Source organism: Sycon ciliatum, chromosome 10, assembly GCF_964019385.1.
Source record: "Sycon ciliatum chromosome 10, ocSycCili1.1, whole genome shotgun sequence".
Classification (NCBI taxonomy): Eukaryota; Metazoa; Porifera; class Calcarea; order Leucosolenida; family Sycettidae; genus Sycon; species Sycon ciliatum.
The window spans coordinates 29018266-29162094 of NC_088652.1; the positions used below are offsets into that span (position 1 = coordinate 29018266).

The window sequence follows — 143829 nt, forward strand, 5'->3', positions numbered from 1 at the left end:
GCTGTGTTAGAAGCTTTGTATATCCGTAAGTTAGATCCTGAACTTTGCGTACAGAAAGAAAATGTGTTGTCGCTACAATTGTTTGGTGTTACTCCTCGTCGAGGTGGTAACAATGTAACTTAATTTGCTCACTATGTTGTTGTCACTATTATTATCTTCCTTCGAGTTTTGTGTCGTGCTAAACTTGATAATTTTCCACCTTGTCACGAGTGTTGTTATCTAATTATCTTTACGCTATAATATTATAAGTTTTAGTCTTTCCAGCTTGAGCCATTCCCTGTATAATCCTTGATGAGAAGGGACCGAAAACGTTCGGATACTTATGACAAGTGCCTTATTATGACTGGATGTGTGTTTGCGTGGATATTTGCGACCCATAACTTACCTTCGTTTTAAAATAATAATAATAATAATAATATATTAACTGGTTTGAGGGAAAGAGACAAACGGGAAAAGTCTGAAGAAAAAATTGACTGTCACCACCAGGACTCGAACCAGGGACCCTCGCTTGTAGCCAGCGATGCTAATAATAATAAGGAAGAAATACATGTGTACTTCCACGTGGACATCGTAGCAAGAGTCCATATATGGCTGTAACCTCACTCTTGATCTTGGTAGCATCAAGAGTCCATGGGGGGTTATGGACTCTTGGTAGCATGTAGATGCAGATGGTGGTTGCAGACAAGTACGAGACTCACACTGCAACCAATTATTTGTTTTCTTCAAGTTGTGCCATCACGTGATCAAGAGTACATCCCTGTACGTGTAGACTCGTACCCGCTGGAGTGAATTTTTGATTTTTCGATCTTCATTCCACATCTGACAATTACAACAGGATGCTGAGGGATCTACAATCCAATTTTGATCCTGGGATGCGACCAAGCGATCACTGACGTAGGAGGAGCTCGAATTATCCTGTTCAACTACTGGTACTCGAGAAACCTCTAGAAGAAGAAGTAGTCGAAGCAGCACGTGTATGGGTACTCCGACACAGCTAGTTTAGTACCATAGTAGCGGTAGTAGAATGCTGCCACCGAGAGTAAACAAGCCCCTTAATACTCTTGCTGTCACTTCATTGTCATGCCAGCCTCAACATTATCCCAGTGCAGAATCTACTACAACAACACTAGTGAAAATGAGCTTCCCAAGCTTCCCAAGCTTCCCATAGCTTCCCAAAATCCCATAGGATCTACCGTATTTGCAGGTTTTCTCGTAGTAAAGTTCTACGGGAGATGCATCCAAAAAAAGGTAGTTTCCGCGGGGAAGACTCCAAGGTCCACCTCTCCATGACCCACCTCTACCTCTCGATGAGTTTGTGGGAGTTTCGAGGACACTTTCTTTTTCTGAAGAGGCCAATAGTCCACCTCTTAATCTTCAGAAAACGAAACTACAAACAGGTACTAGAAAAGTCGAAGAGCGACGGTTCGAGCCAAGCCCAACGCCAAGGAGTTGTACTACCCCCTTGTTCAAACCAGGGAGTAGTACTACTCCCTGGTTCAAACACACTCATATTTACCGTATATGGAATTGCTTGTAGTACAGCAGTTCCATGCTATGATGCCCATATGTATACTTGTAGATCTACTACCGCGTACCGGTACGCGGTAGTACCCAAACCTTGGGTACGACCAGGAAGTACTACTCCCTGGGTACGACCGTCGACCCCATATTCATCCTGACCATGGACCAGGGCGCGCCTGCAGGGGGACGGGTCTACGAGTACAGTTTTCAAAGCGAAAAGGAGTTTATTCGCCCCCCGAGCCGCGGGCCGCGGGATATGCTAACAACTTACTTTCACCTCGTACACACACATGTATGCGGTATGACTACGATGTTCACTCCACGTCAAGGTTTTGAAAGACGTTCAGAGATTGGTCTGGATGTGATTTAGCAAGGAAGGTGCTGTTATTTTCGAGCCGAACTACTTCCTTCTATGGTTTGTAGCAGTGCATTGTGCCAGGTTTTCCTTGCGACAAGTTTGACACGAAACTGTGGCGCAGTTTGAAAGGCTTCCGCCCGTGTGTCGCACGTGGACTAAATGACTGCATTTCTGGAAGTGGCGAGATAAATTTGTTTTTCACATTGCTAAGGCCAGCAGTAGTCGTGACAGCGGAGAGTATCTGGAGGCTGCTAGTGTAACGTATTTTCCCCTCGTCCCGGCACTCAATTTGTTGTGGGCAAGCTGTGTTTGGAGTTCTCTCTCTCTCCCTCTCTCTGAATGTGTCGGCTGAGTCAGCCCCCGGTGTAGCTGCATCTGGTAAGTGGAGATTTGCTGCGTGTGTTCTGGTTATCACTGACTGAGTGCTGCCATGCAGGCGGTGGACGGCATACATCCAGCACGGTGACGTGTCATGCTTTATTTGGCTTTCCAGTCCAAACCTGGAATGCCATGCACTTGAACAGTAGGTATGACTGTCGTGCATTTCTTTGGAACCATTCTCAAAATCAGAACATCAAGAAAAAAAACTCAAGCACATCCCTGAGTATAATCATGTAACCAATCCTACATAACCCGCAAGAGTGTGTCCTTTCCGCATTCGATGCTATCACGGCAGAATTTCAAGGTGACGTCATCTTTATGGCGCAATGGACCTCGCACGAGTGACTCCCGGCGTTTGTGCTGGGCGTCGAGTCTGTCGACACATCAAACGTGTTTTCTTACACCAGTGTGTACGCGGTCAAATTGGGATTTGCCCGCCACTGGTCAAGAGTACGTGCGACAACACATCTAACTTAGGACTGCCAGAGTGTGCATGAAACCCAGAATGTGCTGCTCTGATGGGTTGCTGTCACGGCGAACGAAATTCCGGGATTGCATCATTTTAGTGATAGAGTGCGTACAGGCGGTATTGAAGCAGGTCTCTTTCTGCACGGCTGCAGCTCGGTTGTACGCACTACGCCACGTCGCGCCTCATAATGCAGAAAAAGTCAGATGCTGCACATTCTGAGTTTTACTGATGTACTCCTGCTTTAGGCATAGCATCCTTAAAACAACGTCAAGTTGAAATTCTGCCGAGACAGCTCTGGTAGTGCTAAGTGGGTTGCACACTCCTGGGGGTTACGTACACTTGGCGCAACGAGTTGGAAGATCCGCAGAACTTGTCAGAAAAACACGAAACTGGTGCGTAGGTGCTGCAGCTAAGTACCGATACCTATCCACGCTAAGTAAAACCAGTCTGAACTTGTAAATTCTTATCTGTTGGATCTATCATCAATAATACAATAATAATGGAATAACATTTCGCAAAATGCGAAGACTTCACTGTAGCCATCCACCATATCCATAGATCTTCACAACACTCTCCAAACGGTCTCTGGGCTACACCAATCACTAAAAAAATTTCACCCTTCGCGTCAGACTCGGTTTCTCTATGTAGAGGCCGAGTTTTCCGCATCCGTAGGAACGCCACCACCCTTCAAGGATCAAGGCGCAGATGCAGCTCCTAAAGCGGTGGGTCACTAAAAGAAAAAGAGATATTCAAATTAAGATGGGCCTTGCCTGAAAATTCGAATATAGTGATTGGTGTAGCCCAGAGACCGTTTGGAGAGTGTCGTGAAGATGTATGGGTATAGTGGAATAAAGGTTGGAAAATGGAAAGATGATACATGTAACAGAGAATACCGTAATGGGGGATCCAGGGTGCAAGCGGAGCGGGTGCTCAGAGAGGATTCCTAGTGCATTTGTGGCTCAGTGCCAGTCTCGGCTGCGGAGAGACTTATCGATGCCTTCCTCGAACGCCTGCATTCCCTTCTGCGTGGGAAGGTTGCGTAGCAGGGCAGATGGAAGACGATTCCAGTCTTGGATCGTGGCGCGTGGGAACGATGGGATAGCACTATTACGGGCTCTGGCGGGCAGTGTTAGTATGTAACACTCAAACACGGAGCAAAGTATCGGATTGTCGCCACCGCATTCCGTGTTTCTGATTATTAACCCATTATGTACTGAAAAATTGTACACAGACTGAATTTGATCTCGACTCACCTCAAATTCTATAATTATCCGGGTCATAACTTTAGCCTCCTTTTGACGATTTTTTCAATCTTGGGCTTCCTGGAAAGCTCGTCGCAAGAGGAACACATTGAGCCCACGCTTGCCACCACGAAGGTCAAAACGCAAGCGCTACAGCCCAGCGTCTTAGCTGCAACGCCAATATTCCGACAGAAGTCGTCTTGCATCAACCATTTCGCTCTCCTTGCTCGTAACAACTAACTGTTACTTCAAACAAATTTCACAAACTGTCATCAGTCCGTTTACCATTTTGAACGTGTTTCTACGTCACTGCATGCCCAGAATGATGGGGATATCCCTCATTCAAATTTGCGCGAGCGGCTATTGAGCGACATTTGCCGCGATTCGACTTTAGAGCTACGTAACTCTGGAACGACACATCGGAGCGCTTCAGCGATTGTTTCAATGGACAGCTGGGAGTTTTCTCTTTGACCTACATATTCTAGTTTTCGGATATAACCCAGGAATGACTGAGTTACGATCGATTGAAATTTTGAAAGGTTTCGATCCCAGGGGATCGAAAGTTGTACAGGGTTAATACACATACATTTATACAAATGCCGTCAATCCCCGCTGCGCACCTATATGTAGTCAATGCAGTGCCACTGTGGAGTGCGTGGGTGATGTCATGTGTGCTTGACAACATATCCCGTTTGGGGGGCCAGGTGTTGGTGATACATAGCTGCTTCATGGCGCTGCTTGTTTCACCAATTCCATCGATTCCACAGGCCCCTGACCATGGGTTAGCACTCTCTGAGTGAGACCAACTCGTGTCCCATTCCATGGGTTAGCACTCTCTGAGTGAGACCAACTCGTGTCCCATTCCATGGGTTAGCACTTAGCATAACTTAGCACTCTCTGAATGAGACCAACTCGTGCTTTGAAGTCTCCAGGAATGAGCAGTATCATAGTTGTGCTCGGTGAATCTGACCCAAAGTGCATAGCTGGCGCCCTCAACTTTCACGGCCCTTGACGTCCTGGACCACTTACCATTACATCACTGTACTTGTAGGTGTGCACGTCCAGCCGCCGCATTCGTTGCCACTTCCATGGCCAGGTCAAGTTTTGCGCTTCGGGTCGGAGTTCAGTGAGCTCAACTGTAGATTCTATCAGTTGTAGCCTGGGTGGTAGTGGGTGCATGTTTGCTAAACATTTCCAAATATCTAAAATAATGACGAGCTGTGAACTTGTTCTTGACGTTACTCCCGTGTTCTTGTTGTCAGTGCTGCTGCTGCTGCTGCTCGAATTGCTGACTCTCAATTTTGATGTTATTGCTGCTGCTGCTGTTGTTGCGCTGTTGCTGCTGATGTTCCTGCTGCTGCTGCTGATGATGATGATGATGATCTTGTCTTTGCTCCACAGGCGTTCTTTGACGGCTGCTCGTTCTCGTGAGAGGCAAGGCAGACCGTGCTACCGCCGTCACGGATAGCACCAACTACTGTAACTCCTTCTAGAACAGCCCAGGTGTCCACTCGCACACGTCTGCAGTCGGCTCCCGTGGGTTCTGATTATTCACTCCCATGGACGTCTTCTTCACCCCTCAGTAGGTGATGAAAGCTGTAACTATGGAAACGGGAAATCTTAGCACAGACTGAGAGGCGGCTTAGTGACATGCTGTCATGCTCTGGCTGTATGGATGCTGCACTGACGTCTTGCTAGGGCGCCGCAAGAAGGTATGTGGACGTCCGTGTGTATATCTGTGTGTGTGTGTGTGTCCATGTGTGTGTGTGTGTGCGTGCGCGTGTGCGTGTGTGTGTCTGTGTGTGTGTGTGTGTGTGCGTCTGTGTGTGTGTCCGTGTGTGTGTATGTTGGTACATGGTGTGTTCGTGTGTGTGTGTGTGTGTCCGTGTGTGTCCAGGTGTGTGTGTGTGTCCGTGTGTGTCCATGTGTGTGTGTGTGTGTCCGTGTGTGTGTGTGTGTGTCCGTGTCCGTGTGTGTCCATATGTGTGTGTCCGTGTGTGTGTGTGTGCATGCGTGCGCATGTGTATGTTTTATGGTTTTCTCCACTTGCTCAGCAATGCAGATACACACAAACAAACCCAGATATCCCTCTTCTATTGTCCTCAAGTTATTGTTCATGTTCCTCTCTTGTCTCTACTTCACCTGAAGAGAAGGCACAAAAGTTTACTTGAAAGTTTAGCCATGGTTGGCTATAAAAAAAACCCTGCAATCGCCACGCAAAGTGGTCATTGGCTACCCCAGCCATGTATTGCTTGGAATAAAATAGATAAATAAAATAAGAAACTGTTCAAATTGTTGTTGTCGAAGAACCTGAGCTGCGTGTGCTCTTTCTTAGTGTTCATGACAAGTAGCCGGAGAGTCAATGCACGGGTGTAGGCAAGGTCATGTGTTGGGGACTGACAAAAGGGGGGGGGGGGGGGTTATATCATATGTGTGTGTGCGTCCGTGTTTATGCGTTTTGTGCACTGACTCACGTCTGCATCTGTACTGTGCTGTGTGTTTGCAGCTGTGCACATTTTCATGATGTATCGGTGGCGGTGGCGTTTGCCTCCCGCAACCCTCCTTGCCAGTCATCTTCTGCTTGCCATCGCTTCCACCATTCTACTAACCATGCAGTCGGTGTGGGGTAAGTCACTAACGTAAAAGTCCGTAAATAAGTACCTGTCCGAAAGAAATACCCCCTTCATTAGTTTTGGCTCTGTTGAAGTCAAGTCAAGCCCGATAAACACACTGCCCGAAATAAGTACCGGTACAATGCGCACATGCAGCACGTAGCATGTGCATCGACATGAAAATGACTTCTCCACTACACACAAGTCAGGTCCGAAAGTTAGTTCGTGCCCGAAAATCAGTACCCGCCCGAAAGTTAGTACGGGTGTGGTCACTAAATTCGAAAGTAAATACGTACTTATTTACGGACTTTTACGGTACCCTACATTGTGTTTTAAAAATATAGACGCGTGATTTCAGAAAACCATTATTAGGCCAGCATCTATACCACATAAAATCTGTGATCTCTGGGTGCATACATTTTTTCGACATTTGGCGTTTCTTACCGTAATGTCGCGTACTAGAGCCAGGCTTATTCCTGTAGTAGCCGATGTCAGGGCCAGGCTTCTATTCACATCAGGCTTCTATTCAAACCCGGTATTTCTGTGTATGTCAACACTAAAACCAGGCTTACGTGCCGGCAGTAGATCTTGAGAATCAGTCTTCTACTCAAAACAGTCTTGTATTCAAGACAGGCTTCTATACGAGACACCACGGTATCTGATTGCTTAAAAATCTATAATCGGGGGAAGAACCTGAGCAAAATTCCGAAAACAATTCTCAAAAAGTTACCACCAAAGTAGAAATATTTCAAAAATACCGCGCGTCTATTTTTTTGAAATGGACTGTAGTAACATGACATGGCACACAGGACCACTGGAAGAAATTTGTAATCGGTCAGGGGATGGCACACAGGACCACTGGAAGAAATTTGTAATCGGTCAGGTCATACCATAGTCTTTCCATACCGTATTTCCGGAGTGTAAGGCTGCATTCGATTGTAGAAACTGGATCCCGATCCCCGCCGATCAGATCACTTCGATCGGACGGATACAATCGAATGTGCACAATCGATAATCCGCTTCAAGGCCTTAGCAACCGCGTTGCTACAGCTCATCCCGTAGTATCTGTATGCATTGTGGTGAACTCTTGACCTAGTGTACGCATATTGGGAGTTTTGAGTAGATATGAGTCGTACGATGGAAATGAATCCGTCGAATCCGTCTCTGGGAGGTGGGTTGGCTGGATCCGAATCCGTGCTCTCGGGATCCGGATTCGTACAATCGAACATGTACAAATTTGGCGAATCCGGGTCCGGGTCCGGGGCTCACGGATTCGTACAATCGAACATGCCCTACAGTCCATTCATCGGAAACTGGCCCGCTGGCTTTTGAAAGTCGGATTTGGGCCGAATTGAGGATCAAAAACCCACTTTAAATCTCAAAAATCTGGGTTTTGGATCTGCTTCTCCATACATTTTGCCATGGCATACCTGTCCTAATTTTGTAAAACCTGGCTGAATTTCTATTTCCCTGTTCTTGGACTTTTCTGGCCTCAAATGTGGCAAGGAGTAATTGCACGGGTCACACAATGCAGGATGTACTGTTGTTTTCGCGATATCTACAACTATGTGAGAGAGACACCAAAAAGCTAGGGTGCCAGTTTCCAATGAACGGACTGTAAGCCGCTCTTTGAACACTCAAAATTCACTCCCAAAAAAAGAGGTGTCTGGCTTATACTCCGATGATCAAATTAACAGTGATAAGTAGTGTAGGGGGTTTTGTGTGTTGCTCCCTACGTGGGAGCTTGTGCTATTCCTGCCGACTTGAATTCTCACTTGACCGACTCGCGACTGCCATCCAGAGCACGCGAGAAGTCCACCGAACCTTCCACTCGGCAAACCTGCAAGAGAGCACCACTCCCTGCTCAATACACAGTGTTTGAGGGAATTCACCCCTCATCAGTTGAGCTTGAGTAGGCTGAGGAAGACTGTGCCCAAAGAGCACCACTTATATAGTGCTCTCCAGGCACAAATATCACCAGGGTATCACCAGGGTATGCTTCCCCTTCAAACATAAACACACGCTGGTGTCCTAAAACGTCGGTGCGGCGATGACCTGGTGTACAACAATGAACACGAATGTACGAATGACGCACTTGAACCAATTTCGTAGGACAAACGCCTTATAAGTTAACGACGAGGAAATCTTCATACTTCATAAGCTAGTTACCCATACAAATGCCCGCCTGTTATTGAAGCTGTAGAGAGCTTATGGTTGATATTAATATGGTGGTAAAGACACACCTGGCAATATGGCGGTAAACACACGCCTACCCACACACGCTCTCTAGGCTGCAAAGTTCTGGCACAGAGCTCTCCTTCTCACCACCACCACCATCAGTTCGCGCCTGGCGCCTGGTCGATGCATGGCTGGCGGTGTCCGGCATAGCAGGCTGGTACATCAAGTGTAAAGAGCTTTTTTATTTTATTTTTTATTTTTACTTGATGCAGGATTTATGTTGTACGAGTCATCTCGTAGGATATCCACAATATATAACTCGGATACTGAGCCAGTAAGAAATATAAAATAGAAGAAAAACACATGGGAACTAGTTATGAAGCAACTATCCACAGGTCGCGACTGTAGCAAGATCATAAGCAAGTAGAAAGTGCGATAACAGGGCACACAACTGACAGGCTATTGAGACATTCAACGATCTGAGATCTAGCTCTAACACATCTCCAGTGCGCAAGCCAACAGCCTTCCAACTTGGAAGGTTCGCGGTTAGGTAAGACCGAAGAGGGGAAGGTGAGCGCAGCGAAAATGTGCACAAGCTAAGTCTCACGGCAACAAAGAATGCCGAATGTTATTGGATGATGACTATTGATGGCGAGACCTGTAAATAACATGACAATGCCGTCTAACTACAAAAAGGTGTGCCCTGTTATCGCACTTTCTGACTGCTTATTATTTGTTACAGGCGTGGATAGTTGCTTCAGAACTCGTTTCCATGTGTTTTTCTTCTATTTTATATAAATACACAGTACTTCAGCGTTCTAGTCATTTGGTCTTCTCTGTTCTTGTGCACTCACTCATATGTAGGTGGATTTTCTTCATGCTATTCTGACATACTGTAAAGTGGCAAACTTTTGCGGCGCGCAAATTTAGCGTTTTCATAAATTGAGCTGGTTCACGATGAGAAACTTTTGCGATTCTATCTCTTCAGTCGGATCTTGTACTGTCTACAATCAATGTACGGAGAGGTTTGCGGCGATTTGTATTCGCGAATGTGTGATGGTCGCGAAAATAGCGAAATTTAATCTCTAGCGAAAGTTTCTCACTTAACAGTACTGTGAACCATGTAATTTTAGGTGTACTAAAATTTCGGTGTCAGGGACCTGACGGGTTTCAGGTGTAGCTTAGAATTAGGTGACCTTCACATACAGTACACACTCTTGTGCCATTTACTGTAAAAGCAGAAATTTTCGGTGGTGTAATATTTTCGGTATTCTCCAAAATCGGCGGTTCGGCGGAGGGAAATTTTCGGTAAACCCGCGTTCCAGGTAAGTGTACTAGTACTATACCGACATTTTCGGTGCGTTTTATTTTCGGTAAAAATTTCGGCACCGAAACACCACCGAAAATTTCTGCTTTTACAGTAGGTGTAATCTAAATTCAGGTGCCTGGTATTTCTACTGAAATCACCGAAATTAAAGTTACACCGAAAATAACCTTACAGTACCGCTGATTTCTCTCCTCTCTCCGCATGCATAGGTCTTCCGAAGTGCACCGCGATGGGATTGCCCTGCTCCTTGAACGCCGACTGCGTTCTTCTCCTCCCGACGACGCAAACCAATGACTCCACTACACCCGCCAAGGCCTGTCGTTGTCGAAGTGGTTTCCACGGTAACGGAACACACTGCGAAAACATCGACGAGTGTGTTGTCACCCGCTGCCATAGCAACGCAACGTGCATAGACACCAGCGGATCGTACGAGTGCCGCTGTGCGTCTGGTTTCCATGGAAGCGGGCTGCACTGTGAGGACGTCGACGAGTGCGTTGTCGTGACAACGGGTATCACCGATGGCGACGTCGGCGATGACGGTATAAACCGTAGTGATACCGATGCTGCTGGTGGCTCTGAAAGCATATGCCCCGTCGGGTCTGTTTGCATCAACAAGATCGGTAGTTATCGGTGCAAGTGCAAGACGGGATATGAGTTAGTCAGCAACGGCACTGCCTGTGACGTCTCCTCGCCAAGTGAGTCTTCTACGTAGGGTGCGTGTGTGTGTGTGGGGGGGGGGGGGGGGCATGAGTGCATGTACATGTGTGTGTGTGGGGGGGGGGGGGCATGAGTGCATGTACATGTGTGTGGGGGGGGGGGGGGCATGAGTGCATGTACATGAGTGCGAATGTGTGTTAGCGTGGGTGTATGTGCTGGTACACTTGTACGTGTATGCGCATGCATACTGGGAAAGCGTGATGGTTGGGGCTTCGAATGTCTCCCTTCACTTCTAGTTCAAGAATTCAGGCTTGGTTTCGTTGATTGAATCGTGTCTATGCCATTCCATGTGCGAAGTCGTTGCATCCTCCTTTTGGGGCCCGAGGTCACAATTTGAAGCATAACCGCCGCGTTTAGGTCATTTGTATTACGCTGCCGTGCAACACGGGCGCTTGAGGCGCATGCTTGGGTCGTATTGTCCCTGCCGAAAACCCAGCTGGGAAGCGACATGGCGTGGGGGGGGGGGGGGGGGATCAACGGTACTTTACGGTAATAGAGCTTTCTCCCAGGACTGATTCTGTGCAGTGGGAAAAACAAATTTGTGTGTGATTTGTTTTGCGGCCGGTGTATATGTGTGTGTGTGCGTGCGTGTGCATGTGTGTGTGTGTGCTTGTGTGTGCTTGTGTGTGTGTGTGTGTCCATGTGCATGTGTGTGTGTCTCTCTCTTTCTCCTTTCATTGTTGCTCTCTCGAGCAGACGGTAACGCGGGCGGCAGTGACGGCAAACTGGAACTGTGGCACCACGTTCTGGTTGCTAGCCTGTGTGGCGTGCTGTCGTTTGTGTTTGTCATCTGTGCGTGTGCCGTCATCAAGCAAGTCATGCTGTACACGGGCAGTCGAAAACCAGCGCCGAACGCGGTGCCACAGGAAGCTGACTGGTACGTGGTGAATACTGTTAACTTCGCTTATAACGATGAATTCGCGAATAACGACAGAATTTCCATGCCCAGAGCAAAGTCCCGCGCATCTAACTGTAATACAGTGGAGATTGGATATTAGACCGACACTCCTCCTCCAGGAGAGAACAAAATGTCACTGTATTCGATCTGTCACTAAACCCGATCTTCGCAAAGGACTTACTAAACGACTTGGGCAACTTATTGTGTCAATAACCTGGATTTGTCGTTATATGCAAGGTTGTTATATGCAAGGTTGTTATATGCAAGGTTGTTATATGCAAGGTTGTTATATGCAAGGTTGTTATATGCAAGGTCGTTATATGCAAGGTTGTTATATGCAAGGTTGTTTTATGCAAGGTTGTTTTATGCAAGGTTGTTTTATGCAAGGTTGTTTTATGCAAGGTTGTTTTATGCAAGGTTGTTTTATGCAAGGTTGTTTTATGCAAGGTTGTTTTATGCAAGGTTGTTATATGCAAGGTTGTTATATGCAAGGTTGTTATATGCAAGGTTGTTATATGCAAGGTCGTTATATGCAAGGTCGTTATATGATCCTTCTGACATTAGCAGGGTGTCGGAACCGGTTTGGCAGGTGCAGAGAAAGTCACACCAAGTTTCACCCTGTGGTGTCTCTCTCTCTCTCTCTCTCCCTGCAGTTGTAATGATGCTGAATGGAGCGGTGAAGACGCTGAAGGGATCCGCCACCAGCCGCCACCACCACGGGGCTTTGAGCCTCACTACAATCAAATCCTGGAGGTGGCGATGCCGGCGATGGACTCTGCGGGTGACGCCTGGTCAACGCACACCGAGCTCAAGCCCACCAAGTCCTCAAGCACCGCGGCCAGCGGTAGGACAGTGCTTTCTAGCCGCTGGTCATCGCGCGGCTTCCTGCACCGCAACAGCACGCTGACTAGCGGCCTGAGCATGGTGAATCCGCCACCGATGACGCTCACCAGCAAGCACACGCTGTACGAGTGCGACCCAGACTACTACCTGTCAGGCTGCGGCCCGGACTCGTTTCTTGGCCGCCCTCGTCTCTGCACCCCGTATATGATGCGGCGGCTGGAGAAACCGCTACCGCCGCCCATCGACTCGCTGCCGTACTCTCTGTCCGACAGCGAGTTCGCCAACCCGTTGCGACGTTCCTGGTGGGAGAGCAGCGAATCCTCGGGCTCTTCGTCTTCCAGTGACAGCGACTCTGCAGATAAGTTTAACCTGGGTGATGACATGTCACCTAACAGTGGATCCACCGCTGGGGGTAGCGGCGCTGGCGGCTACAGGAGACTGAAGCGTGTGGTGAAAAGGAAAGTGCCGAGTCCTTGGCACAGCGCCCCGGTCGGGCTCAATCTGGTGCCTTCGGAGTACGAGACCATCGACCGGGGTTCTCTCGGTTATCGTCATAGTACCTACGACCGAAGGGCACCGCTGTCTGAAGGCAGCGCCCTAGAACAGAGGAGGTATACGCGCTCGACCGACTGCAATTTTCTAAGCCCTGGTGGTGTTGTCGGTGGTGACTTCAACGGTGACTTCCAGCACACGTATCACCTCATGCCGCCCTGTATGCCAGCCGAGCGGCGTGCGCTATCCCAGTCGTGCACCGGCTCTGAGTTCAGCCACACCGATGTGGCTGCTCACAACATGGGCAGCTGTCCATCGCTTCGGAGACGTCTCTCAAGACAGTTGGCGTTTCGGCAGCAGCCGCTAAGCAGGGTTGGCGGTGAAGACGCTGGCAGCGCGAACAACGAATACGAACTGTGCGTTCACACGCCAAGGCCACGTCTTCCCAGCACGCCTAATCTTCTCTACCACGCGCACCGGAGAAGCGTCAGGGACTCTGCCGTGTTCCATTTTAGCAGCACGAGTAGCGAAGGCGAACCCGATTGTGTGCGCTCTCGTTCACAGCAAGACTGCGCCGACGCATCACTTGGCGGCAGTCGCGACGGCCGTATGATGTCCTTGCCGAGCGCCGAGCCAAGGACGTCACGACGTCGCAAGGCCGTGTGCTCACAGCAAGACGCAGCGTGTGCAGCCAACGCCATCGCCACCATCGGTAATGGGTATAAGACAGTGATGTCATCATCATCGCAGCAGCAGCAGCGTGTGCAGCGTCCCATACCGGACTTTACCAGTCCCGGTAGCTCTCTCACCTCCAGACACATTGCAAACACTGGTGTCGACCCGGCAATGTCCGCCGAAGACAAAAGCATAGAGATCATCGACTCTCCTTCCAAGGTGCCTATCGAAGTGGTGTTCTCCGACGACTGCTCCACTGTGTCCAGCCGTGCGCGGCTCAATAGCCGGTCGTCCGGGCAACTGGACACGGACGAGAACGCGAACTCCAGCGGCTCCGACGATGCATTCATGCCAAGCAACTGCGGCGGTGGTGTGGGCAGCGAGGGAGGCGCTGGTGGTGGAGGAGGAGGAAAGCGTCTGAGTGCGGCTTACGCCGTGCAAGGTCAGACGTCCAGGCGGCAGCGTAAGGTCCGGCAAATGCCAAACTCCTCGCACTATGTCAACGTCTCTCAGGAGGAGGAGCAGTCAGGCACGTCCTCCGACATCGTCGCGCTAGATACAGACGACGTAACAAGCGACGCTCTCTTTGACAGCTGCGGTGACATAGAGCGATCGTGGTACGGTAGCAGCCAGTGCAGCTCTGTTAACCTGTCCTCGGCGTCCACCCTACCTTCGATGGAGGAAATCCCTCAGGAGTGTGCTCTGCCCAGCAGGCGAACAAGCAGCGTTTTCAGACTGGTGGGCCAGGTGCGCCGGTCCTCCAGCGCGCACAGTAGCTCCGTGTGTCTCTCGCAAACCTCCTCGAATACGCACAGCAGCTCAGTACGCCACTCACAGTCAACCATGGTGTTGGCCGAAGCTGATTTGTCGGAGCTGCTGGGACAGGAGCGACAATCCCTGTGTCTTGTTGACGACTTCTTGAAGACCTCCATTTCGTTTGCAGTGCTGCCGTCCAAAAGTGAAGTTGTGGCTACGAATCCCACTGTGACGTCCCTGTGTGCTTCGGGCGGTGGCCACGACGGAATGTTCCTGGAGACGGCACGGAACTCGACGAGCGGCCCGCCTACACCGACCGAGCAGAGTGTGTGTGAAGACCGCACGCCACAGCAGAGTGTGTCTGGCAGTACGTGTTTCAACACGGGGGCGGTCGCCCACCATTACACCGACGCCAGCCTACCTATCTTCAGACCGGCATTTCATTCATTACAGCAGCAGCAGCAGAACGTACGGGGAGTGCTGTTGCGAAACAGTAGCCCTGCGGTAGCGGATCTGACACATCTACGCCGGACACTATCCAGCCCTACCAGTTCTCCTTCCAGCCAAGCCAGCCACTGCCCGCTCAATGGGCCAACGTCCAGTACAGCCACTCTACGCGCTACCGATGGCGCGCCTGATCTCTGCAGCCCTGAGCTGTCCGAGACGGCGACTTGTACAGCGCCAACCCAAGCCACCCTGGGCTTGCCGGCAGCGAGAGATCAGCTGGCGTTAACACCGCTGTTGTCTTTGCAGCCTACTAGCACAGCGCAGTATCACAGCAATCTGCTGGATCAATCTCTCGTTGACAGTGGCGACGGTGCCTCTACCACTGCTAGCATTAGTAGCCGCTCACAAGACGCTGGCAACAGCAGCGCACTGCTCTCCCTGGACGATGCAGCAGCACAACACCACGATGGTGCAGAGCCGAAAATGTTGCTCCAGCGTCGCAAGAACATGTCTATGAAGCTGCTTCAGCGCCGCTGCGGCAGTCTGAAGAAGAAAGTCGAGCGCAGTCTAACGTCACCGGGAGTGTCAGCCGACTCTCAGCTCCACTGTATACTTGACGACGCTCGGCACGAGACGCCGGAGGAGGAGACAGCAATGGCTGCTGCCACGGCGTCAGACAGACCGTCGACAACACCTACCCCGACGACAAGAACAACAACCAGTACACCGGCCACTACGGCAGCGCACTCCGCCTCCGGCAGGTCACTGAGTCAGTCGTCGTCGCGCGGGTCACGTCTGAAGAAGAAGTTCCGACGTAGCTTGCGAACCTCGTTTGTACGCGGTAGCTCCTACTCGTGGCGTGTGGGCGTGTCACCGAGTGGCAGCTTCGCCATGCTGCACGCGCGGGAGAACACGAGTGTGTTTGACGAGGCGTGTCACGGCACCAGACCTGGCTTCAAGGTGCCCAGACGATCTCACTCGCTGGCCGATGGGTATGCTACCGAAGCGTTTGTGACACACCACACACGCCGCTACGACCTGCAGCAGGGACAGAAACCACTCGACTTTCATCTAGCACAGCTGAAACGATAGCAACAGCAGCAGCAGCAGCAACAGTAACAACATACAACAACAACAACAACAACAACTACAACAACAACAACAACAACAACAACAGCAGCAGCAGCAGCAACAGTAACAACAACATACATTCAACAGCACCGGCAACAGCACCCGCTATTTCACACTCCGGTATATCACAAATGCACTGTTGTCAGCTGTTGATATACCCTGCTAGTACACATCCTGTGGATCGCTGACCACATGACAGTAACCCAACTTCAGTAGTGTTCCAGTTGTTCTCTATGGAGCGCATCAAACACAAGAGCGTTTGCCGCTGCTGATGCTGATGCATGTGCAGCCAGACTCTGTTGAACTTGACAAGCACGGCTTTGATTTCTCTTGCTGTGCTTCGCTTTCCTGCGCAAGGCCGCAGATGCGTTAACATTCTCTCCCCTCCCTCCCCCACCCCACTCTCTCTCTCTCTTTCTCTCTCTCTCTCTCTCTCTCTCTCTCTCTCTCTCTCTCTCCAATTCCACGGCAGCTCTTGGATGGAAAATAGCTTCCTATCCTAAAAGACGTTGACACTGCCTACACTTGTGCATCCACTCTGTTAGTTTTTTTTTAAACCCGTACTCCCGCTGGCCGCTCTTGCGTCTCTCCCCCCGCACTGCCGGCATCACTGGGCTAGCGTGTCCGAGGTGGAGCATTCTTGCACGGCTCGAGCTCAGAGTCATCAACAGCAATTATGTACGTGCTGGCACCTACGCTAATCCACTGCCTTGGAGATTCAAGCTGAACTGCTGAGCTAGCTCGAGTGTCCCACCGTATCAATTATCATTCTTGTGTAAAGGCTATTGTTGTTTTGCGTAACTTGCTTATGTGTTTTTTTTTAAAGAGAAGACTTTTCCCCGGCTGGCATCCCGGAGCGTACGGTTGCCGTGCGCGTGTGTTTTTGTGATTCATGACTGGCTCATTCTCCCCCCCCCCCCCCCCCTCCTCTCTCCTATCCACCACCATTCGGCTAGCTACACTCCACAGCGGTGCTGCTGTGTTTTTTTTCTTATGATTCGTGACTGGCTCATCCCCCCCCCCCCCCCTCCCCATTCCCCCTCTTCTCTTACCCCCTCCAGTAGTATAGGGGGAGGGGGTTCTGGCTCACCTTCCAGGTGAGCCAAAATCGACTTTCTCGATCGGCCCTTCGGGCCTCCCCCAAAGTCTCCCCCTCCCCCTATACTACTATACTAAAGGATAGACACCCAAGTACTAATTTTACACCTCCAAGTACTAATTTTACACATCCAAGTACTAATTTTACAACTCCAACCACTGATCCCATGTTGGCTCAACCCAGTTCCAGAAAAGTGAGTCAACTTGCTGTCTCCGAGAAATTCGGAAGTGAGCCAACTTCAGCTTTTTCACTTACCCCATCTTGGCTCACTTCGAGGACTGATGTGGGATCGGTTTCTGAGCCAACTTCGGGTGGTTCAGCTTTGGATGAGGATTCCTAATTATTCTATATTAGAGGAACGGTTGCCATAGGTATAACCAACGATTCTACACAAACTTTCCAAGATGACAAGCAAGAAGCCAACCCCGTTTGACACAGCTGCTATTCTCACTGACTCCATTGATTATCGAATCATCATCAAGGATGGGAATAAATGTGGTTCACTGACAATCAATGGTAAGGAACCATACATAAAATTCACTGATGAGACAAATATCATGAATGTTGTGAAGAAAGGACAAGAGGATTCTCTGAAATTTTCTTCTGACAGTGACATTTGTAAATCCATCCGTTGTATCGAGAAGCAGATAGAATCCGAAGGAAATGTGGTTAGAAGCAGAATTAACACAGCAAAGTGTGACCACCCAATACTGTTTCTCCAAATTTCTCCTGATTGTGCTATCTTTGATGAGGACAACAAACCATCAAAAACCAACAAGATCAAGCAAGGTGACACCGTCAATGGTATCGTTCACCTGAAGTGGGTTTACAAAGACAAGACCGATGACACTCTCAGTCTCAAACTTGTTGTTGTTGCTATAAAGCATTTCCAGAAAGAAGAAGTGAAATTCTCACCAAACGATTTGTAAAAATAGTCAAACAAACCACAAAAACGAAAAGCAAAAAATATTTTTTTTAGAAGTGAAATCATGGATGCCTGGTTTGATGACGACTACTCCACAAACAAAGAAGAAGACGTGATGGATACATGGATAGATGATGAACACTCTACCAGGAAAGATAAGATGATAGCGGACTACATTGACTATAGAAACCAGGAATGGTTTCCTACAGATATAGAATTGATGATTTTGGAAAATGAAGTAACTCCAGAGGATCTTGAGGTGTATGAGATGAAGAAAAATGATCTGTTTGATACCACATCTTTCTTCGAAGAAATAGAAAAATCCAAAACCAGAACAGGAATCGAAACAAGGTTGGAGATAACCCTGAACAAGGTTGGTTTACCAAAATATCTTAGCAAAACTGTGACCTCATTCAACAATCTTGTTGATAAAATTCAGAGGATCAAGGAAGTAGCAAATAAAGAGAAAAAAGTCAAAGTGAGTTATCCATTCCTACTTTCGAAACTCATTGATGATGAAGATGATGTGATCAAGATCAAACCATTCATTCCAAAGTGTACAACGTCACAACAAAGACTTGATGCTATATGGGAGGATTATAGAAAATCGAATGTGTAAGAAAAAGTAAAAAAAATGTCTTTCTTTCTTTTTCCTTTTTTTCTTTCTCATGATCACTGGACGAACTGCTTCATCATATCCGGAGCATAACTCATGAATGAAATGCTGCTATCAAACCCCTCCTCAGCCAGATATCTTGGTATTTCATGGTGACCGAACGCTAACGTGCTACATCCATCTTCTGTGATGTATCGTTTTGTGTCCAATGGTGATAAGCCTTAAGGCTATCTTATTAACCGTTTCTCCGAAAATAACGTGTCTATGACTCCGGAGTGTTGTCATTTCTCGATGGAACACGGATTGATCCAAGAGACAATTTCGGAAATCATCATGTGTGATAGTTTTCTTGAGCACTGCTGTTTTCACCCCCTTTGCTCTTTTTCCGCTTTCCTCACCAGAGTAACTGTACATCTTGGAACGAAGTCCTACAAACTCAGTGATCAGTTTCCCACCGAGTTCATCTTTGAACAGGCCAACAACTTTCTTGTTTTTCTCGGAATATAACGGATGTGATTGATCATAATTGCTTGTTTCTTACATGACACGTGATCGTTGCCGGGGCCATGGCCAATAGGCGATCTTCCCGCCGCGGGCATAATCAGGCCATCAGGACCGTTTGACGTCATTTCGGGAATAATTTTTCGACCTTTCGACCTTTCCACCTTTGACCTTCCCTAATATGTTGCTTCGCGCTGTAAGAAATCAAATCAAGCACGCTCATGTCTGTCATGATGGCTGAATCTTGCCCTTGCCTGCAGCCCTCGGGCCTACGGCCCTTGGGCTGCAGGCTCGGGCAAGATTCAGCCATCATGACCTCCTGAGCGTGCTTGATTACATACATCATACTTCTCAAGAAACTCACTCATGTCATGAAACAGATCATCAGTAAAGAAATGAAGAACCAAGCTGTCTGTATCGGTGTACAAGAGTCTCACATCAGAGTCATACAACTTTTTCAGGTGATTGTAGTAAAAGTCATACATGAGTGTCTTTGAGAGATCCAAAATCGACATCCCAACATATATGGGCTTGTTGAGGACGACGTTTGTCCTGTTACTTTGTACCCCGACCAGGTCATCGTTGAAGATCACATGGCGGTTGTACGTTGGTTTGGCAACAAGCTGTTTGATTTTTTTCTCCTCACGACTTCTCAACAATTTTATGTTGACTCTCCTCCGAACGTTCTCCATAGTTTTCCCAAACACCGCATTGTTCATCAGTTTATAGAAGTCCTTAGAGAAATCATCCTTTGCCTTCTTCCGGAGGTCTGTATTCTTCTCGATGTAGTTTCTCATCCACGGTGTCTGAGTAAATTTCAGAGCACGATGAATTTTGACACAACGTAGTCCGAGCTGAGTGTAGAGTTTCAAGTTTCGGTAATGGAGAACGTACTTTGTCTTGTCCCTCAAGTTTGGTACAAGTTTGAGAGCATCTACTCCGGAAGAATTGAGTTTATCAACAAGCTCCTGCTGGTATGGAGATAGCATGTCCTCATTGACGGAAAGACGTTCCGGAGCAACTGGATAATCGTTGTGCTCTTCATGAAGTTCGTGTGGATATTCCAGATCACACTCGACGATATACCCCGATGAGGAATCATCTTGAGTGTTCAGTATCTTGTTCAGGAGTTTCTCTGATGGTTTCTCCCACCGAAAATCAGACACTGGGAGATGCTGTGACATTGCCCAACCATAGAGATTGTTAGCATCGAGATACTGGATAAATGACGATGGCTGATCAGCATCAAATTTCTCCTGATAGTGATTATTAGCAGCAGCATATCGTTGTGAGACCATCGACACACCGCCTCTCATTCCTGATTCTACAAACAAGTGCTGATCATAGTCTGTTAGTAATTCCAAGGACACACCTGAGTACATCAACAGAGCATCCCAGGCAAATCCAGGCAGAGTGTAGTAATTTGCTGGATCCAGCTGATACGTTCTGGCAGCTTCTACTCTGAAATTCTCAAAGATGTCAGCCAAGAGAAACACGTCGGTCTTGAGATACAAGTCGTGATAATCACCAAGAGTCTGACAGTCGAATTTCATCCACATTGTCTCAGCATGTTTGTAGTCATCGTCACTCACCCCCTCATCAGACAGTGAAGAGTAGAACTTACTCTGTGCTGGTAGCTGAGTCTCATCGAACCTGGAGAAGCTGTTCATGTACTCATAGGGGTATACTCCTTTCCTCATCAACAGCTGATGGTTTGACAACGTCTTGGTGAAAGTGAATGACTCATCTGGTGTCGTTTTCACCAGTCTATCAAGTGAGGCATTGAGAAACTGGCAGCTGTCGATGAACCGGAACTGTCTCCATGTGAATGAGATGAATTTCTCCATGTTGTTGGGAATGACTGATATCTCACCCACAGTTTTACTCTTACACACACCATCCTTATTCGTGTATGTGACGGTCTCAACATCTGTCTTTCCGATTGCTCCGATGAGATGATGACTGTCATAGCCTTTCAGGTTGTGAAAAACCACAGGGATGTGCTGCTTGTATGGATAAATTCTCAGTTTGATGTTACAGTCGTTGTGTGTGGCACCGCGGAAATCACCAGTGATGTGGTCGTGATCACGGACTCTGTCATCACCCAGTTTCTTTTTATAAATCCAACAGTCTTCTGTCTCTCTGAACAATTCTTCTTGTTCCTTAGTGAGATCCATCGGTGCTGGATTATTGAGTGCTGATTGGATTTTCTTCTCCTCAGCTTTGAGTTTATCAAAGAATACATCCATGGCATCAGCACCCCGGTAGAAACACTGACTTGTCATCACTCCGTCAGAACGCACCACGACATAACCAAAACCACAAGGAACATGCTGTGAATCCCGGCTGGTTTGTTGGCTTTTCACTCCATCAATTTTCTTGATCAGTGCCTCAGTGTCAGCATAGATTACATAGGGGCATTGTAGCATTTTGTGATGATTAATGAACTTCAGTGTTGGTTGATTTCCATCGTCATCCGGTTCTGGTAGTACCATGTGTGCTGATAATCCAGTGACATTATCACAATACTCCTGATGATTGCTCAGGGATTTCTCTGTGTTGTGTGGTTGGAGACATCTTGTACAGAAGAATTTCCTGGCTTTATGCTTTGACTGATCGTAGCACAATCTGCTGAAATCTTTGATCCAACAGTAGTGATTCTGATCTTCTTTTTGGTATAGTAGAAGATTGATCACTTTCTCACCTCTTTTCTTTGTCAGCAGTAGTGGATAGATCACGTTATCCTCATACCCAAAGACATTGATCGCTAGGCTGTTTTGCTTCTCGACTTTGGAAATTGGACTCAGTGGTGTTGGAAAATCGATTCCGAACAGATCAAGTTTATTGCTATAGTCTGTATACTGAGTTACCCTGTCACCATTTTTCTTTGCTGGATACAGAGCTGAGAGCAGTGCCCACATCAGACATTTATCATCCTTATTCTTGACATTGATGATTGCCTTCTTTTTCTTGAGCTCGTTCGGTAAAGCAATGTAGGATTTACCTCTCATTGGCTGACATGCTGCTACATCAACGTAAAATCCGACGATATGATTGATGTGCCAGTTTGATCCATTCTGTATCCACTTATCGATATTTCTATGAATTTGTGAGTGTGCCGTTGGAATACCGTCATCAATCTCATGGGATGTTGTGACTGCCATTGGTCCACTCCTGAAGTATGGTGTGTCTGTGGTTGTTATGTCATCGCCTTTCTCCATTTCTACTTGTAATGTCAGACTGACTTTCACACCTTTGAGATTTTCCAGTTCTTTCTGTATCAATGTTCTCAGTGGGATGTTGATACTAATAATAATAATAATAATGACAGTTCGCATTTCACTCATTGCATGAGGTCAACGCATCTGTTAACAATTTCGAGCCAAGCAGCTCTATCAGAAGCAGATTGCACAGCATCCAGAAGCGACAGATTAATGCATTGTAAGTCTTTCTTGACAACGTCGATCCATCTCAGACGTGGCCGTCCTCGGGGTCGTCGTATGTCTGTTGTGTTGATCGACATTAGGAGGGCTTGGAAAGAGGACGATTCTTCGCCTTCCCTCACTACATGGCCGAACCACAGCAGTCTCCGTTGCCTGCAGACTTGGGATAGTGGGGTCTGCTCGGTTCTGGCATACAGCGCTGTGTTCGAGATTCGTTGTGGGTACGTGATACCAATGATGGTACGTAGTTTCTTCCGGTGCCATACATTGACGACGTCGGTTAATGTTTGCGATAAGGTCCAAAGCGCACAATTATACAGCAAGACAGGCAATATCAGGCAGGAAAACATACACAGCCTGGAATTCAGGTTGTGGCGTTTCCATGGAATGCCTGCAAATGCCCGATTTGCAGCAGACACTCTGGCTGCTATGTCTTCTGCTGTGCCTAGCATACTCCCCAGCAGCTTCACCGATTTCCAGGAATCATCTTCCTTGGTCACAGTGAAATATTGAGTTTTTGCCACGTTCAGCTTCAGATTGTCATCCGAGAAAACGGGTTCACACACACGGACGGTTTCTTCCACAGATGATCGCTCGTTCTGATGGGCAGTGGTGTCGTCTGCGTATTGTGTGAAAGTTGCTGGTAGGTCTGACGCGGGTAGAGCTTGCTCTCGGATCCTACGCATGGAACCTTCGGCGTAAGTTATAAACATTATTGGTGACATTGGGTCACCCTGGACGACGCCGATGTTTGTTGGAAATGGTTTGCTTAGTTGTTTATCAAGCTTCGTGCGGGCTGTTGTGTTTGATACTAGGACTGCAGTGGTGGACGTTGGTGCGCCAGCAGTGGCTAACCTCTCCAGAGCAACCTGACGAATGACAGTGTCAAACGCACCGCTGAAGTCCAATAGTGCCGATGAATGTGACCAGTCGCCAAGTAGTGCGCGCTCACACATCGTCCTGGCGTAAAAGACACCATCCGTGGTCGATCTGCCAGGGCGGAAACCAGCTTGGCTCTCTGCCACATATGACTGCACATGGAGTGTGTGTCGTCGAGTGAGTATTGACGTCAAGATCTTACGGACGACGGAAAGGAGCATAACGGGGCGGTAGCTTTTTGGATGTCCTAGAGGCTTGCCGGCTTTGTAGATGGGAACGATGAGGCCGCAGCGCATGTCGTCAGGACAGTACTCTGTAGCTTGAACAGCGTTGAAGAAATTCGTCAGCCAGGGTGCGAAAAGGTTTTTAGCTGACTTCAAAGCATCAGCACTGATACCATCAGGACCGACAGCACCACCAGACTTCTGCTTGATAATTGCAGACCGTACTTCTTCGATTGTGAATGGATCTTCCTCATTCGATTGCTGCCTGAGGTCGAGTGGCTGGCCATCAGTGTAAAATACCGATTCATAATATTCATTAAAGGCATTAAGATTCCATGAGATGTCTGCCATGATTCTGCCGTCTGCGTCAGCAAGACGCACAGGCGCAGCCTTCTTCCCACTATCAAAGAATATTATACAGATCTGGATGATTCTCTTTCGGTTCATAGATAAACGATTTCAGAATCCCTTTGGGTACTGACTTTGAGACTGTGAACGGTGGTGTGACAATCGGTTTCCTCTTCTTCTTTCGATTCTTCCGAATCTGTTGCTTGAGAAGTTCCCGATTCTTTCTTTGGTCTAATTTTTTATGAATCCACAGGAGTTGTTTCTCAGTCTTGAGTTTCTTCCCGTCATAGGTGATAGTGAGTTTGCTCAGGTCAAAATCCATCTTTACACTACACAAGGATTTTTTCAATCAGTGATAGCATTACTGTATATCACAACCCTCTAATATACATTAATCTACATCCTAGAAAGAAAGAAAAAAAGAACGGGGTGTCCAAACCTAGATTCGAACCCACGATCTTGTGATTGGAGACACAGTCATCATCATCAGCTGACGTCACTGTGAGAATTGACCTTTCTCGGAGTTTTTCAGTTTCCGAGTCGGAGCTTTTTCAGAGCTCACGTATTTTTCACTTTCCGAGTCGGAGCTTTTTCAGAGCTCACGTATTTTCAAGTTTACGTGTTCACATTTTTCAGAGCTCACGTATTTTATCAGTTTACGTGTCCTTTTGGGTGGTGATCATACACAGTCATGAGACTTGACTTTGCTCGGGTGGTAGCGGATTTTTGGTCTGACCTTTTAACAGGCGGTAATTTAATTTTTGGTCTGACCCGTATTTTTCACTTTCCGAGTCGTAGCTTTTTCAGAGCTTACGTATTTTTCAAGTTTACATGTCCACATTTTTTTTTCTGTCGACACTGCATTTATTCGCACAGCAGAAAAGCAACCAACAGAAAATCACGGAGTCATAGCAAACAAAACAAGATCATCGGATAATAAAAAGTGTGGCTAGACACGGCTACTCCGCAAGAGTCTCAGTCACGCAACTGACAGTCGTTGACTGCCAGCACAACAGGAGTGGCAGCATCCAAACGATTGCGGTAGGGAGAAGCACGGTGACCACGGAGGCTCATGTTGCAGGATCGAACCAAAGCAAAGGAGACAAGAGAGCGGATCCAGGACATGACGGAGGAGTAGGGTTCATGCCGCTTCTCCGAAACCATATGCCCAAGACGCTTCAGGAAAGCGTGGGCTACCTTGCCGCACCCACCAGATGCACTGAATACCAGTGGGAGAAAGGAAGCATGCTCCACCTCCCTGACGCGTTCTTCGTAGGCCCTTCTCTTCTGCTGTTCGTGCTTGGCATAGGTGGACGCGGGAGTTGAGGAAGTGTTCGAGCGCGCATGAGGGTTAAAAACCCGAACATCACAGAACGTGCGCTCAAAACGACTTCCCCAGACACCAGATGCCGCCACATCAAGACGAGCACCATCTTCCAAGATGGCAGAGCGATACCGGAGCCTTTCACCCTCCAGGGGCTGCAGAGGAGGTTCTATCTTCACATCCGTTGCCACTTCACGCAGTAGGTCGGCTGTCAGGTCGCGGATCGTGTTATGGCGGAGAGCCGGGTATCCACCAGTTGGGCACGAAAGAGCATGGCTGGTGTTAAATGCCTTGCCACACACACAAGTGGATGGCAGGCGGGGAGGGACCCAGCCGAACCGCAGACAGAGTGCGTCTCTGAAGGCGCCTTTGTGGAGGACAAACCCGAACTGCTGGGAGAGCTCACGTATTTTTCAAATTTACGTGTCTACATTTTTCACAACCAGCTGAGTTGATCAAACGGGACCCAGCTGTCGAATCTTGCCGAGTAGCCTTTCCACCTCACAAGGGCTTGTTTCTTCTTGTTGTCCTTTCGGAGCACTTTCTCGATCCGGTAGATTTCTTGAGTAGTTTTCTGGAGCTCTTGTTCATAGAACGACCCGTCAACGGATTCACCATCGAGGTCCTTGACAGAGTACGTAGTGGGTCTGGTCGGGAGAATATCGGTGATCCTGAATACCTCCTCGGTCCAGTTCGGAGTGTATCCTTTCTCGAAATGTCGTTTCTGCTTCACCAGTCGGACGTGGTCATCTATCTGGAATTTAGTGGACCTGGATAGTGGAGATTTCTCACCAAGTGAGTCACGGATTCGATCGGCGTTCTTCTCCCGTGATGCCTCAGTTGGTGTCATCCGAACACCTCTGTGTTTTGTCGTGTTGTACTTCTCTACCAAATGTGGAAGGACATCGATGTACCTGCTGGTGGAGTTAGCACTGAAGTATTTCCACATCCTGGTTTTCAGAGTTCGGTTGAAACGCTCAACTACAACAGCCTTTCCTTCGTTGTGAGTGCTGTACATCGTGATCTGATTCTCATCAAGCCAGTGTTTGAACGTTCGATTATAGAACTCGGTACCCTGATCAACCCACAGCTTACGTGGTTTCCTGCTGCTAGTTTTCACGATGGATCGAAATGCTGATTGGATGTCAACACCTTTCTTGGATTCGAGTGGGACAACCCAAGCATATCGGCTGAACAGATCAATGACAGTAAGCAGAAATTTGATTTCATCATTGTATTTACGAAAAGCTGTCATGTCCACGAGATCGGCAGACCAGATTTCATCAATCTCACTCACAGTCACTTGTCTCCTTGTGAAATTCACACGCTTTGGCTTGTGTAACTCATCAGCCAGGTCATCAGTCCATTTCGTATCTATCTTTTTTTTACTCCTAAACCTATCATCTTGAACAAACCGGACAGGGATCCACCTTCTCTGATTTCCGATTTCTTGATAAATTGTGAACATGATCGACCACATACTGAGAATTTACCCTTGACATATGGTTGACCAGTTGATGTGACTTCTACTTGTATTCCCCTCATCTGTTGCTTTTTCTTACACGATAGGCAATGAACATTCATCTTTATCTATCTACTTTTTTATTTCTCATGGATACAAAGATGTGCCAACAATCCCATATTCTCACAGTGATCTTCCATGCTCTCATCAATCTTTTCAGCACAAACAAGTCTGAAACTCCCATAATCCATTTTGTCAAGCTCTGCTTTTGTCAATGATAAAAAAAATCTGTGGATTATTGGTATATATGTGGATGTTGATCGTGTCATGCTCCTGATCATCTTTCGTGAGTTCCAAACTCACCCCCAGAATATTTTCACGGAAATGTGGAATGTTGGAGAGAGAGTATCCAAACCCAACTGTCCCACGGCAGATTATGTGATACATTTTCATGTTTGTCTATCTATCTTTTTTTTCTTTCCACCCACATCACCAATTATTTTTATGTAAACTGTACACGTTTTATGGTAAGATCCAACAAGTTTGATAGAATTTGTGAAATCAATTACCTACAACGATGGCTACGTCTTTCCCAGATGAATTTTTCGTGAGTTTTACCCCTGATGACCACCAAACTCTGTCTGGTTGTGATGAACTAATGGACATAGAGTCATTTCACATCCACGTTACTGATGATGGTGATGAATATTATGAGCCAATGGGAGTTAGTCCTTCACTGATCAATGATTTGTTTCGTGATGTGTTTGAAACTGCTCTTGATGAAGAAATGGATATCATCCCAAGCATTTTCCTGGAAATTTGTGAAAATCCAAAGTATGAAGAATTCAGGAGTTCTTACTCCAGCAATCGTCTGTTAGAGATGGCTCAGGAAATTCTTGATGAATATGTGTGAGAAAAAATAGAAGAGAGAAAGAAAAGAGAAGAGAAATGAGACCAACTCTCTTCTTTTTTTTCTACACCGAATTGTCATCATAAACGATTATTTTAATCCTGTTACGTAGAAGTATACCGATGAGAATTCCAAAGATTTTCTATCAGTAAAGATGACTTCTCCTTGTTAGATTTACAAACTTGTAAGCCAACACACCGATCAGGTATATGTGGGGTCCACTTGTCTACCACTGAAAAATCGGATGTACTGTCACCGATCAGCTTACAAAGCCTACCAAAAAGGTGAACGGGGTTTTATGACTTCATTCATTCTGCTTGATCTCGGACATGTAGAAATTATCCAGATCGACTCTCTGTCAATGTTTGATGAAGATGAGCTTAAGAGGAGAGAACGATACTGGATCGAAAAACTGGATACCGTGAATAAAAACAAGCCTGGAAGATCAGCATCAGAGTGGTATCAAGATAATCACAAGAAAATCAGACAATATGCCAATGAAAGAGTTGTCTGTGAGAAATGTCAGAAGTCTTATCCAAGAAATCAGAAATCCGGTCATGAAAAAACGAAGTTTCACAAGCTCCGTGAATGATAAAATTGATGATGCTTATACAATGAATACCAAAAAAGAAAAAGGAACTAGTGAAAGAAAAAAAAGGTTTTTGTGTTTTCCTTTTTTATCTTTTTTATCTCCTTTTTTTTCTTCCCTTTTTTACAATACCAACTGCTCATTTTCTTGACTGGGGTGCTGAGTGAAATCCAACAAGACATCAAGAGCACTTCTGCCTTTGTTTCTTTCTTCTATGAAATGTATACAGTAGTATCCACACAGGACACTATCATTCATCTGTATCTTTGATGAGTTATACCAACATTTTTTATGGTGCTTCTTCATCCATCTGACTACCTCCTCTGGTGGTGATAAGCCAAAGCTGTCAAAATATTCATTACCAAACACACAAACCCAGTGAGTACCACCACCGTCCAAGAAATCTTGGAGATTGATTACCAAACAATCCTTTGATGATAGAGGTTGTGGAAGCTGATCTTTGCGGAAAGTTCCTCTGAAATGTGGAATAGATCTCAGAATTTCATCAATGTCAAAGTTGGTCAGTGGTCTCACGTTCCTGGTAGACGTAACCCCTTTCCTTTTTGGTCTTTTTTTACCCCTCTACCCCTCCGTGTTCCAGGAAGTTGTAATCCTTCACCAGTGTTTCCTAAACCTATCATTTTTCCCAGAGCTGGTGCTAATAATCCAGCTGCTAATGCTCCGAGAAACCCACCTTGCTTCTTGAGTTGAGTACTGGATAACTTGAGATCCATTCCTACTCCTTTTTGCTTGGATTTTTGGATTTTGACAACCTGTCGGTTTGTGAGTAAAAGCATATCATTTCCGGAGTACTGATTTTTTGTTAACCGAAGTGTGATTCCATCCTGAGCACTACCAAGTTTCTTCTTTGGGTTCGGAGTTAGCATCAATCCATATTCTACATACTGACCGATTCCTCGACCAGCTGTGGCTCTGTGTGTGCTTCCAGAAATAGCACCAGAAATACCAGCCAGTCCTAGTGTACCAAGGATGTTGGGAGCATGCTTGATCACAAGTGGAGATATCTTCCCAACCAATCTTCCGATCACAGAACCGATACTACCACCTTTCTTCTGTGTTAGTTCCTTTGTTAATAAAATCTCAATGTCCTTTTCCAACTCATTCATGGTTCCTATCTACTATAGTATATCTTTTTCTTACACCATAACACTCATTTTACCATTCATACCATTGAGTTTGAGAAGAGATGACGTTCAGAGAGAATCAAACAGATGGTGTGGGAAGAAGCAGCTGTACCAGTGGGAAACTCAAACGGTTTTCCGAGTCTCCATCGAAGTTCGATATCAGCAGAGCTGTTCCTCAGCTTCTCCTTATGCTTACTCACATCTACATGAATGATGGTGTACAAAGACGCAAAATCCTCCACACTTGCCTGACTTCCACTGTCTGTGTCAGCATATTTTTGGATGGCTTCTTGGAAAAGCATGTATGCTCTTGTATAATTCCGAGAAGCTGGTCTGAAATTCATATCCAAATCACGTTCTGGGAATCTATCGCTGTTGATGTACACAGACAAGCTTCTGAGGTCAGCATTGTCGAAAACCTGGTTGTTTTGTCTTTGATTCCCACTTCGATTAGCTGCTTGGATGGCAAAGAAGATATGAGTTGGGAGTTCCTCATTGCTGTGAGTAGTCACTCTCCAGGATGGGTTTGTCTCCGTTGATCCCTACTGATTTCTATAAACCCGGACTTGCTCGAAGTACAGATCTCGGAGGGTGGACTTAACCAACTTACTTTCAATCTTACTAGCTAGTTGGAGTGATGGTCTCACCTTTGGTATCCACAAAGAAACATGTTTGATGTCAAACCTTCCTGGATCAACACCATTTGCTCTGTGAATGTAGTTGGCTGATGATTCTCTGGTAAGATTGAGTGTATGCTTGACTCCCATGAATACTGTATCAACATCTTTACAAAAACCTAACAGTGATGATAAAGGAAGCAACATGGTTGTATCCTTATTTCCAGTTGTAATGAGATGTCGAGCACTGTATCCGGTATTGTAAGTAGGGTCCCTTAGAGCTCCTGTCTGAAAATGCTGTCTGAAATTTGCTCCAGTAAGTGCTGTTGCGTTTGGGACATCGCCTGCTGCCAACAATGCACCTGAACCCCTGAACTCATTAGGATATGCTTGTCCAGTTCCTGTATCCTTGTACCAGAGCATGTTGGTGGCAGAACTTCTCCCATAATCGTCACTAAACTGGACCAGATTGAGAATGGTAGAAGCTTGTGGTACATGACTATCAACTCTCTCTACCATGTTGTTGTCAAGTTGATACTCAACAGTCTTGAAGAGTGACCATCCGTTGTTGGTAAGAGTGATGTTATCATCAGAATCATAATTGGAGCCATCTGCTGCTTTGACGAAACGTCCACGAACCTCAAGCAGTGCTTTGTGAGGAAGGAGGTACTCATCAAGATCCTTGGTTTCTATGATATGCTGATCTTTATTCATGTCATTGCTGTTCCTGGGTAAATATTCTATGTACTCATACTCAGTTGTTGATTCATCCTTTGGCGGGTCTGTGAAAAGATCGAAATGTGGACTTGTGTAAGAGGCCATGGTTTCTACCTATATATTTTTTTCTTTTTCTTTTTTTCTACAATCTCTTCAGTCCTGAACCAGCAATGATGTTTGATAGGATAGCTCTCTGATTATCTTGGAGAAGTTCTTTACTCTTATCCAACAAAACTCGTTTGATGTCCTTGTTGTTTGATAATTGATTGATGGTATCTCGAACATGTGGATTGATAGCTATGTCTTTACCAATAGTAGTAGCAAGCTGCTTTGCCTCTTTCTTTACTTTCATTTTTACTGCTTTTCTGTCACCCTTAGCAAGATCTTTTGCCAAATCAAAGACCATGTCTGGAGTGATCTGTTCTTTTGCTGCCTCCAAAGCTTTCTGAGCTGTCTTTTCCTATGGATTTGACCTTTGGTGCTAAGATTTTGCTGGTGTTGTATAGTACACCTTTGGCTTTGTTGTACAGATTTCCAAGAAGACTTCCGCCGATAACCTTTTGTCTGGTAAGCTGATTTCGTTTCAAGAACATGATGTCATCTATCTAGTCTTATTTTCTTTCTCGGAGATGAAGACTGAACGTGGTTCTTTCATTGTTGAGGTTCAGTTCCTTTCCATCTTGATCAGTTATCCTCATTATTACATCCGATATTCTATCAGTTTTCGTTAATGGTAAAAACGTCTTCTCATTCGGTTGGATGTTGAGTTGGAATCCAGGAGGTTTATCCGGTGAAAATGAGTAAATGACATCACCAGTTCTACCATTGAGATATGCCTAACTTACCAAGCTACAGTGAATGAGGATGTTGTGAGTGTCAGTGATATTCACAATGAAGTCAGATGTAGAAGTTGTATCAACCAGTTTCTTGGAAAATCCGCGCACAGGAGCAAGTGATGACGGGATGTCAAAGTCAACCTTGTATCCATGTTTGAGGTAAATTTCACTGTGTAGAGTGTTGAAGTTTGGCTCAATCGTTATCCCGTCCTCATTTTCGATTTTTCTCTGGATATATCGATTGATGTCAGTCAAGTTGTAAGCACCTCTTGGAATGACAAGAGTTTTCCAGGCTTTCCCATCAAAAATCCGAATTTGGTTGTTTGTGGTGTTGATGTTGAACCAACTATACCAGATGGTAGAATTGATCAGAGCAATTTCATAGGTCTTCTTTTCATCAAGTAGTAATGGAGGGTTGAAAGATGCTTGAAAGTTTTGACTTGTCCCTGTGATTTGTGAACTGTGACTGTCAAAAAATAGGATGGTTTCCATGGTTCTAACTATACATAAGATTTATATATCTTCTTGTATTCACTCTTTTTTTATCACTTTCTCATTCAACAAACGGTCCAAGATCTCAACTAGTTCGTTAATGACTTTCTTTGATGTATTTCCTGCCTCTCGGGAAGCGCAAAGTAAACTCAGTCTGTCTACTAACTCACCAGGTGATTTGTAAAATCTGATTCCACTTCCTTCCAAGGAGTGGTCTGCTTTCGTAACTTGTATCAGTTTCACTCTACTACTGTCAGCACTAATCATGAAGTCTATCCATCTCCTCACTTTGTCTATGAAATCTATCACAAGTATCTTGTTTCCATCTTTATCACTTACTGAACCAGAGCGCAGTTGTACCCCTCTTATTCTTCCCAACACGTCTTTTACCTTCTTCAAGTTATTACTACTTTTGATCTCTTCTTCATTCGGTACTTCATCATTAGTTCCTATATACTCATTGATGAGGTCAATATCTTTCTGGTTGAATGATATATCAGTGTCAGTAATGAAAGAAGAAGTTCTACCATCCAATGGTTCAGAGTACTACCTCCGATGGGTTTGATGAATGAACCCACAAAAGATGGAATTTGATGGAGGGCTGATGTGATTGCTGCTTGGTTAGTCTGAAGTTGTCCAAGGAGGGCATCCTGCCGTTTATCGTATTCCTCACTTTGTTTGGTTAAATTTTTAACAACAGGTTTTTGGAACTCTTCTACAAACTCCTCCTGCTGTTGCTTACCAATCCTTTTTTCCAGTTGACGTTGCTTGAGAATTTCTCGATTTTTGAGAAAGGTGTTAATGACTTCCTTCCGATGTTCAGGATTTTCTACTTGTGTAAAATGTGGCATGCGTATCTACCAATACCTTTTTTTCTCACTTCTCCAAGAACCTATCGAATCCACATCGATACATCTCTGGCTGATATGTTGCTGTTTTATCAAGCATGAAAAATGAATGTGGTTTCTCTGTTGCCATTTCATAGGCCTCCGCAAACTCGGTTTTCTTAAGATTTTTGGAGTGATCATGTGCTAGACATTGGACATCTCTGTTGTCTAAGCCCTTGTACAGGAGGAAGCACTTGGTATTCCTCCGGATATATTTCGGTAAATCATAGTATGATTGACAAAGATATATACAGTTACATTTCTTGTTCCGAGAGAGACTGAAGTATTCCATCACTTTTGTCATGTTCTTTTTGTCAATCTTGATGTCATCAAAAATTATCACCTTATTTTCCTGATCATCGAGATCCTCCACTGGACAAACCTTGTCTGGTTGTTCAATGATAAGTTTACCAGGAGATATTCCATTGTAAAACCCATCAAGAAATTGATATTTTGGTTGTTGAGGATTTATTGTGTAAAGGATGACCTTATCACACTTCAACCATGATTGTAGAAGCATATTACACAGGGTGTTTGTCTTCCCACATCCCGTTTGTCCAATCATCATGTAGTGACAATCAGGAAGCAAGTAGTGATGCTTTGTTGGTTTCTCCTTGTGCTCATCAAAGTTGATCATTTCCATGGTTTGTATCTACAGAGGATCATTTTTATTGTTCCAACACTCTCAAGAAAAATATATAGGTAGATGAGGAAGATGAGTTCAAAATTTGGAACAGCCTTGGAAGCTAATTCGATCAATCTTGATTCCTATGCCAAAAAAGGGGAGTTATTTGTCATCAGTGAAGAAAAGCTGGATAAAGCTGGTGGAGATGTGAATGGACATATTGACATGAACTATCATAGAATTTGTCATCTTGGGTATGATGGAGTGAGTTCCACTTGTGCGGCACCAACTGGGTGGGTCAAAAGTGAGATAGGAAAAGTGGATACTTCATTGAGGAAGCATGTTGATGATGATCAAACACGACTGATGGTGAGTGGTACACTGAAAATGAAAGGAAATCTTGACATGGGTGGAATGGAAATTGTGAATGTGAAGCAACCATCAAAAAGTACATCTGTGGTAACATCACAATATCTCAACACAGCACTAAGTCGGACTCTCTGGACGAGTGGACTCAACCAGATGAAAGGAAATCTTAACATGGGGTTGAAACACATCATCAATCTCCGAGACTCAACAGAGGATGACTCAGCAACAACAAAAGAGTATGTTGACAGAAAGGATGGAAAGGTGAAAGTCAAAAAAATGAAGAATATCATCCCGAGCTCATCAACCACTCCACCAGAAGCCACACTTCATGCTTTTCCTATTTACAAAAGTCCAACCAACAAACTGATTGTCATTGAGGATCTCTTCATAGTCGGTCAAGAAACAAGTGGTAGCAGAAGACGTTTTCATGTATCATATCGAGATGTGTTAGGAGAAAAAGCGGTAATCCGATACATCACAGAAAATGATATAACAACGGCAAATCTGACCTTCATCAACAACACATTGACATTACCAACTGTGAGTGGATACAATCTCATTGATGAATGGGAGCTGGTTTATCATGAGTACTGAAAATCTTAACTATATGTAGATAAAAAAATGGAAATACCTCATTTGTTAATACTGTTGACCATGCTACCATTTACTCTTGGTTGTATTCTTGATCCGTTGGATAAGGATGGACTCTGCCTGACAACGAAACCTCCTACTGTCATCCAAAGTGAAAGACCAACTCCAGTTGACATCCCTAGTGAAACATCACCACCAACAGACCATATCACTACACAGCCACCTTACGATCAGACGAAACCAGTAAACGGGGATAACCCTCATTTGACAGACCCCAATCTTTATCTTTTATCTCTGATTGTTATTCCTATAGTTGGTGCTGTTGTATATCTCATAAAACGTTCCAGCTGTTCGATGAGTGTTGACCCTGAAAATGATCCAAGAAATTTACAACATCAGCCTAGGTTAGATTTTGATCCTATACCATTAACAGATGTGCTTCATACGATCAATTTTTCCTCCTGATAATGCACCAGCAGCATCGGTAGCACCGCTAACAACGGGAAAGCCAACAACAAGATTAATACCAACAACGGTAGCTCCGGCAACACCGGCAACAATGACAACACCGACAACACCGACAACATTGGGAACTACATCGGGAACACCGACAACACCGACAACATCGGGAACACTGACAACACCGACAACATCGGGAACACCGACAACACTGACAACACCGACAACATCGGGAACACTGACAACACCGACAACATCGGGAACACCGACAACACCGACAACACCGACAACATCGGGAACACCGACAACACCGACACCATCGGGAATTACATCGGGAATTACATCGGGAACATCGGGAATTACATCGGGAATTACATCGGGAATTACATCGGGAACATCGGGAATTACATCGGAAATACCGACAACATCAACCCCAATGACAATATCGGGAACATTGGGAAAATCAGACAACTTGATTTACCTCCTTTTCCTTCTTCTCATCCCCATTACTGTTGGTATATTTCACAGACAAATAAAAAAATATATCACAGAAGGAAAGATGAATACCTTCACACTTTCGAAACCATCCACATCATGTAAAGATGATCAGGTGAAAAATACACCTTACATTCCCACAAAGGAAACCCTTGCTGAGGTGAGAGCAGCACTCAACTCAGGATGGAAACCCCTATTACAAAAAAAGCTGATGAAAAACAAGAAAAGATATATGTGGAAATGACCCATCCCTTAGCAAAACTAAAACAGGAAACAGTTGTGTATGCTGAAAATATATCAAGAGAGCTAGAAAATGGGAAATTGGTGGTAAATCATCCAAAGATGAACCACCCGAAGTTGGCTCAGAAACCGATCCCACATCAGTCCTCGAAGTGAGCCAAGATGGGGTAAGTGAAAAAGCTGAAGTTGGCTCACTTCCGATTTTCTCGGAGACAGCAAGTTGACTCACTTTTCTGGAACTGGGTTGAGCCAACATAGGATCAGTGGTTGGAGTTGTAAAATTAGTACTTGGAGGTGTAAAATTAGTACTTGGAGGTGTAAAATTAGTACTTGGGTGTCTATCCTTTAGTATAGTAGTATAGGGGGAGGGGGAGACTTTGGAGGGAGGCCCAAAGGGCCGATCGAGAAAGTCGATTTTGGCTCACCTGGAAGGTGAGCCAGAACCCCCTCCCCCTATACTACTCCCTCCTCATTCCCCCTCTTCTCTTACCCAAGCTGCACTACATTCCAGGGCCTCCCCAGGTAAAGGCCATGCTGCCACCAACCAAGCCCCCTGCCGTAGCTAGCATGTGCACACGGCAAAAACGTCAGACGCACCATGCCTTTCAGCTGAAGTGGACACCCCCTCGCACAGCCCCTGACTACCTCCTGCGATCCTTCCCCTTCTTCGCCATCACACCCTGGAACAACCTGCCTGCGGACCTCCTGCTTCACGAGCCTCATTCAAGACGCCTCCAAACCTTCAAAGTCAACGTATGTAAGGATCTAATCCGAAAGAGATGGCTGTGGTCCACACAGTATCTGTGACGATGATATTGAGATTTGAGACCCATTAGTATTTACCTCTCTACTACTACTTGCTTGTTATGATTATTGTTCTCTTTCTTCATTTTCCCTTCTGGTTTAGTCATTACACGTATTTATAATTATTATTTGGTGCAATACTAGCGCCCCTTTCTCGCACCAAATTATTATTTTTGCTACCTGACCATGCACCCCCCCCCTTTTTTTTTCGATGCCAGGTTGCAACGCTAACGCCGAGACCCCTGGTCGGTCGAGTTGCTCCCTGTACATCGGCACGTCGTCCCTACATCCCCTGTGTCTTGTCTTGTGTTTGTCTCCACATGTCTCTTTGTAGGGCTGTGTTCCCAATAAAAAAAATAATAATAAAATAAAAAAATAAAAAAACCCTCCCCATTCCCCCTCTTCTCTTACCCCCCCCCCCCCACCCTCCCCATTCCCCCGCTTCTCTTACCCTCCACCCTCCAGCTAACCAGACCGCACATCAGTTATGCAGTGTGTGATCTTACCTTCTTGGAACTGATCGTCTGAATTTCGAGAGATTTCGAAGTTCTACCCGGCGTTCATACCCGGCGTTCATATTAATCTTTTCTTGATAACTGCTGTGGATGGACGCTGCTCTGCTGCTCTGCTCTTCTTTTTTTCGGAGCTGCAAGCTAGCGTCACATCCATGTACTGATTTTTGTCTAATTTATTTGTCTTGTCCGTCTTGTCCGTCTGTCTCTCTTTTGAAGCTACTCTCGGTCTGATTCTGTAGTTAGCCGTTCAAGTGCTCATTTTCTTGGTTTTACATTTCCGATTGCCACTGCATACCGGTCTCATCTTTGCTCAAAATGTGATGCATTCACCCCTGCTACCTAATGATGTGTTGTGCTGTGTTGTGGTGTGGTGTGCTGTGCTGTGCTGTGCTGTGATGTGTTGTGTTGTGGTGTGGTGTGGTGTGTTGTGATGTGTTGTGTTGTGTTGTATTGTGTTGTGTTGTGTTGTGTTGTGGTGTGTTGTGTTGTGTTGTGTTGTGTTGTGATGTGTTGTGTTGTGATGTGTTGTGCTGTGATGTGTTGTGTTGTGTTGTGTTGTGTTGTGTTGTGTGTCTTATACAGGGAGTTTTTTTTTCCAAGTACACAACCTACTCGTCAGAAGGGGAGAAGACAACAGAGTATACAATAACAAAACAGCAGGGAGAGTAGGGGCTGCAAAGCAAGCCTGTGCTGGTGAGGCAAGCCCACAACACCGACCTATGGTCTCGGCGTTAACGTGAGCTTGCGCACCATAGCCTAAAAGAAGGGGGTGATTTAGCGATAAAGACAAGAGAAGGTTAGGTAGAATGGTTGAGGAGAGAGAGAGAGAGAGAGAGAGAGAGAGAGAGAGAGAGAGAGAGAGAAGAGAGAGAAGAGAGGGAAGGAGGGAGGGAGGGAGGGGGGGGGAGGGAGGGAGGGAGGGAGGGAGGGAGGGAGGGAGGGAGGGAGAGAGAGAGAGAGAGAGAGAGAGAGAGAGAGAGAGAGAGAGAGAGAGAGAGAGAGAGAGAGAGAGAGAGAGAGAGAGAGAGAGAGAGAGAGAGAGAGAGAGAGAGAGAGAGAGAGAGGGGGGGTGGTGGGGTGGAGAGAGAACAAGAAGAGAGAAAAATAGATTCAAAGGCAGTTCAGATGCAGTGAACATGATGCAATGCTTGGGGGGAGGGGGGAGCTTCAAGATGGAAATCGTTCTGAACTGTTAAAGGGAGTCTGTGGCCCAAAGCCCTGACTGGCTTCGGCGAAGATGGTAGTGGACGTTCGCTTTGAAGGATTGTAGGCCCTTAGGAGATGGTGGTTTGGTGAAGAGGGAGGATGGCAGCGCGTTCCAGGTGTTGATGATGTTGTATGGAAAGGAGCGCCTGGAGGGAGAACATTTTCCAGTTGGTAGGGGTGTGAAGCAGACTGTTGGCACTGTCTCCGGGTTACAGGTTTTGTTTGTTTCTACAAAATCCACATACTTCGAAGCATCTCCAGACACTGAGGTGAATGATGGAGTGTGGTAGTGGGGCCCATTAAGCTCCGCCGACCAGAGGTCTCGGCTTCATAGCTCCATGGATGCACCAAAGGGAGATTGGGTAGGGAGGATTAAATTGGAAAAGAAAGCAAAATGGAAAGATTGTATAAGTTGAGTATTGATGTGAACGCTGTTAGACTTTTAAATTCAAGAGGAGACTGTCTATGAGGAGAGTCTGAGATTACATCATGGTATGTCCAAGCAGGGTAGGACACTGTACCCTCTTACTCGCGTATGCTATGAGTGGCCCAGTGCCAGTTCGTTCTGAGGAGGTGGTGATAAGCTGCTGTCTTGAACTTTTGGATGTTCTTTGGGTGAAATGGGTGGGGAATGATAGAGGAAGACAGCTGGTGACGGAGTGGGGAAAGGCTCGGCTCACATTGTTCCGGGAATTGGCAGGAAGAACATTCTGTAACTGATGGGGATGCGCGGTGGACAGTCGTACAGCCTGGCGGGTGAGGCGTGTGGGCCTGGGTTGGTGTGTCGGGGGTGGAGCCATTCTCGAGATAAGAGAGGGAGAATTATTGCAAAGGGCTTTATACAGAAGGCAGCGATGGTGCGGCGAATTATGAGGCTAGGAAGCCAGCATTGCGGATGTATTGCCTTGATGGCCCGCTCCTGCACCCAGTTCAGCCGATTCAAGTGGGAAGGAGCTGCCCCCATCCAGACGATTGGGCAGTACTCCATAACCGGCCGGACAAAGGCTTTGTAGGCTCGAAGCCGGGCAGGAATAGCCAGCAAGTGACATGCCTTGCGCAAGGCTCCAAGTCTCTGCGTTGATCGGACTACAGTTCGGATATGCTGGCTAAATTTTAGCTGATGGTCAAAGTGACGCCGAGTACTTTGATGGAGGGCTGCTCCTCGACAGGAGTTCCGTTGAAGACAATGGAGGGTATTGGCCAGTCCCCACGATGGTGGGAAATTGTAAAGGCCTGAGATTTGGCTGGCTCGAACTGCACTTTCCAATCCGAGCCCCAACTGGATACTAGGTCAACAGCAGCCTGGAGTACTCTAGCGTTGTCAGGAACAGCAGCGAGAGTTGCAATTTCGGCGTATAGGGTTGTGTGGTCGGCGAATGAGGCAAGGTTGGAGCCGATTGGGAAGTGGTCTTCAAGGTCGTTGACGTAGACCAAGAATAAGGTGGGGCCCAGGATACTGCCCTGTGGCGTCTGGCTGATGTCTGGCCGGAGATGAGGACTTGAAGTGTGCGGTTGCAGAGGTAGTCTTGGAGCCACCGATGCAGGTCTCCCGAGATGCCATACACTCTAGCCTTGTGCATTACACCAGTGTGAGACACCCGGTCAAATGCTCCAGCAATGTCGATGGCCAGCACTCGAGAAGCTCCTTTATCTCCTGCGGTGTGCACCCACTGGTGGTGGAGAGCAGTCAGCAGGTCTGCTGCACTGTGGCCGCAACGGAAGCCAAATTGCCGTTCTGACAGGACGTGATTCGTCTCCATGAAGTTGCTCATTGCCCTGTTGACTATGGTCTCCATGACCTTGGAGAGGATGCTCAGTAAGGACACTGGTCGATAGTTTGATGGCGACGATTTAGACTTGCGCTTGTGGACTGGAACCACGTTTGCAACCTTCCACTGTTGTGGCTGGATGCCGGAGTGAAGACAGCATGTAAATAGTTTTGAAAGCGGCCGTGCCAATTCTGGTTGGTTGGTTGGTTTTTATTTCACTTCGCACATTCAAACGGGATGACGACCCAATATAATGACGGTGAAGGCTTGGCCTAGAAGTGGCTATGGAAGAACATAGTAAAAGCTATGGAAGCACATAGTAAGAGAATAGGATACTAATAACTGCGAGTAAACGGGGGGAGAGAGAGAATACGATGTATCTGTGATACTACGTGAGGAGTACTGACTGCACGGGGAGGGAGAGCAGAGCGATCAGCAGCAACTCGAACTACTCCCTGCAGGCGTATGGTACACATGCATGCTTAAACTCGGGTAGCCGGGTAATTGTGCGGACCTCACCAGGGAGAGCGTTCCACAGCAGAGCACCAGCAACAGAAAATCTCCGCTGACCGCGGCGGCTACGGTTTGCCTGGCTGAGTAGGCCATTTGACAGCTGATGGCGGGTAGGGGTGCGTTGTGCCGGGGTCAGGAGCTGGGCTAGCACAGGGCTGGTGCGGGCGTGGATGCACCGCCAGACGGTGATCAATATTTTCTGCCTGTAGAGGTCGCAGACACGATACAGGGAGTGAGCAGTGAGCAGCGGCTGCATGGCTGTCCGGGGCGGGTTGCCATCGATACAGCGGATGGCTCTGTTTTGCGCGGTTTGCAGTCGTTTCAGTTGACCCTCTCGCATTGCGGCTGAAAAGCAGCAGGAGCCATAAAGCAGGTCGGGCATTATGACCGCCTTCACACACACCTGACGAGAGCGTCTTGATAGGCTTCGGCGTGCCCGCCACAAGGCGCCAATTTTCTTGGCATCCTTGGTGACTAGCCCTTTCCCAAAGGTGCTCGACCTTTTTTCGCCCTTTTTGGAAAAGCCCGTTTCTTTCGCCCTTTATTGCGTTTTTTGGTGAATATCGCCCTTTTTGAGCTTTTTTAGCTGAAAAAGTGCTAAAATCTGTTAACCCTCACACCACAGAAGAGATGAGCCATTGGGGTGTCGCAAGCTTATATTGAACGTGAGCACGACGTGATTATTGCGATCATGATGACGTATAACATAGTTCGCGTGAAATGATCGGACTGGGCCGTCTAAGGCCGCCCATCTGTAACATAGTATGATAGGAACAAATAACGCCATCTATCGGCTATGAAAGAGCGTTTGAAAGACGACCCATGGGGTCATGTAACAATCATAAAGGCTGGGTGTACCAGTACATTGCTATGGCAACTGCATGACCACTAAGTACTCGGTAGTACCCACAAGTATATTAATTGTATTGTCTGCGGCAGCCGATGGATGTGCACCATGCGGATTTCGTGCCCATCGGCAGAGCCCGTGCCTCCAAGAAAAGGGGGGCGTGCGGTGCTTGCGACCCGTGGCTCAGTAACGCCGCGGCATGCCTGCAGGCCTGCGAACGTACGTGCGGTAAGCTCCGCTGGACCACCGCCCGGCTGCCATCAAGGCATACTCCGGGGCACCTTGGTTCGCCATGTGCGTTGCGCCACCTGCACGGAGGGAGTGGCTACTGTAGCTGGGGCTCAGAACCCTGCGCAACACTACGTTGATGTCATTGGGCGTGAGCCATCGTCCATTGCCGAACTTGAAGAGAGGTTGTTCGTCGCTACCCCATGCGAATGATCTGACGTATGCATCGAGGGCCAGGACGGGGCATATTTGTGGGTCTGCATGGCGATGCGGCACAACCTCGCCACCGCTTGTCAGCTGCGATGTCTTCGTGCGTTGAAGCCGTAAGCTGGCTGTGGCCTGAGAGAGCACGAGGTGAGTGCGCCTGAGAGTTTTCAGGGTACCCGACCCTGCTGGCGACGGGGACGTGTACTCGCTAACTCGCAGCAGACCGTGGAATGCTGTCGTCAACGCGGCCCATAGCAGGGCTATAAGCGGAACGCTGCAGGAAAAGATGTAGTGCCTTGCGTTGTACGCCGGTGATAGCCTGTCTACGAGGCTGGGCAGTTGCGTGCCGTGGGAGCGATGCGCGTTCTCTCTCCAGGCCTTTCACCAGAGCGGTGAGCCGGCTGGATGCAAGGACTTCGACAGGTCCTCCCCTGCAGAGGAGGTTGTATCTGACTGCGGCCAGGTATACTTTCAAAGTGCCGGCACTGACAGAATGCGACATGGAAGCGGCAAATAGCAGGATGTCGTCGTGACGCGGTGACAGCGGGTCGCGGTGAATCTGTTGCATGAACTTGGGGAATGCGTGCCAGCCCGGGGCATATGTGCGTTGCGTGGCTGCGGCCACTGAATTGGATATGAGTTGTTCGGCTCGTGCGGAAAGTGCGGCGGCTGGCGAGCCTGGCAGAGAGGACGCAGGAGGAGAGATAGCGCGCCACATGCATCCACCAGCGACCGCGTATAGCAGCGCACATGCCCACATGCGCGCACATAAACACAAGCATATACACAAACATGCGCACATCCATCACCACCTGCCCTAGACAGCGGCTAGGAAGCGAGCGAGAAACACGATAGCTAGCCCTGCGTGCTGACTGGGACCAGCGGTACGTTGCGGAGGAAGCGACTGCGGTGGCCCTCCTGCGGGAGGTTGCTTTTCTGCGGATAGATGAGCGATCTGGGCTGGCGAGCCATCATGTGAGCGGTTGCATGCGGCAACGGCCAGCGAGCCTGGTATCAACACAACAAAGGACAAAGAAATTCTGTCAGTGCGAGTGACCCTGCTTCGTACGACCCACCCCCATGAGCGCAGTCATGATCCAAGGTGTAACGGGGCTCTCTGACCGGCGGAGGCCTACTGCCATGAGGCGTGCGAATTTTGCTTGCGGCTTGCCTATTTGATTCCCGATCTAAATGTGCCTATTGCGGTGGTCTCCCTAGGCAGCGGCGGGACCAAACTGCTCCCAAAAAAAGTGCAGGAGTCTAGGGGACCTGATTCAGTCCCTAAGCACACCGGGCGGCAAATCTAGAGGACTTGACTCGGTCCATAAGCACACAGGGATGCGATTCTAAAGGACTTGACAATCCGTAAGCACACAGGGTTGAGGCAGAAATGATAGGCAGTAACACCCCGGCGAGGGCTTTACAACTAGTGCAGAGGTGCAACGGGTGGGCGTGGCAGTAGGCTGTGCGAGCAGGAATACACAGCGGAAAAAGTAAAGGAAACAAAAGAAAACAAGGGCCGGCAGAAGCATAGTTCTGTGGTCTCAGGAGCAGAGTGTCCAATCTCGGTAACGGCGGACCCTGGATGGCGACTTCCTCACACTGCGGCGTGGATGTTTGCGAGTGACGACGGACTGAGGTTGGCCTCGGGCGCCAAGAGGCGGAACCGTGGGAACTGAGCGCGGCATAGGGCATCTGCGATACCGTTGTCCACTCCGGCGATGTGGCGGATAAGCAGACAGAAGTTGTGGCGAGCGGCCGTCCGGAGGGTGCTGCGTATGAGCGCCACGACTCCTGGGTGCCGGCAGGTGCCCGACTCCCAGGCAGCGCACACGGTAGAGTTGTCGCAGTGGAGCAAGATCTTCTTCTGCGTCCAAAGCGGTCCCCACAGCTGGCAGGCGAGGGAGATTGGCCACATCTCCCTCCACATGATGGAGGTGTATGGCGGCGTCTGTTGCGTTGCGGACCATGCGCCGGCGAACCAGCGACCTTGAAAGAAGCCACCGAAGCCTAGGCCAGATGCGTCCGTGAACAACTCAAGGTCTGGTGACCTAGACCACTCTGGGTCGCGCATAAGGGCTTTGCCATTCCAGACAGGTAGGAATTCCTGCCATCACCGGATATCGGCTAGGGCATCGCTGCTCAGGTGGACGATGGGCGATGAGCCGTGAGCGGAAGTGCATGCATCAATGAGCCGTCTAGTAAAGGTGCGTCCAGCTGGAAGAACCTTTGCTGCGAAAGACAGGTGGCCCACTAGAGATTGGAATTCCCGCCGTGAGGCGGTGTGGCGGGTGGACCATGACTGCAGCAGATGTTGCAGCGCGCGGAGCTTGTCAGTGGGAAGGCAGAGTTCCTCGGTGGCCGAGTCAATCTCGATGCCCAACACGGTGACGCACGTGGATGGACCCACCACCTTGTCGGTGCCAACTGCAGTGGGGACACCCAGGTTGTCGAACACCTGAAGGATCGTGGCCTTGTGGACTGCGGCTGTCGATGATGGCACCACAGTGGCTGGTGGTGATACCGAAACAAAGTCGTCGAGGTAGTGCTCGAGTGCGGGTATGCTGTACTTGTGGCGTAGGATCCACTTAAGCGCGTCTGCTAGGCGGTTAAACAAGCTAAGGGCGGGCCGCAAACCGAACGGCAAGACTGGGTCGAAGTAATACTTCGATCTCCATTGCATGCCAAGCAGTGGCCAGTCGTCGGGGTGTACCGGACAGAGCCGAAATGCGTGCTTCAGGTCCACCTTGGTTATCAGTGCGCAGGGGCCTGTTCTGCGAACATGATCGGCAATGCAGTCGATCATAATCAGTTTGAAGCGGTATTGGTCAGGGTCAATGAACGTGTTCACACTGTTCCCCTGCGGGGCGGAGAGGTGCATGATCAACCGGTGCCCGCCTGATTTTTTCGGGACCACGCCGACTCCTTATGTGCGGAGGCAGGCGAATGGCGGAGCTGTGAAGGGACCGGCCGTGTGGCCCCGCTGGCATTCAGTTGCGAGGTATTGGTCAACGACTTCGGGGTGAGCTGTTGCAGAGGACAGATTAGCACTATGAACAGAAACATTACGAGGCCCGGTAAAACCAATGCGAAAGCCAAAACGCAAGTCATTAATCAAAGCAAGAACAAAAGAGGGTTGGGGTGCATGCGCAATTCATCATGCAATACATCAATGGGGATGGGGGTGTGCGGTGCAATATTATAAACGAGAGAGCTTGGAAGCTCAGGGCCCTACGCTATGCTTTTTTGCCTTGATGACCTGGACAACAAAAAAAGCATAGGGATGTTATAAATTCTTTAAAAAATTCCTTTTTTTAAGACATAACCTGGGATTCGAACCCGCACTATCGCGCCCTGCATGCATCCCCCGGCCTTAAAAAAATTCCTTTTTTTCAAGACATAACCTGGGATTCGAACCCGCACTATCGCGCCCTGCATGCATCCCCCGATACACTTCGCATACATACTAATTCTTCCAAGTTGCTTCACATTATGATCTTGCATTTGAAAGCCCTATTTGAATATGCATTGTGGCCAGCCGTCTTTGATGGTACGGTACGGTAGGGATAGGTACGGGACAGGTACGATCGAGGGTAATACGACACCGTCTCCCGTACCGTACCATCCAACACAGCTGGCCACATACAGCTGCCCGCAATATTCACATAGGGCTTTCAAACGTAAGATCATAACGTGAAGCAACTTGGAAGAATGGGTATGAATGCGAAGTGTATGGGGGAATGCATGTAGGGCGATAGTGCGGGTTCGAATCCCAGGATATGCCTGAAAAAAATAGGAGAATTGAAAAATTCATAACATCCCTATGATTTGTTGCCGTCAGATACGGGATAGCGCCAGGCGTGACACAAACAAACAAACACACAAACACACAAATACCAAATTAAAGCTGTGTGGATCCTGGCTAGCGCCAGACGTTACTGAAGTAACGTCTTCTGCATAGCTACGGGAATAAGACTATTAAGAGAGGATACTGCCGGGGCTGCCTTCGCGGCATCGCTATTTCTTGGCTGGGCAGGCGGAAGCTGGGTGCTCTCCAGAGCAAAACATGCATGCGTGGCGAAACTTGCACGAGCCGACGCAGGTGCCGTAGTTGTAACGGCGGCAGGTCTCGTTTGGTTTTGCGCTGGAGCTGACACCTTGCTCCTTTGGCCTGCTCCGAAAGAGCTGTGTTGTGCAGGAGGCGGTCAGGTGCCCCAGCCTCTTGCAGTTGTTGCAAAAGGGGAGTGCCTGCCCGGTAAAGCAGGTTGCATAGAGCTCAGTGTCCAGGTCTGCCAGTGACCGGGACAAATCTTTCGACAGCGCCTGCCGTGCCCTGGTGTCGAATTCTACAACTGCTGCGAAGCGGTACTTGCCGGCGGCCTGGATGATTCGGAGTTGGTGAATCATCAGGGCTTCGGCGCATAGGTGATGTTCGCCTAAGGCAATCAGGCTGAAAATGGACCACGCCTCGATCCACGTGGCCAAGTTTTCAATTTTCCGTTTTGGAGCGGCGCAGACTGCCAGTGCCCAGTCGTCATCTACCCGGAATCTCTTGGGGTTTGGTTCGGCGGCTGGTCCCGGCTTTGGGGCAGCAGACAAGCAATATCGACATACTCGATCCGTTTTATTTTGTCAATGGCTTCTTGGGCCACATGCGCAATACAAGCGGGGGTGTGGTTGTGGTGCGTGACATCTGGGAACATACCGTTTGCTCCAGCTCGGAGTCAGCCACAGTGGTGTCCAGCCGGCGGGCTGTTGCCAAGTGCTGCTGCAACGCTGGTAGCCACAATCTCGGCGATGGAGTCCCTCTGTGCTGCTGAGAAAGCCATACTAAAGTTCTAAACGTTGAGGAATAGAAAACAAAATTGCGTGGCGAGCACTCACAGCAAAGCAGACAGCTGGCAAAATTACACCAGCCAGCAGTAGATGAGCCGTCTACGGATGTATCCACCAGGCGAAGGGTGGCGCATACGGGATGTCGTACGCGAGTGCGACCCGAATGCGGAACTCTGCAAGAGTGCGTGCTTGCGCAAGTCGGCTGCGGCGGCACAGCGGAGTGCGTAAGGTCACCTAAAGTCATCTTGCGGGAATATTCCCCTGCGGGGGCGCGGCCTGTGGCGTGCTGGTTAACTACGGTTTGCGCAGCGCAAACCAACATTTAGCTCTTGCATGCGATCACAGTTTCCGAGTGCTCCATGGGCCTTGGCACGCCGCTGTTTTTTGGGGGGGGGGGGGGGGGCGCAACAAGTTGGTGAAGCTTGTACACACAATGCTGTAAAAAGTGGGTTTTTTGAACTTTACTTCCTGTTTTGCCTTTCGTAGACCCATGAATGGAAGAGTGTGTATTCATTTCTCAGCTTGGGTTCATATCTGAACATGTATCATGGCTATGCTTTGCTGAAAAAAGAGCACTTTTTGCCTGTTTTCACTGAAAAAAGAGCACTTTTTCAGCATATTTTGAGGGACGCGAAAAGCACCAAGTGCGAATTAAAAGAGCACCTTTGGGAAAGGGCTATTGGTGACCACATAGTTTACATGGGTGTCCCAATCTAGGCGATTGTCAAGGTGAGCGCCGAGGTAGCGCGCTGAAGACGCTGAGGGGAGGAGACAGTCGCCGCTTTTGACAGTTACTTCCTGTACATGCTGCTGGGGAGAGATAGTCAGAACCTGGCTCTTGGTGGCGTTCAAGATGAGGCCTTGGTACTTCAGCCAACCAGCCAGAGCAGTTGCCGCTGTGGTGAGGGTTCTGGACGCTTCCGCCGCTGAGGCCTGGGAGTCGTACAGGGCTATGTCATCTGCAAATTGTACACTTGGCACAGGCGAGGAAACCAAAGGGACATCTCGTGTGTATATACTGAAGAGGACAGGGCCGAGAACAGAGCCTTGGGGCACTCCGCAGGTGCAAGCCAGAGCAGGGCTGGTTGAAGGCGAGATGAGGATCTGCTGCTTGCGGCCGGACAAGTAGTCGACGAACCGACTAAGGGCTTTTCCAGAAATTCCAACCGCAAGGAGGTCTTGGATTAACTTGTTGTGGTGCACTTTATCAAAAGCCTTCGACATGTCTAATAGGCACAGCCCTGTGGTCTTGCCACTGTCTCTCGCCTTCTGCAGATTATCAGTCAGCACACAGAGGGCGTCTTCCGTGGAACATTTCTTGCGGAAGGCAAATTGTGTTTCGGGTAATGCCTTGGTCAAGTCCAAATGACGAACTAACTGGTGTTGCACTACCCTCTCCAGCAACTTGGACACTATTGGGAGAAGGGATACAGGTCTATAGTTGGTGGGGACTGATGGGTCACCGGCCTTGTACAGTGGCACGACAGACGCCAATTTAAATGCGGATGGAATGGTTCCAGTCCTCAGCGAGGTGCAGAACAGCACAGCAAGAGAATATGCAAGCAAGTCAGCACTCTGCTGTAGCAGAGAGCCCGGTATGCCGTCACTACCTGTGGCTTTCCGCGCATCCAACTTCTCAAGGAGACGTCGGACGTCAGCAGGAGTCACAGGATCAAGTTCGGTCAAGGAGACGGGTTCAGCGGGACCGTGCGGGGTACAGAGTTGTTCAGGACAGTTGGGAACGGTGACAATGGAGTGGAACGTGTCGGCCACCTCACTGATGCTACAACTAGGATCTTGGTGGCGACGTGAACGCCCAGTGACTGCATTTAGAATGGCCCAAGACTTCCTAGGGTTGGCCACATTTTCTTCGCACTGACGGGAGAAGTACTCGTTTTGCTTGCGCCGATACGCGTTCCGAGCAGTGCTACGTGCTTGTTTAAACGCTGCATACAGTGTGCCGTTTGTCCTATCCTTCCCCCAACGGCTGTGCAGCCGCCGTTTACGCTGTTCGAGCTGGTGCAGCTCTCTGTCAGACCAGGGAGGTATCGCCCTCCGGGAAGGCTTAGAGTTGTGCAGCAGGGCATGCTTGTCCAAAACGTACAGGAACTTGGTGTGCCACTCTTTCCACATGCGATTTACATCATTGCGATCCGAGAAATCATGTAGAGAATCCTCAAGGATATCTTGCCGAAAAGAGTTAATATCAACGCCACGTATATTCCTGGTCAGCCGCGACGTCGTGGATGACGCGGGTGGAATGTCAACGGCAAGCTGAATAAAGGCTTCCACAGCGCTGTGGTCACTAATATCAGTGGGCACAACCGTTGCTAGGGACACTAGCGCCGGGTTGGTCAATATGAGATTGATCATCGTGCCTTCAGCGCACTGTGGAGTTTCACGGGTCGGCTGCACGACGATGTTCTGGAGGCCAAACGCAGCACAGAGGTCGGTGGGGTGTTTGTGCTGGGGTGCCGGATGGGCTGGGTCCATATTTACATTAAAGTCTCCAACTAGGGTCACAGAAGAAGACTGCACAGCTGCTCGTACAATATCTGCTTCCAAATCTGCCCAGTAAGACACTGGCTCCCCCGGTGGCCGGTACACGCAACTAACCAGGTGCCGACCTGGTTTTCCGTTTATTTCTACCCAGACTGTTTCTGTAGATTCAGAATGCAGATCTGGGCGGGATCGAACTGGGAGATCTTGACGGTAGTTGAAGCAGACTCCGCCACCCAAGCGTTGAGTGCGGTCTTTTCGAATCAGATTGTACCCGTCAATACTGAGCTCTCCATCTGTAATCTCGGGATCTAGCCATGTCTCTGATAGACCCAAGATGTCGTACTGACGCGTGCGGATGAGGCTGGCAATCTCTGGCAGTTTGTTTCTTAAGCTGCATGCATTGAGCGTGGTAATTTTTATGCCAGACTGAGTCGGCGTAGATGCATGGGGTATAAAAGGTGGTGCATGAGGATTGAGAGGGAGAGTCATAGTAGGGGCTAAAATGTTGATGCAGATAGATACAGACAAATGCGGAATAAAGTTAAGCCAACGAGACAGACAATGCAAGGTGCGTAACCTCTAACAACTTACAAGCTGTCCCTTCGCCTGCTCCCGAGCTTTCGCTGTGGCATACTCCTCCGAAGCCTTGTGACGAGTTGACGAATGGCTTTGCTCTCCTCGCTCTCAATCACCTGGTCTCCCTGCTTTGTAGCAGGAGTAATAACACGCGCCGGGAACGTGTGTTTCCCACGAGCCAGCTTGAAGCCTTGGTCATCGGGTGATAGGTGACCAGCTTTGCCTCTACTCATTGGGATCGCGGGTGTGGATGAAGATGTGGGGGCAGTCGCCTCGGTTCGAGCACTCGTGCAGGGAGTGTGAACTCCCAACGCATTGGCGTACGTCCAAGGTTGTGCATCAGGGACATGATCCTGTGCCTCCTTGTTCACACTGCCTTCTTGTTGCTGTTTTGCTGGTGTTGGTAGCGCTGCCACTTCTTGGTTCTCCTGCCCCTGCCCAAGTGGTTTTTGGGGTGGTCCAAGCTCGCTTGTTGACGTTGCAGCTCCCGGACTGGGCTTGGTGCCCTGCTGCGAGATCGCCCTGCAATCCCTCGCCACGTGGCCGGGGGTGCTACATTTCCAGCACGTGGGGGTCTGCTCTTTGTGCCAAACTCGCAGTTTGTACCGGCCTACGGTGATGGAGCTGGGGACAGCGATTGTGGGTACCATGGTGTAGTACACGATACCTGTACTGCAAGGTGCAGCCCTCAACCGTCTTTTTCTCGTTTTTCGCGGGCCCCAAGAGTGTCCCAAAACGACTCAGTGAAGACGCAATGGCCGACAGCGCCATGTCCTCCGGAACTCCAAACACATGCACCGTTTCAGCAGCGCCATCCCCTGACAACAGTTCCAAGGTCTTCCCTTGGGCCGACAGTCCGCGGGAGAGCAACGTTTCACGGGCAGCTGTCGAGGCAAGAGTCACTTAAAATTACACGTACCTCTCCTGCCCTGAATATCAATAACTCGGATGTCCGTGCTCCGAATCCCTGCTCCGAGAAGCAGCTTGACGAAGAAGGCATGGTCCTCTGACGCAAGATCCTTACTAAGGTTGATGCAGCAACTCCTGAAGGTACTAGTACTGCTAGACATACTTGTGACATAAGCTAAGAAAACCGCAGAGCGAGAAAATCTGCATCCGCACTCAAATTTGAATTTTACATTCTGCAGAGCACGCTTTCAAGACGCGGGCAGGTATCCCATCTGGACCAGTGGCCTTGGTGGGGTTGAGCTGGCGGAGAGTTCGCTCGACTGTGGTCTCGCGACTTCAGATATTGCAGTGTCACCCGTCCCTCAAAGATCCTTTTCCATCACCCGTTGACACAGAGCTCGCCACTCTGTCCTATCCCCCACCACTCTGTCCTATCCCCCACCACTCTGTCCTATCCCCCACCACTCTGTCCTATCCGCTGCGATCTGCGTGACTGTGAGCTAATCCTCCAAACTACTCAGCTTTCCGGTATCCGCTGCCTCCAAGTCAGCAAATAATGTACCCGGTAGGCTAGTCCTCGTCTGTCCTCTCCAGCCCTTGAGGTCATTGCTGGCGTAATCGTTGACCATTGCCTGTACGGCCGGCGTGCTATCGGACAGTCGGAGGATATGTCACAGTCCGAATAGCTTCCATCGCAACATCTTGTTTGTTTGTTTGTATTTATTTTGATTCGCAAGTTCAAACGGGCATAGAACCCAATAACATGAAAGCGAATATGAAAATCATAATGAGAATGAGAATTCAAATACTTTGATCTTCAACGTAGCTTGATGGTGTGACTGATCGGCTGGCTTTCCCATCGGGCGTATAGTGCGTTGTTTGATATTGTCTTAGGCCACCTGATGCCTATAAGCGACCTCAGTTGATGCCGATGGAAAGAGTGCAGTCGCTCCTGAGCTGTCTTGGTAATCGCCCACGTACCAGAGTTGTACAGCAGTACAGGCGGATGAAGGCTTGGTATAGCCGTAGGCGAAGGTTTTCGCAGACTTGCTGGCTTCGTTTCCAAAGGTTCCACAGGCCCCGAAAGGCTGCTGTCGCCAGTTGCTTCCTCCTTAGCACATCCTCGTCGTCGCCAATCAGACTTGCAAGTTTTCGTGTTGACCTCCATTCTTCTTTGTTGCGATCCGATTGAGTCTAGTGATTTCTGTGTACTCCGTTTTGTCATGATTCATGTTGACGATTGTTGAGCGACCATTGCACAAGAGTAGAACTCGCTGTGGCTTCTAGCTGAGGGAGCCACCGCCGACTGGTGCTTACAAAATCTGTGTCGTCAGCATAGATACAATCCCATGCACACCATCATCATCAGCTATCTTCATCGGCACTACATAATCTCGCCTAGTCAATTCGCCTACGTTCCTCAAAGATCAGCTACGGATCAACTCATTCTTTTGACCCATCACATTGCCCGTCTCTCTGATAGAGGGCAGGAATTTGACTGTGCATTTCTCGACTTCCAGAAAGCTTTTGATAAAGTGCATCATCCCACGCTCCTGAGCCACATGAATACCTTCATGGCGCCAGAGGCACACGCCTGGTTTAGATCATATTTGCTTGACCGTAGTCTAAGTGTGAAGCTCGATGCAACTCATTCATCCCAGTATATGCTAAACTGTGGTGTCCCCCAGGGTTCACACCTTGCACCTCCACTTTTTCTTTTGTATATCAATTCCCTTCCTGATATAGTTAACCATAGCTCACCCTTCCTTTTTGCTGATGATGTCACTCTTCTAAATGCTCATGATGTATCCCTCTCCTTAGATGAGAACCTATCCCACCTCCAGCAGGATCTCGCCAGCTGCCAGCATTGGGCACAGAAAATACATGGCAAATTCTCTCCTGAAAAAACCTTCATCTTGTCCAATTACAGCATTCCTGAATCCTCCTCTGTGTCCATGGACAACGTTTTAATCGGATGTGGGCGCTCCGCTAAGCATCTCGGTGTAGAGCTCAGTGAAGGTTTGAAGTTCCACGACCACTTCCACACATCTTCAGGAAGTTCCAGCAACATGTTAATCTGTTATGCTTTATGGGCCGCCATTTACCATCATCATACATTGCTCTCCTGTATAAGTCTTCCGTACGTCCGGCAATTGAGTATGCCATTCCTGTCTGGTCCCTTAGGATCACATCCGCTCAGTTAGAGTCCCTTGATGTACTCCAGGCTAAGGTTTGCCGGCGACTCCTGAGGTCTGCGAAAATAGACTTTGACAACTTTGAATCAAAAATCTAATTTGAATAGATTGTGTCACTTGGAATCCCTGCAATTTCGCCGTCTCCTCATTACTCTGGTTGTTTTATTTAAGTACATCAATTTCCACCCAGACTATCTCTCTCGCTTTGCGATTACCATCTCACGTAGTGCCCGTAGGCCCAAAAAGCTCATTTTTTAACTCACATGGCCAAATTTTCTCATGTCTCTTCCTACAGAAAACTGGTGCACTTTGGAATTGTCTCCCACCCCGATTGACAGCTTTAGATTCCCTACCAGAATTCAAGCGTCATTTACGTAGTTACATTGCAAAGTATCAGTTCGACTGCACTGGTATCCCTTTGATGTGCAATCATTGATTTACATGTACATGTACACTGCTTGTTCTTTCACTGAATCTTTTGTACAGCATCTCTCTGTTTCCGAACTTATTTTCCACATTTTCTCTTTTTCCAAACTCCAATGTTCATTGTATAGACACAAATAGGACATCCCCCCGATAGGCGTTAGCCTTTGGGTAATCCTGAAATAAAGATTATTATTATCATCATCATGTGCTAGTAGATGTAACGTCAAACGGCAGGTGAAGATCAGCATGGGGTCTGGCAGCTGCTTCCTTTCTCAGTTGCCGTACTGATGCTTCCAGATATACCGTAAAGAGGACCGGTGAGAAGGAGTCACCCTGCGGTGTGCCAATAGTTGTCTCAAGTGTTGGTGATGACGTTTCCCAAGGCGGACATGGAGCTTTGTTTCCGAGAGTAGGTATTGTATCAGACACAGTTCATCCTCGTTCACGACTTCCTTTAGTGCACTCATCAGTTGGTCATCCGTTTCCGTTACGTGTCCGTTACGTGTCCGTTACGTGTCCGCTACGTGGGACTAAACCTCTCTACAATGTTTTGTAGCGTCGAAAGCTATTGATAGGTCAATTCCGAGAATGTGAATGCCCCAGTGAAAGCGTTGGGCTTTGGCAGCCAGCCATTTGTGCGCTCATACAACATCGGATGTTGAGCGTCCACTCCAGGAGCCGCTGAGGGTCTCAGCCAGAAACTCCTCCACTTTCGGTCTGATCCTTTGCAAGGGTTTTGAGCGATAGTGCTTTCCTGAGCGATGTAAGTAGCACTATGGGCCGGAGATTGGACGGTGGTCCAAGAGGTCTGATTCCCATGTGCTTTCTCTTTCCCTCATACTTCCATTTATCTGGTGCGTCCAGAGCGTGACGACATCGAGACGAGTTGGTCGACGGAGCGCCTGGCCTGTTGGCCTGGTCTGGCTATGAGCAAGAGTACATAACCCCCCAGAGTGTGCAACAGTGCAACTCCCACATACCCTGCTGTCCCGACAGAATTTCAAGTTGACGTCATTATTTATGACGCAATGCTCCTTGCACCAGTGATTTACAACATGTGTACGGGTGTCAACGCATCACACGTTTTTCTTTCCAATAATTTGTACAGGATCGATCGGCTTCGGTCAACCACAGGTTCCGGATTCGTCTGATAATCCGTATACAGTGCGCATTGCATCATCAAAATGACGTCAACTTGAAATTATGTCGGGACAGCACCCATAGTAGAGTTGCACACTCTGGGGGGTTATGTACTCTTGCTATGAGCATAGCGTTGCCTGATGATTGCGTGAGCATGAAACTTTAAAACGTAGCGGCAAACAAGCCTTGATTGTCCTTGTTGTTCTGTTGTGTATGAGCATAGATCAAGGAGCTAGTACTACAAGTACCGTAGAATCCCGCGGATAAGCCCACCCGCGTATAAGGCCATGCCCGCGGATAAGCCCAGGGTTTGTTCGAACATCACAATGCTCCAGCGTACAAGCCCATGGGCCTAAGTAAGTTGGACCATGAGTCCATAAATTATGGACTCATGGTCGTACTATATACATGAATGATGTACGTATTTAAGTGTTTAGGGTTTTTGTAGTTTCAAATCTTTCAAATCTTTATTCTCACGATAGCCAGTGGCCAATAAGAGATTTGTTGTTGTCGTTGTTGTTGTTGTTGTTGTTGTACATTTCAAAACAATCATCGGTTGTTTTGTTTGCGGAGTGGCTTTCAGCAATGTACATGTACTTCTCACTTCCTTGGTACTTTTCAATAGCACAATGTTGGTGTCAGCGTATAAGCCCATGCCCGCGTATAAGCCCACCGAAATGTCCTTGTGAAACAGATAAGCCCATATAATGGGCTTATCCGCGGGATTCTACGGTAGTTGTATCACCCATTGGCAGCATGTAAACGTGTGGCGGTCGCTCATCATGACTTTACCATAATGCTCTGTACTTGCCCCATGCATGCACACCTTTCGTGCAACACATAGGTTTTGTGTTTAGGAAGGAACTGTCACCGATCTTGCGTTTATCACACATGTACATAGCACTTGGCACACATGTAAACTTCTACGCACTATGCTAGTAATTATCATGCTGGCGCACTTTGCTCACACATCTGTGTATGTGTGTGTGTGTGTGTAAGGTGCGACATTTAGCTCTTGCATGGCACTAGTTGTAGCATCTAGGCGCTGGTCCTTGTCACTGAACCTTCTTCTGGATTCTTGTACGCTTCACTTGTGTCTCTTGTCAGCGTGCTGATACCGTCGTCGCCTTGCTGCTCGCTATAATTATAGGCACTCTTTTGAGGGCATTGCACATTGCATTCATATACAGTCTTCAGGAATGATTGTGTGAGCCGCTGTGACTAGATGTGGATCGAGTCAGCGCATCGGTTGCTGGAAGGTCTGAATTAGAGAAGGGATTCGGAACAAGTGGTCCTTTGAGCCGCATCTAGGATGGCGGATCGCATTGCTTTTGATACAATGGAGATGGGAAGTGTTCGGATGAGCACACGCTAAAGCACTCGGCTGGACAAGGATCGCCAGCTGACGTGTCCACCGCGGAGCATGGATGCTGGAAAGGTCAGCACACCTGCGGAGGGTTCAAAGCGGAGTATGGATGCTGAAATGATCAGCACACCTGCGGAGGGAAATGCTTCTACAGGAAGGAGAAGCTCTGGCAGGCGCTGCCTAGCACGGCGAAGAGCCAAGCTACAAGCGCAGAAGGCTGTTGCTGAGGCAAATCTGGCTTTGGCAAAGCTAGAAGAAGAGGAACTTGAAGAAGAAAAGGCGAAGTCCCAGGGTCGACTGGACCAGTCTTCGTCCCCGGCGCTCAAGCAGCAATTTATGGTGGAGACTGCAAGGGGAGACGCTGGCGAAGACACCGGGGCGATCCACATCGATATGCCGAATGAATTTGGAAGTGGACGCCTTGGAAGGGAGGATCAAGGACTCCCAGCTTGGCTGATGAGCGACGCGAGCACCAACTGCGGGAGCTGTCCTACCAAACGCAGCTCGGGTCTTTACACTCTGAAGTAGAGCGGCTGCAGAGGGACGCAGGCGCACAACGATATGAAGCCCTGAGATGGCAACGGTTCAGGGACACATAGAGTAGTGAGTTGGAACTGGCAAGCCGGACCAGGCAGGACGCTCAGAGGTTACATGGTGAGAACGACTCGAGGAACTGAGAGCCGGTAGAGGAAAGTAGAATCTACACTTTTGAGTAGAAAAAAACCGAAGACCTCTACCGAAAGAAGTAGTTTCTACCCAAACCTAGAGATCAAAAATGAACGTCCCCTTCATCTGTTGTCCTTGTTCATTTTGATTTTGCCTGTATTTCACCTGACGACAAGGCTCGAACGTATACTAGTGAAAACTTTCGAGATGTTGTTCAAGAGCCTGCCGTGTGTCCTTCTTCTCATTGTTATTTCATTCGAATAGTTATATACGGTAATGCAATTGGATGTGTGTACAAGTACATGTACATTGTGTGTGTCTGTGTGTCTGTGTGACTGTAGGGGCATGAAAGAGTTCGAAGGCGCACAAGCAGTGCAGAACATACGGAGGCATTTGTAAGGTTTTATTTTTTTTGTCGCAAATAAAACGGACAATCATGCCCAATGTTATGATGACGATGGAGCCAACATGCAGGTAATGTGTTTGATGAATGGGGTGGGGTGGGGTGGTGTGGGTGTGTGTGTGGGGGGGGGGGGGGGTGGGGGTGTGGGTGGGGGGAGGGGGTGCGTACACATTACTTTAAAAGTAGAAGAGATACCGAACAAGGAAGCAGCGGGTTTAACACTGGTTACAAACTAGAATCCATTCCATCTAGAGTCAGTCTAAGGTAGATGCGGCACTGTGGAGGCGAGATGTCACTGGGTAGGGCAGTCCAAAGAGTGCATGCGGCTTCCCACAATGTCATTGCCTGACGACCAGAAGGTCCAGGAAGGAAAAGGCACTTGTAGCAGCAACTGTTCCCGGCCTAGAGTTATTCCGCAATCATCCCATCATGTGTAGCTTGTATTAGACATCTGCTGCATACGGCTATTGTATGTTTCGTTTGTTTGTACATGGACATACATTTTTATTTATTTATTTATTTTATTCCAAGCAATACATGGCTGGGGTAGCCAATGACCACTTTGCGTGGCGATTGCAGGGTTTGTATAGCCAACCATGGCTAAAATGGAACACACATACATGCACATATGCTCTCGCTTGCTTTCGTTATAAAAGGCCAGGTTCGCCCCTTGTATTTTGTTCTGACGATGGGTGACTGTCCCGAAACATAAATAATTTTTCGACATCACTAATAAAAGAATTTTCATCCAGCGCATGCGCCAAGAGTGAATAGCAACTAAATAGAGCGGTTGTCATTTGACAAACCCCCTTTGATTTGCTGAAAGTAAGTGCAGAAAAACAGTGATCCTGACTACAACCATAACCCGGCTGGCAGAGTCCCAGTCTTGTTGTTGGAAGAACCCCGGCTCGGACCCTCTTTACTCTAGAGGGACGGTAAAAGGAGAAAAGAGAAAAGAAAGCGATTGCCACTGAGTGCGTTCGATTATGCACGCGAATCGATTCATTAATCCATTCATGAATCGACTCGCGCTATTCACATCATCCCATGTGAATAGGGTGAATGGATTCCGAATCGATTCCAGGGCTCATGACGTGAAATCGAACGGCGAGATTCAGTTCATGAATCGATTCAAGTACGTATTCGAACGCAGCCACTGTGGGCCAATGCCTGGGTTTGAGCGAAAGCATGGTGCAGCTTCCAATGTCAGTCCAGCGAAGTCTGAAAGCTCTTCGAGCTTGGGAAGATGCCAGCTCTTAGGGCGCATTCGAATTGTCACTCTTTGACTTTTCGAGGAGTTTCGATTTTCTGAAGAAGTGGCCTTATTGGCCTCTTCAGAAAAACGAAACTCCTCGAAACTCCACAACCTCATCCGATGGGAGAGGTGGATTGGTTCCGAAGAGTTTGGAATAGCTACGTCACGTAGTATGTGGAGATGGTCGATCTGATCGGACGTCATCATCGCCATGACAATTCCACTGAAAAACTCTAAAATGATAGAAACCGTTCTAATGGGACACTTCAACTAATCTCTTTCAAAAATTTGTTCGAACAGTTGATGAAGACAATTCGAACGCCCCCTTAGTGTAGTGCAATTAAGGACGAGACTATTGTAGTGGAAGTTGTGGACGAGATTATTGCAGTAGTGAAGTTGTGGACGAGACTATTGTATTGGAAGTTGTGGGCGACACAATTGTAGTAGTGACGTTGTGTTGTGGCGTCGAAAGCGTCTACAGATAAACCGGCTGCCGCGCGGCGCAGCACAAGCAAATAGATTAGAAAAACGAACGAAGGTTCGACTTGGTTGGCCAAGACCTACCAGGGAAAACGAAGAAGAAAGGGAAGAAAATGTTCACTGGTAGAGGTAATGGAAAAGGGAAAAGTCTGAAGAAACAATCGACTGTCACTAACCCTAACCCTAACCCTAGCCCAGGACTCGAACGAGGGACCTTTGCTTGAGGCAAGCTGTAGCGTGGCCCAAGTGGTTGGGCACACAACAACCAACAAGTCTCACCAGAGCAAGGAGAAGTGGTTGAAGAAATGAAGCATGATCTTTCTTCAGAGACAGAGCTTTTTATATGTGCCAAGACTAAGAGAGTTCAGGTTTCACATAACAACGAGCAACGGTTTAGACCAATCAGGAGACAGAGAGATGGCACAGATTTGGCCAATCAGAAGACATGTATTGGAAGAAAGTAAAGAAAAAAAGGAACGCTTCTGAAAAAGGTAGGTTCGAACTTCACATGCAAAGGATACTAGTCTTATTACTGTACAGGTTTTAACAGTTGCAGAAGTTGCAGAAATGAGTTGCTACCATCTACTGAAGTGTACGTACGATACAATAAGCCATCTTGCAGAACCAGCCGTTTCCACTGACTACACAGACGTATCAAGGTTAATGATGCTCCTTTCATAGCACTATCACTGCGTTTAGGCCTGTCTAACAATGCTTGTTGCCAACCAATCATGCAGTCAATGTCACTGTCGTACGCTCTAACCACTGACCTATGGCGTAGCTGTCATCCCAGCAGACTAAAGATGGACAGGTCGGCCATGGAAATCAGCAGGCATTTAAATAGGACGCTTTAATTAAAGTGTCGTCAAGGCGTCGCCACGTGGAATAAGCTGTGCGGCTGTGCGGTGTCACAGGTGTGTATGGAGGCCCAAAGTCAGTCAGCAGTTTGGCAGATACTTGTGAACTCATTCCGCTTGAACACGGGACCACCCTGTCACCTCTGATACTCGCATGACTCCTCTGTCAAATGCTTGTTCTTTCGTAAACTTCAAATTCCTGTCCATTCTTTTCTAAATCCCCATCTCTGGGGTTGCTCCCCACATTAGCAATGGGTGCACATGCTACGAGATTGAGTTTAATAATAATAATAATATGTAAAAAGGCGTCGAGGCGACAATAGTTTTAGAATTGCGATCAACAGAACGAGCTGAACCGACATTTCACAAAGGCTTTTATTGTATTAAAAAACGAGTGGATACGAAGGCAGTGAAGAACATGGAAGAAAGAAAAAATGTGATATGGAAAAAATGATGAACAAATATCGTACTTCGAACTAGTTTTCCCACAACACTCCTCAGGAAGCTACGTTGTACTAATGAAAAACAATCCAGAAAGATACTAATAATAATAATAAAACAGGTCGCGTAATGAAGTAGCATAACGATAGATGTGCAAAGTCATGATGCCTGGTCCGCTTCTGTCCTAGGTTCACTACCCCGTGCGTTGCAGCGGCGAGCAAAACCAGCTCAGGCTGAGAGTTCTCTCCATGATTGCTTGTCCAAAGCAAAAAAAAATACTAATAAAGAGAAAAGGAGTGAGAAGAAACAACACCTATGAAAATGATAATCCTAGCACTAAGGTAATAACAGGAAAAACTGCGAAAGCACTTTAAAACGAACTTGTAAGGACAACTAGTATACTGTGACACAAGATATGACACCATGGCCAACCAGGGCCAAACAGACAGAACAAGCTGCTCCTAAAACAATTTCAAACGAATAATGCTGTCCTTCTGGACACACAGATTAGGCTTATGAATACGTTGATAAACAGCTTCTAACACACTCAACTGCAACTTATAACCATGACGAGCACGGCACAAAGCAGAGAAAAAAAATCAGAATATACCTTGCAGCAATCAGGACGAGATACAAGATGCTTATACACTGATGACTTCCTACTAGAAAACACACGCTCACACCCACTCTTACTCACACAATCATTCTCGCTCTCACACTCACCGGACTCACTGGACTCACTGGCCGAATCCTCCTCAACGACGCCCTGCCTTGGAGCAATCAGGTCCCGTCTCCTCCCATCCCTCGTCTCACGTACAGGATGTCGTTGAGGAGGATTCGGCCAGTGAGTCCAGTGAGTCCGGTGAGTGTGAGAGCGAGAAGGATTGTGTGAGTAAGAGTGGGTGCGAGCGTGTGTTTTCTAGTAGGAAGTCATCAGTGTATAAGCATCTTGTATCTCGTCCTGATTGCTGCAAGGTTTATTCTGATTCTTCTTTTTCTGTTTTGTGCCGTGCTCGTCATGGTTATAAGTTGCAGTTGAGTGTGTTAGAAGCTGTTTGTCAACGTATTCATAAGCCTAATCTGTGTGTCCAGGAGGACAGTATTATTCGTTTGAAATTGTTTTAGGAGCAGCTTGTTCTGTCTGTTTGGCCCTGGTTGGCCATGGTGTCATATCTTGTGTCACAGTATACTAGTAGTCCTTACAAGTTCGTTTTAAAGTGCTTTCGCAGTTTTTCCTGTTATTACCTTAGTGCTAGGATTATCATTTTCATAGGTGTGGTTTCTTCTCATTCCTTTTCTCTATATTAGTATCTTTTTTTTGCTTTGGACAAGCAATCATGGAGAGAACTCTCAGCCTGAGCTGGTTTTGCTCGCGGCTGTAACGCACGGGGTAGTGAACCCAGGACAGAAGCGGACCAGGCATCATGACTTTGCACATCGATCGTTATGCTGCTTCATTACGCGACCTGTTTTATTATTATTATTAGTACCTTTCTGGATTGTTTTCATTAGTACAACGTAGCTTCCTGAGGAGTGTTGTGCGAAAACTAGTTCGAAGTACGATATTTGTTCATCATTTTTTCCATATCACATTTTTTCTTTCTTCCATGTTCTTCACTGCCTTCGTATCCACTCGTTTTTTTAATACAATAAAAGCCTTTGTGAAATATCGGTTCAGCTCGTTCTGTTGATCGCAATTCTAAAATAATAATAATAATACGAAGTAGTGGTTGCGACTGCGGCGATGATTTGTAAGAAAGGGTTTGCTCCCCACACCGGAGCTCGCGCTATTCCGCCGACTTTACTTGACACTTGACTGACTCACTCCGCGAGCTCCGGTGTGGGGAGCAAACCCTTTCTTAATAATAATAATAATAATAATAATAATTCAAACAGTAGTTTGGAGGCGGTGGGAAAACAGTTTCGTAATACGTATTCGCATGCAACGACGCAAATCCACACAATTCAGTAGACACTTTTTCTATCAAACGTTTTCTTTCCCTTCTCTTCAGGATAGTACAGGGAATGTTGGAAATTAGAAAAACACATAACTATATAGAGAATGAAAGAAGGAAAAAGTCAACACTTCAACATAGGTGTTAAAAATGATTAAAGTGTTAAAAACTCAAAAACAAACAGCTGCAAGTTGTAGACAAACACGTTGAACACATCAGGGAACACTTGTCACACTTTCACGAGGTGCGACACTAAACAACTGCAACGATAACACATTCTCCTTCTGTACACATAGTTCTGGATCTAGTTTACGAATAATATACAGAGCTTCTAACACAGCAAGATGTAACTTAGACTTTCCACGAGTCAAAATCGAAAAGATATCATCACTATACAACTTACGACAACTAGCACTGCCCGACAAATGACGCTTGATGGACGATGTCCGAGTTTTTAACACTTTAATCATTTTTAACACCTATGTTGAAGTGTTGACTTTTTCTTTCTTTCATTCTCTATATAGTTATGTGTTTTTCTAATTTCCAACATTCCCTGTACTATCCTGAAGAGAAGGGAAAGAAAACGTTTGATAGAAAAAGTGTCTACTGAATTGTGTGGATTTGCGTCGTTGCATGCGAATACGTATTACGAAATAATAATAATAATAATATTTGAAACTCGGGTATTGAGCCAATAATAAAAGTAGAAAGGAAAAGGACATATGGAAACGAGTTAAGAGTAACTCTCCACCACTGTAACTAGATACTATATACAGTCAGAAAGTGCAACAACTAGGCACAAAACTGACAGAGTACTGAGACATTCGACGTCCTGACACCTAGCTTCAACACATCTCCGTAGCGCTAACTGACTTGCCTTCCCCTCTTTGGTCTTTCCATAACCTTGAACCTTCCAAGTTGGAAGGCTGTCGGTTAGCGCTACGGAGATGTGTTGAAGCTAGGTGTCAGGACGTCGAATGTCTCAGTACTCTGTCAGTTTTGTGCCTAGTTGTTGCACTTTCTGACTGTATATAGTATCTAGTTACAGTGGTGGAGAGTTACTCTTAACTCGTTTCCATATGTCCTTTTCCTTTCTACTTTTAATAATAATATTAATAATTAATGCGGCTTGTCCATTCGCCTTCATGCATGACCATTGGGCCTAGTTCCCCGTTTATTGTGCGAATTCAAATAAACCAAACAACCAACCAACCTACCAACCAACAGCTGGAGGCAAGGTAGAGCAGGTGGTGCCGTGAGAAGCTCTGGAGGAAGACGATCCTGATGACTGATGACTGATGAATGGTGATTGTGATGATGACCTTTTGTTTTATCTCGCAAATCCAAACGGGAATTTCTTCCAAATAGCAAGGTAGCGAAGAGATAAAGTATAAGAGAGGGAAGAGGGGGGGGGGGGGGAGGGAGAGGGAAGAGGTGTATGTAGACATGACTTGTTTGTGTATATGTACTGGAATTGTTAGTCAGCTGGAGATCATTCTAAGGATCTAGTGTTCCACCCCTCTCAATGATGGCGGACAGAAATGATCAGGTACCGATTGTCCAGCTCTATGCTGCAAGATCAACACCTGAATCCATGTACATCTCCTTCGTAGAGCAATCAGTGTTTTGAGTAGCTCGAAGGAGTCGGCTGAGGTTCTTTCTCAAAATAGGATACGCCGATAGACCTGCGAACACTGGGCGGGCTTGTCTGATGCAGGGTTCTACCGGCTTACTCACTTGAATTGATGGGATTTCATTTAATATCATTGAGCAGGACTGTAATGTCTACACAGTAGTCAGTAGGTCTACTGCTCCATGAAATCCAGTCACATACACATATCAGCGTCTCAAGTTAGTTTGCTCCTTCCACAGTACTGGGCTGCGAAAGGGTAGAAATCAGTCCTGGGTTCGCAGGAGTGGGACTGAGCAGTTACCGGCGCGCACTCGAGTGACGCTAGACTCGGAGAGGGACTGAGCAGCTACCGGCGCGCACTCGAGTGACGCGACTGTGTTTTCACCAGGCCAGGGAGTCTATGACCAGATGACTCCCAGACGTCGACCCTGGTCTTTCAGTGAGCAGCACAGTCTGTACTGCACTGTACAATGCAATAGGGCTTGAAAGTGATGACGTCAGAAACGGCCTGGGAGTAGTAAATTGACATCAGATTTCTATTTTGGATCCACTAAGGTGTGACTTTGCTATTGCCTCAGTATGTGGGTGCATAGCAACCCACTCATGTCGTATGCAGGTGCAATTTTTACTTCGCCACCAGTTGTCACCCCGCCCCCACTAGCCAAATCAGTCAGTTTCACTGGCAACATCACCTTGCTGTGAGTGAGACCGCTTGAAATGTGCTTGGATCCATACAAAAACTGGATCCAGGTGGATCCAGTTTTCGAATTTTTCAAATTGTTGCTATGCCATTGCTATGGAGTGACGTAGCACTTTCAAGCCCTCATGTGTATTGGTGAGTGTACGTGTGTGTGTCGGTCGTGGCAACGAGGTCAGATCAGCTGAGTCCCAGCACTAATAGTAATACACGGCGCTCACACCCTGTCTGTACCGCGGCTAGTACCCTGGTTCACCGGACCCAAACCGCTTATAGAGCTTGAAAGTGATGACGTCAAAAACGGTCAGGGAGTAGTAAGTTCACATCAGATTTCTATTTTGGATCCAGTAAGGTGTGACTTTGCTATTGCCTCAGTGTGTGGGTGCATAGCAACCCACGCGTCGAATGCAGGTGTGACTTTTTCTTAGCCACCAGTTGTCACCCCACCCCCATAGCCGGCCAACGCAGTCAATTTTACTGGCTAGTAATAACTAGTATCACCTTGCTGTGAGTAAGACCGCTTGAAGTGTGCTTGGATCCATACAAAAACTGGATCTAGATCCAGTTTTTGAATTTTTGAAATTGTTGCTATGCTGTGACGTAGCACTTTCAAGCCCTTGTCTATACTCAGCCTAGACTAGTACTAGTCGGGTTCACACCTTGCACCGCGGCTAGCGCCGCCGCCCGGGTTCACTGAACAGTCAGTGCTTGTTGTACTTGTACTTGTAGCGCTACAAAAAAAGTTGTAGCCTTGTCAGGCTTGAGTAGTTCTAGTCTAGATCTACAAGTCGACAGATTACGTACACACTGCCACCACTATGTACCAGCTAGCTGCATGCTGGTGCAGGATAGGCACAGGCAAGCAGTGCAAGGCGAACAGACCAGTGCTTCGAGCTTCATTGGAAAGCAATGAAATTATTTTGCTGCGTTTGGACAGTGATGTTGTCAGCGAGCAGGCACTGAGCGTTGACCAGGTTGGCTTTGCTGAGAGACGAGCTTACAAAGTTACATCCGCTACTCCGCAGAATGATGGTTTCGCCCTGTGCACGATTGTGGGCGAGGAATACTCCAATAGCAATGTCGGTTCTGCAGGAACAGAGAATGCACCTCGGCTTGAAACGTTCGCGAGACGTCTGGCATTCACCTGAAGGCTGAACATAATTATTATGGAGAGAGAATCAGGTGGCTTGAGCACAATTTGCCGCGAGCGCTCCGCGGAGCCGCGGACCGCCTGAAGCGGACAAGAAGGGACTGACGGCACTTGGAGCGTGTGGTCGTCAGCGAAAGCATCTTGGAAGGAAGGTATGCCTCATGCCTCTGTTGGCGGTTGGGACTGCGATAAATCTCGGCGGCACGGCCACTATAGAATCTCGACAAGAAATTCACTCTTGTACATGTACGGGCGGCGAGGCAAGAGTCGGGACATGCCTGTAGACTCGGGACATGCCGGTAGGTACTAGGTAGGTCTACGCATCCTGGCCACCCCTGCCTTGCATTGCAGCCCCATTCAGCCAATCTCTTGTCAGTCTTTTGTTTTTGTCAATCCTATTTCTTTCTTGTACGTGTTTTCAAGTAAAACACGAAATAAATAAAAGGCTACGAGGGTGTGTGTGTGGGGGGGGGGGGGGAGGGCATGTGTGCGGGGTGTGTGTGTGTGGGGGGGGGGGGGGGGGTGCACACACAGGCACACACACACACACAAACCTACACACACATACACACACACACACGCACCTAATATTTGTTGACTTACAGTAGCCTGTGCATGCATACGCCCAGCCATGACCAGTAATACTGTTACCCTGTGTTTACCAGCCATGACCATGTTCTCTGGAGATCATTGTGGCGTTTCAAGTTCTTCTGAGCATGTGTGCTGTGAACCCCCTGTTAGGAGCAAGTGATGGTATGTGTGTGTATGTGTGTATGTATGTGTTTGTGGATGCGGAAAACTCGGCTTCCAGCCGAGTCTCACGTGAAATTTCTACTCCGTGTGTTGTAGACCAGGTGTGAATTGACGGTCGATTCACATGGCTTCGCCAGTTGTGAGGATTAGACAGTTATCTGGCGCAAGTCTTGATCTGTCTCATTCAGATCTTGTACGCTATTGTTGCTATATGAGAAGATCTGTGGGTGCACATCCAGTGCATTTGCAGATTTGCGTGCTTCTCTTGCGACGGGCGTATACATGGTACATGGTACATGGTGTATGTACCATTTCGCTATTGCTCAGCTCGCACGCTATCATCGCACTAGCGATGGGCGTCCAAAGTCCAAGGTATGTGTGTGTGTGTGGGGGGGGGGGGGGGGTGGTTGTGTGTGTGTGTGTGTGTGTGTGTGCAGGATGGACGACCACCGACTTCCAACGGCAGTGTTGTTCGCGTGGCTCTATGCTCCACGCCCTGCTCATGGCCCCAGATGTTGATGGCGTGATGTGGTATACGATGACCTCAAGGCGTTCGGGCTGTACACCGGTTGGCACGACCTCACATCTGAACGTGGCGAGTGGATCCAGTCCATCTCGGATGCCATTGTTGCACGGCGCTTACGCCTTGATACAAGCAATTCCAAATGAACAGTTTGCATACAGGCGGAACCACAGTACTGAGGACCTTTTAACAGTTGCCATCAATAACTGGCAGAGAAGCATGGATACCGGAGACTATACGACCGTACTGCTGCTTGGTTCGAGCAAAGCCTTAGGCCTCGTTTACACGACAACGATTGAAAAACGTTTTTCAATTGTTTTCCAAACGTTTTTGCTGTTTACACGAAAACGATAATCGTGTACACTGCAACACGTTTTTCGGCGCGCAATGGTCACGTGCAATAAGTTGACCTGGCGCAGGCTGGCGGCGGCATGTTTTGAGTACAAGGCTCGTACTAGTAAAATGTTTTTGCCGTTTACACGAAAACGATTGAAAACACTTTGAAGCCGTTTTTCGTTTGAAACGTTTTTGAAACGTTTTTCAGCGTTGTCGTGTAAACGCTCTTATCAAAATCTGTGGAAGCGTATTCTTTTGAAAGTGTTTTTTGATAAAAACGTTTTTCAATCGTTGTCGTGTAAACGAGGCCTTAGACCGTGTTAACCACCATACGCTAATAGCTTACCTTCACAGCCTGAGGATCCGTGGAAATGCTCTTGAGTGGTTCAAGTCGTATCTGTAGAAGTGAACGAAACCACAAGTGACTGTAGAACTTGTGCTAGGGGCGTTCCCCAGGGTTCCGTCCTAGGCCCTACCTTCTTCAGCATCTACACTCGACTTGTCCCCACTCTGCCATTGTGTTCCCAATGCCTTCTTTCTACTTGTCAGTAGTCCAGAGCAAGCTCGAGTACGCCAGCACTGCCTACGTCCACTGCCTGGCTGACAACGCGAGAGATCAGCTGCTACGCATCAGTAAGAGAGCATTTAGATGCATATTTGAGCGTGACACATGCACGCGCACATCATACTTGCTTGACTCTATTTGTTTGATAGGTACCACATAATAAGCTTAGACAAGAGATATCATACTAAGTCCATATTCTTCGTGTTCCGTTGCATCCACAATATCTGCAGTTCACTCCTCTGTGACATGTTCTCCCTTCGCCGTGCCTGCGCTCACACAGATAGAGTCACCCACGGCCAAGTCAATAATTCCCTTTCTTTACCCATTGTGAAAGCTCAAGCTGAATACAAATCTATTTCATTCCTTGGTGCTGACCGCTGTAATGCGCTTCCCGAATCCCTTCGAAACAATCATATCCCCAATTCATTTCGCCAGGAACTTAACAAATTCATTCATCTTGGGCACCCTGTAAGAAGACCTTAGGGTCTGTTGGGAATGCCCAAGTAAAAAATAAAATACAATACGATACGATACGACAGCCAAGTCAATATGTTGTTTTGCCTGTGACCGACTCTTCGCAAGTGAAAGCGGACTCCGTCAACACAAATGCAGGGAAGAGCGGCTGATGCCGATCTATGAACAGTCCGGTGCTGTGGCCATCGTTGGTTTGCTAGCCGAGGTGGACTTGCCGTGCACAGCTGCTCTCCCAGCCTTGGTGACGCTTCAGTTTCAGAGATAATTGCACCTCGCCCACCTGATTGCAGCCAATGTCAGTACCACTGCCAAACCTGTGAACGCTGTTTCCGGAGCAAAGCACCATCGGCACAACTGCAACCGCAGAACATGAAGCTCTGGCTCCGATCGTCGTACAATACTATGCCCGACCTGCTCTCGGAAGTTCACACGTCCTCAGTAACTGGCTCAACACAAATGCAAGAAGTAACTCTGCCCTCCTTGCCTCTTTGAGGCACGGCATCACCTTTAGGTGGCAGTTTCAAGGTTCAAGGTGTGTCCATGCATGTGTGTGTGTGTTTTTGTGTGTGTGTGTGTGTGTGTGTGTGTGTGTGTGTATGTGTGTGTGTGTGTGTGTGTGTGTGCGTGTGTGTGTTTGTGTGTGTGTGTGTGTGTGTGTGTGTGTGTGTGTGTGTGTGTGTGTGGCCCATATGGTGCAGTGGTATGTGCAGTCGATTTCCAATCGAGAGGTTGCGGGTTCAATTCCCGACGATTATGGTCGCACACGTCTTTCTTCTCTTTCTCGGACTCTTCCTGACTTTTCTTTCATTCTCCTGGGTGGTTACCAACAGCCAGTGTATGCCGGAGTATGTGCTGTGGTGTGTGTATAAAAAAATGGAAAAAAATGAAAAATAGGGATTCACTGGCCAGAAAAAGTCACTTCAATCAACTGTGTGGTGGATACCAGGCTAAAAATAGTGGCGGTCAATTCATCAGCCTTGCAAGCTGTTGAATGGTGTAATCCCAGCACAAGTTGCTATGTCTAACATAGCTGTTCGCTGTCATCGCTTCCACGATGGGCAGGTCTGAGGTGTGTGTGTGGTGTGTGTGTGGTGTGTGTGTATGTGTATGTATGTATGTGTGTGTGTGTGTGTGTGGTGTGTGTGTATGTATGCATGCATGTATGTATGTGTGTGTGTGCGTGTCTGTTTGTCTGTCTGTCTGTCTGTGCTTGTGTGTGTGTGTGTGTGTGTGTGTGTGTGTATGTGTGTATGTGTGTATTTTTGAAGCTCTGTATTTTGTGAGATTTGTTCGAGTAGTAGTCACTCTAAACTAACCCCTTTTCCCAGGGAGGATTCTGAGTACCCCAGGGTCGTCCGTGGTGGCCCTGGAGGCGGACACCTGAGATCAAACGGATTGTGGAATTTGCGACGAGACGCCACAGGACAAATTTCTTGATATTGTCACCGTCTCGTCGGCCAGAGTTCCGCCATTCACGGAGGGCTAGCTACCCCCTGAATGTCGTGCGCAAGCTAGAAAGCAAGCAGAGTAGAGGAGGAGAGTCAATGCTAAGGGCCGATGTGTCAGGTTCGGCTCGTGGAACGTCCGCACTTTATTGAATACATCTGGTGTGATCGAAACGGTCGTTCGTGGAAACGCATGAAATCGCGGTACTGTCGAGGACAGGAAACTGGACACTGCCATCAGAGAGCTGAGGAAACAAGACATCGAGATAGCTGGTCTTCAGGAGTCCAAATGGTTTGGAACGCATTCATATTTGTTTGGAGGACTGCTCCGTTCTCGCGTCAGGTCGCCAACTCCGAACTTGACTAATTCAAATTCCAATTTCCAGCACGGTGAAGGAGTTTGTCTTGTGCTTCGTGGGCGTCACAGACATGCATTCGAGGCTGGTGGCTTCCAATGGAAATCGGTTTTGTCGCGACTGCTACTGTCCAAACTGAAGTTTTAACATGACGGTCAGCACTGTACTGTGGGTCAATGTAGTTGTGTGCTACGCCCCAACGTTCTGCTCTCCTGCTGCACACAAGGAGACTTTCTTCAGTGATCTACAAGACGTGATTCTGTCTGTACCACGTGACCAATATTTAGTGCTGTTGGGAGATTTCAATGCCCGTGTTGGAGGCGGTCTTACTCCTGGCGATGATGTGTGGCTGGGTGGTGCTCGTGGCCTCCATGGTATTGATACTAGAAACGGGGCTGGCGATATGCTGCTGGAGCTTTTCGCTCAATACAATCTCTCACTATCTGCAACACATGGTTTCGCAAAAAGGATATTCATCTTCAGACGTGGCAGCATCCTCGTTCTAAGACATGGTACTGCATAGATTATAATCATGGTGCGCCGTGCAGACCTGTTGCATTGCGGAGACTGTCGAGTTGTTCGAAGTGCGGAGTGCACCACACATCACCAGCTACTGTCATTGTCGTATGCTTTGCCAGAATCAGTAGTCTTGTCGTCGACATCGACATCGGTATGCTGTCGACTATTTCCACATTGTCCTTGGGTCAGACACAGCGCATCGGAATGCAGTAGTGGCTACTCCCAAAGAGAATCAGAAGCACATCAAATCTGATTTAGCCCACTTGGACACATTGGTCGCTGTTGAATATAAGTGGTCTGCCATCCGTCCGGCCTTCACCAAAGCTGCAGACACTACTGTCGGCAGAGAGTGTCGCCGCCAACCGGACTGGTTTTTGGATAGCCGGGGGACTCTTGAACCACTGCTGCGAGCGTGTAACAGTGCCTACAGCTCCTGGAACTCCTCCAGCCTGCAGTGCCACCACCGCGAGTTTGCGGATGCCCGAGGACGTTTCCGTGCTGCTGTGCGCAGTGACAAGGCAAGTTGGATCTGGAATAAAGCTGAGGAGGTTGAAGCTGGCAAATTCTCAATTTCAGGGGTCGCACTTGTGTACTTAGACATCGCAGCCATTTTTGATTCATCACGCACGCAGCACGTGCGCGGCAGGGTCGTGCAGCCAATCAGAGTTACGGAAAATTCAAAAATATTGCAATATTTGGGCGATTTGTAGAGGGCTCCTTGGCAGCCGTTTATCTAGCGACGGCGTCGAAAATCGCGGGGCTGCTTTGACAGCCTAGTACGCGGACATCTATCGAAAGAAATTTTGAAATCGGTCAAGTAGAAGGGAAATCCGTGTCTAGGGCTTTTTCTGAGCGTTGTCGCCCTGCTTTCCAGTATTCTGACAGTAAATCTATGTCGTTGAGGAAAAGATTGATTCCGTGGATTTACGGAGAAGATTCTACAAAATGTAATAAAGAAAATGAGCCCTCGATCATCGAAATCGGAGAAGAGATGGCTGCCAAGGAACATTTTGAAGACTGCACTGACGGCCCGGCACTCGCCGCTCGCGCGATTGCGCAGTGTCGGAAAGTCTTTGGACTACCTTCGAGTTTATTTGGTGCGCGGATGGGATCAGAATGATCTGCCTGCTGCAACGCCTTGCCCTATGTCTTTGTTTTGGAACAATGTTCATGTACATTCATTGCTTTCGTTCTCCAACTCGGCGATGCCGCGTTGCTGGACCATGAAGACTCCAAGACCAACTCAAGCCGACACCGTGCGATTGTGATGTTTGTGTCACATGTATCATACAAGTGCAGTCCGTGCAGTACGAAAAGTACCGATACGAGTGACATAAAACAAGGAAACCATACCGTCAGTAAGTCCCGATAGGATCGCTTTCCGTAGCAGGTGTACTCGTTGCTGGAATACTCCTTGCGGATCGAAGCAACTTTGCAAACAGAACCTCTTCCTCCTGAGAAATATTCCACTCGCATGATTCCCACGGTCGTTGTTCTGAGTATTGACACGCGAACTCAAAGCGGGAATACTTGCACGCAAGCCTTAGACTTACACTTACCAGTATGTTTGCTGTTGTGACTTACAACTAAATGGAAGTCTATTTTGAAAGGAGAACGGGGAAAGAGAACATCGCCGTGTCAAAACAAGAACGGTGTCAGTGAAGAAGAAACTCTGTTCACAGAAATCTGCAGCTCTCGATCGTAGCTTTGTTGTGCTTGTACAGACTACAGTTTCTGTATGCAAACAATTGACAATGCATTGAGAACCACACACGTCATCCAAAAAACAATGCATTGAGAACCACACACGTCATCCAAAAAACAATGCATTGAGAACCACACACGTCATCCAAAAAACAATGCATTGAGAACCACACACGTCATCCAAAAAACAATGCATTGAGAACCACACACGTCATCCAAAAAACAATGCATTGAGAACCACACACGTGGTCCAAAAGAGCACGCATCACGCACGCAGTCAAAAGCAAGATGGCCGCGATGTCGAGAGCCGATCATGATCCCAAGTGCGACCTCTAAAATTTCCTCCATCCGTGCTACCCAGCAATGTCACGCTGGTCTACAGCCTGTCTTGTGCACTACTGTCAAGGATGCAAATGGCAACGTCTGTGCTTCTCTGGATTCACAGCGTACCCGATGGCAGGAACACTTTGATGGAATCCTCAACATCGCAAGTCAGTTCAATCATGCAATTCTCAGACAGATTCGGCAACGCGATGTAGACACCAGCCTTGCACGACCACCAACTCTGGAGAAACTGCATGCTGCCCTCAAGTCGCTGTCCAACGGCAAAGGCGGGGGGGGGGGGGGTTATCTGTCATCGTTCCTGAACTGCTCAAGAATGGTGGGTCTGTCCTTGACGTCTGCATCCTCGACCTCTTCCAAGACGTCTCGGCAGCATCGTCTGTGCCCCAGGACTGGCACAATGCGGAACTTGTTCCCATCCCTAGAAAGGGCGATTTGTCAAAGTGTGACAAGTGGTGTGGGATATCATTGCTAGATGTTGTTGGCAAGCTGCTTGGTCGCCTGTTACAAAACCGCCTGCAGTTGATTGCGAACCGTGAGCTTCCTGAATGTCAGTGTGGGTTTCGAGCAGATCGCGGCTGTGTGGATGCTGTCTTCTCCGTACGCCAACTTGTAGAGAAGTCGTTTGAACACCGGCAGCAGACATTCTGCATCTTTGTGGACCTCCGCAAAGCGGGCGATTCGGTTCCTCGGCAAGCCCTGTGGCAAGCTCTGCTAAAGCTTGGTGTACCTCCCAGCCTCGTCTCCCTCATTGAGTCCTTCCATACCAACATGAAGGCTACCGTACGAGTAGCTGGTGAGTCCTCTGGTACGATCTACGTGCGGAATGGTTGGCGTGAGACTTTGGCTGAGCGTGACATCGATGCTGGTGTGTCCTTCCGTGATGTCGATGGTAACCTTTTCCCGCGTTCTGCTCGACGAGCACAGTCGACGGTGGCTACAGACTTCGAATATGCTGATGATGCTGTGCTACTTGCATCTTCTCGCCGTGCTACTGAGGGTTGTCTAGTTGTTTTCTATGACGTAGCGGCTTCGTTTGGTCTGTCCGTTCAGCATCCCAAAAACAAAGTTTATCGTTGCACGTCATTTTGCTTCTGAGGCGGATTGTGCTCGCATCCAGGTTGCTGGCGACCAAGTCGAATGTGTACCGTCTTTTGTATATCTCGAAAGCGTCATCACACCTGACACCAGATCCCGTCATGACGTCGCTCGTCGCATTGCTAACGGCGCTAAGGCATTTGGTGCATTGTTGGAGGTGTGGTGTTTTCGTGATTCCACATTGTCTCTGTCCACCAAGAGACAGTTGTATTCTGCCTGTGTAGTGTCCATACTGCTGCACGGTGCTGAATGGTGGACCCCACTCCAAGCCGATTTTAGGCGTATAGACACTTTTCACCATCGATGCTTGTGGGCTATCATTGGTGTGTCCAGAACCGCTTAGTGGAAGGAGCACATCACCTCTCAGCAGCTGCCGGATCGCTGGGGAGATCCCATTGCGCTATCAGAGAAGATCCGGCATTGGTGCCTGGAAAGGCTTGGTCACGTTGTACGCCTTGAACCTGAACGTGTGCAGCAACAGCTCCTGTTAGAGTCCCTGGAAACAAGCCGGCCTGCCCATGGTCCTCGTCGGCGGTGGAAGGACGTGTTGCGTGGTGACCTCCAATGTCTTCCAAACTGGTTTGACTCTGCCTCGGAGAGGTCTGAATGGCGCCAGTTTGTGCATGCACCACCTTCACCGAAGCAAGCACCTGCTTGCGTGGAATGCACCATATGCCGCAGTACGTGGCCCGTCATAAGTGTACCGCTGAGAAGAGGATGCCTATCCATCTTCAGCGTGGTGCACTCCAATGCGATATCTGCAGCAGATGTTCTGCCAGCGCTGGAGGCCGTGCTGTCCACAGGTGCACCCGTAGTACGATCAGCACCCAAGCTTGCCCGCCCCTGTCCAGTCAAGAGTCGTTTCTCCTGGACAGTTGCAAACTTCAATGCTCAATGTGTCAACGCCAGTTTTCGCCATCCAGTTTCAAACGGCACAAATGCAGCCATGGCAGTCACCCTACTTGTAAACAGAGGGAAACCTTCGAATATGAGTGCCGGCTCTGCAACGAACGTTTTCGGCTTCCACGAGATCTCAACCGGCTTGTGGTTCATACTTTGTACTCCATTGCGGCTCATACTTCGGAAAATAGGATGCATTGAGTGTGGTCCGTAACGAGTTAATAGACCCATTGGAGCACAGCATGTTTTCTGTGGTATGCATCTCTGTGTGTGTTTTTTCATTCAGCCTGTCAGCAATACATGCTCAGCAGAACGACCATGGAGCAAACTAGTGAATTTGGCCACCACGGCCGCAGCTGTGGGGCACGGCTTCACAACGTAACCGGCCCGTCGCCGCCGCCGCTACAGACTGGTGACTACCTCCTGTCCATCTGTGATGGTAAGTAAGTAAGTAAGGTTCCCGGTCGAGCTACGTCTCTCTCCCCCCAGCCAGAGTTACCAGCACTCACATCAGTGTCTGCTCCAGAGCCGTGTCAGCCGGGTCAGCGAGCCGTGGGGGGGGGGGGGTGTGGGGGTACTTGGACCTGCTTGGAAAAAGAACACCGGGTTACTTGTGATCCGGTTGGGACGCAATCTGGGAGTCCTTAGACTCTTCGATGTACAAATAGTCGCTCTTGAATGGACCCGGGATTGACCTGGTTGCAAGAGTTGTGCCAGGTACACGTGTACCCGGTTGGTTTGAAATCCTACAGCAGACACTGCACTTCGCACATGTGTGTCAACCTGGTCGACGGTCCATGCAGTGAAAAGCCAGTCTGTGTGCAAAGTACTGCCGTTGAGCGGTGCTCACCAGGTCATGTGACCTGGTCATGTGACCTGGTCATGTGACCTGGTCATGTGACTGAATTTGTGCAGAAAGGGATCATGGAAATGTCTGTGTGCATGGTAGACCCGGGTGCTCGATGGCCGAACACGTGTCCCATTTCCAACCACCTGTATTTTCCTGCTCTTTGATTGTAATCGACTTGAAATTCTGCCTAAGGGGACACTACACTATGATTATGTTCTTCTAGTAGACCAATTTCCAGGGGCCTGCGATAAACAGAAGTCCCATACCACGTGTGTGGGTCTTCAAATATCGTTACGCGCAGTAGGTTTAGTCCTGTCTGCCCACAAAGTGCTCTATGCCCGGAAGACCAAACCTTTCTTGCAAGTAAGGTGGAACAGATTTTCATTGCAGCTAAGAGTTTCATGCTTGCGTGATCATAAGGCAATCATTATTCCGGTATGAAATGGGGAATACCCTGTTTCTATTATACACCCAGGACAGTAAGTGAAGAACTATTGCGTGAGGAGTAGGGAATTTAGTGAAGAACTATTGCACGAGGAATAGGAAAAGTTTTTCAATTTTTCAGGTCGTCTTCAAACTTCTTCATCTCCTCGACTTGAGGTGGACACTTTCGGGTCTTCAGGCCAAACATTTCCTTGCTTCGCACGTCATCAGCTTCATTCCTTTCAAGAAGAGGAATGCTCTCCATCGCATCCATTTGATGACTTTCTCTCCGTCATCACGATCAGCCAGCAGATGGGAGCGAAATATTCTTTAACGAGTAATTCAAATCGACCCGTTTCGTTACAACAGAAAAATTGAGCTACGGTTCATACAGAAATCAACTCTACCACAACTGATTCTCAGCAGATCGGGCGTCAAACAGACCTTCACTCAAACATCAAGAGCCAGCTAAGAGCAGAAATTGACCGAACAAGAAGAAGTTCACGAAGAATCGCCAAACATTGCTGAAAAGCGGACAATCCTGGTACACGTATCTCCTCCATTGTTGTGTTTTCCCTCTGCTTTCACACTGCAGCTACTTCTTCACGCATCCGACTAAAGACGGCTTGCCTTTCGCCAACACACCACCTTTTTGCAAAGTAAACTGGCGGAGGCACACGCCCAATGTATAGTTTCGGTGTATTTCGTTGTAACCGAGGGATAGCAAGTTAGCAATTAAGAGAGATAAGCGTATTATTACGAGGCACCTCCTAGATGGCCGGAGTTAGAGCACTCTCTGCTGACATGAAGAATCAGCAGTCTTGAGAGAAACAGATTGGTTTGAAACGTGGCTTGGTTCAATCAAGCCTGGCCTGGAAACAAGCTTCGAGTCAGATGTTCTCCAAACTATCGGCTGCCTTTGTGAAAACGTGTTCCACACGCCATATGTCCCCAGTTGAGACGAAGCTCGCATCGCAAACTCCTGCCGCAGGTCTGGCCGAGACAAAATAATCAGTCACGCTTGCAAATCTGATACGCTTGGTTCATTCATGCCTTCTTCATTCATGTCTTCTTCAACCACGCCTTCTCACGTGTCCACTTTGCGCCGACATATTCCTCACCGAACAAACCTTTCGAGTCTTTGCACTGCCTAAAGACGGCTTGCCTTTCGCCAACACACCACCCTTTTGCAAAGTAAACTGGCGAAGGCATACGCCAAATGTATCGCTTTGGTGTATTCCGTCGTAACCGAGGGATAGCAAGTAAGCAATTAGGAGAGATAAGCGTATATTTTGAAGCAACTCTTAGCCAGTCGGAGTTAGGGCAATCTCTGCAACACCAACATTTGATGTGAAGAACCAGCAGTTTTGAGAGAAACAGATTGAGTCGAAACGTGGCTTGGTTCAATCAAGCTTGGCCTGGAAACAAACTTCCAATGAGATGTTCTTCAAACTATCGGCTGCCTTTGTGAAAACGTGTTCCACACGCCACATGTCCCCTGTTGAGACGAAGCTCGCATCGGCAAACTCCCGCTGCAGGTCTGGCCAAGACAAAATGATCAATCGCACTTGCACATCTGATACGCTTGGTTCATTCATGCCTTCTTCATTCATGTCTTCTTCAACCATGCCTTCTCACGTGTCCACGTTTGCGTCGACATATTCCTCACCGAACAAGCCTTTTGAGTCTTTGCTTGCTTGCTTGCACTGAGTCGGGAACAGCGTTGCTTGATTGGGCGGTGTATGCAGTGGTTTTGGGGCCACCATGCTACCAGACAGACACACACACACACACGCGCACACGCACACACACACACACGCACACACAAACACACACCATGTGCCACACACACGCATGGATTGCTCAACTGACTAAAAAGCAAAGAAAGGGAAAGGCGGAACCCGCTACCTTTTGTTTTGTGAATAGTCTTGACATGAGCGCGAGTTCAATTTTGTTCGAGTGGAAAGTTCGGCGGCTTCTCTTGTGCTTCCGACGCAGTCGTGAGCCAGTCAAGTGTCCAGTCAGTCGGCAGGAAGCGCGAGCTCTGACGTTCGGAGCAGACACTCACTTTAGCTTTTCGTTTTATTTCGTTTTTTTTACTTGAAACCACGCACAAGACATTGGCTGAATGGCCCTGGGTCTGCAAAGCAAGGTAATGGTGGGTCTGCAAAGCAAGGTAATGGTGGCAGTAGCTGTATACGTACCTACCGTATGTCCCGAGTCTTGCCTCGCCTCTACACATACAGGAATGAATTTCTTGTTGAAATTCCATCTTCGTCGTAGTCGCCGTGCCACCCTGATTTATCGCAGTCTCAACCGCCTAAACTTCTCTCTTCAAGTCCTGTTTGGGGAAGAGCTGATCGTGCTCGCGAGAACAATCAAAACCGTTCAACGTCAGGATCAGCTTTGGATGCCATGACTGCAAGCTAGAGACAAAGGCAGTGGTGGTCTACTGCTAGGTACTGAGGCCAGCGAGGAAGACATTCGGCACTAGATTAAGTGCATTCCCACACGTGTGACGGGATTTCCACTCTCACGTATGCCCTTCAGGAATCAGGACACCATGCAAAGAATGAAGGGAGGAAGAGGGAGAGAGAGACAGACAGAGACAGAGGAAGAGGGAGAGAGAGAGATATGAGGAACGTGTACAGAGCGGAACTTTGCGCCGAGAAAGACAGAAAGACCAGGTACAGTCCAGTTGAACAAGAAGGCAAAGAAGCCAAGAACAGCCAGAGATAACTTGTATTGCTTGAGGTATATTGTGTTGGTAGCGGGATTTTTTCTCCCAGTTCAAGTCCATTAGGCTTGTTGAGGTACTCGCCAGGCACGCGTATCCGCTGTTACATTGCGTATCCGTGAGAGGTCCCTCATATCCGAAAGTCATTCTCCTCTTTGGTTCATATCTTCCTTGATTGTGCCCACAATGATTGCGCGGGGACATCCTCGAGATGCAGCCTAATCACGTCGACAGGCTGTTTCGAAATACGCAGTCGTGGCTTGTTGCGGGGGGAGTGTCACTCGGGAGGCGTAGTGGGGTTCTGGTACATGACTAAAGAGTACTAAAGAGTCTCTGACGCTGGCGCTGGGTCATGCTGCTCTATGGCTCGGTGCTAATGTTGTGGACATGGAAATCCAGTCGAATGACCGGCCGGCGCCCTCAGCGTGCACAGAACGTTGCACGCAGTGTCATGTTGATCCGATGCGACCAGCGCGCTGCAGCGCATGTGTATGTGCCGCTTACCCACGGTGGCATGGCCAGCGCCCTGGGGCCGCTAGACGTGCGACCGGATTTCCATGTCCACGACAGTACATTGCTTGTAAAGCGTGGCGTTAGATATGTACTTAGGGTATCATAATTTGATTATTGCCCCCCCCCCCCCCCACACACCCCTACTTCAGTGAAATCTGTCAAAGCGACCACTCTGATAAGGCAACCACCTGTCCCAGAAGACCACTGCAACCTGGATGAAGGGATGCAATTTCCAGTCAAATGACCCTGGATAAGGAGACCACCTGGTTACAACGATCACACCTTGAAAGTCCCTTGAGCGGTGATCGTCTTAGACAGCTGTTTCACTGTAGTTTGACCGGGTTAAAACCATGATTTGACAATATACTGTCATGGACATGGAAATCCGGTCGGAGGTCAAGCAGCCCAACGCCCTGGCCATGCAGCCATGAGTAGGCATACGATCAACACGTGCACAGCATGCTGCATGCAATGTTTTGCATGCACTGAGGGCGCCGGCCCAGGTAATTTGATCGGATTACCGGACGGTCTAGGATAGGAGACTGACCCCCCAGTTCTTCTGCGACCGGCAGTGCTGTACTCTTTGTGCTAAGTAACGGTATACAGCAAAACTGCTCATAGATGCTAGGCGCACGGCAGTAGATCTCCTGCGCATTGTTAGCGCGCGCTACGCCGCACCTTTGCCAAAGCATCTCAACTGTTGGTGTGTGTGTGTGTGTGTGTGTGTGTGTGTGCGTTTGAGTGTTTGCGTTTGTACGCGCGCATGTGTGTGTGTGTGCGTGTGTGTGTGCGTGCGTGCGTGTGCATGTTTCTGTATTTATATCCATGCAGCTGCAAAGGAAACGATATCATGCACGAGGCCATGACGCTAGTCTACTATCTTCAAGCCGACCACCCAGGAGTTCATCTCGATTTCAGTGCCTACACCGGCGTGAGCGACTGGCTGAATCCGGCAAGGTCTGCTGTGCACAAGGAGGGCCTTGCACCCTGGTATGGTCAAAGACTGGGCTTGTCTTTCCAGGGTGAGCCGGTCACCGGGCGTGTGTTTCCAGGGTGAGCCGGTCACCGGGCGTGTGTTTCATGTGATGTTCACCTACACACCTATTAGCGGCTGTGCTGGAGCTGGTCAAGCACGAACACACAGATATGTGGTGGGCGATGACCCGAACACGAGCCGAATACAGTACATTTTCACTCTCGGTCCCGTGCACGGAACGGCGGTGGTTCGTGATCTCATGGACACGCTCTCCGTGAGATCTGGCGTGATGGGCGGGCGGCGGTTTGAATGAAGGCAACTCCAGCGATCATCTCCCTGGAGTATCAGATGTTGCCGTCAGCTTGTCCGTGCGTAACGCAAGCCAGGGAAGCCGGTTTGGAAATATCGCCACTCGCTTTTCAGGCACTGCACAGAAGTTCCCGACCACGATAGAGTTGGCTTTGGTTTGAGCAGGCATGAGGCAAGGTGTGGTGATCTACAGCACGTGCAATATGTACACAAATGTCGCTAACCCGCTGAAGCCATTGCTAGCGGACCAAAGAGGGTTCCTTCGGCCCGGGAAGAAGGACGTTCTTGGCGTTAAACGACTTGGGGTGTTCATTCAAACCCCCATCGATGACAGCATAATTGGAGATCACGTTCAGGTCAATCTCCTGGCGTATGGCGATGCATGGGAAGCGATGCCTTTACAAGTCTCGAAGACCTGCCCGCCATTTGACAGCAAGCACAAGCTGCAGCGGTGAAGTGTGCCAGCCGAGCCGTACAGTGCCTATAACACCAGCTGCCTCCGTGGATACCAGTTTGCGTCTGGTAGCCAGGCGGAAGTGCAATGCTCCTTAGGATAGAGCGCCGACATCCCACATTGCACAGGTTAGTACTTTGGCATAGGCTAGGGTGTAAGGTCCCGGATTCTCCGGGCCATTAGCTGCAAAAATGCAAATGCTGTCTCTTTCTCTCTCCGTCTCTCTCCCTCTTCCTCTCTCTCTCTCTCCCTCTCCCTCTCTCTCCCTCTCCTCCCTCTCTCTCTCTCTCTCCCTCTCCCTCTCTCTCTCCCTCCCCCTCTCCATCTCCAGCTCAATCTCCTCTCTCTCTTTCTCTATCTTTCTCTCTCTTTCTCTCTGTCTCTCTTTCTCTCCCTCCCTTCCTCCTTCTCTCTCACTCTCACCCTCTCTCTCACAGTATCACTCCAACCCTGGAGTCAAGGATCCATTCACTTGAAGACATCACTCTAACTCTGGGGATGAGGTTAGCTGACGTTCCATGATAGGTGTTCCCGTCAGTAAACAGGCAACAGAACACAGAACTGTACAGTCGTGGCGAAAGAAATCCGATCCATGTGCCGAAAGCAGCCACCAGGCTATGACGGCCCTCGGATCGGTTTTTGGAACGAACGAAATGTACAGTAAAACCTGTGGTGGCGACCCATGACTCGGATGAGGCGACCACCTTTCCCAGAAGACCACTCCAACCAGGACCAAGGGATGCTATGTCCAGTCAAATGACCCTGGATAAGCAGACCACCTGGTAACAGAAACCACGTTTCGATGGTCCCTTGAGCGGTCGTCTTAGACAGGTTTCAATATACTTGAAATGCAAACATGGCGCTACTTTAGACTTGGGGGGAGGGGGATTTATTTGGCTACGATTGTAGATTGCTTTCAGTACCGAGGCACTCTTGTAGTGACTATGCTGGAAGGCAATGAAATTTGTTGTCTCATTCCATTCTGTTAGCCATCCTGCTCTAGAAGGCATGCATTGAATGCTGCACACTGTTTAGCAAAATCATGAACAGTTCCATTTTTACGGGCACAACTCTTGTCGGCGATGACACATAGTAACATGCTGTGTGTGCGTGTGTGCGTGCATGCGTGTGCGTGCGTGCGTGCGTGTGCGTGCGTGCGTGCGTGTGTGTGTGTGTGCGCGCGTGCGCGCGCGTGTGTGTGTGTGTGTGTGTGTGTGCACACTCGCTCGCTTGTGTTTGTGTGTGTGCGCTCGCGTGTGGGAATGTGTATTCATGCATTTGCTTGTGTTTGTGTATGTACGTGTGTGTGAGTGTGCGTGCACGTGTGTTTGTGGGTGTGTGTGTGTGTGTGTGTGTGTGTGTGTGTGTGTGTGCATATGCCTTTACATGTCCTACAGACTGCGTATTTAAAATTTGCCTAAACAACGAGGGATGCGACAGCAGGGAAAACCCCAGGAACACCCAGTGCAAGAGCAGAGCACCCTATCAGCGCTCTCCTCATCCTTTATAGCTGTCAAGTAGTCAGTAAGTACTTTTTTTTTATTTCATTTCATTTCACCGTCCAAAGGCCGAAGCCAATGCAAAGGAGGGGGCGTTAGCCAGCCATGGCAAGAGAAGGAAAAAGAAAGAAAGAAGGAAAGAACATAATAATCGGAAAGGAAGAACGCATCAGCGATGACACATGGTAACATGCTGTGTGTGCGTGCATGCGTGTGCGTGCGTGCATGCGTGTGCGTGCGTGTGTGTGTGTGCGCGTGCGCGCGCGCGTGTGTGTGTGTGTGTGTGTGTGTGCACACTCGCTCGCTTGTGTTTGTGTGTGTGCGCTCGCGTGTGGGAATGTGTATTCATGCATTTGCTTGTGTTTGTGTATGTACGTGTGTGTGAGTGTGCGTGCACGTGTGTTTGTGGGTGTGTGTGTGTGTGTGTGTGTGTGTGTGTGCATATGCCTTTACATGTCCTACAGACTGCGTATTTAAAATTTGCCTAAACAACGAGGGATGCGACAGCAGGGAAAACCCCAGGAACACCCAGTGCAAGAGCAGAGCACCCTATCAGCGCTCTCCTCATCCTTTATAGCTGTCAAGTAGTCAGTAAGTACTTTTTTTTTATTTCATTTCATTTCACCGTCCAATGGCCGAAGCCAATGCAAAGGAGGGGGCGTTAGCCAGCCATGGCAAGAGAAGGAAAAAGAAAGAATGAAGGAAAGAACATAATAATCGGAAAGAAAGAACGCATCAGCGGGGTGAAAATTATCACTATGTTGACCATGGTGAATAGCGGTGATGCGTGTGTTGAGAATCTCCCCGACACCGTGTAGGGTGCAGCGGACAATGCCGGTATTATACCGTGTTTTGCCGGTTACGTAAGTCGACATTTTACGACTAAAATCGAAAGGAGAAAAGGTGGGGGTCGACTTACAACCGGGATTGTATTTATAACCGGGAACTACTGATAACTTCCAAAATGGCCTGCGCTGCATACACGAGTGCGCTGCAGCCCATAACCCGGGGTCGACTTATAACCGGTAAAATACGGAATTCGGCATTATGAGACTATCCGAGCCTCAGAGCATTATGGAGAATTAAATTGACACAAAACGAGCATTATGTGAGGTCTCAGCGGCATTGCGAGTTGAACAGGGATAATATCGGGAAATCCCTGGGTTTTCGCAACTATCGGCTACATACAGTCATGCAGAGTCGGCAGAGATGAAAATAGAATGTCTGGCTTCAGTGCACCAAAGACAAACTGGCAAAAGACAATAATTATCGTATTCAAGTCTGTGTCGACAGTTTGTACGCGCTTGAGGATGATATCTACGCTCGAGCCAGAAGATATGATGCATCTCGATGCACACCACTCTTGCAGTGTCAAGTGAGTTGAGGACAAAGACTGCATAGAACCGACGGCCTACGGATACATACCAGGGTTGAGCAGTAAGCCAAGATCTTGACAAATGGACTGGTGGAGGGCTGACAACGTGGATGTAAAAGCAGCCATGCCATTTTGGTATGATGTTGCAAGACACATTGTGCAGAGATTGTGCAATGCCTTGACTAGCTGCACAGCATGGTGATCACACTCCTCATCATTGTAGCTTGTCTACTTCACATAGCGCTCCAAATGACGTTCTAGTGTGACGGGAATACTGACAAGATCACCACAACTGAAGTGCCGGCCACCACTGCAGTGACTGATGACGTCATGCGCAAGCCATACTTGACCAAACTTCTTTCCTCGTCGCTTTTCCAGCTTTTGCGACTGGGGAGCGTAAGTAGTGGCCGTAGAAAAGTGTCACACTGGAGGGTAGAGAGTTGTTGATGGGATATTGCTGAATGAGCAGAGCACATAGGAGTGGGGATTGTCGAATGGCTTCCCTCCGCAGACAGTTGGTCGGTTGCGAGAGCTCTGCCATGCACTGCTTGGCAACCTCCTCTCCGAGCTGTTGTGAGCAGTACGCAAAGAGCTGGTCCGCCGAGAAGTCGGAAACGTAAGCGGAAATGCTGGATGTGCTGATACGCTTCAGCACACGGTCGGCTAATTGCGATTACGATAGCACCAGGTAGCAGTGAATATTAACTGCTGATGCTCCTCAATATTACAGCTTGGCCTGCTGATTCGCTTCAAAATGCATCACTGCTAAGTTTGTCGATGCCATCAATAACGATCAATATCTGGTTGAAATACCCACACAGGTGGTTTAGCAAGGTTTATTGCTCCTGTGTACTGATGCGCAAATGGTCCAATTCCAAAAAACACACCAATCTCCCGACTGTACACGTTTGACATCACGACATGGCACGTAGAAAATGAACTCAACCTTTGCTAGATGCCCAGTCGTTGTCTCCATGACGTCGGCGATGATTCGTTTGCTCAGTGCTGTCTTTCCCTGCCCAGCGTCGCCAACTACAATGCAACTTTCCAGAATGTCTGGGAATTTTTCATAGAGTGGAAGCAGTGACAGCTCGTCTGTAGGCAGGAATATCACTTGCCATTATAGGCTTCCAGCATCCCAATGATCACCGGCGATAATGGTTTTCACATGTTGCCACCTGGATAATGAGGGGAAAAGATTTGATACTCCCAATATTCTGCCACAGTCTTGCATCAAGTTAGTTACAATGGAGAGCAGCCACCGGAGAAGCGATCATGTCTTATAGCACAAACAGGCGGTGGAGCTGGTGAAAGATGTTACGGCAGCTTCATAGGTAGATTGACTATGTGCATTTTCTTCATTGAAGTTGGACGATTTGCAGCCACTCTCCTTTTTGTCTCAAACCAAGAGCATTATAGCTAGCCTTTCTGAACCAAGAGCATTATAGCTAGCCTTTCTGAACCATTAAATCAGCATTACAAGGTAGTTGTAGGAGCATTATGCTTTGCATCATAAAAACATTTTCGGAGCATTATCCACTGTTCCCTACCACACACGACTTGCATTTCCCACCACATGCATTCCCCGGAACAGAGTTCGCGTACAACTTTCTATGGGATTTGCCGACGGCGAAAACTCACATCATGTGATGTAGTGTTTCCACTGTATCTTCTCGTCCAGTTCTTCACCGACAAATGGAGTTGAAAAATAATGGCACTCCTGACAGAAACTCACTCAGATGTATGCAAGCCATCAATATGATCATGGCAGATATTCGGACTGAGCCCATGCTAGCCTTCGTAGTACACCGTGGGGATTCGTACTGTGAACATGTGATATGAGTCATCGGACACCCTGTACACATATACACAGTTGCACACTCTTGCGAGCTTATTTCCTCTTGCCGCTGGCCCGCGAGACTATTATCTCACTTAGGGGGTGAGCCTTGATCCTTGAGGGTGGTAGCGCTCCTGCGGATGCGGAAAATTGGCCTGCAGCAGCCGAGTCTCACGCAACACCGTTATGTTTTGTTTAGGGGCTGAGCTTTTCTCCTCCTGTTTCATTTTTCTGCCATGGCTGGATAGCTATCTCATATTTTGGTTTGCTCCCCATTTCAGTGTTACTTGCCTATGCTATGCCATTGAGCAGAATACATAATAAACACACGCGTACACTCATGTCTCGTTTCCAAGTGGTCCAGGACCAGGCCCTGCCCTTAACTTCGAAATGTCCTTAACTCCGAATCACATACATTCTGATGGGGAAGGGCCATAGATATGGCATAATATGATATGACATCACTAATTCCACAAAACATGAAAGATGAGCAGTATTAAAAATAAATAATAATAATAATAGTTACAGTTCGCATGTCACTCATGGAAGGATCCATGGGCTTAACGCATCTGTCAACGAAATCCAGGCAGAAAAGCCGACAAAAGGCATCTCATTATTGTTAGAACGTACCGCAGTAAGAACAACTACGCAAGCGTAGCACATTTTTCCACAAGCATCAGCCATTTTTTCTTGTCTAGAGCCAGTTCAAAACAGTCGGAAATATCAATATTGGCGTGCTTTAGACCATTTATAATATTGTCAATCCATCTGAGATGGGGTCGAGTAGTAATATTTCCACTTAAACTCGCCCAAAGGGTGCCCGGTAGACCGAAGTGCCCGTAACTTCAGGGTCCGGATAACCGAGGTATGAGTGTAGATAAATAGACAAGACCAAACATAACCAAGAGTACATAACCAAGAGTGTGCAACTCGACGATCCCCCAGCTCACGGCGGAGATTTTTTTATTACATCAGTCTTTGGCGGCGGTTTGGCGCACTGATGCCATCATGCGTAGCCAGAGATCAAAGTACAAATAATTTTGTACTTTGCAGCTACAGTAGTAGAAGCAGAACAACGAACGATAGATCGATTTGTCTTGAACCTGATGAACTCTCACCGTAGCTACAAAACAAGCTCGGGGAAAGCATACACACTTCATCATACTTCTGCCAAAGAATGACGCGAATGACGCAATGAAAAAATTCCGCCGTGGGTGAACCCGTCGCAGCTCAAGATAGGAGTTGCACACTCTTGGTTATGTACTCTTGATAAGACCCATCTGTGAAACTTGTCTGTGTGTGTCTGTGTGCGTTCCTTGTAATGCTTTGCCCACGGGATACACGCTTGCACCTTTTCCCCATATCTGTCTATGTGCATGGACCACCACGCACACATTCGTTCCTGTCGTTTTAACTCCTTTCCCTTGGTCTGTTTCCACTACAGGGTACTACGAGCAGAAATGTCCAAACAACGTGTTCGTAGCGCTGCAGCCCAAGATCTGGACCGGGCTACGTGACAATGTCGCTGCCAATGCTTGTCAAAAGTGGGGTACGGTTTCCGCCTGCGTGAGAGATTACCAGCGCGGGCTGCAGTCCCTGTCACAGATCGGTAACGATGCACCCGTCTGGGTGAGAAGCAGTCCGGGAGACATTGAGATGGAGTTCCCGGTAGCACCCCGAGCACTCAGGCGCACGTATTCTGCAAAGGTGAGTGTGTTTCTGTCCGTGTGTGTGTGGGGGGGGGGGGGGGGGGTGTTCTGTGTGTGTGTCTACGTGCGTGTGTTGTGTGGGTGCTCACGTGTCACTAGTGTGTGCTTGTGTGTGTGCGGACATGTCGGCATTCACCGTGGCTGTGTTGGCGGCGTTTGCATTCGCCTTGCACACACTATGATCATGACGCCGTCCCGCTAATCTGCACATCGTGGGTCTAACATGCCTTTCTTCTTGACGGCGCACGCGAGTAACAATGAATCTGAGACCCTTCGGCGGAGGAGTTACTCCTACCCCGCCTCCACTTTCATCCAATATGCCACAATCCCCGCTGTGCAGCATCTGATGGTTCTGTGGTATTCAGAAAAATAATCAGTCATGTATCAATGATCACACAGCAATGACGCAACCAATTCTTTTTCCGCCATTACTCAGAGTTTCGTGTGAAACACTCATCACACAGCATACATATGCTGTGTGATGAGTGTTTTCACATGAAACGGCGGGAAAAGATTTGGTTTCGTCATTGCTGTGTGATCATTATATTGCTGGCTCTGTCCACTGGACGTAGAGCAGCATACACAGCCTGGGGACCTTAGACAACTGTCATGGTATGAAGGTGTATGCCGTCACACAAGAAAAGTTCCCACCGCACCAGGTACAAGGGAATTTCCCACTGCTCCAGGTACAAGGGAAGTTCCCACCGCACCAGGTACAAGGGAAGTTCCCACCGCACCAGGTGCATAGTCCAGCATCGAGTCAATGACAGGAGTAACCGTTAGAGTCTAGTCTGTGAAACACAGGACTGGTGGAAGCAGGTGGAGCACCCCTCCCCCCCCCCCCCCCCCCCCGCCCAATGGGTCCGCCCCTGTGGCTTGTGGTAGATGTAAAAACCACTTCATTCCATTCTTTGTTTACTACTCAGCGAAGTGACTCGGAAGTAGCGACAAACTCGGCCATCGGAAAATAATCTGAACCGTCCACCTCTCCATGTGATTGCGCTCTTGGCCCACTCTTGGCTCAGTTATGTACTCTAACTGTTGATCGTCACAAGAAAACGTTCTCAACAAATTGTTCCTTGATGGTGTATACATGTGTGATTATTTAGAATGACCGCGCAGCTTGTCTCCTGTGTTATTTCTTCTGCACAGTTCCCTATGTCAAGAAATGCGCTGGAAACGAGACTGCGTGGCTGTCGCAGATGTCATTACCGCCGCGCACCAACAGCTATCGACTGGCGGAAGCCGGCTGCGGAAGGGCCAAGCCTAGCTTCATCTCCGCACAGAATCGCTGCTTCACGTACTTCATGAACACGCTCCTGTCATGCCTGGAGTGGTGATGCCCGACGTCAACTTCTACAGCATATCCTGACCACTCACGTTCGACGGCACCAAGCCTATGTGCCATGCCCAGTACGGATCAACCTACGTCATTCCAGTCTGTCAACGTAAGAATGAACTCAAGATGGCGGACCAAGAGTGCATAAAAACCAGAGTCTGAAGCTGGGGGCTTTCCTACTATGGGTGTCTGTCACGGCGGACTTACGTCATTACATCATATTTGGTGGAGGTGAGGCGGAAAGTGGCGTAGTGCGTACAACTGAGCTGCAGTTGTGCAGAAAGAGACCTGCTTGAATCCTGCTTGTACGCACTACATCACTACAATGATATAATCACGGAACTTCGCCATGACAGCAACCCATCAGAGTTGCACATTCTTTGGGGGGGGGGGGGGGGGGGGGGGTAGGTACTCTTCGTTAGACCAAGAGTAGATAAGCAAGAGTGTGCAACTCCGGGATGGGTTGGCCCGCGGCGGAATTTTTTGTTGACGTAATCTTTTCGACGACGCACCCGCTGCAAGTTCTTTGGAAAGTTTTGCCTAGTGCACTCGGCCGGGCTTTACATTACAAGGTCGGTACCGAGCACGTGCTCTCACACTGCTCTGGGGCGAAATGCGCGTTCTTCTGAAAAAAGGTGACGTCAACAAAAATTTCCGCCACGGGCGGGGGTATCTGCAGATTGTGCAGAAGAGATCCGGAGTTGTACACTCTTGTTTATCTACTCTTCGTTAGACTGATAAGCTTTTCTAAACACTCACAGACTCCACTGCAGCCATTTACACATTAGGATTTCTCAACTCAAAACATTTCAAAAGCAGTCTCTTTCCTTCATCTGACTATCATCAGAAATTGTCATCACAAATCAAAGGACATAATATTATTGTTGCATTTGTGTCGTGGTATGAGTGCACTCACTCTATTTCCGTCGATATTAGGTTTCTTGTCTCCACACTGCCTTTGTAAATATTGTCACCCCTGTGTCGCCCCACACTTCATGCTTGCTAGGTCTCCTCACCCTTGCACCCTTTTCCCCATGTCTGTCAATGTTCATGGGTCACGCATTCGCTGCTGTTGTTTTAGCTATCTTCTTCCTTGCGCTGTTTCTATCACCTCTCTAGTGTACTCAATTTACTATCCTTGTTCATTTGACTTCACTGTGTGTGTGTGTGTGTGTGTGTGTGTGTGTGTGTGTTTGTGTGTTTTGTGCGTGTGTATTTTTGTGTGTGTGTGTGTGTGTGTGTGTGTGTGTTTTGTGTGTGTGTGTGTGTGTGTGTTTTGTGTGTTTTGTGTGTGTGTGTGTGTGTGTTTTGTGTGTGTGTGTGTGTGTTTTGTGTGTGTGTGTGTATGTGTGTATGTTGTGTTTAGGTGTCGACGAATGTTTGTTGGGCACTAACACGTGCAATGGGACGGGTGAGAACTGCAAGAAGACGAGAGGTGCATTCACCTGCTACTGCAAGGCTGGATTCAAGCGCTCCGCACCGGATCAACTCTGCATGGGTTAGTACCAACTGGTGCCGGTGACTAATATTCACTGTGCAGGAACGTCCCGAAGCACACTACGGTCACCACCGTACTGACCGTACCACTATTTGTCCCAGACATGCGGGTAGCTCTACTCTAGGAATCAACAAACGGCACTGATGTGTGCTCTAAATTCCGAAAATGTTCAGAGGCCCCACCCAACTCCACGAGTAACTGATTGTACTTCACCGAGTACTGTACCACCTTAAAATAGCTTCCAACACCCCTGCTATGATTAGTGTATTTCTCGCTCCACATAATTATACTGGCACACACACAGACATAGACAGCAATAGCGACAATACACAAAGTGAAGGGTAATTGGCCGCAACCGGATGTGAACCGGATAACGAGTGACGTATGGAAGCAAGGGCTGAGAACAGAGTGTCTCAGATAGAATAGGCGGGCCAGTGGATAGCAGAAATAGGCCATGATGCAGAACCACTTGGGACCGTCATTAATTTTCCTTGACCGAGCCAGTCGATTTATGGCATCATTTTCGTTACAACATCCAACGATAGTGACTTAAAAATCTGGCCAGGTTGTGCAAAATTAGGACAGGTATATCAAAGCCAAAGGCGAGAACCAAAGTGTGCATTCTTGGTTGAACGTCTGTGCCAACAATCCAGCTGCGTGTGTTTCCCGTGTTTCTACCTCTGTGTGTTGTCTATGCAATTGGTTACACAGCGGCTGCCATGGTGAGGCCAGCGTCCGCGAATCAAGGGCATATTCACACACCGCTTCCGAAGGAGCTTTGTTAGTGCTGTGCCATACTCTTTCTCTCGCTTGTGCCATTCTCTTTCACTCGCTCTCTCTCTCCTATATTAGGCCGAACGCAGCTAGTTGATAGTGACCATCAACTGTATGCTTTTTATATTGCCCCCCCCCCCCCCCCCTACTGCTGGTCAGTTTGCGTACACAGTGCACACTGCACAGTGCGACTGTGACATCATTGCCTTCAGCTGGTACATCATTGCTGAACAGCAGCCCAAGCACAGCACCATCCCCACCAGCTTGAGCTGAATCTCTCGCCACGAGCTCCTGATTACCTCCTGCGCTCTTTCCCCATACTGCATCGTGCCAGTGTGGAATAGACTGCCACAGGAAATTCTGGACAAGCAGCCAGCCCGGAAACACCTGCAGAGCTTCAAGATTGCTGCATACCGTCACCTGCAACAGAGTGACTGGTGCTCTGCTCATGACTGGTGCTAGCCTTGCACATGTATCACACTGGCCTGCCATCAGTGGACGCAAATCATTATGTTGACCCTCTTCTAAAAGTAGCATTATAGTCATAGCGACAATATGCCGCTGAACTCTTTCTCTCTCTATACATATATCTCTCCACCTCTTTCACTCTCTTTCCCTCACTTACCCATCTCTCTCTTTCTTGTGCACTCTCTCCCTCTCTCTCGCTCTCTCCCACTCTCTCTCTCTCCGCCATTCCTCTCGCCCCCCCCCCCCCTCTCTCATGGTGCTTGCTGTGTACGCCGATCCCGAAACCCTTGGTCGGGGAGTCTACTGCATCTCACCAGCGCAGCTCATGTAGCGCCTACACACCCATTGTTGTCTTTTTTGTTTCGTCTTCGTTTTGTCTCCCCTTCTTCCGTAGGTATGTGCATAAAGAAAATTCTGAGTGTGCGTGCATATGTGTGTGTGTGGGGGGGGGGGGGGGGTGCGTGCGTGCGTGCGTGTGTGTGTGTGTGTGTGTGTGTGTGTGTGTGTGTGTGTGTGTGTGTGTGTGTGTGTGTGTGTGTGTTCTTGTGCCTGTGTGTATGGGACACATTTTATATTCCGCACGTTAGAGTGAGGTTTCCAAGGGGTATGCACAGAGAGTTCAATAACCCAGGGATGGGGGGGGGGGGGGGCAGAGAGTTCAATAACCCAGAGATGGGGGGGGGGGCAGAGAATTCAATAACCTAGGGATGGGGGGCGGGGCAGAGAGTTCAATAACCCAGGGATGGGGGGGGGGGAGGGCAGAGAGATCGGAACAACGCAGCAACTGATGGAATGCGAAGGTACCAAGTAGGGCCCAGTGTAATATGCCCGAAACTTTGCCGAAAATGCTTGTGGGAAATTCTCGTAAACCTTGCCGAAAATGCTCGGAAAATGCTCACTTTTTTTAATCCTCAGCACACGCCGTCAAAAGACTTAAAACCAGGGAGTCAGAAAATACCGGTATTTTACGACTCCCTGGTCAAAACCATTTTTTCAATTCATAAACTACTCAACAAGAAGCTAACCCACGGAATGTGGAAGTGACGCTCTTGTTTGGGAAGTTTTTCTTCTCTCAATTTTGATACACAACGGCCAAGTGCTCCGTTTCCCCCAAAATGCTGCATCACGAGCCCAAAGTGCTGGGTTCGCGGATTGTACCGAAAATGCTCCAAAAATGCCGGCATATTACACGGGGGCCTAGTACCAAGTAGCTTGTCACTAGAGAATTCGTCTACAAATTGTTGGCACGTTTTATATCTCTGCCTCCCAGCCCAGGGCTAGGTACATTGTAAAGGTCATTTCAGCCACAACAACATTTAGGCCAAAAATGCCCAGGCCGAAAAAAAGCCAAAAATAAAATTAAAATTGTAACATGGAAATTGTGGGCACAACCTTGGCTCACCATCTGAGTTCCTAAAATTCAAACCCGGATGTTGAGCCAATGTAAGGGGCCGTCCGTAAATACATGTATTTACTTAGAGACGTCTAACAGGCGTTTGTGGTGGGTGGGTTTGCCTGCAAGGCGTTTCTAAAAAATACATTTCGGAGTGTCTGCATATCATACCGCACGTGTACATGTACATGATGTAGCACTGCTACAGCTAGTACAGGTAGGCGTTGAGACACACTGCACTGCATTGCACTGCATTGCACTGCACTACACTGCACTGCACTACACTGCACTGCACTGCACTGCTCTGCTCTGCACTGCCCTGCACTGCACTGCACTGCACTGCACTGCACTGCACTACACTACACTGCACTACACTGCACTGCACTGCACTGCACTGCACTGCACTGCACTGCACTGCACTGCACTGCACTGCACTGCACTGCACTGCACTGCACTACACTGCACTGCACTACACTGCACTGCACTACACTGCACTGCACTACACTACACTGCACTGCACTGCACTGCACTACACTGCACTGCACTACACTACACTGCACTGCACTGCACTACACTGCACTGCACTGCACGCGTCACCGCAGAGTAGACAGAGACACATACTCTGTACTCCCAGAAACATGAGCTTGCATGCAGTGACAGCCAGGTACCAGCAGACTTGTAGGTAGGATCCTTGGTAACGTTGGTTTCAGGTTCAGGTGTGGCACATGACAGTATGAGTGCACTTGGTTTACATGCGGTCCTATAAGATTTGGTTCGTTCTAAGCGAAAACTGTTTACTATAAAGGGTCAATTTTGTATGGGTTCAAGCAGGGACATGGACAAGGGTTCGCTATAATTATCGTGAAATTCGCTATATGCGAGTTTGTTTCAAGTGGAGTCGACTGTATTGTATATGTGTGCATAGTATGATGTTTATTATGAGTGGTATTATCTGCATTTTTTTTGGGGGGGGGGCGTTTCTGGGGATGGGCGGGTCAAGAAAGAAAAGCCTGTTAGATGTCTATACGTAAATAGATATAATGTACCGTAAAGTACCGCCAGAGCGCCCCACCGTCTCGTCCTTTCGTGGTCGTCTTGTGGAAGTGGTTTCCGGTATAGGTCATATGGCACAGACGTTGTAGAGGAGACGGTTTCAAATAGGAGATATGTCGCAAACCGGAACGGATTCAATATTCACTTTCTCCCTTGGTATTTTGGTTAGAAAACATATGTCACAGTGAGACTACGATGTGTTTTACTCCGAGCCAAAATTTCATCGCTCTGCGATGACCAGAAGCGCCATACCAAGCAGGTGAGTTTTTGACGTGTTGCTTCGCAGTGCGACTTGAGTTTTACGTCTTTCGAAAAATCAACTTCTTGCCCTGCGGCTCGCCTCTCACCAATAAAGCACCTTACACCATTGAAAACTAATGGAAGCACACACAAGGCTTATTATTACTCTGCATTGGCCGTCGTGGAGCGATAACAATTACCTAATTTCAGACTATAGTGAATTTGATATGCACTCTGTAAAACCTTTCCGGTTTGGAGCCACCTCTGATTTGAAGCGAAAAATTGGGCAACTTGGAGGCAATGGGCCAACACAAAGGAGTGGCTCAGCTCGATTGACTCTGGCCTCAGAGCAAACTTCAACATGCAAGTTTCCTTCCACAAACGTAATTCGAGTGAACAATCCACGCTGATGATCCGTTTGGGTCTATACAACTTAGCTGTCAAGCCGTTCCGGTTTCGAACCGTCCCCTCTACATACATTGCACGTTGTGCAGTCGATCCGTACCCAGTCTACCTTCGAACAAATGCGAAATCCACATAAAACCTGCCAAGTGTGACCTTAGTGCACTATTAAAGGTTCTGACACTGTACAAACCTCGTTGCACTCTGCCATAGTATTTTCTTCCCTTGCCTGTAAAATCAAGGTGGGGCGCTCTCACGAGACGGGGCGCTCTGGCGATACTTTACGGTATTTACGGACGGCCCTTAATCACGAATAAATACAGGAAGGATACAATGTTACGAGTTATGAACAACTGTCCACCAACAGGGGCGTCGGAAGGTATTTTAGTGCGGTACGGTCAGCCATCTGAAGGCCAATTTACTCGAGGGGGAGGGGTTGCTGAGCTGACATTTTGGAAATCTAGAGACCGAATGATGGTGTATTTTATTGATTCACGGGGTACCTGTGGGCAAAATGTGGTACGGCCAATACCGTAGTGAGTCTACTAGTGACCGTACTGTGTGCGACGCCCCTGCTACATATAATAATTATAATACTTCAAGAAATTATCTGGTTAAATTGGTCCAATGTAACCAGATAATTATATGAATATAATTCAAGCAAGTGCGACAACAATGTCATGGGCACAAAACTGACAAGGGGTGCTGAGACATTCAATGAAAATTCGCCGATTATTAGTTGACGTACAGCTGTCTTCAAAATTCGAATATAGGCCCAGGGCTAAAAAACGAACCATTATTAGAGAGGTTTCGACCCGCGTGATTTGTGCTCTTACGTGAACGTCAATTTTTTGCGTCGACGCGAGCTCAGAAAGAGCTTTCGTTTCACGTTGCTTGTGAAGCACGTCGTGTCGCTGACGACAGGAGCAAAAACTGGGAGCGAAAACTTCAAAAAGTGAAGAAAGTGATTTTTGGTGAGGCCGAAGTCGCACAAATATTATTTTATAGCTAGTTTAGGCAAAATCGACATCCCAACCTGATAGCAAGGCTAAATTTGCAAAAACTCGCGTTCACGTCGAACGTGAGTTGACCTCAGCTCACGTCATGAACGGGAGTTTCGACGCCAAAATTTGCCACACCAACGTGAAATTTCACGGTGTAGTGCAGAACAACGTGAAGCGAAACCTCTCTATTACTGACTTTTTCCCGGAAAATGCACTATTTCGTGTATTAGCCCATGGGCTTATATGCGCGGAACTACGGTACAGCACACACTGGAGAATAATGGGATTACAAGCCACAAGAACACACAGGCTACGCAGACAGCGAGTAAATCAAACAAACTATTGCTCACTCACCTCGTATGCACTGTACATGCCGGCGCTCCCTTGCGTCGTGTGTCTGGTAGTCCGCGTGTCCCTTGTCCGCTATTGCTCACCTCCTCGCGCTCTCTCCGCTTGGCGCCTGTGACGACACCAGTGTATCCTATCCATCACGCAGGCTGACTTTGGACGTCACATCCGTTGCGGGTCGTGTCTTTGCTGCCGGCCGCCGTCCATGCCCTCTGCCCGTTCCCGTCGACGACTCGTCGCTCTCCGTAGGGAAAGCTACACTCTTCCCGGGTCCAGAATAGGTATTTGTACGAGTATTGCTTCTATCTCTGTCTTTTCCTTGCAATAGTCCGCCACTAGCTTGGAAAATTCCGCTATAGTTATCATTAACACTAAGTCCTTTACATTATCCCACCGCTAGCCTCCCAATGAGAGAACGCCACTGGAAAACTCGCAGAGCTGCTGCACTGAATTCCCAGAGCAAAGAGTAAAGATAACTCTAGTGCAATGTAAATGTTTGTAACGTTACGAGGACAACACCGTGAAGAAGGAACTCTTCGAATACAGTGTAATCCTAAAGAGAACACACTTCGGACAGTAAGTTTTCGCCAGCATGATATTCAAGCATTATCGTCAGGTGAAGTACTGACAAAATAAAATCAGGCTACAGCTATAGCAGCAACGTTACGTGTACATTCGCAAAGCTGTGGTTCTCCCAGCTTCGCGCCAAAGCAAGTGCGAAGCGCGAGCAGTCTTGCAACACATGGCCATAACAATACAATATTGACCATGGACAGTGCGAAGAGTACACAACTGCTTATACTAGAAGCAGGGTTATAAGTTGCTGGCATATTTACGTCATCCCGCATAAAAACAAGGAAGGCAAAGGAAAACAGAGCCCACTTTTTTTCTTCTATTATAGATTACAGTACAAGAAACTAACTCTCCTCCTTCATGCGCTCTAAAGCCGACCATTGCTACCCTCGGTAGCCATTACTCACACCAATAACTTCAAACAACGAAGGGGTCACGGGTAAAACATTTCCTTCTGACAGCTGTTTCGCCTATCAAAGGCTCGTCAGAGAAGGTGATACTTATTATTGTAATTGACATGGCATACTGATTTTATACGGTGCGTTCGTTGTTTGAAGTTATTGGTGTGAGTAATGGCTACCAAGGGTAGCAATGGCCGGCTTTAGAGCGCATGGAGGAGGAGAGTTAGTTTCTTGTGCTAGTATTATTCAACAGGCGAAAGGTACCGTTCAACAGTTTATTGATATACTAGTAGATATAGATTATAGTGTCTACTATAAACTGTCACGTGTCACGACTCAACAGAAAGGGCAACAAGAACTGCGATTTTGATCCTGAAACCACCAGTGCAGTGACATGGACAAGAACATAACTCATAACTTTTAAAAGCAAAAAGAACACGAAACTTGCACATGCGCTTGGTTACAAGCCCGGAGGGGGGGGGGGGGGGAGAGAGAGGGGCACTATTCAAGAGGGCTGATTTTTCACTGGCTCTTATAGACTGGGGCACTATTCAAGAGAGAATTCTAATCGCGCGAATAGGGTACATACAAACATTCCTCTGTGCTGCGCTGACGAGTCCACAAAGGACGAAACAGTTCTGTCCGCAGATTGAGTACGATCATGTACGTGTAGGAGATAGATTTGGCAGATGAGTGTTTCAGAACAAGTCATGAAACCTGGAGTAATGGTGGTGTGGTTCTCTTTGTTTAGCATTTGTACTAACCACCACAACCGTTTATTGAACAAACGATATGCAATGTTACACTCACTTCTGCACTCACACTCACTCCTGATTCTTCTACAATCATGCACTTTGTTTATAACCTTTTCATGGACATGTCGCCAATTAGACCCAGCGGTGAAAATGGGACTAGGGAACTAGGGGTCAACAGTCAAACTTCGCTAATAACGACTGCGGATATAACGACAATTCGCGAATAACGACAGAATTTCTATGCCCAGAGCAAAGTCCCATCCCACTGTAATACATTATAATGAGACTTCGGGAATAACGACACTTTGCGAATAAGGACACCTTTTTGATGTCCCGCCGAGTGTCGTTATACGCGAAGTTGACTGTATTCTATTTCACCCTCACGCTGCCTCGAACCGCACTGCACCACTGGCCACTGTATATCACCGACATGAACAGGAAAAACGAAGGCAGTACATGGAGCGGGTCCGGAATGTCGAACATGCGTCGTTTGCCCCAGTAGTTATCACGGCGTCAGGTGGTTTTGGACGTTCGGCAACCAGCCTGTACTGGAGAATTGCATCGCTGCTGGGCAGTAGGCATTGGCAGATTCTTCTCGAAAAGGTGGCAGATTCTGCTCGAAAAGCAGTGAAACTGGCAGAACCATACAAACCTTATGGCTGGCAATTCCTCGACTTCTGCTCCAGTTATCTATCCACATACCAAACATGCATGAAACTTACCAGAAAAGTACCAAGTTCTGCCAATTTTTCAGGCGGCATTATCCGCAAAGGCCTAATCGCTGCTGGCTGACAAGCGTAATGAACCGTATGCACAGTACATGTCATAATGGCATTGGTCAGGTGTATGCTGTATAGTGTGCCTTAGAGGGTCTAGAACAACATTCGCAAAAAATATCAACAAAGCATTGATCAACAAGAGCCTCCCGCCACGCTGGCGGTTTCTGAGGCAGCTATTGGTGTTTATTATTTCTTTTAGAACTTTATTATTCAAGTGTACTGTTGCAGGCTTTGTGGCCCTATTCCTCACTCTGCATGTATAAAGATACGTTGAATTCAATGAAGAATAGAAAGAAAACACATGGAAACGAGGTATGAAGCAACACTGTAGCCTGTCAGTTTTGTGCCCTGTTATTGCACGTACTGACCGCTGATTATCTTGTTACATTCGTGAATAGTTGCTTCATACCTCGTTTCCGTTTGTTTTCTTCTTCTATTTACATTTCATACTGGCTCATTTATCCAGTTCAATAAAAAAATTATATTATATTTTTCATTTAAATCCCAATCAACCAAGCAAACCTGCAAACGAATGATTGAATTGCAAAACTGCTAAATTTGCTTGCGATAACAATACTATAATAGTCATGTACGCGGAGCTCTTGTCTCGCAACTCATATCATGTTATCACAAATATATCCTCTTCTCGTCTTGCACAACTTTCTTCTCCTCTAGCCCACCAGGCAGGCAACAGCATGCTTATCCCGTTGTATTGGGAATGGAGGGGCGGGGGAGAAGGGTAGCCAGTTATTGAAACAAGACAAAAATCTTGCTCCCAAGCCTGGCTCCCCCCCCCCCCCCCCCACACACACATGTCCCCACCCCGAAAATTGAATGTATCCATTGACAAGCGTATACATGTATGGTATATGTACCTGCATGGGATGATGTCGAAGGCTCTTCTTCGTTGATAGACCACTTCTACACGTCGATCGAAAGTTTGCATTCTACAGTAAAACCTGGTTTAAGCGACCACCCCACGGTGCAGGCAAAAGCGGTCGTTAAAGCCAGGTGGTCTTTAGAACCAGGTCCCGCAGTGTCTGTGCAGAATTGTCGGTGCATGGAAAACGGTCGTTAAGAGCAGGTGGTCGCCAAACCCAGAGGTCGCTTACACCAGGTTTTACTGTACAAGTATGGCAAAAGTCTTGATTTTCGCTGGTAAGAAAACATCTAGAGTCGATAACGCTGTGCAGTTTGTTGATATTCAAGCCATGTCCAAAACTTATACTTATGTTCTGCGGAAGTCAACATGCAGATCATCAGAGCCTGTTACCTACAGTCTATGCATGTTACCTGCAGTCTATACATGTTACCTGCAGCTATACAGTACATGTACTTTGAAGTTGTACGTGGAACATAACGCTATCCAAAATCTGCATGCGTGAAGAGACATTGTGAAGCAAGGTGACAGGACGTTGCCATAGTTACACTATACAAGTACTTATATAGACGAAACAGCTCAGTCCGCAGATTGAGTCACTATACTTGTACTTACATACACGACTGCACATGTACATGTAGGTGGGAAATCAAGCAGACCTTGTCTGACCATGCAATCGTATCATTCCAAAACAACACTGTGAATTTGTAATACGACCGGGTAATACCGGTATGACCGGGTAATATGACCCGGTAATATGACCGGGTAATATGACCGGGTAATATGACCGGGTAATATGGCCGGGTAATATGACCGGGTAATATGACCGGGTAACTAGAAACAACTAATAGGCAATACTGTGCAGCCGGGCGGCAGAAATCGATGGAACTCTTCTACGAGGTTTTTATATGGACCGAGAAAGCCGACGATGCAGAGAAGGCGTTGAAAATAGCCATCTTTGCTCTCCAGATCTGCAATGTCCAATAGCGTGGTGAGAATCCATTCGAAAGCAACAGGATCATTGACTAATCTTTGCTTTGCGAGAAGGAGAAAAGCCGTTGCATCATCTTTAGAGCAAGACTGCCCGGAGGTGTGTGTAGAGGAATCACGTACTTGCTGAAGCATGCCTGACGCAGATGTTGGTGGACTAACGGAGAGTGTTTTCTGCAAAATGCGTGCGTGTCCTGTCAAACACGTGTTAAATACCTCTAATAAATCGGATTGTTCTGGATCAAAGGTTGGGAGAATCTTCAGGAGGTGAAAAACAATTGAACACAGTGAATGCGCCGATTCAGAGCGTGTTAGGAAGAGTCGGAAATTGTAAACGTAGCTATTCAACACTTCTTCATGTAAGGATTCATCAATATAGCGAAGGCAGACATCCCTGACCTTTCCATGAGATTCTTCAGGAGTGAGAAGTTGAACAGGCCTTTTGGTATTTCCCCACTTCTTTCTTCTACCGGCAAAAGCGATGCCGGGAATCTTTCAGACTATCCAATCTGCTCGCTTTCGTCCGGACGATGTTCCGGGGTGGAACGCCTTGCAGCAGATACAGGCAACAGCAAGGTGAAGTATTGATGATACCTACACGTATGATAGAGAACGCTCTGTCTCGGTGAGCTCAGTTTACACTTTTGCCGGGCCGGAGAGCTCGCTGCAGAACACTCACATTCGCCTGTGGTGTCGGTCACAACATCTTCTTTAGCAGCGGGTTTGTTCCCGTCCTTCTTTTGCTTGGTCCGTCTTTGCTTCGGAGCTCCGTCCTGGAATCCTTGAGTGTGTTGTAGACTGTTCGTGTTGGCATCCAGTGGCAGATGTGGGGGAGTTAGGGTTCTGGACGGTCTGCGAATCCCTATCATCTGCTTCGGTCTCCACGCTGACCTGCTTAGCTTCTTTCGTGTTGAGTTGTTTGCCGACGTTGAGCTCTTCAGGAATATCATGCACTCCAAACACTAAAGTACGTTTCAAATGTACTGGGCCATGCATTCTGGTACCGCTATCTCTGTGACGAGTGTCGCATTGCATACAAATAGTGTGGCATTTTCTGGCAGCGCATTGCTGACGAGCCCGAGCCTAACGTCGGATTCGCATAGGGAGGGATGTTCACCGAGACATATCCCGCTGTCCCACGGTGAAGGATAGAACGTCTCCGTAGATGGGTACTCCGTGGAATGAACGTATGAGCTGGCTCGACTCGAGTACACCGCGGCAGACTCAACCCAATCCATAACGAAAAGCTAATCAGCACAACAAGGTGGCAACAATTTCTGCCTTTTCACAAGATTAAACTTCCATCAGGCGCTTACAATAAGGACTGGACTCTTAGTATGCTTGTCCGGTTACCACTGAAATATCCATACAGGACAATGAAAGATCACTCAAGCAAGTGATCTGACACCAAAATACCTTTTATTGAACGTTGCAGGCGTCACAGCTCGTCATACTGGGACAAGGGTCACAAGGCGACACATGAATTATTTTCCTTGCAGAGACGTCATTTTGACCTGCACCCGAGAAGATAGGACAGGCGGCGCTATGCGCGTGTTGACTTCCACCTTAAAAAAACCTTGCCAAACCATCGAAACAGCGAGACATAATCACTATCACATGTTTCCGCAATCCGTCCGTGCAATTCTACACAGATTCGAGCAGTAATCTCAACTGGAGTCAATGTGACATAATAGAGAGCTGAGATGCAAGTTATTTCTGACGTGACGCGAAACTAATTAGTTCAGCTCGCGTTATTTGGCTCGCGCGTCGAAAAGCAACGTGAGTGACCTGCAGCTCACTTCGGAATTCGGAGTTTCACGCCAAATTTGACGTGAGATTGCGCGTCACGGCGGAAATAACGTGCATCTTGTGTACTCCTACTACACGGTACTAGTACTATAGTGCTGGCAACTGAAATCCGACCCCTGCGCGGTGCGCTCACATCGCGAAGACCCAAAGCGGTGTTGTAAAACTACGAAATAGAGACCGCTAGAATGTGAACCCACCGCTCAGGGGTCGGATTTCAGTTACCAGTACTGTACTACCACTAGTAGAAGGCAATCTTATTACAGTCTATTTCAAAACTATAGACGCGTAGGGTTTTTGAAATATTTCAAATTTGGCTGGAACTTTTTGAGAATAGTTTTCGGAATATTGCCCAGTATCGCTCCACAATTAGTCTCATAGAGTTTCTAAACGATTGGATAATCATAACAGACACCCAATTTGGAAACATTTATGCACAAAGTGATCACAGATTTTATGTGGTATAGATGCTGGCATAACGGTTTTTGCCAAGGTACACGTCTATAGTTTTGAAGTGGACTGTAGGTGACGATTTCTTGCGAAGCTTTTGTGTTCAATTTTATATTTCAATTGAAATATGTATATGTTATCGCATGGTTGCGAGGGCCTTATGGCATATTATTGCCCCGAGAGGTTAGCCCGAGGGCCATAGGCCCGAGTGCTAACCTCGAGGGGCAATAATATGCCATAAGGCCCGCAGCAACCATGCGATAACAAATCTATCACATGGCCCACAGAGCAGACCATTGGGCTGCTATTGAAACAAGCCCAATAATACAAATGCCAACACATTATGACCACAATGTATTATTGATGTGCTATCATTATCAAAACAGGAAAAATGAAGATATTTCTCCTACACCCTAACAAAAAGTCTGCTACAGGCCATCAGAGAGTATACAGTACCGAAAGACGGAGACAGAAAAAAGTGCCGACACGGCATCGTCATAGCAATAGACATGGCAACCACAATAAAACATAGCAGAATCATAATTCCAGTTGAAAAATTAAGAGTGCTACCACAAAGAGTTTCTTCATGTTTACATGTGTATCAGGAAGTTGTCAAATACAGTACTGCAAGTATTTGACGACTCCCTGGTGTGTATTTCTCAGGACAATTTTTCTTCCTTTTTTCAGCTCCAGATAGCTGTATTTTTCATTGCAAAACATTCCTGAATTGTTGTGTTTGTTGTTCAAGCAAAGGTGAAGGCAGAGGATAGATGAGCCTGATAACAGTTCTACGTGGCACATGAAGCTGAGTGGGAAACCCCGAAGCAGATTCTTAATCGTACTCATCCCTGAAGTGGCGTCGTCAGATTCTGTCCTTGCTGTATTTTCATCATGTCTTTTACCAGTTTCCGTCTTTGCTAATTCGTTTCAAATTCAATGTTTCCCTTAGTTGTCGTCACCCGTCCTCTATAGTTATACCTCGTTCTGCGCCCATTTCCTTAAATCCCCTCTCTTCAGTTTATCTGTGGAATGGAACAAACTTCCAGAACACATTCGCTGCGTTCAGTCCTCTGTCAATTTTCGCATTGCTCTAAAGGCTCATTACTCACAGCATAGATATTCTCTGACTGGAATTCCGAACTTTTCCGTTTGAGAATTTTTTTTCCTTGAAATTAATCCTTGCTGGGTTTTTTTCATCTAAATGTCCCGCTATTAACTGCAGAGGTGATTTCTTCCCTCGTCGATTTCTTTCCTGCTTTTATACCTCGATATTTAGGTACTTGTTTCCCTTCTTTCCATGCTTCATCTTCCACTCTCCTCTCCCCCATTTCCCCATTTTTCTTGCGATATTTATGTGGAAGACTTCCGTGATAAGCATCCATTTGCTTTTGGAGAATCCTTTTAAATAAATACAATACAATACAATACAAAAGACCACACACAGGCAGTGACTTTGCGAGGATCTGAAACCCACCGTGGATGCTGAGTTGAATTTGTGTTATTTCAAATAATTGTTTGTGATCACAGTACCACATCGAGGAGAACTAAATCTTATCCACAAGCTTACCGACGGTCAGGCTGCCAACATGACTGAACAAATGATCCCTGCAAGCACCACACGGCAGACGTCGGAGGCCATGTCCATTGCCGGGACGTCCATCTCCAAAAAGAATTCCATCTTCGTCTCAATGCTACACTGCGACTCGTCGTACTCGTAGATCTACAGACAGCACAGTCTACAGAGTCGCGCGTCGTAGTCACGCGATCACTGAAATAAACTATTTTTTTGCGGGCAATATCGCGGGCAATAATAAATTTTTTATTGCCCGCGGCGCGAAAGGTTCTGATTCGCTGGAGTACGGGCAACAATCACGTGCCATGTGATAATCAATTTTATTTACTTCCGAAATTAATTGGGTTGTCTGTTTGCTTCGATCTCTTACTTCATGGTTTCACGCGATTGGCCCGTGTGTTGTGAATAGAACCACTCTCAAGTAGATCCTGCCAGTCTAGTGACTGAACACATTCCGGTGCGGGAACATGTACTTAGCGCTGATACAGTGTGCCTGTGCAGCAGGTATCTAGCCAGTAGATCCACTCAACACGACTGACCACGCAGCATGGGGCAGTGTGGGGGGTGTAAGTCAAAGAAATTGAATACATGTACAAACAAGAACATGATAAGCAACAAACGCACAGGAGGGAAGCGAGAAATGGCAATTAATCTCGCGAGATGTGGGCTTCCGACACTGCCAGAGGGTGGGATGCCTCATTAGCAGCAGCACGATGCCTAACCCAGAGCCACGCAAACAAGCAAAGCAAGAACCATGAGAACGCAGCACAGCAAACGAAATCCTGCACGGAATGAAAGCCATGACGTGGCTAGCTGTAGAGGCTCAGAGTCAGACTGTTTTTCTGGATGCCGGCTAGCGCTTGTACAAAGTCGCTGCCGCGCCACACGACCGAAGCCTCCGGTGCGGACATCATCGCCGGAACAAATGACGAGCTGCTAGATTTCCGGCTAGTAGTAGTACTGACTACTGTACTAGTATCATGAGTATAGTAGTAATACAATGAAACTAACTGTTACTTGAACCCTACCCACACCCTCCTCAAATCCGAAGTGGTCAAATCAAGTGGTCTCTTCGCTACAAGTAACTAACTTTGTACTCTTGATCCAGTACAGTCATGTATCTACTATCGGTTCAGTTGTCACTGTATGTTTGTACCGTGCCGTGAGTGAGGCCCGTGACGGAAAAAAGGTTACTACAAAAATAAATTGTAGTCGGTGCATTATCAACTAGCAGCAATCATTCCCTGGTTCCGTTGGCTAAGCGATACGGTCCTCTATCGGGCTATGGCGGACAGGAAGACGTTTCTCCTGCTGCTAGCCTGTTTTCTTCAGGTGCTCATTTTACTGGCCGTGTTTACGCACGCTCCCATCGATACTAGTTATTTTTGGACACACGTATCCGAGCAGCCAAAGGCCAGTGCGAGGCAGCAAGGTGGTGATCACAAAACCTTCCAGGAGAAGGTCGCACGCGACGATGTATTGTCAGGCAGACCAGTGTCAGTTTGGAGTTCGCCACCCACTCACCGTCTGAATCTGAAAACCGCTGATAAGCAAGAAGGGGCTGCCAAGATGGAGACGGAAGCGATCATGGATACTGTGGAAAGCACAGAGATGTCGCATCGCGAACTCGAGCCAGCCGAACCAAGCATAGCCAGGCAGCCAGTGCAATCTCTTTCTCTTCTTCTAATTGTCAAGACAGGTCCGGACTATTTCCAGCGGCGAGAAGTCACCAGAAGACTATGGTTCTCACGCTGCACAAGTGGACAGCTTTATGGAAAATCGTCTGATTTAGCGCCGAAAGAACAGTGGACGATGAAGCAAGTCACTGTGGAATGTCTTTTCCTGACAGGAACTTCAGCAAATGCCACTGTCATGAGAAAGTTAAGAGAAGAGATAGCACAGAAAGGTGATGTGTTCCTAGCACCATTCGCTGACGGTTATGACCGAATGACTTCCAAGACCCAGTGGTCTCTGATGTGGAGTTTGCGTCGGGACAATCACTATGACTACCTGATGATGGTGGATGATGATGCGTACGTTGTGTTTCGTCACCTCATCCCCTGGCTGCTGAGTCAGCCCAGACATGAGTTCTATTCTGGCCACTTGCACTTCAACAGAGGTCTGATTCCATGCTCCACGGATCCAGGTCATCCGAATTGTGTTGATGCAAGTAGTCCCGTGTTCAAAGGTAAACGCCAGTACCCTCCTTTCGCCTCCGGCTTTGCCTATATCCTGTCACGTGACGTTGTCCAGCTCAGTGTCCAGGAGGTGGTGCGCTACGTTAGTGACACTATCCCTGGTAACATCGAGGATGCCGTGCTGGGAACTCTCCTGAATGCGGCAGGTGTGAGTTTGCGTGACGAGAAAGGATTCGTGCACTGGGCTGATGAGCGTGGCCGATGTCCAGCAAACGCAGCCGTAATTGTTGTCGGGAATGTCCCCGCTAACGATCTTGCCAAATTAGAAGAGAACGATCGAACAGGGAAAGCAATTTGCTTTGGACTCTAGACCTGGAGATCTCCATGTTGGAGTACAAGAACCGGAATTTTTTCAATTTTGTTGTACCAATATCACCCGTACTTTCTGTGCGTCTGATTCAAATCAAAATTCCAATACCTACATGAGATCAACCATGAACCATTGGTCAACTAACATGGTATCTTCCGAATCCCTTCCCAATGCGGAATTTCCCGCAACTTGTGCACTGGCTTGATCCACATCCAGTAATACAGTGGTTCACATAATTATTATGCTTGAAGACTGTATGAGTAATCTAAGTTCTTAGGTTGAGAACGAACCCAAATATGTAGGAGATCTTGCTGAACTTGTTTTACTCCGTGAATCAAGAACTCAGTGCAGGTCATGAGGGCAAGTCGTACATGTCCTGAGGAGAGTGGCGTAGTGTGCTCGTGCTTATAATAGCGAGCAGAGAGGGGATAGTGTGGTCAGAAACCTGGCAAGAGAAACATGCAAGAATCTAGAAGAAGGTTCCGGAACAAGGACCAGTGCCTAGAATATGCAATAGCAAGTGCAGGGAGTGGTGCTTTTTTGAAGGTTTGCCTAGTGGACGGTTCGATGAACTTCCCATGTGCTCTGGATGGCAGTCGTGAGTCAGTCAAGTGAGAATTCATGTCGGCAGGAAAACCGCGAGCTCCCATGTAGGGAGCATCACACAATTCCTTTGAGAATCGCCGAAAAATCTACCAAAATAATGTTGTTACAAAGTGCGTTTAGGAACGAATGATGTTGCCGCAAGCATGACCACTCGGTAGGCTTTCCCCGAATCGGCTAGGCAAAAATATTCGCTGGAAATGAGACTTATCGAAAATCACTCAGCTTTTCGCCGATTTTGAAGGGTTCCTTTGAAAATCGCCGAAAATCTACCAAATGTTGTTGCAACGTGCAGTTTTGAAGCCAATATGCCAACAATTCTTATAGGACGATTTTCAAATAATTATTATTAATAAATTTATAAACAGTTTCCTCTGAGACAAAAATGCGATAATACTCATAAAAAGGACACACTTCAGGCTCATTACAAACATCTTGAAAGTTTTTGTCTTCACAAGTATACTTTCAAGCCTTCTCATCAGGTGAAATACAGGCAAGGGAAAAGGAACAGGCACAGTGGATTAAATACAGTAAGAAGGTGGTAAAACAGCGCAAAAAAAGAAAGAAAGAAGATAGCTAAAGTAAACAGCGAAAATTGCAATAATGACACAAAGGTGCAAATGCGAGAAAACTCAATAAGCGCGACATGTAGTGCGACAACAAGAGACAACCACTGGACATACATGTAACTAACGAGGTTTTGACGACCTACCTAACAGCCTAAGTGTGAATTTGATTTGTTTCTGCTTGCAAAGTTTGGGTTTCCTTGTGTGGATGTATACAGCTTCCAACACATTCAGCAATCTAGCACTGCGTACACGTGACACAATCGAAAAACAATCATCTGAATACACAGCACGACAATCAGGATGCTCAAACAAATGACTAGCAATGGACGACTCATACTTATCAGAACTAACATCAGAACAATCAGCATGTGCGGTGGACACATCCGATTTCACATGGCTAGTCGAGTGGACCCTAGCCGTTGCCTCTGTCTGTACTTTAGTCGCTGCCATCGCCGCCGTTGCCGATCTTGTCATTCTTCTGGTTGATGCGGTTCCTGTCACTGCCACGCCAGTAGGTGTCTTGTCCGGTTGTTTTTCTGGTGGTCTAGTTAATTGTGAGGTGACGTTGCTTGGTGTTGATGCCGCTGCGTTGGACCATCTTGTACCAGGATGATTCTTTGCTGGACGTCCCCTCCGTGGTCGAGTGGATCGTGCGTGTTGTGGAATAAGGTGTAGCGGTGCGTGTTGTCGGATGCGTGCGTCCAGATGTTGAAGAGTCCTACCTACATATCGGCTCTCACATTGCCGACAATCGAAGTGATAAATCAACTTGGATAATTGGCCTGTAGGTAGGACGTCCTTCCTCACCGTGAACGCACGCACCGTGGAGTAGATGAAGCGAATATGAACATTATGGTAATTGGACTCCACGGCAGACTTAACCCGACGCTGAACCATACGTGAGTAGTAGTGACCGAGCCGGTCCTGGGCCAAGGGTTGAACCCACTAGACCTTATGAATGGGTACTTGAACTTTGCGGTTGTTAATTAAGTGGCCACTTGAACTTTTAATTGGATAAGTGGTAATGAAGTGGCCACTTGAGATCTGAAGTGGTTTTGAAGTGGGCCAGGTGTCATATTTAATTGGATTAATGACTAAGTGGTGTCTGAAGTGCCTCTCGGCGACATAATTGCTTTTAAAGTGGTGGGTGTGGTTGTTGACAAGAGTCACTGTCTGGGAATGTGTTCTGGAAACTTCTAGGTATTCCCAGGCTAATTAGAACTAGCTCTACGGTATGATGTCATAGGGGGGTATTTTTTAGGAGGTGTGACTCATTTATAAATTGATATATGATGCAGCGTTTACTGGAAAATGTGATCAGTTAGCATCATGGATATTGAAGAGCAATTTGAAATACTGCGTGCGTACAAGGAGCGTCAACGCGCCGTCGTTGAGCATGACGATGACCCTTGTCCTGATGCCCCTCCTCCTAGTCCAAACATTGACAAATGTTTTCATAATCATCAAGTTGTGAACGAGGGGCACTTTGTGTGTACTGTATGCGGACTTGTTCTTGATAGCGTGCTGTTGCCGGAGGTGAATTTTACAGAGAGATGCATTCTCCCACGGCTATATGCGGCTCGGGAGCGATTGACTGCCGTCGACAGACATCTGGTACGCTTCATGCAGAAGACCGGTGTCCTGCTGAACCTTCACGGTGTGCTGGAACCGTTGCAGTACATGAAGAAGGAGAGTGGCTACAAGAGCCTGAACTATGCCATAGCTCTGACATGCATCTGTGCTGAGCGCGACGAGATTTGCCAGAAGCTTCAGCCATATCTTCCAAAGAGCCATGTGGCGTGGGCACGATCCAGCAAGCTAATGAGTTGCAAACCGCAGCAATTTTCGAAAGCCTGGCTCCGCCAACTTCTAATCCGTACAAAACCTCTTACCCCTTTTCAGCTGAAGAAGTTTAAGCAGAATATCCGAGAGTTTAATTCTGAGGAGAAGGAACTGATGCAAAGACTAATCCAATCTTACGGGTGCTGTGAACCTCGTGTGGAATTAATTCCTGCGGAGATGAAATGTGCGCTGTACCGTTTCTCAAGTGCCATGTGTAGGGCGAGGAAGATGATGATGAAGGGTACCGTTGCCGCTGTATAAAACCCCTGACATCTTAATTTTCCATCATTTCGCAAAGCATCCTTGCCAAGTCACAAGTAATTGTTGTTGTTGTCTTCATCCTTGCTATTACTTTGGTGAAGAAGAAGAAGAAGAAGAAGAAGAAGAACAACAACAACAACAACAACAACAACAACAACAACAACAACAACAACAACAACAACAACAACAACAACAACAACAAGAAGATCATGAACATGTGGTCTATTTTGAAAGATCATGGTGAGGACGGCCATTGTACAATGGGTGCGCTGATGCGTTGTGCTGCGCGGTTAGGAATCGCAACCTCGCTGACAAACCTGGTGGAACCTTTCAATGGAGACCATGGATATGATCAAGCAGTTGTTGAAAGTCACCCCATAACCAACTTGATCTGGATTGCTGCCAAGGACATGGCTTGCTGCGGGCGGAAAGAACTACTTGATGTAGTGAAGCTGCTGTTTCCAGTTGATCCAACCCCTGATGGAAGTACGCCTAGTACTGCTACTGGCAAGTCGGACATTGCTCAACGCCACCTCATGAAGAACCTATCCTGCGTGTTCAAGAAGGTGAAGAGCACCCCTTCCAGTAACAACATTAGTATGATCATCGTGTTGGTTGCAATGCTCATTCTCTTGTGTGAAGAAGTGTCGCTGAGAGGATACGATCATGAGCTGCACTGCACTCTAGTTGAGTTCTTCGATCAAGAACTGCATGCTATTGACGTGGTGCACTACAAGCGTTGTCAGCAAACTCAGTCAACATTCACGAATTGTGGAATTCCACAAATGCTCACATTGATTACTATTATGTCTATCCTTGCCTCCCTCACTTTGAGCTATATTATTAAATTTGACATGTAGACACACACACACACACACACACACACACACACACACACACACACACTCAAATCATCATCATCATAATACATGACGTTATTCATTAAAAATGTTTTATTATAATTTATCAATACACTTGGTAAAGAAAACGGAATGAATCATAAATGTTGTAGTTTCTGTACACGCCTGTGATGGTATCGTCCATTCTCAGTACGGCTTGATTGGCATGGAGTGGGTTGGAAGTGAATGACAGCGTGCACTTGTTCTTCCTGGGTGTTTGACTGTGTGACATCCAGTAGCGTATCTCCTTTGTCCCGCGCTCTGCAGCATCTGCAGGGTATCCAACTAGAATGTATAACCCAAGTGGCACAATGGTACCGGCATCCACATTTTTCCAAATGGGAATTCAGTGAGCACCAGTTCTGTGTTTGCTTGAGTCTCCGGGAGTGTTCCGCTGACAGTGTGTTCTTCTAAAGCGAAAGTTTGTCGTATCAGTGTTCTTCTTAACGAGGTTTCACTGTACATAGATGCAAAAAGACACACATAGGTGGTCTTTATATTGCATTGTCTATTCCTTGATACATTGACACGTCTGTGTATTGCTCCCCGTTCTGATAGGTGTATGTTTTTGTTGTAATCGCCGTCACGTGAACGGTGTTGTCAGCCCTCATCTCTCTTCTTTTTACCATACATTCCTTGTAGACTTGTAGGGTTTCATTCTGTTGATGTTGTTGCTGTCCGTCTTGTTGTCGTGGAGGTGGTGGAGGTGGGCTAATTAAGTGGCCACTTGAAATGTGAAGTGGTGTTTGAAGTGCCTATCGGCGACATAAGTATTTCTTTTAAAGTGGTGGGTGTGGTGTTAGTAAGATTGACTGTCTGGGATGTTTTTTTTGAAATTGAATTATGATATTCTGGAATATTCTAGGTATTGCCAGACTACCCTTCAACCAACGAGCATCAAACAACTGGATGGGGATAAAAGTGATTGGAGCTGCCTTGATGAGTCCCATTCAACTCCAGCCTGAAGATCGTCTTCTTCTTCTTCAAAACAAAGATGCAATTCAGCTGTGACTTATGTCTTAAGACTACGACCGGCCTCCAGCCGTTCGTTGACCACGCCAAATCAAAAGGACATCGGAAGAACCTGGAGGCTGGTCGTCAGCCGGTTTATAAATGTAGCTGGTAAGTGATCTGTTATACAATTATCTTTATTTGAAATACAGGAGATCTTATACATCTTGTTTTATCTTTTTCCCCCATGCAGCGATGACGAGTGGATTGATCTTGGGACAATGAAGGATCACGTTACAACGTCCCGACACATCAACAACTACCTTCAGAGGCTTATCAACTTCTACGGGGTGTTGCCCATTAACAGCGTGACGAAGATGGCGCAAGCCCAGGCGGAGCTCCTGTGTTTATAATAAAAAGTTTAAAACCAACATATCTGTGTTAAATGTTTGTGTGAAAGGGGTCGAGTTCTCATTCAATTGCATGTTCCGAGTTGATGGGTTTGGAACGTTGAAGTTCGATGTGATCGACGTATTGGGTAGCTGCAAGTTCGTTGAACAGAGCGGTGGCAAAACATGTGACAGTTGTTTTTTGGCACGTTGTAAAAGCCCTTGACGAGATTCGAGTCGTAGAGGAAATCTACCATATTCTGCAGATTTAGATTCGATTGGTCAGTAATAATCTCCTCTATTGCCGTATTGGAGTTTTTCGATAGGCACTCGTCAGCTCCGCATTATAGTCTATAGACGGATGTAGACGACGCACAGACGCCATTTCCTGAACAGCATGGACCTGTGTGATCAATTCGACGCGCTCATCAATTACGTTCGACAGCCAAAGGGCTCTCCTGCAGGTGATGATTGTTGCAATCACGTGACCGAGGCCGTGATAAATGGACGCACGGGAGCATGATTTTCAAAACAAAGTGATGCATGCCAGAAAAAAGATGCTATCAATCTCGACAGCGTCTCCTAGGCGTCGACAGACATCTAATTAGTTTTCTGAAGAAAACAAACATTGGTGACTTCCTCTCAGCTCACTTCAACCTTCACCCCCCCTGCAAGAAACGCTACATTCTCTGAAGAAATCCTGTTTTGTACAAAAGCCTCAACTATGCTATTGCACTATCGTGCCTCCTATTCCATAGTAGCCTGTCGTCACATCGATATCAATGATGTCAGTGACGCCTCAAAAAGCCATTTTGAAACCCTGGCCAAAGCGAAGTGGATGTAACAACGTCTGCTTCACCATCTCAAGTGGAAGAGGGGAGATCGCGTTTTCCCACGTTCAGCGCGTACGAGCAACGTGCATCTCCTGTGAAACCATCTCTTCAACTGGAAATGGACGTCTTAATTCCAAACACAGTGGAGTTTCTGCTGGAAGTACACATGAAACATGGGAGCAACCTGATGCGTTAGACATGTCGGTTAAACTCAGGGGTGACTACCATGATCTCTACCTAAAGACCGATGTGCACCTTCTTGCAGATGTTTTTGAGAAATTCAGATGCACTGCAATGCTGACATACGATTTAGATCCGACACACTACTACACCCTGCCTGGATTCGCGTGGGCTCTTCTAAAGCATACAGAGATTTCACTCGCTCTGCTCACTGAGCTTCGGAAGAAGGCCGTCAACGAGTTTGACAAGGACTTCTTCAAACTTATGAACAATATGAACAATGTGTCTGGGAAGACAATGGAGAATGTAAGAAGAAGGATCTCCGTTAAACTACTCCGTGCAGAGGAAGAGGAAGATGTCATCAGAGCTGTGCACCATTCCACAGTAAGCGGTACATCTTAGCCGACGGTGTCAGCACACTTGCGCATGGACACCACCGCATCACACTGCCGGATGACTGAACAGTGATGTGATGTAATGGTGGTGGTGGTGGTTGACAATCACAATTATTCACACCCTGCACCATGTCAATTTATTTCTAATGAGTTATTGATGTTGATGTTATTGTTTTCTACATACCACAGAATAATCTTCTTCTTTTTTTTTTGTCTAGTTTCCCATAACTAGACTTTTATTTCTAATATACCTAAATATAATTGCTGGAAATACAATCACAGTTGATGATGATGATGATGATGATGGCCCAGTGTCGTTTGGCCGCATAGTGAATTTTTATGCTATGCCTCTCAACAATATCACTATGGATAACATCACATTTTTTTAAATAACTATTTGGTAAAGTAACATCATCTGTCATTTAATATCTATCTGGTAAAATAATCAGCATTTGAATATCTATTTGTTACTAATCATTCAACTGTTAAATGTCATATTTTACCTGAATATCTATCACGATTTTTGCACATAATCTCGGTTATCACCGTTTCAAGCCCGTACAAGAGGCCGTTTCCAATGATGATGATGATGATGATGATGATTTTGATGACAATGTTGATGTTTTCATTTTTTCGTGTTGTGTTCTAATCATTCGCCATGCCACTGTCAATTGTATTCTGTTTGCCCGTAAAAGAGGCCCATTCCACAATGTTGATGTTCATGATGATAATGATGATAATAATACTTGAAAGATTGCTCTTGTCGGCAGCTAGAGCTTGCTCAATTGTCCGTTGTCAATCCAGGAGTTGAACTTGTCCGGGTAGCCTTTCCACTTGACCAGAGACTGTCCGGGGCGTTTGCGCAGGACTTTCTCCACGCGGAACTTGGTTTTCCTTGGTTTTCTGCAGTCGATGTTCGTAGAAACTGCCCTGAATAGGCTCGTTCATGAGATCTCGAATGTTGTAGGTGGGTGGTTGGGTGGGTAGAACTCTATTCACGACGAACACCTCTTCAGTCCAATTGGGTGTGTAGCCCTTTTTCGAAATGAGCTTTGCTCACAGCAATTCTCACTTCATCGTTCACAGCATAGCGTCGCCGCCCTGTGCGTGCATCTGGACTTTTGCTGGGGTGATCCTGTACAAACGGAGCATTACACTCCTCGGACGCCTCGGCAGGTTTCATACCAATACTGCGGTACGGTGCTTGCTGGTGTTGTAGTCATGTACAAGTTTGGACTTTGGGTAGCACTTTGATGTAGACATTTGTTGATTTTGCTGTAAAGTGTTTGAGCGTTCTGTTGAATCGCTCTGCAACCACCGCCCCTTGCCGTCGTTATGAGTGCTGTACATGCTAATACCGTTGTCAGCAAGCCACTGCTTGACTGTTGCGTTGTAGAACTCTTTACCCTCATCGACCCACAGCTTGCGAGGTGAGCGCTTGCTGCTGGTCACGATGCTGCGAAACGCATCTCTGACAAGTGCGCCCGTCTTGTTCTGGAGCGGTACAACCCACCATGCATAGGGACCGAAAAGATCGATGACGGTCAGCAAATGTCGAGTGCCATTGTCATTTTTTTTTTTTTGCAAACGCCTGCATGTCCACCAGATCTTCACTCCATCATGATAATTATGTCATCCAACTAGTGCACAATCACACGTCTGCGGGGCAGTTGCACCGCTGTCACTCCCAACACCGCCAGTCCCACCACCTGCGGTGCCGTTTGTGATTGAATCACTGTCAACGTCCAGGATCACGGGATCCTTGTGCAACCTATTGTCAGTGAAGTCACAGTTAGTGGCGTGCAAGTACTCGCACAGTACCTTCAATTATAGTACCCAGCTCCGAGAACAGTCTCCCTACGAGAACTGCATACCGACCACACACGGCAGTGCATGATAAAATTAAAAATAATAATAATAAAAATATTGACTGGTTATAAAAATGTTATTTAATAAAGTCATGTATTATGATGATGATGATGATGGCCTGTGTGTGTGTGTGTATGTGTGTGTGTGTGTGTTTGTGTGTGTGTGTGTGTGTGTGTGTGTGTGTGTGTGTATTTGTGTGTGTGTGTACATCTCCAATAATATACATGTAGCTCAAAGTGAGACAGGCGAGGATAGACATAATAGTTATCAATGAGAGCATTTGTGGAATTCCAAAATTCGTGAATGTCGACTTTTGCTGACAACGCTTGTAGTGCACCACGTCAATAGCATGCAGTTCTTGATCAAAGAACTCAACTAGAGTGCAGTGCAGTTCATGACCGTATCCTCTCAGCGACACTTCTTCGCACAAGAGAATGAGCATTGCAACCAACACGATGATCATACTAATGTTGTTACTGGAAGGGGTGCTCTTCACCTTCTTGAACACGCAGGATAGGTTCTTCATGAGGTAGCGTTGAGCAATGTCAGACTTGTCAGTAGCAGTACTAGGGGCTTTCCCATCAGGGGTTGGATCAATTGGAAACAACAGCTTCACTACATCAAGTAGTTCGTTCCGCCCGCAGGAAGCCATGTCCTTGGCAGCAATCCAGATCAAGTTGGTTATGGGGTGACTTTCAACAACTGCTTGGTCATATCCAGGTCTCCATTGAAAGGTTCCACCATGTTCGTCAGCGAGGTTGCGATTCCTAACCGCGCAGCACACCGCATCAGCGCACAATCGCTCCCGAGCGGCATATAACTGAAATACCGCCGCTAAAAGGTACTTTCAACCATATCAGCTCACAGGTCTGGACAATTGGTAAAATGCATTGTTTCTCAGTTGTACCTCCACTACATAACATTACAATTGAAATTGAAGTTAACGTTCGAGAACCTTCGACGGTACGGGTAATTCATTTCTAAGTCTGCTGCAGTGGTGGCGGGGTTGCTATACCCTAATGGTTTCAAAACATCCCAGACAGTCAATCTTATTAACACCACACCCACCACTTTAAAAGCACTTATGTCGCCAATAGGCACTTCAGAACCACTAAGTCATTAACCCAATTAAATGTGACACCTAGGCCACTTAAAAACCACTTCACGTTTCAAGTGGTCACTTAATTACCACTTATCCAATTATAAGATCAAGGGGGCTAATTAACAACCGACTCCGTCGACGGAGTCGACTCTGTCGGTTGTTAATTAGCCCCCTTGATCTTATAATTGGATAAGTGGTAATTAAGTGACCACTTGAAACGTGAAGTGGTTTTTAAGTGGCCTAGGTGTCACATTTAATTGGGTTAATGACTTAGTGGTTCTGAAGTGCCTATTGGCGACATAAGTGCTTTTAAAGTGGTGGGTGTGGTGTTAATAAGATTGACTGTCTGGGATGTTTTGAAACCATTAGGGTATAGCAACCCCGCCACCACTGCAGCAGACTTAGAAATGAATTACCCGTACCGTCGAAGGTTCTCGAACGTTAACTTCAATTTCAATTGTAATGTTATGTAGTGGAGGTACAACTGAGAAACAATGCATTTTACCAATTGTCCAGACCTGTGAGCTGATATGGTTGAAAGTACCTTTTAGCGGCGGTATTTCAGTTATATGCCGCTCGGGAGCGATTGTGCGCTGATGCGGTGTGCTGCGCGGTTAGGAATCGCAACCTCGCTGACGAACATGGTGGAACCTTTCAATGGAGACCTGGATATGACCAAGCAGTTGTTGAAAGTCACCCCATAACCAACTTGATCTGGATTGCTGCCAAGGACATGGCTTCCTGCGGGCGGAACGAACTACTTGATGTAGTGAAGCTGTTGTTTCCAATTGATCCAACCCCTGATGGGACAGCCCCTAGTACTGCTACTGACAAGTCTGACATTGCTCAACGCTACCTCATGAAGAACCTATCCTGCGTGTTCAAGAAGGTGAAGAGCACCCCTTCCAGTAACAACATTAGTATGATCATCGTGTTGGTTGCAATGCTCATTCTCTTGTGCGAAGAAGTGTCGCTGAGAGGATACGGTCATGAACTGCACTGCACTCTAGTTGAGTTCTTTGATCAAGAACTGCATGCTATTGACGTGGTGCACTACAAGCGTTGTCAGCAAAAGTCGACATTCACGAATTTTGGAATTCCACAAATGCTCTCATTGATAACTATTATGTCTATCCTCGCCTGTCTCACTTTGAGCTACATGTATATTATTGGAGATGTACACACACACACAAATACACACACACACACACACACACACACACAAACACACACACACACACACACATACACACACACACACAGGCCATCATCATCATCATCATAATACATGACTTTATTCAATAACATTTTTATAACCAGTCAATATTTTTATTATTATTATTTTTAATTTTATCATGCACTGCCGTGTGTGGTCGGTATGCAGTTCTCGTAGGGAGACTGTTCTCGGAGCTGGGTACTATAATTGAAGGTACTGTGCGAGTACTTGCACGCCACTAACTGTGACTTCACTGACAATAGGTTGCACAAGGATCCCGTGATCCTGGACGTTGACAGTGATTCAATCACAAACGGCACCGCAAGTGGTGGGACTGGCGGTGTTGGGAGTGACAGCGGTGCAACTGCCCCGCAGACGTGTGATAGTGCACTAGTTGGATGACATAATTATCATGATGGAGTGAAGATCTGGTGGACATGCAGGCGTTTGCAAAAAAAAAAAATGACAATGGCACTCGACATTTGCTGACCGTCATCGATCTTTTCGGTCCCTATGCATGGTGGGTTGTACCGCTCCAGAACAAGACGGGCGCACTTGTCAGAGATGCGTTTCGCAGCATCGTGACCAGCAGCAAGCGCTCACCTCGCAAGCTGTGGGTCGATGAGGGTAAAGAGTTCTACAACGCAACAGTCAAGCAGTGGCTTGCTGACAACGGTATTAGCATGTACAGCACTCATAACGACGGCAAGGGGCGGTGGTTGCAGAGCGATTCAACAGAACGCTCAAACACTTTACAGCAAAATCAACAAATGTCTACATCAAAGTGCTACCCAAAGTCCAAACTTGTACATGACTACAACACCAGCAAGCACCGTACCGCAGTATTGGTATGAAACCTGCCGAGGCGTCCGAGGAGTGTAATGCTCCGTTTGTACAGGATCACCCCAGCAAAAGTCCAGATGCACGCACAGGGCGGCGACGCTATGCTGTGAACGATGAAGTGAGAATTGCTGTGAGCAAAGCTCATTTCGAAAAAGGGCTACACACCCAATTGGACTGAAGAGGTGTTCGTCGTGAATAGAGTTCTACCCACCCAACCACCCACCTACAACATTCGAGATCTCATGAACGAGCCTATTCAGGGCAGTTTCTACGAACATCGACTGCAGAAAACCAAGGAAAACCAAGTTCCGCGTGGAGAAAGTCCTGCGCAAACGCCCCGGACAGTCTCTGGTCAAGTGGAAAGGCTACCCGGACAAGTTCAACTCCTGGATTGACAACGGACAATTGAGCAAGCTCTAGCTGCCGACAAGAGCAATCTTTCAAGTATTATTATCATCATTATCATCATGAACATCAACATTGTGGAATGGGCCTCTTTTACGGGCAAACAGAATACAATTGACAGTGGCATGGCGAATGATTAGAACACAACACGAAAAAATGAAAACATCAACATTGTCATCAAAATCATCATCATCATCATCATCATCATTGGAAACGGCCTCTTGTACGGGCTTGAAACGGTGATAACCGAGATTATGTGCAAAAATCGTGATAGATATTCAGGTAAAATATGACATTTAACAGTTGAATGATTAGTAACAAATAGATATTCAAATGCTGATTATTTTACCAGATAGATATTAAATGACAGATGATGTTACTTTACCAAATAGTTATTTAAAAAAATGTAATGTTATCCATAGTGATATTGTTGAGAGGCATAGCATAAAAATTCACTATGCGGCCAAACGACACTGGGCCATCATCATCATCATCATCATCAACTGTGATTGTATTTCCAGCAATTATATTTAGGTATATTAGAAATAAAAGTCTAGTTATGGGAAACTAGACAAAAAAAAGAAGAAGATTATTCTGTGGTATGTAGAAAACAATAACATCAACATCAATAACTCATTAGAAATAAATTGACATGGTGCAGGGTGTGAATAATTGTGATTGTCAACCACCACCACCACCATTACATCACATCACTGTTCAGTCATCCGGCAGTGTGATGCGGTGGTGTCCATGCGCAAGTGTGCTGACACCGTCGGCTAAGATGTACCGCTTACTGTGGAATGGTGCACAGCTCTGATGACATCTTCCTCTTCCTCTGCACGGAGTAGTTTAACGGAGATCCTTCTTCTTACATTCTCCATTGTCTTCCCAGACACATTGTTCATATTGTTCATAAGTTTGAAGAAGTCCTTGTCAAACTCGTTGACGGCCTTCTTCCGAAGCTCAGTGAGCAGAGCGAGTGAAATCTCTGTATGCTTTAGAAGAGCCCACGCGAATCCAGGCAGGGTGTAGTAGTGTGTCGGATCTAAATCGTATGTCAGCATTGCAGTGCATCTGAATTTCTCAAAAACATCTGCAAGAAGGTGCACATCGGTCTTTAGGTAGAGATCATGGTAGTCACCCCTGAGTTTAACCGACATGTCTAACGCATCAGGTTGCTCCCATGTTTCATGTGTACTTCCAGCAGAAACTCCACTGTGTTTGGAATTAAGACGTCCATTTCCAGTTGAAGAGATGGTTTCACAGGAGATGCACGTTGCTCGTACGCGCTGAACGTGGGAAAACGCGATCTCCCCTCTTCCACTTGAGATGGTGAAGCAGACGTTGTTACATCCACTTCGCTTTGGCCAGGGTTTCAAAATGGCTTTTTGAGGCGTCACTGACATCATTGATATCGATGTGACGACAGGCTACTATGGAATAGGAGGCACGATAGTGCAATAGCATAGTTGAGGCTTTTGTACAAAACAGGATTTCTTCAGAGAATGTAGCGTTTCTTGCAGGGGGGGTGAAGGTTGAAGTGAGCTGAGAGGAAGTCACCAATGTTTGTTTTCTTCAGAAAACTAATTAGATGTCTGTCGACGCCTAGGAGACGCTGTCGAGATTGATAGCATCTTTTTTCTGGCATGCATCGCTTTGTTTTGAAAATCATGCTCCCGTGCGTCCATTTATCACGGCCTCGGTCACGTGATTGCAACAATCATCACCTGCAGGAGAGCCCTTTGGCTGTCGAACGTAATTGATGAGCGCGTCGAATTGATCACACAGGTCCATGCTGTTCAGGAAATGGCGTCTGTGCGTCGTCTACATCCGTCTATAGACTATAATGCGGAGCTGACGAGTGCCTATCGAAAAACTCCAATACGGCAATAGAGGAGATTATTACTGACCAATCGAATCTAAATCTGCAGAATATGGTAGATTTCCTCTACGACTCGAATCTCGTCAAGGGCTTTTACAACGTGCCAAAAAACAACTGTCACATGTTTTGCCACCGCTCTGTTCAACGAACTTGCAGCTACCCAATACGTCGATCACATCGAACTTCAACGTTCCAAACCCATCACCTCGGAACATGCAATTGAATGAGAACTCGACCCCTTTCACACAAACATTTAACACAGATATGTTGGTTTTAAACTTTTTATTATAAACACAGGAGCTCCGCCTGGGCTTGCGCCATCTTCGTCACGCTGTTAATGGGCAACACCCCGTAGAAGTTGATAAGCCTCTGAAGGTAGTTGTTGATGTGTCGGGACGTTGTAACGTGATCCTTCATTGTCCCAAGATCAATCCACTCGTCATCGCTGCATGGGGGAAAAAGATAAAACAAGATGTATAAGATCTCCTGTATTTCAAATAAAGATAATTGTATAACAGATCACTTACCAGCTACATTTATAAACCGGCTGACGACCAGCCTCCAGGTTCTTCCGATGTCCTTTTGATTTGGCGTGGTCAACGAACGGCTGGAGGCCGGTCGTAGTCTTAAGACATAAGTCACAGCTGAATTGCATCTTTGTTTTGAAGAAGAAGAAGACGATCTTCAGGCTGGAGTTGAATGGGACTCATCAAGGCAGCTCCAATCACTTTTATCCCCATCCAGTTGTTTGATGCTCGTTGGTTGAAGGGTAGTCTGGCAATACCTAGAATATTCCAGAATATCATAATTCAATTTCAAAAAAAACATCCCAGACAGTCAATCTTACTAACACCACACCCACCACTTTAAAAGAAATACTTATGTCGCCGATAGGCACTTCAAACACCACTTCACATTTCAAGTGGCCACTTAATTAGCCCACCTCCACCACCTCCACGACAACAAGACGGACAGCAACAACATCAACAGAATGAAACCCTACAAGTCTACAAGGAATGTATGGTAAAAAGAAGAGAGATGAGGGCTGACAACACCGTTCACGTGACGGCGATTACAACAAAAACATACACCTATCAGAACGGGGAGCAATACACAGACGTGTCAATGTATCAAGGAATAGACAATGCAATATAAAGACCACCTATGTGTGTCTTTTTGCATCTATGTACAGTGAAACCTCGTTAAGAAGAACACTGATACGACAAACTTTCGCTTTAGAAGAACACACTGTCAGCGGAACACTCCCGGAGACTCAAGCAAACACAGAACTGGTGCTCACTGAATTCCCATTTGGAAAAATGTGGATGCCGGTACCATTGTGCCACTTGGGTTATACATTCTAGTTGGATACCCTGCAGATGCTGCAGAGCGCGGGACAAAGGAGATACGCTACTGGATGTCACACAGTCAAACACCCAGGAAGAACAAGTGCACGCTGTCATTCACTTCCAACCCACTCCATGCCAATCAAGCCGTACTGAGAATGGACGATACCATCACAGGCGTGTACAGAAACTACAACATTTATGATTCATTCCGTTTTCTTTACCAAGTGTATTGATAAATTATAATAAAACATTTTTAATGAATAACGTCATGTATTATGATGATGATGATTTGAGTGTGTGTGTGTGTGTGTGTGTGTGTGTGTGTGTGTGTGTGTGTCTACATGTCAAATTTAATAATATAGCTCAAAGTGAGGGAGGCAAGGATAGACATAATAGTAATCAATGTGAGCATTTGTGGAATTCCACAATTCGTGAATGTTGACTGAGTTTGCTGACAACGCTTGTAGTGCACCACGTCAATAGCATGCAGTTCTTGATTGAAGAACTCAACTAGATATAGAGTGCAGTGCAGCTCATGATCGTATCCTCTCAGCGACACTTCTTCACACAAGAGAATGAGCATTGCAACCAACACGATGATCATACTAATGTTGTTACTGGAAGGGGTGCTCTTCACCTTCTTGAACACGCAGGATAGGTTCTTCATGAGGTGGCGTTGAGCAATGTCCGACTTGCCAGTAGCAGTACTAGGCGTACTTCCATCAGGGGTTGGATCAACTGGAAACAGCAGCTTCACTACATCAAGTAGTTCTTTCCGCCCGCAGCAAGCCATGTCCTTGGCAGCAATCCAGATCAAGTTGGTTATGGGGTGACTTTCAACAACTGCTTGATCATATCCATGGTCTCCATTGAAAGGTTCCACCAGGTTTGTCAGCGAGGTTGCGATTCCTAACCGCGCAGCACAACGCATCAGCGCACCCATTGTACAATGGCCGTCCTCACCATGATCTTTCAAAATAGACCACATGTTCATGATCTTCTTGTTGTTGTTGTTGTTGTTGTTGTTGTTGTTGTTGTTGTTGTTGTTGTTGTTGTTGTTGTTGTTGTTCTTCTTCTTCTTCTTCTTCTTCTTCTTCTTCACCAAAGTAATAGCAAGGATGAAGACAACAACAACAATTACTTGTGACTTGGCAAGGATGCTTTGCGAAATGATGGAAAATTAAGATGTCAGGGGTTTTATACAGCGGCAACGGTACCCTTCATCATCATCTTCCTCGCCCTACACATGGCACTTGAGAAACGGTACAGCGCACATTTCATCTCCGCAGGAATTAATTCCACACGAGGTTCACAGCACCCGTAAGATTGGATTAGTCTTTGCATCAGTTCCTTCTCCTCAGAATTAAACTCTCGGATATTCTGCTTAAACTTCTTCAGCTGAAAAGGGGTAAGAGGTTTTGTACGGATTAGAAGTTGGCGGAGCCAGGCTTTCGAAAATTGCTGCGGTTTGCAACTCATTAGCTTGCTGGATCGTGCCCACGCCACATGGCTCTTTGGAAGATATGGCTGAAGCTTCTGGCAAATCTCGTCGCGCTCAGCACAGATGCATGTCAGAGCTATGGCATAGTTCAGGCTCTTGTAGCCACTCTCCTTCTTCATGTACTGCAACGGTTCCAGCACACCGTGAAGGTTCAGCAGGACACCGGTCTTCTGCATGAAGCGTACCAGATGTCTGTCGACGGCAGTCAATCGCTCCCGAGCCGCATATAGCCGTGGGAGAATGCATCTCTCTGTAAAATTCACCTCCGGCAACAGCACGCTATCAAGAACAAGTCCGCATACAGTACACACAAAGTGCCCCTCGTTCACAACTTGATGATTATGAAAACATTTGTCAATGTTTGGACTAGGAGGAGGGGCATCAGGACAAGGGTCATCGTCATGCTCAACGACGGCGCGTTGACGCTCCTTGTACGCACGCAGTATTTCAAATTGCTCTTCAATATCCATGATGCTAACTGATCACATTTTCCAGTAAACGCTGCATCATATATCAATTTATAAATGAGTCACACCTCCTAAAAAATACCCCCCTATGACATCATACCGTAGAGCTAGTTCTAATTAGCCTGGGAATACCTAGAAGTTTCCAGAACACATTCCCAGACAGTGACTCTTGTCAACAACCACACCCACCACTTTAAAAGCAATTATGTCGCCGAGAGGCACTTCAGACACCACTTAGTCATTAATCCAATTAAATATGACACCTGGCCCACTTCAAAACCACTTCAGATCTCAAGTGGCCACTTCATTACCACTTATCCAATTAAAAGTTCAAGTGGCCACTTAATTAACAACCGCAAAGTTCAAGTACCCATTCATAAGGTCAAGTGGGTTCAACCCTTGGCCCAGGACCGGCTCGGTCACTACTACTTACGTGATACTGACTCGCCCTTCCACGGTAAACATAGGTATACTGGATTAGTGGAAACTTCAGCATTCTTCTTTGGACTGGTCTCAGTTACATACTTCACAATAACAGACTCGGGGTATCCATTGAGACGAAAAAGCGCACGTAACTTCTCCAACTCCTGCTCCAACCTTGAAGACGAACAAAGGCGACGTGCACGATCCACCAAATTACGCAACAAATTGATCTAACCTCATTAGTTACATGTATGTCCAGTGGTTGTCTCTTGTTGTCGCACTACATGTCGCGCTTATTGAGTTTTCTCGCATTTGCACCTTTGTGTCATTATTGCAATTTTCGCTGTTTACTTTAGCTATCTTCTTTCTTTCTTTTTTTGCGCTGTTTTACCATCTTCTTACTGTATTTAATCCACTGTGCCTGTTCCTTTTCCCTTGCCTGTATTTCACCTGATGAGAAGGCTTGAAAGTATACTTGTGAAGACAAAAACTTTCAAGATGTTTGTAATGAGCCTGAAGTGTGTCCTTTTTATGAGTAATAAATTTATACAAAAGAGAAAGACCAAGGAACTACAAGTTCGGCTATACTGTCCACTAACACCACCAGTTACTAAACTATCAGCTCATGCGATAACATTGCACGACACTGACCGACGGTACTGACGTTCTACAACTAACTGGCTAACAGCTCTAGCACATCTTGGGTGCGCACTTCAACAGCCTTCCAACTTGGAAGGTTCTAAGTTATAGAAATAGCATAAGGAGGGAAGGTTAGCGCAACCAAGATAAGCACGAGCTGAAAGTCTCAGCTGTGAAGGACGTTGGCGGATGTTCATGCATATCGATGACGATACTGGCAAGACCATTGGACAATACGGTCAAACCACGATTCCAGAACGCAAAGCAACATTCCACACAACTTGTGTGGCTCAAGAGATGCGAATATCAATAAAAGTGGGAGCTATGCGAACAAGAATCATTAAAAAAGCGAACGCCTCAGTAAAACAGCACTGTACTTCGACTATGACAATTTAGATGGAGAAGAAGCAGCAGTAACAAGCAGCAGTTTCACACGACGATTGTTTCGCCGTATAGATAGAGACGGCTCATCAGGTGTGCAGGAATGTACTCAGATGGAGAGCCAAGGGTTAATTTGTACAAAAGAGAAAGACCAAGGAACTACAAGTTACGCTATACTGTCCACTAACACCACCAGTTACTAAACTATCAGCTCATGCGATAACATTGCACGACACTGACCGACGGTACTGACGTTCTACAACTAACTGGCTAACAGCTCTAGCACATCTTGGATGCGCACCCAACAGACTTCCAAATTGGAAGGTTCTAAGTTATAGAAATAACATAAGGAGGGGAAGGTGAGCGCAACCAAGATAAGCACGCCGCTGAAAGTCTCAGCTGTGAAGGACGTTGGCGGGTGTTCATGCATGTCAATGACAATACTGGCAAGACCATTGGACAATACGGTCAAACCAAAGTTGGAAGGCTGTTGGAGTGCGCATCCAAGATGTGCTCCCCGGTAGTACATTGGGTACTGCACTTGCCTGCGACCCGAGAGGCCGCGGGTTCGAGCCCCGCAGTCGCACATCTGACTGCAAAATCCCCACGACGCAGCTCACCAGATCAAGGTGTGGGTCCTCTGCACTCAGTTGAGTCAAGTCGAGCGAGCTGCAACTCCCGGTGCCGAAAGGCGGGCTCATGCCCCGACATGGCTACTTCCCCTTGTCTAGCCCCCAAGACGAAAATGATAGTAGCCGACTGGCCGAAATTAAAAAAAAAAAAAAAAAAAGATGTGCTAGAGCTGTTAGCCAGTTAGTTGTAGAACGTCAGTACCGTCGGTCAGTGTCGTGCAATGTTATCGCATGAGCTGATAGTTTAGTAACTGGTGGTGTTAGTGGACCGTATAGCGTAACTTGTAGTTCCTTGGTCTTTCTCTTTTTGCACTTTCTTTCTCTTTTGTATAAATTAAACCTTGGCTCTCCATCTGAGTAAATTAATCAATTATTACAATTTTGCAGCCGATGTTGGAAAATCAGCTGATTTTGCAGCCGAACCTGATGTATTTTTGAGCCTAGCGAAAATCCGAATAGGGGAAAAAAACGGGCCGATTCGTGGAAAGCCTATCTCGGTATTAGGGTCCAGCGGATAATGCTCCGAAAAGGCGAAAACGTTTGTATAATGCTAACCATAATGCTCCAAAAACGACCTTATACATGTAATGCTGATTTATTGCTTCAGAAAGGGCTATAATCCTATAATGCTCTTGGTTTGACACAAAAGGGAGGAGCTCCCACCCCCCCCCCCCCCCCGGAGAATAGGCTATAGCTGCAAATTGTCAAACTTCAAGAAAGGAATGCACATAGTCAATCTGCCTCTGAAGCCGCCGCAATATCTCTCACCAGCTCCAACGCCTGCTAGTACTACATGTGTGTCTTAGAAGGTAGCAGCCTGGTCCTAAATTTCATTCTGGCATTCTACTGTCTTTTGCATGATACCGTGAGTGAGGGTAGCGTTTTTTCAGCTCGTAGATTTCGATAGCCCAGTCGGCATCAGGCCGGTCTGGAGGTACCGGTAGGGTCTAGCAGTGGTTGTAGTAGCCCAGTCGGCATCAGGCCGGTCTGGAGGTACCGGTAGGGTCTTAGCAGCGGTTGTAGTAGTCCAGTGTAATAGGTAGCAGTAGTAGTGTGGTGCCCGTAGTCGTAGTCCTAAATTTTTTTTTACATGGACGAGCTGACAGGCGAGCCGACAAAACTGCTCTGCTCTCTGCCTGGCATTGAGCAAAATGTGGTCAGCTTGCTGCAGACTTTGACAACTTTTGTCGGCGAGTCGAGAGACCGGGAGAGGTGCCTCCTACGACGCTTAGATGAGCACTCTACACAAATCGTGGAGTTCAAGGCGGAGGTTCGTGTCTCCCTTGAAAAGAAGTCCGCCATTACAGCCGTGGATTCCTCCTCCGAGCTGCCCGGCAGTACCCATACTCTCAACAGCCAGCGTACACGCCGTAATAATAATAATAACAAGCCTGTGCCCAACGCAACCTCTGCATTGGACTTGGAGGCCATCCAGGATGATTCTTGGCAGTTGGTGGCTCAAGAGCCTCACCGCAAGAAGCGAGTAGTTGTCGTTATTGGCAATCTCAGTGCCCAGTGCAATGACCAACGGCTAAGCGAGTTCATCACAACACGCTCCACCGCAGTACACCAGACAGTTGCAGTTCATGATTGCACTGTCCGTGAAAACAAGAAGGGAATGATGACAGGAAGAGTAACTGTTGATGCTGATGCCCTCCCCACAGTCACCTCTGTAAACTTTTGGCCTAGACCACTGTATGCGAGGGAGTGGACATTCCATGAAAAACGTCATGGGCCAGTGCCAGGAAAGGGAAATGGACAGTCTGTGCTGTCGAAGAAGTTAGGCAAGGACTCAGCCACTCACAGCTCCGACCTGACACCATTGCCTCCCTACTGCAAGCGACGGCATGGGGATTCACCTGACTCCGGCAGCCCACTGCTCAAGAAACTGGACGAAGACCACCAGCAGCAAGAGTCTGCCGAGCAACAACAACTGAATACAGACAGCCAGCAATCATGAAGCTCCTCCTGACCAATGCAGGCGGGCTGCTGTCCAAGTTCGGAGAGTTTCAGCATGCCCTGTTGCTCTCAGGTGCGGATGTTGCCATAGTGACTGAGACGAAACTAACAGTGGATAAATGCTCTCACAGTGCATCTATGATCCCGGGATACTGTGGCCCGTTTCGCCGAGACCGAACAGAACACGGAGGTGGCATTGGAGTCTGAATCAAAGCCGGCATCGCGTACTAGCATCTGGATCAGTACCAGTCTGCTGAATTCGAAACAGCCTGGCCCACCGTTGGCCAGTGCAACAGCAAAACTGTCATAGGTGCAGCCTATCGCCCTGGTTCCTGCGCTGACAATGATCTGGCTCTACTCGAGCACTTAGACCAAAACATAGATACCATGCGGCAGCATGGTAAGCACATGATTCTGGCTGGAGACTTTAATGTTCACAGCATGTTCTGGCTTGGCAGCTCTCGAACGACAATCGCAGGGGAGTTCTTGGAAGAAATCAGTGCAACACACTGTCTTGTCCAGCACGTGACCCAGCCAACCCGTGGGCCAAACACATTGGATCTCGTCTTGTCCGACTTTCCTGGCGCTGTCCACACAGCAGTATCATCTCCCATCGGTCGCTCTGACCACTGTGTAGTATTGTCCAACTTTCAGGAAATCACTCCTGTACTGGAGCGGCCAACAAGCAGGAAAGTATGGCGTTATGGCCAAGAAGACTGGGGCAGACTGAGGGCACATTTCCGCAGCTTTGACTGGGCTGCTGTCGTCTGCGATGACCCCGAACTTGCATGTGAACAACTCACAACTGTAATTCTGGATGGAATGGACATTGTTTATACCATCTAAGACCCTGACAGTACGGACGACAGACCCTTGTTGGTGGACACCTGAGTGCAGCACTGTAGTTCAAGCAAAGACTCGTGCATGGAAACGGTGGCGTCAGCACCCCAATGATGGAGATTTGCGAGCTTCATTCATCGACCTAGTGGCCCAAACAGCTGCTATTTTGCTGCGCGACCAATCATCACATGATGCTCGTGTCAAAGCTAAGCTCAGCTCAGGCTCACTTAACGACAAGCAATGGTGGTCCAACATGAAGTGAGCTGCTGGGATGGAACGTGCCTCTGAGATACCTCTTCTGAAGGACACCGACGGCACAGAGTATCCAACTCGCCAAGCCAAGGCCAATTGCCTCGCCAGGTACTACTCCCAGAAGTGTAGCCTTGCAGATGCTGACATCTCTCCAGACGATCTGCCAGAAATGCAGCATTTGGACCGCCATGGTCTTGACCGCATCCATTTCCGGCTTGCTGATGTACGCCGCCGTCTAGCCAAGCTGAATACATCGAAGGCAACAGGACCAGACACTATTCCAGCAAGAGTCCTAGCTCAGTGCTCCAGTGAGCTTGCAGAACCAGTCACCAAACTGTTCTCACTCTGCTTTCGCCACCGTGTTCAGCCTACGAAATGGAAGCTGGCCAATGTGGTTCCAGTCTTCAAGAAGAGCCCCCGCTCAGATCCCTAGAATTACCGGCCAGTCTCACTACTATCCATCCTGTCAAAAGTAATGGAGAGTATAGTAAACAAGCAGCTCGTGAATTATCTGGAGCGTTTCAATATTCTGCCCGACAGTCCATATGGCTTTCGGCAAGGAAGAGGCACGTGCGACATCTTCACTGCTTTGCACACTGAGTGGGTCATGACTGTCAGCGATGGAGGGTACGCTCACATGGTGGCGGTGGACATAGCAGGAGCATTTGATCGGGTATCACACTCTGAACTGATTTTCAAAGCCAAGAACGTTGGAATCGGTGGTTGTCTGCTGCACTGGCTGCAGGATTACCTCCTGAACCGCAAACTATCAGTCCTGGTCCACGGCGACTCATCCTCCCCGGCGCCCATAACAGCAGGTGTGCCCCAAGGCAGTATCCTTGGCCCGACACTTTTCCTCTTGTATGTGTCTGACCTGGATCAGTGCCTGTCTCCCGAGGCGCGACTAAGTTCATTCGCAGACGACACAACCCTCTGCAGCCTCATCCGCACGCAGGACAATATGAATGACATGACTGCCGCCTTGTAATCCAGCCTCAAGCGTCTTGAAGAGTGGGGAGAACGCTGGCGCATCAGATTCGAGTCCTCTAAATCGCAACAGCTGCTGATGACTACGAAAGCCACACACCCTGCTGTCCCTGACATCAAGTTTGGAGGTATCGCGGTTCCGGAAGCCAACACCATCAAGCTTCTTGGAGTGACATTTGACGCCAAGCTGTCATTCCGGGATTATTATTATTATTATTATTATTTATTCTTCTTTTACTAGGGAATTCCCAACAGGCGTCAGCGCCTTTTTACAGGGACCCCTAGGTATAATTTGATGGATGAGCGAAATTCAGCTGGTGAACTAGACATGCGGCAAGCCGGTGGAAGTGTACTCCACCTGGCAGCGCCCAAATAAGAAATTGCACTAAAGCCATATCGGGTGTTAGCGGGGGGGCAGAACAAGAGCAGCAGAGACTTGGCCACGGGTGGTGGCTGCAGTGCGAGCACCATGGGCGCGCAAGGTAAAGCGGTCTCGCAGAAGAGGACTAGCAAGTCCATCGGGGATCACTTGCACTCGATTGCGACACGTGGCTGCCAGAGACTGGGTGTTGTCCGTCGGGCTTGCCGTGTGTTAGATTGCCATGGCCGGCTTTGTGCGACCTATCCTTGAATATGCTCCCCTTGTGTGGATGGGAGCTGCATCCAGCCACCTCGCCCGACTCGACGGTGTGCAGAAACGTGCAATGGCCATTATTGGCCCTGGTGCCCTCCTCCAAAGCATGTGCCACCGCCGAATTGTATCTGGGCTGGTATACCTGTAAAAGCTCCAGTGCATCCCAGGACCACCCCAGCTCACCGCCATGATCCCCCCTCAAGCCAACCATGTAGAAGCTCGTCGCACCCGGAGTCAACCCCCTCCTGGCCAGCAGCACCATGTGCAGCTGCAGCAAGTCCTGGACAGGAGAGCACCTGCCTATGCTTCTCGCTCCTTCCCGTTTTCTGTCATCTCGGTATGGAACAGCTTGCCAAGCGAAATTGTAAGGGCTCCGCTCAGCTTGAAGCGGCTCCACACGTTCAAAGAAGATGTCCATAAGTACCTCCCGCACCAACACTGGCTGATGGCGACCGACTTCTACGGATGAACTCTTGATTGTGGCACGGGTATTGTTCCTTGGTTCGACTATGCTGATGATATTGGGCTTCATTTACCTTTTATTATTAGTTTGTTTTGTTTGTTATGATTTCTTGGTTTTCCACCCGGTTTAGTTATAATTTAAATTAGGGCTGCAACGAATATTCTATTTCACAAGCGAACGAATACTCACCCATAACGAACGAATAACGAATATTCTCTCAAAATGCTGAATTATTTTTAAGTGTGAAACAATTTGTAAGAAAGGGTTTGCTCCCCACACCGAAGCTCGCGCTATTCCGCCGACTTTACTTGACACTTGACTGACTCACGACTGCCATCCAGAGCACACGAGAAGTCCATCGAAACTTCGACTCGGCAAACCTGCAAGAAAGCACCACTCCCTGCTCAATACACAGTGTTTCGGGGAATTAACCCCTCATCAGTTGAGCTTGAGTAGGCTGAGGAAGATTGTGCCTGAAGAGCACCACTTATATAGTGCTCTCCAGGCACAAACATCACCAGGGATACAAACTTACAGAGACGCTCCATTTCCAGCGCGACAAACACCCCGTGAACACCAGATAGCAGCGTGAGTCAGTGTCGCTCCTGGACGGTGAGACCAGACGTTGAGGACCCTCGGTCATTCGCAACGCTGTCACCTCCAAACCAACTAGTCGCAAGCCCGCGCTGGGCACAACAGTACGAAGTAATGGTTGCGACTTCGGCAATGATTTGTAAGAAAGGGTTTGCTCCCCACACCGGAGCTCGCGCTATTCCGCCGACTTTACTTGACACTGGACTGACTCACGACTGCCATCCAGAGCACACGAGAAGTCCATCGAACCTTCGACTCGGCAAACCTGCAAGAAAGCACCACTCCCTGCTCAATACACAGTGTTTCGGGGAATTCACCCCTCATCAGCTGAGCTATGGACTTAACGCCCTGAACCTAAAAAAATTCAAAAATTGACTTGGGTCTGTGGGAGTCTGTGACAGAACGCCCACTCCTGCCGTTGTTACAGATTTTTAGTTAGGGGTGTGCGGATAATGCTCGAAAAGGTGGCAGATTCTGCTCGAAAAGCAGTGAAATTGGCAGAACCATACAAACCTTATGGCGGGCAATTCCTCGAATTCTGCTCCATTGCTTTATCCTCATACTAAACATGTATGAAACTTACCAGAAAAAGTACCGAATTCTGCCAATGTTTCTGCCGGCATTATCCGCATATGCCTAACGTGAGTGGTAGTCTTTGCCGATTTTTGAGGGTATCCTGGATTTGGTGTGCAGCGCTGTGGAAATGGCTTGCTGTGGAGGTCCCAGCACTGGATGTTGTATCAAAGGTACGACCTCGTTACCCGTCCTCGTAGCACGTGCTACACCTAAAAAAATTCAACTTGGGTCTGTGGGAGTCTGTGAGAGAACGCCCACTGCTGCCGTTGTGACAGATTTCAGGGCCACGTTGAGGGGCCCTATCCCACCACCCATGGCTGCTTCTGGACTTCTGTTAGGTTTGGATCCCGCGCACGGACAGACTGGGCAAGGAAATGTGAAAAAAATGTAAATGATTTTTTTGGCTCCTGGATGGCTCGCACACTGTGGCGCTATGCCGGAATTTTGTGTTTTTTCCGGCCTGGAAAGCCTGTCAGTGAGGCGCAAGAACTTTTAAATCATGTCCAGAGGGCCAGCATAGTGGCAGGAGTGTGTGGTCAAAATTTCACTCAAATCCATTGAGAAACACCAAAGTTACGGTCAATTGAATGCCATGTGAAAGTTTTGGGTGATATGCCACGTTTAAAAGATTCACGTTATTTCTGACGTGACACAAAAATTCAGCTCGCGTTATGTTATTTGGTTCAGGCGTCGAAAAACAGCTTGAGTGACCTGTGACCCGAAACAACGAAGTAATTCTGGGTGGCCTTATTGGTTGTTTTTGGCATCATAGCGGAAAGGAGCGGAAATGGAAAACACGTTGGTGCAGCACAACTGCCTCAGTAAAGCCATGCGTACTTTTCAAGCACGTGTTCACAAAGTAAACACGTTTTAATATTACACACACACACAAACAAACAAACACACACACACACACGCACGCACACACCTTGAACCTTGAAACTGCCACCTAAAGGTGATGCAGTGCCTCAAAGAGGCAAGGAGGGCAGAGTTACTTCTTGCATTTGTGTTGAGCCAGGTACTGGAGACGTGTGAACTTCCGAGAGCAAGTCGGGCATGGGATAGTGCCGTGCTCGGAGCCAGAGTTGCATGTTCTGCGGTTGCAGTTGTGACGGCGGTGCCCAGCTTTGCTCCGGAAACAGCGGTCACATGTGTGGCAATGGTACTGACATTGGCTGCAATCAGGTGGGCGCGGTGCAACTATTTCTGGAACTGGAGCGTCACCAAGGCTGGGAGAGCAGCTGTGCACAGCAAATCCACCTAGGCTAGCAAACCAACGATGGCACGTTTTGCACAACACAGCACCGGACTGTTCATGGATCGGCTTCAGTTGCTCTTTCCTCCCATTTACACACGCACACGTACAGACACACACACACACACACCCCTCGGCTCAAATGATACTGTTTTTTTCGACGGGGTTCGCGTACCGGGCAGGTCAAGAACAAGGAGTCGTACAACTCCCTGGTCAAGAACCACCTTTCCGCTTCGGTGGGACGCCACCACCCCATGATCAGGCGTCAGATGCGGCTCCTAAACGGTGGGGGAGGATAGACCAGATCCACCAACCAGAGGCCAAAGGCCTCGATCCCATTTGCCATATCCGTGTATTACTCATACCAGGCCAAGAGTTCCCAATTAACTGTGGGTCGCAGCACGGTTGGAAAATCCTTCCGCTTCCAAGCAGGACTTGAACCTGGTACCTCTCGTTTTTCAATCATGGTCTTAGACCAACCCACTGTGCCTTTCTGCTCATACTGTAAAACCAATAATAACGAAGTGCTAACTCTAACGAGTTAACGAGGAGCAATCTGTCGTTACAATAGAAATCGTTATACAGAAATCCATACTGTCCTATTGAGCGTTGAGGATGAGACAGAATCGTTACCTTTGGTACACGTAAACCAGTCAATTTTGGGAAATCGTTATATATGCACCTCGTTAGAATAATGGCCTTTACAGTAAGTGGTCAAATCAAGTGGTCTCTTCGCAGCAGGTGTGTGTACTCTTGATCAAAGTATTGCAGTATCTGTGAGTTCGTCTCGCTCGTAATCAGTATTATTAGAGAGTTTTAGCAACTTGTGAACGAGTCGACCTCTCTACGAGTCGGTGGCAGGGAGCCCTACATACATTGGTATGCGTGGGGCCGCCTGGTCGGTGGTCGACTCGGGTGCCTGGGTTCGAGTCTCGTTGTGTGCTGCAATCGGGGCTCGTTTCGCACGAATCAGGGGCAGTTGATTCGTTCGGCCCTACGAGTACAAGCACACAGCACACAACGAGACTCGAACCCAGGCACCCGAGTCGACCACCGACCAGGCGGCCCTACGCATACCAATGTATGTAGGGCTCCCTGCCACCGACTCGTAGAGAGGTCGACTCGTTCACAAGTTGCTAAACCTCTCTAGTACAGTATATCTCTTTTGGTTTATCTCTTCATACAATCATAATAATATTAATATTATCATTAAAAAACACACTGCACATGCATACATTGCAGCATGTGTCCAGTTGTCAGTCTTTATGTTTGTAAAGTGCCGTGATGGAGAAGGGTTAGGTAGCTGCACTGCCACATCAACTGGCAGCACGCACTCGCTGGTTCGCTGGCTACGGCCCGCTATCGCTATCAAGCTATGGCCCACAGGAAGACGTTTCTCCTGCTGCTAGCCTGTTTTCTTCAGGTGCTCATTTTACTGGCCGTGTTTACGCACGCTCCCATCAATACTAGTTATTTTTGGACACACGTATCCGAGCAGCGAAAATCCAGTGCGAAGCAGCCAGGTGATGATCCCCCAACGTTTGGGGAGAAGGTCGCACGCAACGGTGTATGGTCAGGCAGACCAGTACCAGTTTGGAGTTCGCCACCCACTCAACGACTAAATATGAAAGCCGATGGTAAGCAAAAAGCGCCTGCCAAGATGGAGACGGAAGTGATCATGGATACAGTGGAAAGCACAGATATGTCGCATCGCGAACTCAAGCCAGCCGAGCCAAGAACAGCCAGGCAGCCAGTTCAATCTCTTTCTCTTCTGCTAATTGTCAAGACAGGCCCGGACTATTTCCAGCGGCGACAAGTCACCAGAAGACTATGGTTCTCACGCTGCACAAGTGGACAGCTTTATGGAAACAGATCTGATTTAACGCTGAAGAAACAGTGGATGATGAAACTAGTCACTGTGGAATGTCTTTTCCTGATAGGAAATTCAGCAAATGCCACTGTCATGAGAAAACTAAAAGAAGAGATTGCACAGAAAGGTGACGTGTTCCTAGCACCATTCGCTGACGGTTATGACCGAATGACGTCCAAGACCCAGTGGTCTCTGATGTGGAGTCTGCGTCGGGACAATCACTATGACTACCTGATGATGGTGGATGATGACGCGTATATTGTGCTTCATCACCTCATCCCCTGGCTGCTGAGCCAGCCCAGGCACGAGTTCTATTCTGGCCACTTGCACAAAAACAGAGGCATGATTCATTGCTCATCGAGCGCTAGTTCACGCCAGCGTCATCAGAATTGTGTTGATGGAAGTAGTCCCGTGTTCAAAGGTAAACGCCAGTACCCTCCTTTCGCCTCCGGCTTTGCCTATATCCTGTCACGTGACGTTGTCCAGCTCAGTGTCCAGGAGGTGGTGCGCTATGTCAGTGATGTTATCCCAGGTAACATTGAGGATGCCGTGCTGGGAACGCTCCTAAATGGGGCCGGTGTGAGTTTGCGTGACGAGAAAGGATTCGTGCACTGGGCTGATGAGCGTGGACGATGTCCAGCGAACGTCACCATAATTGTTGTCGGGAATGCCCGCGCTAACGATCTTGCCAAATTAGAAGAGAACGATCGAACCGGGAAAGCAATTTGCTTTGGACTCTAGACCTGGAGAACTTCATGTTAGAGTGAATGAATTAACATTCAAAGTTTTTTGTATACCATTATCACCCGTGCTTTCTGTGCGTCTCATTCAAATCTAAATTCCAATAGCCATATGAGATCAACCATAAGTCTTTGTTCACCTAACATGGTCTGTTCCGAATTCCTTTGGAGGATGATACCGTCGTCCTGGACGAGGTGCTCGCGACCATTCCAGTAAGGAGCTAGCGTGGGTGGCAAGAGATGTTTGACCCGATGGAAACCATCCCGAACAAAGCCAACCAGCAGCTGATAATCAGGGTCAGCAGATGCAGCATCCTTGAGCTCATGGAATCTGACGTCGAGCAGTTTTTTATATTTATTTCACTCAACTCGTGGTCCATGGGCCTGGGCGGATAATGCTAGTTATTTTTGCTGGATAATGCTAATGGCAATGCCAGAAAAACTGTATCATAATGCTACTTATAATGCTGCTGTTCCTATGTAATGCCAGCAATTCACCAGTAGAAAGTATGGAAAATGGCTTGATTTGGGCAGTATTGTGCACGTTTCGTAGTTCTACGTAGACGGCACGGAAAATGCTAGAAAATCATGGTCATAATGCTAATTTTATGCTGCTATTGCTCCATAATGCCAGCAAAACCGCAATAGTATGCATGGAAAATGGCTTAGTTTGGACAATCCTATGCAGGTTGTGCAGTTCTATGTACAAGGCATGTAACGGTCCATTTTTTGTAGCGGCCAAAACTTCCATATTTGAGTATAATGCCACTTTTGTGGAAATGTAGCGTTATAACTACGTCTTTGGGAAATCCTCAAATATATATAATAATAATAATAAAATAATCAATAAAACTAGCTGAACCGACATTTGTGTACTTTATTCATGCAATGTAAAAACGGTGGAGACGATGTGCAATAAAACGATGAAAATATGAAGAAATGGTGTAGGGAAAAATATATGGATTCAAACAAGTTTTCGTACAACACTCATCAGGAATCGTCGTTGTACTAAAGGACACTGAAACAAAAATTGAACTATTATAGAAAATCTAAGTTCCAGAAATAACACTAAGAGCAACAACAGTGAAATTTACAAGTGTGAATTTTAACAATCAAAGCGAGAAATGAACAAAGGAGAAAGGAAGGAAAGACAACGTGATAACACATAACAGCAGTACATTACACCTAGAACATTAACGGCCCAGCTTGGCCGCACTAAACACGACACGTTACTTGAACAATTTCAACCCAATTATACTATCTTTCTGTACACACAAATTAGGCTTGTACAGACGCTGATAGATAGCTTCCAACACTTTTAACTGTAGTCCATAACCATGACGACCACGGCACAATACAGTGAACGAAGAGTCGGAATACGAATTGCAACAATCAGGACTAGCTAGCAGATGATTGTACACTGAAGACTTGCCGCCACGAAACCTACGCACAACACTAACACTCTCACCGGCATTCTCACCATCACTCCCATCACTGCTCTCCGACTCACTGCTCCTTCCGCCGTCCGCTCCATCCTCCGCTTCCTCTGTACTCTCTCTGTCTCGTCCATCCCGCCTGACCGGGTCCATTGAAGTCAACTCGGCCGTCACCCTGCTATCACATCCCTCCTTTCGCCCTTGTCCGCTGAGTGCGTAGCTTCTGTTGTAGTTGGCTGTTGATCGTCTTGGTCTTTCAATTGTGGGCTTGGATGGTGGATTAGTTGTGGTTGCTGTAGATTGCGTTGTTGGTGTTGGTGTGGGAGCTACTGATATGCAAGGTGGGTCTTTTTGAGTCGGCATTTGTAGTGTTAATGCAGCTGTCAGTGTTGCTCGCGGTCTCCCACTGGCAAGCTCCACCGCCGCAAGAACCGATGGTGGAGGATCAGGAGGAGGCAGTGGGACCGGGACCGCAAGCGGCACCACCTCAGCCAAAGCCGCCGGGGGCACTGACGAGGGAACCACCGACGGCCGGAGCAAAGGCGGCGACACAAGCCGACCCGATGAGCCACCACGCCCATTCTCCTCCCCCACCGCCACCAGCGACGGCGGAGCAAGCACAGTCCGTGAGCCAGGGTCCGCGGGTTGTGTAGGCAACGGCTGTGTGGTTATTGGTTGTTTTCTAGGTCGCCCTCGCTTCGGTCTTTGTTGTTGTGCGCAAGGTGGAAGTATGTGACGTGGTGTGTGTTGTTTGATGCGTGCGTTCAGGTGCTGAACAGTCCTACCAACATACCGACTAGCGCATTGTCGGCATTCAAAGTTGTAAATAAGATGACTTAGGTGATGGGCTGGTAGGACATCCTTCCGCACCGTAAACGCACGCATCGTCGTAAAGACGGGCACAAAGTGTACTGCGTAGTATGTTCGACGAACAACAGACTTGACTGCACTACAAACTTTAGTCGACTCCTGCCCTTTCCACGGCAAACATAAATAAACGGGACAACGAGCAGGACCAATCATAGGAGCCTTCGTAGTTTGTTCGACTTTCAACAACTCAAAAAGACCCACCTTGCATATCAGTAGCTCCCACACCAACACCAACAACGCAATCTACAGCAACCACAACTAATCCACCATCCAAGCCCACAATTGAAAGACCAAGACGATCAACAGCCAACTACAACAGAAGCTACGCACTCAGCGGACAAGGGCGAAAGGAGGGATGTGATAGCAGGGTGACGGCCGAGTTGACTTCAATGGACCCGGTCAGGCGGGATGGACGAGACAGAGAGAGTACAGAGGAAGCGGAGGATGGAGCGGACGGCGGAAGGAGCAGTGAGTCGGAGAGCAGTGATGGGAGTGATGGTGAGAATGCCGGTGAGAGTGTTAGTGTTGTGCGTAGGTTTCGTGGTGGCAAGTCTTCAGTGTACAATCATCTGCTAGCTAGTCCTGATTGTTGCAATTCGTATTCCGACTCTTCGTTCACTGTATTGTGCCGTGGTCGTCATGGTTATGGACTACAGTTAAAAGTGTTGGAAGCTATCTATCAGCGTCTGTACAAGCCTAATTTGTGTGTACAGAAAGATAGTATAATTGGGTGGAAATTGTTCAAGTAACGTGTCGTGTTTAGTGCGGCCAAGCTGGGCCGTTAATGTTCTAGGTGTAATGTACTGCTGTTATGTGTTATCACGTTGTCTTTCCTTCCTTTCTCCTTTGTTCATTTCTCGCTTTGATTGTTAAAATTCACACTTGTAAATTTCACTGTTGTTGCTCTTAGTGTTATTTCTGTAACTTAGATTTTCTATAATAGTTCAATTTTTGTTTCAGTGTCCTTTAGTACAACGACGATTCCTGATGAGTGTTGTACGAAAACTTGTTTGAATCCATATATTTTTCCCTACACCATTTCTTCATATTTTCATCGTTTTATTGCACATCGTCTCCACCGTTTTTACATTGCATGAATAAAGTACACAAATGTCGGTTCAGCTAGTTTTATTGATTGCGGTTATCAAATTATTGTCTCCTCGCCGTGTGTTTAAATATTTTAAATCGAGATACACCCAGCCTCAGATAGATGTTCTGAATCTAACGCTGAAAGCACGTTTTCATTACCGTAGTGTCGCCCTTAATGTAGTTTTTCTTAGACAGTGTTTAGACAATGGCGTATGTCCTAGCGGTGTAGAAAAGCGTGTTCACCGAGCCAAGGCATACCACACGTTGAACATCGAGCGAGTGTTCATGAAGGATGAGATTGCCAGGTCCGGTGACACGGTGTGCAAGTCTCGTTCCCAGTTTAGGTCCTTGTATGATCGTGCACGTACATTTTTGTCATCTCATGACTTCCTTCGTTTCTCAGTGCTCCTTTCTGAGAACGACCAGAAACAACGAGTCAAACTTATCACCAAACATGACAAGACATATAACTGGCTCAGAAGGAAACGTTACGGCCAAGTTAACATCGATCCTGAAACAACAATAATAAACTTCACACCATTGGAATTGACTACCGTTCAGAAGGAGCTCCTTTGCCGTGGCACTGATTTTGGCGTTCCCCCATCATCAAATAAAAAGGAAGTTATCATGACCGAGTTTGAATTGTTTTATCGAAAGTTATTACGTTTTACGCCGACATCAGAGGCCCAGCAATCAATATGCGCAGCAAAGATCCGAGCTGAGGCTGAGGAGCATGCGGACAAACTTCCAGATAAGCGATCATTTTCCTTAGGCCAGGAACACATGAAAGCCCTCCGTGACTTCCGCAAAAACACGGAAATCATCGTCACGCGCCCGGACAAAGGGCGGGCTACAGTTCTGATGCTCAGAACCGATTACATCGACAAGATGTCTGTCATCTTAAATGACACATCAAAGTTCCAGACCCTCGGCCCAGTTGAAAGTTTTGATCGAACAGAGAAAGTAGAAAAAGAACTAGTAGCTTACCTAAAGAAACTGAAAGACGACGGTGAAATATTCTCAAATGATTTCGATCGCATTAAACCGACAGGCACCCTCCGGCCTAAGCTATATGGCTTACCAAAAATACACAAGCCCACATGTCCAGTACGTCCCATCGTTTCCATGACGGCTTCACCCCAATATTCTATTTCCAAGTGGCTGTGTATTTACTTACAACCAGTGCAGGACCACTACTGCAAGCGCACTGTAAAAGACAGTTTTGATTTCGTCGAGAAGCTCCGCAACAAGCCTGTACCACCCAATGCACACATGTGTTCGTTTGACGTCGTCAGTTTATTTACTAATGTGCCGATTGAAGAAACTGTCGACATCTGCATGGATGTTTTGTACCGTAATGATGACGTTGACACTCCTTGGATATCTGAAAGTGCGTTTAGACGGTTGTTGTTGCTGGTCACAACTGGTGTTGAGTTTTCGTTCAACAATGTCATGTACAAACAAGTCGATGGTGTTGCGATGGGTTCGCCCCTTGGTCCGGTATTGGCAAACGTGTTTGTCGGTTACTGTGAGTCGAAAATTGATGATTCATTGTGGCCTGACCTTTATGTACGTTTCGTGGACGACTCCTTCACATATTTTGATAATGAGGAGCGTAGTAACGAGTTTCTTGACGTGGTAAATAGTATTCACCCTGCCCTTCGTTTTACATGTGAGCATGAACAGTCCAACAAATTGTCATTTCTAGATGTGCTTGTGGAAAAAACGAGTAGTGACGTTCTGACCACCGTTTATCGAAAGCCGACGTTTACTGGTCAGTACATTGTATATGACTCTTATTGTTCGTCTCAATATAAAGTAAACTTAGTGCGTAACCTTGTAGATCGTGCGAAGCGTATTTGTTCGTCCTGTAAGCTGCAGGAAGAGCTTGATTTTCTCCGGTCAGTTTTTGTCAAGAACGGGTACCCTGAGTTTTTGTTGCAGAAGTTGTTGAAAGTCGAACAAACTACGAAGGCTCCTATGATTGGTCCTGCTCGTTGTCCCGTTTATTTATGTTTGCCGTGGAAAGGGCAGGAGTCGACTAAAGTTTGTAGTGCAGTCAAGTCTGTTGTTCGTCGAACATACTACGCAGTACACTTTGTGCCCGTCTTTACGACGATGCGTGAGTTTACGGTGCGGAAGGATGTCCTACCAGCCCATCACCTAAGTCATCTTATTTACAACTTTGAATGCCGACAATGCGCTAGTCGGTATGTTGGTAGGACTGTTCAGCACCTGAACGCACGCATCAAACAACACACACCACGTCACATACTTCCACCTTGCGCACAACAACAAAGACCGAAGCGAGGGCGACCTAGAAAACAACCAATAACCACACAGCCGTTGCCTACACAACCCGCGGACCCTGGCTCACGGACTGTGCTTGCTCCGCCGTCGCTGGTGGCGGTGGGGGAGGAGAATGGGCGTGGTGGCTCATCGGGTCGGCTTGTGTCGCCGCCTTTGCTCCGGCCGTCGGTGGTTCCCTCGTCAGTGCCCCCGGCGGCTTTGGCTGAGGTGGTGCCGCTTGCGGTCCCGGTCCCACTGCCTCCTCCTGATCCTCCACCATCGGTTCTTGCGGCGGTGGAGCTTGCCAGTGGGAGACCGCGAGCAACACTGACAGCTGCATTAACACTACAAATGCCGACTCAAAAAGACCCACCTTGCATATCAGTAGCTCCCACACCAACACCAACAACGCAATCTACAGCAACCACAACTAATCCACCATCCAAGCCCACAATTGAAAGACCAAGACGATCAACAGCCAACTACAACAGAAGCTACGCACTCAGCGGACAAGGGCGAAAGGAGGGATGTGATAGCAGGGTGACGGCCGAGTTGACTTCAATGGACCCGGTCAGGCGGGATGGACGAGACAGAGAGAGTACAGAGGAAGCGGAGGATGGAGCGGACGGCGGAAGGAGCAGTGAGTCGGAGAGCAGTGATGGGAGTGATGGTGAGAATGCCGGTGAGAGTGTTAGTGTTGTGCGTAGGTTTCGTGGTGGCAAGTCTTCAGTGTACAATCATCTGCTAGCTAGTCCTGATTGTTGCAATTCGTATTCCGACTCTTCGTTCGCTGTATTGTGCCGTGGTCGTCATGGTTATGGACTACAGTTAAAAGTGTTGGAAGCTATCTATCAGCGTCTGTACAAACCTAATTTGTGTGTACAGAAAGATAGTATAATTGGGTTGAAATTGTTCAAGTAACGTGTCGTGTTTAGTGCGGCCAAGCTGGGCCGTTAATGTTCTAGGTGTAATGTACTGCTGTTATGTGTTATCACGTTGTCTTTCCTTCCTTTCTCCTTTGTTCATTTCTCGCTTTGATTGTTAAAATTCACACTTGTAAATTTCACTGTTGTTGCTCTTAGTGTTATTTCTGTAACTTAGATTTTCTATAATAGTTCAATTTTTGTTTCAGTGTCCTTTAGTACAACGACGATTCCTGATGAGTGTTGTACGAAAACTTGTTTGAATCCATATATTTTTCCCTACACCATTTCTTCATATTTTCATCGTTTTATTGCACATCGTCTCCACCGTTTTTACATTGCATGAATAAAGTACACAAATGTCGGTTCAGCTAGTTTTATTGATTGCGGTTATCAAATTATTGTCTCCTCGCCGTGTGTTTAAATAATAAAATAATAATAATAATGCTAGCGTAATGTTCGTTGCATATCGCACACTATAATGCTACTTATCATGCTAGCATTATCCTCCCAGGCCTACCAACTGGCATGCATCGTGCGAGAGAGGGGTGATAGCCAACCACGGCAAGAAAAAAAAAAGAAAGGAAAGAACTAAAGAAAAAGAGAAGAAGTTGCCGCTGCCGACTCTGGATTTGCCTGCCCGACTGTATGAAGTCGATAGTGTCTGCCTGTGTGAATTCAAACGCATGCTACGCGTATTTTACTTTGGTTCAATGTAATGGCTTTCGTAACCTGCTGATCAGGCTCGATAGCATCATGCTACGATGACCCAACTTGTAAATTTGAGATCTCTTTTTCTGCTCGTCCTAACCCTGCCTCCCCTCATTGCTACTTCCATTTTCGTATTTTCGTATTTTTATTTTTTTCTCTTCATTTCTGACTCTTCTTACTGGTTGTCATCGCTTTCACAATATTGGGCAGAACTGCCCGTTTGACATGCGATGTAAAATAAATAAATAACAACGACAACAACGACAACAACAAAGCATGATCTGCTCCTTTACGCCAAGACACAGAGAGCTGATACTGGGTAACCTTGGCTACCAGACGCTGAAGACGCGGGTTCTCAATCTGA

The 143829-nt window shown here is 47.4% G+C and overlaps 7 protein-coding genes and 2 long non-coding RNA genes across 11 annotated transcripts in view; 5 read left to right on the plus strand and 4 right to left on the minus strand.

Annotated features, from left to right (window-relative positions):
* Nucleotides 1–1790: 1790 nt before the first annotated feature.
* On the plus strand, nt 1791–17055 carry LOC135825981 (uncharacterized). 2 transcript variants are annotated; one of them, XM_065338615.1, is made up of 6 exons: nt 1791–2257; nt 5372–5682; nt 6477–6596; nt 10297–10782; nt 11498–11681; nt 12356–17055. In XM_065338615.1, the coding sequence occupies exons 3-6, from the start codon at nt 6491–6493 to the stop codon at nt 16005–16007; spliced, it is 4428 nt and encodes a 1475-aa protein (XP_065194687.1). In that variant the 5' UTR covers nt 1791–2257; nt 5372–5682; nt 6477–6490; the 3' UTR covers nt 16008–17055. The 2 variants fall into 2 exon arrangements, with proteins under 2 accessions (XP_065194687.1, XP_065194688.1); XM_065338616.1 differs by having other exon boundaries at nt 11501–11681.
* Nucleotides 17056–19489: 2434 nt separating this feature from the next.
* LOC135826831 (uncharacterized) lies at nt 19490–22408 on the minus strand. Its single transcript, XM_065339433.1, has one exon. It carries the CDS (start codon nt 22406–22408, stop codon nt 19490–19492), a length of 2919 nt encoding a protein of 972 aa, XP_065195505.1.
* Nucleotides 22409–44041: 21633 nt separating this feature from the next.
* Nucleotides 44042–44809, minus strand: LOC135826832 (uncharacterized). The gene has a single exon (XM_065339434.1). It carries the CDS (start codon nt 44807–44809, stop codon nt 44042–44044), a length of 768 nt encoding a protein of 255 aa, XP_065195506.1.
* A 20328-nt stretch (nt 44810–65137) lies between these two features.
* On the plus strand, nt 65138–91586 carry LOC135825964 (uncharacterized). Of its 2 annotated transcripts, none has more exons than XR_010555176.1 (9): nt 65138–65714; nt 74717–74869; nt 79785–80820; nt 82090–82216; nt 82656–82782; nt 86848–87110; nt 88265–88682; nt 89818–89949; nt 90661–91586. XR_010555176.1 is itself a non-coding variant. In XM_065338605.1 (9 exons), exons 1-3 carry the CDS (start codon nt 67555–67557, stop codon nt 79817–79819), a joined length of 294 nt encoding a protein of 97 aa, XP_065194677.1. In that variant the 5' UTR covers nt 66609–67554; the 3' UTR covers nt 79820–80820; nt 82090–82216; nt 82656–82782; nt 86848–87110; nt 88265–88682; nt 89818–89949; nt 90661–91586. The 2 variants fall into 2 exon arrangements, 1 of the variants encoding a protein (XP_065194677.1); XM_065338605.1 differs by lacking the exon at nt 65138–65714 and adding an exon at nt 66609–67660.
* A 13417-nt stretch (nt 91587–105003) lies between these two features.
* LOC135825687 (UDP-GalNAc:beta-1,3-N-acetylgalactosaminyltransferase 1-like) lies at nt 105004–106490 on the plus strand. The gene has a single exon (XM_065338304.1). The coding sequence runs from the start codon at nt 105123–105125 to the stop codon at nt 106344–106346; it is 1224 nt and encodes a 407-aa protein (XP_065194376.1). The 5' UTR covers nt 105004–105122; the 3' UTR covers nt 106347–106490.
* A 4310-nt stretch (nt 106491–110800) lies between these two features.
* Nucleotides 110801–111902, plus strand: LOC135826069 (uncharacterized). Its single transcript, XR_010555206.1, has 2 exons — nt 110801–111642; nt 111725–111902. It is a non-coding gene; the product is annotated as an uncharacterized LOC135826069 (long non-coding RNA).
* An 8950-nt stretch (nt 111903–120852) lies between these two features.
* LOC135826212 (uncharacterized) lies at nt 120853–124309 on the minus strand. Its single transcript, XR_010555231.1, has 2 exons — nt 121113–124309; nt 120853–121030 (listed from the first exon to the last, which is right to left on the minus strand). It is a non-coding gene; the product is annotated as an uncharacterized LOC135826212 (long non-coding RNA).
* Nucleotides 124310–134896: 10587 nt separating this feature from the next.
* Nucleotides 134897–136909, plus strand: LOC135826279 (uncharacterized). Its single transcript, XM_065338909.1, has one exon. The coding sequence runs from the start codon at nt 134913–134915 to the stop codon at nt 136146–136148; it is 1236 nt and encodes a 411-aa protein (XP_065194981.1). The 5' UTR covers nt 134897–134912; the 3' UTR covers nt 136149–136909.
* A 3401-nt stretch (nt 136910–140310) lies between these two features.
* The window catches only part of LOC135826833 (uncharacterized), a 3956-nt gene continuing 437 nt past the window's right edge, over nt 140311–143829 (minus strand). The window contains exons 1-2 of the mRNA XM_065339435.1: nt 143759–143829; nt 140311–140441 (exon numbers count right to left, since the gene is read on the minus strand). The exon at nt 143759–143829 is cut by the window's right edge and continues 437 nt beyond it. Of these exons, the coding sequence (XP_065195507.1) occupies nt 140311–140441; nt 143759–143829 (202 nt within the window). The remainder of the gene's footprint in view (nt 140442–143758) is intronic.

What these genes read in the sequence shown, in the direction of transcription:
- LOC135825981 (XM_065338615.1), top strand. Translation starts at nt 6,491, where the DNA reads ATGATGTATCGGTGGCGGTGGCGTTTGCCTCCCGCAACCCTCCTTGCC. An exon ending in AACCATGCAGTCGGTGTGGG is followed by an intron (nt 6,597 to 10,296) that starts GTAAGTCACTAA and finishes CCGCATGCATAG; the next exon opens with GTCTTCCGAAGTGCACCGCG. An exon ending in GTGCCACAGGAAGCTGACTG is followed by an intron (nt 11,682 to 12,355) that starts GTACGTGGTGAA and finishes CTCTCCCTGCAG; the next exon opens with TTGTAATGATGCTGAATGGA.
- LOC135826831 (XM_065339433.1), bottom strand. Translation starts at nt 22,408, where the DNA reads ATGGAGAAAGGCGATGACATAACAACCACAGACACACCATACTTCAGG.
- LOC135826832 (XM_065339434.1), bottom strand. Translation starts at nt 44,809, where the DNA reads ATGCACCTCTCCGCCCCGCAGGGGAACAGTGTGAACACGTTCATTGAC.
- LOC135825964 (XM_065338605.1), top strand. Translation starts at nt 67,555, where the DNA reads ATGCCTTCTTTCTACTTGTCAGTAGTCCAGAGCAAGCTCGAGTACGCC. An exon ending in AGATCAGCTGCTACGCATCA is followed by an intron (nt 67,661 to 74,716) that starts GTAAGAGAGCAT and finishes TTTTTCATTCAG; the next exon opens with CCTGTCAGCAATACATGCTC. An exon ending in CCTCCTGTCCATCTGTGATG is followed by an intron (nt 74,870 to 79,784) that starts GTAAGTAAGTAA and finishes ATATCCATGCAG; the next exon opens with CTGCAAAGGAAACGATATCA.
- LOC135825687 (XM_065338304.1), top strand. Translation starts at nt 105,123, where the DNA reads ATGGCGGACAGGAAGACGTTTCTCCTGCTGCTAGCCTGTTTTCTTCAG.
- LOC135826279 (XM_065338909.1), top strand. Translation starts at nt 134,913, where the DNA reads ATGGCCCACAGGAAGACGTTTCTCCTGCTGCTAGCCTGTTTTCTTCAG.